The following is a 103,323-nucleotide window of genomic DNA, read 5'->3' on the forward strand; positions in this document are numbered from 1 at the left end:
AAAATGTGTTTTGCTGTACACGTTGATAAGGTATGTATATGAAGGTGCAGAAAAGAGGAGACAGGACGTAACGAGCGCAATCCCGCGCTCGTCCCGTCCTGTCTCCTCTTCTCTGTGATCGTCTTTTTGCGCACATACCTTCCCATCGTCATGAACCAACTCGCCCAACAACGTATCCTGTTGTTGTATGCGGCTAGTTTTCCTCACGACCGGGTACGGAGGTGCCAGTGCATCAGGAAAGCAGGGAGCGCTCGGTTACTATTCAATAAGCAGTCACCAATGTCAAATAAAAAATGCGCGCGCACCACTCCAAGCCATGCATCGCTTGAGTGCACGTGTTCAAGTGATGGTGATGGTGACAAACATTTATTTATTCATTTGTACTAGGAGATGTTTAGACAAATCTAGGTGGAGCTCCTACTCCGGAGCCCCAATGGCGTCTAACGCCTCTCGCGCCCTGGCGACCAGAAAGACGATACATATCGACTTTGCGTTGACTACTGCAGACTGAACGAGGTTACGACAAAGGAAGCGTACCCTCTACCAACCATTCTATCTCTAGTGTCCAATCTAGGGGCAGCGAAGTACTTTACTACGCTCGATGCTAGTCGCGGATACTTTCAGGTTGAGATGCAAGAGCGTGACAAAGAGAAGACTGCTTTTACTTGCCAAAGAGGTCTTTTCCAGTACAAAAGAATGTCTTTTGGTTTGGTAGGAACACCCGCTACTTATCAGCGCCTAATGGACCGTGTTCTGGGGGATGCGAAATGGCAACATGCGCTCGCATACCTAGACGACATCGTGGTGTACTCAAAAACGTTCGAGGAACACATGCTCTACTTGAAGGACATCCTAGAGAGGCTGAGGTCCGCGGGAATCACTTTGAACCCGAAAAAGGAACACATCGCTGCGACCCGAATAACATTGTTGGGCCGCATTCTGCTGTGGGAGAATAAGCTCGAAGCCTTGCTTAAATGTCCGTCACCGACAGATTTAGCCGGTCTTAACGCTTTCTGGGGATGGCGAACTTTTATCGCCAGTTCATCCCGGATTGCGCAACGCTGCAGGCGCCTTTGACAACTTTTGAAGAAGGCCGAGCGTTGGAGTCAGCTGAGGGCAGGCCTTTTATGACACACCTTCCGTTTAATCATCAACATGCCGCTCAAGAGATCGATGCTGCAAAGACGAGCTACACTACGCTGTCGCTGCGCCGTCGGTCGGTATACGCGAAGGTTGACGCCGCCTAGTTTTATGTGCTGCTCCTGAAATATGATCTGAAGCGGAAGTGTACAGTCGGTATGGTGTTGAATCAGACCAGCTCGTGCTCTTTTCTCACTCCGGAGCCGACGAGCACTTTCAGTCAGACGCCACCATCTTCTCGATTAACTACGAACCGAAGCGCCAAGCTCAGGGTTCACGCATGCCGTTCATGCAGCACTCGAGCGGACGACTTTCGCAGCTACCAAAAGTTTCTCCTTGACGTAGTGGCCGTCGCGGCTGCAGCCAATGGCAGCCTGTCGCTCTCTGTAGGTGTGACGTATGTACTTGCTGCAGAATAGATCAAATATCAGCGCCACGCTAGAACCGAGCATCCCGCGAATTTAAAAAAAAAAAAAAAACAATTCTTTTTTTTTTTTTAAATTAATAATAAATCGCTGCCTTTGTTCCAAGGGGTTGTACTTTGGGGGAACGCACGGAAGAGTTCGTTCTACGCCTTTAAACGTTTATCAGTGACCTTTCTAGCAATTTAAATTGATATGTCTTCTGAGAAACAGACGTGCCGCGCCAGGAGCAACCACAATTCACACGCACACCAAAATGACGTTTAAGTTCTCTCGCAACGTCCAGTTCTTGTGCAGTTGACTGAACGAATCACTGTCACGATCATTATCGAACACTTCCTTATGTCGACGGAAGCGGAGAGTAGACACAGAGGACGCCAGCGCAATTCTACAGTCTTACACCCACATTACATTATATTACCGTACACAAAGAAGAACACTGCCACCACCACACCCAACCCTCGCCAAGGCCGAAGCTGTGGCATGGCGACAACTGCAGACTCACACGTATACGAACCTGTACCAGAAACATTTGTTCTTCCCCACCCGCTACCTGGAAAAATGCCCCACCTACCAACAATATTGACCTACATTATATCATTCTGTTCGGGCCTGCACAAAACCACCTGGCGGCATTCCATCTATAAGTCACCCCACCATCTCCTCTCCTCGCACATGTGGCGTGTACAGGATCGCCCTTTCCGCGTTCGTGCGAGTGAGTCGTCCGAGCTGGGAGACAAGGTGTGCCTCGCACAGCTCCGATAGCGTGTTGTGAACCCCAATGGCTAGCAACCTTCCGTATACGTGCTGTGCGCGAGCCCAAGGGCAGCCTTGTAGGCCTGTCGAATTAGGCAATCGACCTTCATTCTCTCCGCGAATTGCGAACTGAATGTTGATTGTTTCGGTATTTTTGCGATTGTTTTGTATGTAAATACCCAATGTACGCATGGTTTGAACCTCCCTGGCCGGTTGCCTCTCACACATACATTCTGGGAAATCGGAGAGGGGTGCTGGTTTGAATATTTTTCGCGCGGCTTGGCCCTGGAAACCAACAGTTCCGATTTCGCGTGCGAGCATTCAAGACCCGCTCCCGGCGCGTAAGTTTCGATTATGTCGACTGCCTGCTACAGCGTATCCTCTATTGGGCCGTCATTCCCCGTGGTTACCCACAGGGTGATATCCGCATAGAATGTGTGCTGCCGCCCCGTTAGGGCAGCGAGCTTGGGGGGAAGTGTAATGAGTGCAAGATTAAAGAGGAAAGGCTAGAACACCGAGCCTTGTGGTGCGTCTCGGCTTCCCAGAGGAATAGGATCCGATTTAAGGCTACCTAGAGTGAGCTCTGCTATTCGCTCGGATAGGAATGATCGGACATAATTAAATATCCGTTCACCAGGGTCTAATTTAGAGAGATTATAGTAAGGATTGCCTCATGCGAGACGTTGTCGAAGGCTTTTCTCAGGTCTAGCCCGAGTACCGCCTTCGTCCCGGTTCCACATGGAGGGTCCAGCACGTCCTTCTTAAGCTGGAGCATCACTTCGTGCGTGGTTTGCCCTAAAGTCAATCATCGTTGGAGGAAGTAAGTTGCGGTCTTCCGCGTAATTTTGCCGTCAGTTAAGGATGATATGTTCCATTAGTTTTCCGATGAAAGACGTGAGGGAGATGGGCCGCAGATTCTCGGTCGAGAGTTTCTTGCCCGGTTTTGGGATGAAGGTGACCCGCGCGTCCCTCCATTCCTGAGGGATCTCGCCTTCCCTCCAGTAGGTGTTCATATAGTTCCGTCGGGGCCACGACATACGCGTGGTCTAGATTTCTGTGCGTTTTTTTTGATGCTCTGTCAGGTCCAATCGCGGTGGTGGTATGGAGCTGACTGAGAGCAAACCAGACCTCGGCATCTGCTATGTCGGCATCCAGGGTGTCGTTGGGGAGACCCTCATCCGCGCGTAGGGGGTCTGTGTGGGACGTGTTCAGGTAGTGCGTTCGAAGTTCGGCGAGTAGCTCAGCGTCCGTACCCTGGTATTGGTGAATTAATTTCGTGAGCCGGTCTCGTGTGCATTTTGTCTGTGTGGGGTCGAATAATTAAGTGTCGAAGGAAGAAACATGTCTTTTTTTTTTCCAAGATGCCCGTTCATATTATCACAGATTTGGTCCCATTGTTTTTCTTGCAGGTCCATAGTGTACGCTTCGATACGGCGCTCGAGTTGCGCTATACGCTTGCGTAGATTTCTATTGTGTGTCTGTCTCTTCCAACGTTTTAGTAGGCTGGCATGCGCTTCCCACATGTGGTGGAGTTTGGAGTCACATCGTCTGGTGCGGCTCCTCACTCGGCGTCTCGACCGTGGTCTTGACGTCCTCTTTAAGTGCAGCGATCCACCGTTAAGTTGTTTATCTGACGGGGCAGTTTGCTCTCGTAAGCGTCTGAACCTATATCCCAGTCGGTGATGCGTGTGCGCATGTGGTGCAGTTTGTGAAATGTTCTGTCAAATGTCGTAGCTATTATGTAATGGTCGCTCCCTAGTGTGTTTCTCGTATTGGACCAGTAGGCATCGCTAATGTTTTTGGTTAGTGTGAGACCAGGTGCGGTATCTGCGCTAACGCTGTTGCCGATCTGCGTGATTTCTTGGGAATCGTTAAGAATTGTGAGGCCTAGGTTCTGGATAGACTGCCACAGCTTTCTACCCTTAGGGTTGTTCTTCCGATAACCCCAAGACGAATGGTGGGCATTAAAATCGCTGCGTTCTTGCGGCGAGGCGAGTTGCTTTAAACAGTAGGTCGGGAATTCTTGACCCCCTGTCTTTCGGTGAACTGTATAGGTTGAGTATAAAAAGATTTGCGTCACCCTTTTTTCTGGGCACAATTTCAAATAGAGTGTACTGTTCGCTAGAACTGTCTATGGTGTGTTGTATAGCCGTAATGTTGCGTTGCACAAATGTCTCTGTGAATAAGACTGTCGCCGTCGTCCCTGCGTTCGAGAGGGGAGTAAACGCTTTATAGCCCGATAATTTTGCCGGACCGCTAACTTCTTGAAGGGCTATTACGACCGGTTGTTTAGGTAAGCTTTAGATGTGAAACTTGTGGGATTCGGGCTTGCTGCGGCTGCCCTTTGCGCGGCCGCCGCCCGCTTCCCAGTTGTTCTCCTCGTTCCCTTTCTCCCGCCTGAGGCGGCGGAGAGGGGCTCGGACGACTTGTCACTGTCGTTCGGGCCACAGCTCCGCCCTGGCGTCCCAGTGGCTGTTCTCATTGGCGCCTTTTGGCGGGAACACGGCACCGCTTCGAGGGCCGCGCTCGCGCGACCCTCCGAGCGGGGCCCAGGGAGAGACTCCTCCGAGACACCGTAAGGTGCGTACGCTACTGTTCTTGTCTGCCGGCCTTTGTCCGCGCAGACCAGTGTGTACTCGAGTTCGTCTGCTCCGGGTCGTACCTGAGAGCGCAACTCGAGCCTGTCGATCGTGATCCAACGATCCGCGACAGGCGTACCTTGCGGTGGTTGCCCACTTTCTCTCAAAGGAACCCTCTGGTCACTGCGAGAGAGAGATCACAGCACGCCCTTGCGTGCTTGCGGCGCACTCCGTGTCACTTGTGCGTTTTGTATATTTTGTATGTGTGTGCGTGTGTGTGTGTGTATGTGCCGCTGGAGGACGGCGTTTCAATAAACGTCTCCTTCGTGAACTTGGGTTGGTGTCCTTGCAGCGAAGTGCTCTCCTCCCGGTGGAGGTTGAATGCGCGCTGCGGTGTTTCAGGGTGCGCGTGGTAACGGCTGATCGGGGTTTCGGCTCGCGCGACGCTCGAACCCGCGGTGGTTGGTGGCTTATGTCCACGTAGGAAACCACAAACTACAGGTTACTCCGTTTGTTGCGGAATCCCCTGCAGCTCTACTGCCATACCTCTATTTGCTGGCGATGGGGCCATGTTGAGACATGGGAGGGATAATTACTGGCACGGTCGCGGCTGCCGGCATTACATTACCGCTTGTCTCCAGGGCCGCGAGACGCTGCACTACTTGCTGAGAAAAACCAGAGATGTTTGTACCCAGCTGAGTTACTTCGCGCGTGAGAATGTTAAATTTCTCCTCGAGACCGCTAAATTTATTCTCGAGTGCGCCCATTTCTGCTCTTAGCTTGTCTGCGGACTTAGGTTTGACAGTCGGTTGCTGGTTGTCATCTTTAGACGCTTACGCAGCTCGTTTCGATTCGGAACCCTCATCGGAAGGAACCGGTCGTTTCAATTAATGCGGCTGTCCGTCTCCATTGCATTACTCGGGGAGGGTATGGCGCTTAGTGTGGAGGACGAAGGCGCGCGGTGTGTTGGTGTAGTTGTTTTTATGGGTGGTTATATAGATTTAAATATACTGTTCATTGCTGCTATTTCCCGTTGCATTTGCGCAATGGTTGCGCCTCTAGATTGTATTTTAGCTAGGACCTCCTTCTCCCGAGCGGTGTAATTCTGGGAAGCCGTATCCGGCCAGCTCACTTGCTTCGAGCAGCTCCTGCTCCTGCTCGCGCGCCGTCGTCGGTCCGTGCTTCCTTGCCTCGAACTGGCGTTCTGGCTAAATGACAGTGGTGGGAAGGAGGATGATTTCTGGCGGGTCTTGCTTCCCCGATGGTGGTTCGACGAACGGCTACCGGCTTCGTCTCTTGAGCGCTGCCTGTGTCCGGATTGCTATTCGACTTCATCGTTCAGGTTCTTGTTTTGTTGGTTGTGTTTGGGGCGGCGTTCTACAAAGCGATGTTTGCAGTTTTTGCTCCCGTTGCTGTGGGCGCCTTTGCACACAATGCAGTGGGCGTGCAGGTGTGAGCTTCCCCCTCTGCTGGCGGAAGGTGTTCTTCACCGCACCTGCGGTACATTTGGGTCCTGGGCGTACACAGGCGTACAGGGTGCACACGGAAAGGACTCTCCCAATAGTAGATGGTGTCTGGAGCTTTCTTTCCGGCGAACGTCACCAGTATGGACATTGACTGGCCAAGGTGACGAGCATCCACCACCGGAATCCCTTGGTTGCGTTTCGGGAATCCTTGTCGGACCTCGGGAGGTCCGCCGTCATATGCATAGTAAATGACGCCTCTCGTAGAGTCGTCCAGCGCTGACACGTACGATGTCACTTCGTATTCTTTCTCGCCCAACTTGAGGCCACTGTACCAAATCCATTCTCTATCGGTGAAATTTGATGGTTGGGTGAGAGGTGGTGAAGGGTGGCTGTTCCTGGCCCTACGGGGCTGGGACTGGTAGGTCAACGCCACTTGCGGCGGGGGACTAGCCTGCCACCAAATTTTTATCTGTTGTAGGCCGTCATTGCATCCGCCACCGCTTAGGGGGTGGACGACGACTGTTGCGGAGCGCGTTGTTCTCTCCGTCTCCCTTTTCTTTCTTCTCTACTTTCTTTCTCTTTCTCTCCTCTTCTTTCTCTTCTGTCCGCACGAGTCCCACTTTTTTTTTCTTTCTTCTCTACTTTCTCTCTTCTGTCAGCACGATGCAGCGAAGGTGGCTCAGCTACAGAGCCAGTAGCAGGCCCGTGCATTTATTGCGAAAGCAATATTACGCCCATGAACGACCTTTCGCGTAATTCCGGACCGTGCCACGTTTGACTTTTAAACGTCAACCGTGGATGACCTATGACGTCATACCAGCTTCGAGAGATGGGCTACCAAGTCGAGTCGTCGGACGATCCCGGATCGTGCCACGCCGGCCGGTGGTTCTCCCGCTAGAGGCGCCACGCTCGCTGTGACGTACGTCATACCAGCTGCGAGAGAGGGGCTACCAAGTCATGTCATCGGACGATGCCAGATCGTGCCTCGCCGGCCGGCGGTCCTCTTGCTAGAGGCGTTACGCTTCCACTTTGAAGGCGATGCCTATGGGGCTGCAGTCGCTTTGTTATGGTCCGCGAGCTATGGAAAGCGGTCATGTACTCGCACTGTCATTTGCTAATGCAATCATTTGCGTGACATCGCCCACAAGGGAGTGGCTTGAGCGTGGCCAACGAGCGGTGGGACGGCTGGCGCCGGGGTGCCTTGAGCGAGTGGCTAACGAGGCAGAGCAGGGAGACCTCGGTTGGTCTACCTTCGAGACTCGAGAGGGAAAGAGCAAAATAACCAACGATGGCAGGCTGCGACTGATGCACAAAGATAGGTGGGCGCGCAGAGTCTTCGACTATGTCAGCCGAAACTGCCTGCGGACTTCATGGATCAAGCGACTCCACCACCTTCGTCGCAAGTTCGGATTTTTCAGCAACGAAGTACAAGCCGACAGCGCGAAGAAATGAGTCACAGCAGTTGACGCCAAAGTGCGCGCGCAAGAGCGAGAGGCGTGGAGGGCTACCATGGAAGAGAAGGCGACGCTTGAAGTGCAACGGGCAGCCAAGCAGGACATCTGCGTCGAGAGATTCTACCACAACAGTGTGGGCAGCCGCTTGTCGTTTGAGGCACGCGCGAGTGCTATGCCAACGCTTACTCATTGAAAGCGTTTTGACACTACTGTCAAATGCACCCTGTGTAGAGCCTGCAGAGTGCACGAAGAGACAACGAAGCACATCATCACATCACCCTGTTCTGCGAGAAGCTGCCAACGCCATTACAGGAGGGCGCTATGCTTTCACAGGCACTGGGTTTCCGCTCTTCGAGCGAGGGCGGCACAACGGATGCAACCAGGCTAACCAGGCGGCTGTTTCAGCGACGAAGCGCCGATTGACTGAGTGGTGAACGCTGGTGCGACACTAGAACTGTTTTTTTTTTTACGGATACTGTTTCGTCGATATTATGTGTATATTCGCTTCGCACTTGATAGTGTTACTGCATTTGTATGTAGTGTATGTATTTGCATGTAACCAGCTTCCCCTTGGTAGGCGCCCTCCCGTTACAAAGGGAAGGCTACATCATCATTCATCATCATCATCATCATCATCATTAGGGACGGTATAAAAGAGGCGCGCTATATTCTAGGCACTATAGCGCTGCTCCTCGTTAGACAGTGACGGAGGATGGCTGGTACTGACCCTGATGGGGCTGGGATAGGTATAGGTCACCGCCGCTTGCGGCGGGGGCTAGCCTACCACTGAATTTTTATCTGTTGTAGGCCGTCATTACACCCGCCACCGCATCGGTGGTGGGCGACGGCTGTTGCGGCGCTCGTCTTTCTCTCCTTCTTTCTTTCTTCTCTATTTTCTCTTCTGTCCGCACGAGGCGGCGGAGGTGGCTCAGCTACAGATAGCAGGCCCGTGCATTTTCTTTTCCTTCTTCCTACAACAACAGCAATAACGTTAGACAGACGTTATGGAGAAGGAGAAAGAAAGACTGCACCAGGTCGCCGCATTGATTTCGCAACCTACCAAGCTTAACCAAAGCTAAGCCCCAGCTAAATTTGTTCTTTTCCTTCTTCCTAGAGCCACAACAAATTTGATACTATGTTGTGCCGCGGCGCCGGCTTTTCAACCAGCGCCATCTAGATGGCTTTGGTTCAACACAACGCTGGTTGTGTTCGACAATGGGAGCGCGATTTAATGTACTACCATGTGCAGCAACAACGGACAGGTTTTTGCATTGCTGCAGAAATTATGCACTGCTGATTTTGCAGTGCTCTCGGAATTTTCAGACTGTAGTTGGTGGATTACCTCTCATTACACACTTTATAACCATTTACACCCATTTATGCACCTAAATCACGCCCTTTTCCACTCACTCACGTTCGAACATTTCAAATATCCTGCTACGGAAAGTTATATCGAATTCGAGTGGGAGAGCAGGAGTAGAATCACTGGCTTCCAATGGTAGAGGAGGGGGGCTTTTCCTCCGCTGAGAGCAGTCAAGTGCACTACCGGCTGCTCTCTCGTCTAAAGCGAGTGTAGAGGAAGTCACATGACATAAAGCGTTATATCCTCGCCACCTTTTTTTCTCTCTTGAGTCGACGACGCTCAAAATGGTGGCTGCAATGTGACGGCGCTCGGCGAGCCCTCCGGAATCGAGCGAATTTGCGGCAGGCGGAGAACGCTGAGGAGAGATGTTGCGGTGACGTGGTCGTGGCGCGCTGCTCTCGACCAAGACCGACTGAAATACAGACCTGCACAGATAGCATTGCTCCAGCGCGCACCTTCTAGTTCATAGCCTTCGCCGCTAGGAAACGAACACTACGAGTAGCCTAGCGCTACTGTACACGTGTTAATAAGAAAGGTCTATTAGTTTTATCATTTTTTTCGTCGTTGTAGTTTAATTATCTGTCCACGCTGTAATGCACAAACACCTGTTCTGCGCATGTGCAGCGAGTAACTGCAGTGCCGTCGCCCAAAGCGGAATCGCGGTATGTCTTCTGGCGAGAGAAAAACGTTGTAAAAATAAACACTCTCCGCTAAAATACAAAAATGCAAAATTTTCGAAGTATAACTCGGGCAAAGATCTTTTTTTTTTTCAATTTGGATACAGTTTGTTTATATTATTTGTGATTTGATGATGATGAAAATGACAGACGAACAGGTCAACCGAGCGCCCTTAACGGCGAGAAAGGTAACGAAAGATGGCGCACGAGGTCCCATAGGAGATCGTTTTCTGTACAGGTCTGTATTTCAGTCGGTGTTGCTCTCGATCATGGAGGAAACTCGATGCTCTCGACACGCAGAGAGCGTTCCCGTGGGAGGGCAGTTACACTACAGTGGTTACACCCTCGCTTGGCGTGCTCCTGTACTGCTCTGCAATGCTCGACGCCTCTGCTCTCGTCCCCCCATGGAGGAAGGAAAAATACTTTTTTTTATTGCGAAGCAATACTACTTTAGCTACCACCTAAGCCTGTCAAAAGGCGCGGTGGTGGCAGCCACGCTTGACCTTTAGCGTGACTTGGCTAAGCGACGTCATACCATCTGTGTAAGAGTGGGGGCTCAACTCGCGCCGTCGCCTTGCGCGGTGGTAGTTACAAGCGCATGACACTGCCACCACCCCACAGCACCTTGTCACCCTTATCCAGTGCTACATGGCGACAATTGCAGACGGATTGTTTCATTTCCCCCTACCGTCTCTCATGCCTTCACCCTGGCTTGCCCCCTCACTGCGACACCTGTGGCAGGCCAAAATCCTCACTTTTCCACTACCTGTGGGAATGTCTTTCCCCCCAGGCACTGCCCCCCATCCCCCATCCCACCTTTTCTTCCTGGGCGGCTGCTTTGCGGACAGCTCAACCCGCCGGTCAGAAATGGCTGATAGATCGGGCTCTATGTGAAGCAAAAGCTTGTGGACTCCTGGACTAGTAGGGGACCACCCTGGAAGATTTTTTTTTTATTAAATAAAGTTGTTTCCATCCATCCGGCCTGACTCCGTTCCTCTCACTAGTGGCGCTGCGGGCTGCGTGACGTCATACTATCTGTGTAAGAACGGGGCCACGGTGTAAGAGCGGGGGCTCACCGTCGCCTTGCGCGGTGGCAGTTACGGCCTGACTCCGCTCCTCTCGTGAAGCCATGAGATGCTGCCTACAGTCAAAGCGCTTAGGCAGGCTGCAAAGAGGAAGCAAAAGCGAGCCACAGAGACAGAAGAAGAGCGAGAAGAACGGCTTTCCAAGCGACGAGCGCAAGAAGCAGCTAGGCGGAAAAGGCGGTCAATGTCTTCGGTAGCAGAATCGACGACAGAAGCAGGAGAGGAAGGTAAGAATTCGTCCGATAGTTTGGGACGTGTGCATCTACTAGCAGCACTACCAGTTCGGCGACTAAAGTAGTGAAAGGCGAAAGCCTGAGAAATCTCACCTTTCCTAGCGTTCCTGTGAATAAAAAAAAAAACGCACACTTGTCGGAGAAAGTGTGTCAGTTCTTCCAGACGTACGTAAAACCATAGCTAAACATAGTACAGTCAAGCGTCACCATAGCCATAACAGCAAACATAATTACCGGAGAGAGAGAGAGAGAGAAGGCAGAGAGGTTAACCAGGAAAGCTTCCGGTTTGCTACCCTGCACTGGGGAAGGGGAATGAGGAGTTTAAAGGAGAAAGATAGAAGAGAATGATAGGAAAGGTAAGGCGGCGAGGAGCACAGTCACAGTTTCTCAATCAAGTTTGTGTCTCTCATAAAACACATAAGTGCTTTGAAGGCTTTGCCGTTAGACGTCTTCTGTGGCCATGCATAACCGGAGCATCACCACGGTGAATATAGCACAGCCAAGCATCACCACAAGCGGTACAATCACGTGAGTACAATAGTAGTACCACGTATTGCTTCGCAATCACCAGGCTTAACCAAGCTAAGCCACAGCCAATTTTTTCCTTCCTCCATGCGTCCCCCCAACCGAATGCGCCAGACTACGTCAGCGGAAGTCGAGTACCCCTCTCGAATACTATCCGTATTCTATTTCACTATATCTGTGTCCCTCTTGGACGTCGACATTACCCTTTCTGGCTATTTAGACGTCTAAATTGACTTAATGGGCACTAATTAATTAACATACACCTCCAGATTTAATAATAATAATAATAATAATAATAATAATAATAATAATAATAATAATAATAATAATAATAATAATAATAATAATAATAATAATAATAATAATAATAATAATAATAATAATATTAATAATAATAATAATAATAATAATAATAATAATAATAATAATAATAATAATAATAATAATAATAATAATAATAATAATAATAATAGGTCGACAGGATGGGAAAGGTAGACGAAGGTGAGCAGTATCTGTCACACTTCTTTCTATGGACACCTGAACCGCGCCGTAAGGGATGAGGGGAAGGTGGGAGTGAAAGTGGAGAGAAAGGGGAGTCGTACTGGAGGGCGGATTAATTTCGACCACCTGGGGATCTTTAACGTGCGCTGACATTGCGCAGTACACGGATGCCTCTTCGTTTCGCCTACACCGAAACGCAGCCGCCGCGGTCGGGATCGGGATCGAACCCAGGTATTGTAAGAGTACACAATTTTTCAATTTCGAACCCAGCTACTCCGCCACAGTAGTCGGGCATGTATCTTACCACTGCACCACACCGGCGGATCTCCCGATTTCCCATTCGTGATTTTTTGATGCTCTATAAATTTGATGCAACCATACTTGTTACTTATAAACTCATTCGTTCGAACGTAATCGCGCGGACAATCTCACGATGACACGAAACCCCGAGCCAAGTACGCCATACAATGCTTACGCATTAATAAATCTTTTTGAGCTTAGAAGGCAACGATATGACGCCACCGGCAACGTGCCATCGCTCGGACGGCTCCGTGTTTTGCTGGGGTAGAAAAGAGCATTTTCTGTCGGACAATAAAGTTGACTCACTCACTCACTTCTCAATATCCAACTCAGATGAGCATCCTAAGCAAACTTTGTATAAAAAAAATACTAACGACCAAATGGAGTTTGTTTATGAAATTTGCACTTTAAGGATTCAACCATTTAGTTGGGAGAAACATTTTATGGTTTCGTTGGCCTAGACAGCCTAAGGTCATAAGCAGAGACTCATTACATGGCGAAAAATACCGTTTATTGCAAGAGCAAGGCCTATTTATAGAAAGGGCTTAGAAGATAACAAGTATCCAACAAGTTTACTATCACATATATAATACAAAAACAACGCACACAACCAGAACTGAAACTGGAACTAGTAGAAAATATTTTATAATTCACTGCCGCTCCCGTAAATTGTCTCAACAAAATTCAATAATCTTTATTATTATAATACTCTTCACAATGCCACTCATTTGATATTTTACTTAGTGTGTGCTTATCGCTTATCGGAACATCTGAAGCTATTTTGAAAATAGGTTGGCCACACTACCCCTGCTGCCGGTTTTCGGAGAAAAATGATCTGGTGGTAAACAGCAATATCTCCAGCTTTCGCAGAAAGGAATAGTATCCGGACATATTTATGCGTTTAGCGTAAGCTGTTTGTGGTTTGATTTACTCCTGGTTGTCACAGGCTTGCGTGCAACTCGCACAGGTAGCTTTCACTGCGTGCCGCCATCGGGATAAATAATTTGCTACCAATACCGACACCGCAATTTATCAATAGACTTGTTTCGGTTTTGACATTCCTTTATTTTTCTGCACAGCGACCTGTCATTGTACTCAGGTAAGCCTTCTGAATATTCAGAGGAAAGTTCAAAAGATCTCAAAATGCCGTTGTGTGTCGGGACAAATGGCAGGGTGGACATTCGGGCAATGCAGAGCTAAACGCGCTGTCATGTTATCATATCGGTGCATGTCTTGATGTCTCCTTTCATCATTTGCCTTACTGCAGTGTTCCTTAGCAGCTGGTATTGGCTTAGATCTGGCTTCAGCTGTTTGCTTATAATAAATGGTTTATTGCACCCCACAGGCATGCCGTAGTGTGATCTCGACACACTTTTACACGCGTAACCTACCTCGAATTACGGCCGAGGACAGAAATTTTGACGCGCGATCGGTGCGCATGCGTTATGACACATAACATTTGTTAATGTCGATTCTAAAGCCGAAAGCTTGGTTTGGCGCCTTTATTTTGTGCTATCTGGAACGTCAGTTCGGGCAGGTTTTGTACGTACATATGTTGGAAGAGTTGATTTTGGATCGATTGGTGCATATATAGTCGGGCAGTGTCACTGAGCGCGGTGTACTAACAGTATGAGTACAGAAACACACGTCAGTTTACTAACCGCCGATAGATTTAACGTTTTGGGCCAGTTGAGAAGCAATGTGGGATTCAGCGTTTCTTTGTTACTTTTGAACAGTCTCCCTCCTCTGGACAGATCCTTCTGAACTTATGAGCAGATGCCTCTTTTTTTACTCATGTTATATTTTTTACTGTACATAATGCATTAGTCATGAATTCAGTTGTGCGGTATATTTTCATTTTTGATTTTGTAGTGTTATGTGGCTGTGTAACTCTTGTTTCTCTTTCTTTCCATTATAAGATGACGTGACACAAGGTCCACTGCACTTGACTGTACTGTTGGCTGGCCACAGTCTAAGCCACATCGCAGCCATGGTTTCTGCAACCGAGGCTGTGCGCATCCATTTCTACACACCACGTGAACCTCTGGTTATTCCATGCAGTACTGTAGTGAATATTGTTGCTGAGGACTTGTGTGTTCACGCGGCCAAACTATGTGGCATCAGCCCCGTAATGTGCCAGCTTTTTGGTCTGTACTACCCGGATCTGGACATTTGGTTTGCACCATCTGCAGCTGTGAAGGACAAGGAGAAGACAGTGAATGTCTACTTCCGCCTGCGTTTCAAGACTCCAACCTTAGACAGGATCAAGGCAAGAGTGTTAATTTCTTTACTTCATAATGTTAACGTGGGAAACATTAAAGGTACCAATTAAAGTTTATTTTGATGATTAAAAAGGGTGCTTGTTACACTGGTTAGGTGGGCAAGGTAGTACAGATTACAAGTGCGAATGTTAAAGGAGAGAAAAGTTATGTACATTGCACAATGTTGGAAGATAGGTCATTTTATATGAAGCTATTTGTAGTGAGATTTGGGTCTGTTAGGTATAGCTGATCCTGGCGGTTATGCCTAATTGCGAGGGGGGGGGGGGGGGGGGGGGCTATACCAAATAGGGAGGGAGAGCATGTCAGGCTTCCTTTTCTTTGGTTGGTATGTTCAGATTGTAGCTGAAACAGAAGTGGGCGATGCGCCTGTAAGAGATTGATTGCAATGTTTTATGCTGTTGTCAGAAACTTGCCTGATATTGTCTGTTCACCTTTTCCAAAATTCTACAGGAGGAAGAGGCAGTGCTCAACTATTTGTACCATCAGATGCGTCAGGACTTTGTGTGTGGTCGTGTGCCTGAGCTACATCAGAGCAAGGTGCAGAGCCGAACTCTGGGCCTCGTGATCACCGATGTGGTTCGACACCTCATAGAGCTCGGCCAGACCCCGCAGCAGGGCAGCTACAGTTTTAGGTGTGCATTATTGCCTCAGTCTATTGCTGTTTTCGTTTTTATTTTGTTCATTTTGTGCATCACCTAATATGTACATCCCAAAAAATGTCCAGGCCATTACTCTTCAGGAAGGAAGTTTCACTCTACCTCTCTAACTTAATTTTTCGTGCAACGTTTGTGACTTTAGCTTCTCGATAGGAGCATATTGGTACAACGTGAGCTAACAATAGCTTATTCGAAGCATTTCATGCATTTGCAGCCACTACTCCACACTTGTGTTATAAGGCATCGATACCAATATGGGAAGTGTGTACAGTGCTTTTACCTTGTGCATTTGTCCTCTTGGTCCTCTGGTCCTCTCTTTTCTTGAAACTTCAGTAATATGTGCTATGTTAACAGGTTTAAGCAAGTCCTAATCACTAGAGAGTTTCTATATAGAATTAAAGGTAAATTGTCATTAATAGGTGTGTAGAAATAGCTTCTTAGGGCTTAAAAGGGTGTCGAACCAGAACCAAATCGAAAACCAGAACTGAATTTTTTCCGTCATCTTGGAACTGAACCTCAACAGGAACCAAACGAAAGAACCATTTCGAACTGGTTCACAATATAGTTCTGACCCAAATTTGCTGGCTACTTACCTTCATTATTTTTTCTTTTATCACTGCTTCTAAAGCGCTCTTCTTTCTCATTTCCAAAGCCCCACTGCACACTGCAAACATCGCAACAATATTGAAAAATCGTCTCTTGCAAAAAGGCGACAAGAACAGAGGAAAATATATTGGCACATGCATAGCACCAGTCTCTGGTGTCGAGCTAACGTTTCATTCCAAACACGGGTGGCCCCTGCACTGAGCAGTGGCGCCGCCCATGGCGAAAGTTACCGCATTCGAGAGCCTTCCTAGGCAGTGAAATAATAGCATATAATTTGTAATTTGAGTTACATATTTAGATAAATACATAACCACATGCTACTCAAGAACGAAATGACGAATCAGTTAAGAAAAATGCCAATCGTTTTATTTTCTTATTGTTTGACGACACCGAAATGAATCGCATGGCACATGCGATGCGGTGCCAGCAGGTGCAATTTGGTTGGCCAAGACTTCAGAATGATAAGCCGACACTGATGAAGGGAAGGCCACCTTGGGCAGCAATTTTACTGGTCTGTTCTTGAGTTGTACCTGAACTTAGCACAAGAATGATTTCATAAGTCGATTTCTCCTTTTGTCTTCTTTTCCTTTTGTCCTTAGCGATGTCTGCTTGCTTTATTTCCCTTGTCAAGTTGAACTATGTCAGGAGTGAAGCTCCGATGTTTGGAGCAAGCAACTGAGTGGAGTTACTCTAAGCTCTTTCACATACTGTCGTTTCAGTCCATACGACTATGGTGTACGGTCCACTTGGTTCATAGAAACGCAAAATGCAAAGGTGCGCACGTGCTGTGCGAGATATAGCTACACATATGGTATATACATCGTCAGCTTTGGGATGTGGGCTTGGTTTGATCTTAATCTGATTTCAAAGTTCTTTAGTGGGAGCCATATGAAACATTGTTGTACATGTAGTAGTAGAGGTTTTGCTCTGAGCTAAAATTTATGTGAAATTTTATGTACCTGAAAAGCGCGGCAGGAAATTATTTTCTTTTAACTTCCTTTTGGCGTGTGACAGCTTTGGTTGGTTATGTGGCATTGAAAATAATAATTATTTTCCCCCCGTACTGCTCTAATCGTTGGTTGCTCATTACAACTATTTTGCTGAGGTGTGTACAACCAAGTGAAGCCCATCACATCTGACAGCAAAAACAATAGACTGACTACTGTATGAATTTTCAGCTTTTATTATATACTTAAACAGGGAAGATAACGGTGTTTAAAAAGTGAAGGAAAAAAATACACCCCAAAGTTTATTTTCTTTTAACCCGTCTTAACCGGTTGGGCTGGGTCAAACTGGTTCGAACCGCACGGAATGTGTCTCCTGAGCCAAACCCGAACCATAAAGGTGTGAATCCAAACCCGAACCAAACTCCTGAAAATTCTGGTTCGATACCCTGGTGCTTAGTATGTTTAGTAATAGTGATGGAAGGGCTCCTTCATGTGCGGTAAACTGCGTGATGAACAGATTACTCCCACATGTCAAACAGGTATTTCAGCAAAAGACTACTTCAGACCTGCACCAAGGTGAGGTTAAGCAATGAAACCAAAAAATATTAGCATAGATTAACACTCATTTCACTGATAGAATGAGGCAGTCACGAAAAGTAAACCACATCACTGTGTATCTGGCATTAATTTGGTTTGAGTTGGTGTATTAAATTTCTATGTGCGTGTTTGCAAGAGTACATAATAAAGAAGAAGGGATGCGAGTATAATTTCTTGCAGATTTTCTTTTTAACAAAAGTTGTTTGACTTTTTATTGCTCTATATATGCTTTTTCAATAGCAGAAGAACTATTTATGTATTGTTAAGACACTGGGCTTAAATACATATGGGACATTTTTTTTTTCTCACCACTTGATTGGCACTTACAAAGCTAATGCTGAAAAGGGCTTTGTGACCACCAAATGATCGAGCCTCCGAGATATGCATGAGATCCACAAAATAAAAGAGACTATTTCATCGTCCAAGTTAATTTGTGAAATTAGTGTGCGATGATGATATGGATATTTTGTTGATTGGTTTGTGGGGGTTAACATCTCGAAGCGACTCAGGCTGTGAGAGACACCGTAGTGGAGGGCTTCAGAAATTTCGACCATTTGGGATACTTTAACGTGCGCTGACATTGCACAGCACACAGGTGCCTTGCTTTTCGCCTCCATCGAAAGTGGCCACTGAGGCCGGGATTCGATCCAGCATCCTTGGGAACAGTCGTCGAGCGCCGTAACCTCTGCGCCATCCCGGTGGGAGTATATGTTGTTGATTGGTATTTCTATTCTGTAAGAGGCTATCCTTTCAATGTAAGTAGCCTCCTTCATTAGTAAGCAGTAATTTCCTGATTGATAGAGGTTAAGTTCAGTTTGTCCTCAACATCCTTTATTTTGACTATTGCTAAGGAAGCAGGGCTCACATGCATTGTGTGTTTTTGCTTTGTGCATCTATTTCTTTGAGAACAAATGTACCCATGTTGTACACTGCAGCTGCAAAGGGTGTTGCACTCTCATAAAGGCTCCCTCTACTTCATTCATTCTTTACCTTTCTTGTTTTAGGTCTTGGTGCCTGAATCTTTTTATAAGAGGCTACTTGTTAGGGTTTATGATGTTAACATGCATTGAAAGGAACTGTTAGCTAACTGCGCAGTAGTTTTATGCACCATTTTTGTGTTTAATGTGAAGTTCCCATGCACATGTATTGTTGGCTCATCGCAGTGATTGGTGTCTTTTTTGCACTTATAGAATAAGACGCTGTCGTGCCTGCTCTGATCATTTTTGGGTTTTCGTTATAGTATCCTCATTTTCAGTGTTCGTTTGAGAGTTTTACTGATTGATGTTTTGTGACACATTTGATTTGTCATTGCAAAATGTTACCTTTGGCTTCATGATCTAGTTGGGTTCTTGCTTTTGCTGCTTTAAAATTATTTCGAATATTGTTTTGAGAAACTGCTTCTTGGAACGTTTTTGGAAGTCTTTGGAGCTTGGGGTTTTGTACCTTTAGCAGAACTTTAATTAGAGGTCAGCAAGTACTATTTGCTCTCCTTTTATTTTGTTTGTTGGGGCACTGGATATGTTTTCCCACTGTGCTTGAATAATGGGCTGGAACCAAACTGCCAGCTCTGTTATTTAATAGGGACTACTCTGGTTTGCTGTGTTAATGCTGTTGCTGATATGTTTGGCTTTCTGATCTTGTTTCTTCTACAGTGATTTTATGCCTTCGGTACTGGTTGGGCCATGGAAAATGCGTGTCCTGAAAACACGCATGATGACTGCCCTCAACGAGTGCTGGCAGAATAGTCGGCAAAATGCTCAGCGTGTCAAGGTAAGCCAGAGTTTCTTCACTGTTGTTTGTTTATTGCCTCTTTTGCCCTGGGGTGTTCTGATGTGATTTTCTGCATAATGCTATAGAAAGTGGCTGGGTTTATGGTTTACTCTAGGAAGTGCCATTGAGGGAGGAAGGTGGTTCCATCTGAACTGCGTATATATATATATATATATATATATATATATATATATATATATATATATATATATATATATATATATATATATATATTATTTTTTTTTGTTATTAAATATTCTTTTTTTAAAGAAAGTGCATTAATCTTTGTTTTCGTATGTTAAATTCCTTGCTTGAAGTGAAGGCTGGCAGGTGATTGTACTTTCCAGTCCTCCCCTTTCCGCTTCAGATTCGGCTTTGGTGGAAGAGCTTCGGACACCACCTAGTGCGACAATGTCGCTTTTTTGTGCTGATTAGGGGACACAGCTCATATTTGAAGAATATCGGCACTGTTCATTATATAGAAGCACTTGGCTGTAAGCAGCATTTTTCGCTGCTCTGTAGAACATACAAGAATTAATAGGAAAGTGTAGAACTTGCATCAGTATGGCGTTCTCTTGGGTAAAAAGAAATTGTTGCTTGATTGCATTCCACCTTTTGCTTAACCTTACTGAACTTTCTTTGCAACACTCCAAGCAGTCAATCTCTGTGTGCAAGGGACTGCATGCAACCCATGCTGGCTGCCCTCATAGCAATTGATTCTGTTGTTTTATTAAATTTCAAGCAAAGTTTTATGACCAGTGAAAAACGCTGTCAAAGTAAAATTGATGCAAATAACTTTTTAAGGTTTTGTTGGCAGTTCTTAATCTTGCTTACTCATCCCAGGTAAATGCCAGTGTTTAGGCTGTGTTTTTGAAATGCGAATGCCATTCTCTTCTTACTTGCAGGAAATTTACATAAATGAGTTCAGCAGTATTGTACCTGAATACTCATGTGAGCAGTTTGCATCTCAAGTGGACACAGATGGCCGTGTATGGGAGGTGATTTTGCTGGTCAATCCATTTCATACCCAGCTTCCTGGTCTGCGGATGCGTGCCAAAGGACCAAAGGAGGTGTGTGTGTTTATGGTATATGTTATTGGCTGTTGAACTGACCTGCATGTTCATTCTGATGAAGACGACCTGGCCCTGGTGAGGCCTGCAGAAGTGTGGGGATAATCATGTGCTGTCGTGGGGAATAGGTGTGGCTTGTGTTTGCATGAAGTTGCCACGGGCTGTGCAATACAGGGATAATTTGACAGCGTGATGAGAGTCCTTTTGCTCTGCAGTGAATGCAGTCCAGATGATGGTGATAATCGACAGGGTTGGAATAAAGCATAAGCTCTGCCTGTAAAGAAAACACAGTTTTTTTGCTCCCTTTTTATTCCAGTAAGTGTGTGTTCAGCAGCCATTTGAAAATTGATGTTGTTCTTTGCACTTAAAAAGAGCTGCTGAGTAGTGCTGGCATTTTATTCTTACGCGCTACTGACTGCATTGCCTTCTGAAGTTTCCCTGTGATCGTGGGCACATTATTTTTTCTGGTTCAATGTATTAAGTCTGAGAAGTTGTGCATTTTTGTGGTGCAGCTCAATGCAAAGTGCACCGTTTTTTTTTCTTTATTGGAAATTCATTATCAGCGCTTGAGAAATTGCTTGGCCTGGCTTTTAATAAGTTGAATCAGCCCAAGCGCCTGCATTTAGTAAATTCTCACAGTTATTGTGGCAACAGGGCTGATGGCGGAGCAACATGGCAAAAGCTTCAAGCGCGTTTTGTTCAGATTCGTCAGGCTAGTTACTGCTTTTGGTGTATGTGAACTTGTGAAGTTTTGTAAGCGTCTAACAATGAATATTGGATTGAGCTCTACTTTGAATGCCATTAAATGCATGAAAAGATTGTTGCCGCACATCTGCACTTGGCTTGCACCACAAATTTTAAATGAAAATGACAGTGTGCATGCATTAGTCTATACAGTTGCTTTTCGTTTGTGCACGTTCATGTGTACAGGTTTTGAAAATAAGCTTAACCTGGAAATACGGCAGGTAATTTAAGTGTACCCTTGTTGTAAATGTTAGTTCAAGTGTACCCATATTGGAGTGAATCCTAACAAGCCAGTAAATCAAAGTCCTCTGAATCTAATTTCTCTGTGCCATGTGTAGGCTTGTATAAAGTGCATGTGTCTGCTTACTTTCCACACTGTCTCTGCAACAGTTGCCTACATTCGTCACCGTCGTCAGACAGTATGGCAGAGGCCTCTTTCAGTAGTTTCCAACCTCACTTGCTTTGCGCTACTTACATACTTCTCTTTCCTTCAAGCTTCTTAATGTTGTGACCTCTCATATTAATGGCAGGCGTTCCTTTGTGTGCAGGTATTCATTATTGCTCATTTTTCACCCTTTTTAACCGTGGTGTGTCAGTGTGTGTGTGTTGTCAGTCAAATGAAAAAAATCTGCTTATGCGTGTCTTTTGTTTCTCTGATTTGAAACGTGTGAGTGTTGACGGCCCCATTGCCCAGAAAATGTGGCGTCAGCAGTATTAGTGTAGTGAGCAAAAAACCGCAAGCATTGCTCTGGCAGAGGGTCATTGTCTAGTGACATGGCCGAGCACTGGTTGGGTGGCAGGTCGTGTGACATTTCAAGATCACATGACATGGCCATGACAGGAACTGACAACTGGAGTTGCTCCTTTGACATGGGAATCTAACCCTGTTGGACCTATGGATTCTGAGTGAGACATGTACTCCGAGGCCATGCAGGCGTTTTCGTACGGCTTGGTTTAAGCAGAGATTTGTATTTGTATCAGGGGGTCTCACACATAATGTGATAACCTACGATTGTAAAGTAATCAGTATGTGTGTGAGGATGGATGCACAAATTAAAGAATTAGTTTTGAACGATTAGTGAAATGTATGTTCATAAATGAGGATTTGCTAGGGGAGCCAGAGATGGAAGTCATTAATGCTATCCTGTCAAACTCTTAAAAAAAACACTTAAGTGCTCTCCCCCCCCCCCCCCCCCCCCTCCCTACCTTCTTTTTTTTTATTCCAGAGTGCAAACTGGACACAAATCTGCTCCATCAGTGATCTGTGTTTCGTGAACATGGTGCCGTCTCACTGTACTGTTGAAATCAGTCGTCGCAATGGCATACCTCAGGTGAGGAGAATGTACTGTAAAAGATATTTGCGTTATAAATTTTCAGTAACCTGGACATTCCTGGCACTGTCATTGGTATCCAGTTTCTCGTAGATCATGATCCATTGTATTCTTCCTAATTTCAAAATCATAGTCCATTCATGTGGGCTTTTATGAATTTTTAAACTTGCAGGTTTCTTTGAACCCCTCTTCTCCAACCTTGTCTAGTTGGGGGCATCACATGGAATAACTGTCTGTAGATGATTATTGTAGTGACTAGCAAAAGTTTGCTTATTTCATCTGCTCGGTGCATTTGTATCTCGAGCTTATATGTAGATGTTTACGGGTAAAGAATCTACTCTGTCCAGCTGAGAATTTTAAAATCCAATAATTGAGAACTAAGAATCTTCCGTATTCTCTAGAACATCTCTCGCTTGTTAACGTGTATAGCTTTTGCACATAACTGCCTCTGCACCTTGCCTTTGTGGTCAGGGTTACATATTAGGAAGATGGTTTTTCTTATGTCCCACAAACCTGGGTTCTGAGCTTGCTGTGAGTATCTATAGGAAGAGAAAAAAAAAAGTCTTGCTGTTTTATAATTTGATCCAGATATAACGCAAGATGCTTTCTGAAGCAGATGATTGCAGAAGGAAAGCCTGCGGTGAATAATGGGTACCTTGCTCTTTCAGTAGGTATCAGTGTATTCTTACTCATTGTATTGAATTTTACTGGCATGTTGCTGCTAGAATAGCAATCCCCGACATGCAAACTCGCTTCAGTGGATGGGTTAGCAAGCGCGTTAAAGCACCAGCTGAACTTATTGGTGACAAATTCAGCCCTTGAATAAAATTTAAAGTAATCACATTCCCAACATTATATCATTCCTGCTAGCTTCCACAAGCACGGGGTCATCTCAAAACTCAAAAAAGAGAATGTGGCTGCTAAGACACAAATCTGAGAATATGGCTAAAACAGGGGTGGAAGTGCTGCTCCAATTGCTCCATTCTGCTCCAAACCGCTTTCCCTCCTCCATCCTGCTCCAAAGTGCAATATTGCTCCAAACTTGCTATTTTGATGTTCTGCCATCAAATTTAGCAGAACATGGGAACAATGTCATTGCACCTGTGACAAAGATATAACGCTTCTTGCACTGGGCCTAATACAAATGAAATTTTTGCAAGGGAAGGAAGCATGGAGCATAATAAATATTTGTTCGCAAGTAAATTTAGTATGAGCCACCGGCGATTAGCGATAATTGAAAAAAAAAAAAAATGTACTGTGCATGTGACATCGCACCCCCTCTCAACCTTTTGAATCACCGGTGGAGAGAAGCGAGATCAGCAAGCGAAGCAGGTAGCGCAAACTTCTCTTGTCCCGACTGCAAAAACTGCACGAGTTATTCTAATGGTTCTGCTGTGAAAACAAGCAGGTACTTCACTATCGAGCCTCTTTGTCAGTGACAAGCTTGCCAGGCTTACAGCAGACAAAAACCATACTTGAAGCGTTGGCACGCCAAAGCTGTGAATCACTAGGCAGCTTCTCAAGATTGTTGGAAAGGCATACGTAATTTACTGCCAAAATATTAACAATGAGCCTCAGCATTGCTCAAGCAGAGAATGGTGAACTATTGGCAGGAGGCAGTGAAGTAAAAAAGCTGTAGGATGGAAAGGCTACCCCTCAAATCCATCTCTCTATATCCCAAAGCTGCTCCAAAATGCCCAAGCCTGATTTCACCCCTGTAGACCTCCACCATATTTACAAATGGACAATGCGATCGAGGTTGGGCTGCAGTCGTCTGCGATCCCACGGTAGGAAAAAAGCAAGAGAGCGGCACTGACGCTAAGCTTGTCGAGGCGCATTATTGTGGTCTGAAGGCACCTTTTTTGCAGACAAAATATTCATATGCTCAGGAATTTATCAGCCGAGGCATAGGATCAAACGGGATCATGTAATACCCCATTATCTGGAGGCTTTGAGGTGTATTCTAAATGAGGAAAATAAAGTAGGTATGCACAAGATAGGGAGCAGAAATGCCATGCTCATTAATCTGAACTCCAAATTAGTATTGCTGCTAGAGCGCATCGAAGTGGTAGACTCGGCATTTGAATCTATCAAGTCAAAATAGGTAAACGCATTAGGTGAGGCTAGATGTTCAGTTATAAAGCGCACTAGCAAGCGTTACGTTTGCTGCAAATCTTTTCCAAGTTTTTGCTAAAGTTGGCCTGTGTTATACTATATCTTTACATGCTTTGGCCGTTTGTCTTGTCAGAGATGAGTGGGAGGTTGGAAAGGCATTGAACTTGCATGAAAAGGAATCTGATTGGAGATTTTGTATTTCATAAAAAGCAAACTACAATTATCAAAGGTGTTTGACCTTAGAAACGTGCTCCAAAACAAAACTGAAATGCTCCAATACTCTCGTTTCATTGCTCCAAAGCTGCGCCAAAATGCTTGAACCTGCTTCCACCCCTGCTAAAATTTGCAGTTTTTCATGGCTGTGCAGAATTTTGTAAAGCCAGAGGCACACATTCGTGGGTATGGTGCAATGTATATGCACCAATAGCATTTGTTTGCGATTTTAAGTCGTGTGCACAATGTTCAGCAGGGTGCATATTTGTACTCTGCGTTTGGGGACCTGCACGTAATTCTTGTGGATACAGGAAACTAACTGCAATGTAGCTGACACCACTTGTAGCAGCGTGCCATTAGCCTGGAGCCTTACATGTCATGCCATATCTTTTTTATTGCAGAACCTCAGGTTTGATAGCATTAGCCAAATGCATTCTTTTGTGTCACTCCTTGATGGCTATTACCGGCTAACAGAAAAGTGGACTGTGAACCTGTGTATCAACCTTCCCACACCATCGCTGACCATGCTGCGAGCAATGAGATGTCATGGACCAGTAGGGTAAGGATGATTTTGTTTTTGTTGCAAATGTAGTGTGAAGAAGCAGTATCTTGCGTGTGCAGCCATTTGTATGCAGTCAGTGGTGGATTATTATCAGTTAATAGATAAAGGAGGTAGTCTGTGTTGGTTAATTGAAGGAGGCTCCAGAAAGCTGCAGATTTAATATGACTACAGCAGTGAAGACGAGCAGGATGTCCAGGAGCCATAACCGAGCACTCCTGACATTTGAAACAGGAACTCGACCAGCTGCTCTGACTGCTTTGCACATGGCAATCAGAATCTGGCTTTGCACGGCGTACAGGTGCTATAGGTTCAGTGCTAGATTGCCTACTTTCAAACGCTAGCTTTGACCAGAGTCATGGGGAATTACCTGTGGTAAAAGTTGATTCTACAGATTTTGAACTTGCAGTCTCTATGTATTTGATTCTAGAAATGAAAGCTCTATGTATGTGCACATCATAGTGTAGTATTGGGCTTAACAGGGCACAAGTCTCAGGTGGATATAATGAGCAAGAAATAATGGAGAAAGGACCAAGTAGCATTACTAAGAAAAATAAGAGGAGTAATGTGAAGCCTAATTAATATATGTATACCTATCAGCTTTTCAAAGGTGTAACCAGTAAAACTGTAGTGTCAGCGAACTGTATACATAGCGCACTAAGACATTTGAGAAGCTGTCGGTGGAAATGACCTTGATGGAGCCAGTGCTGAAACCTAAGTTTGTGAGGTTATGGCCAGGTTGGGTTGTGATGGCAGCATGAAGCACGCACCTTTGTATCGTGTGGCAAGATTGGGTTGTTGTGTGGTATGGTAACATTTTAAAAATAACTCAATTTTTTTCCTCATTTACATGTTAATTTTTAACTTTTCATTCGTTGCCTTGCCAAAAGATGACTCTTGGTGGTTGGTTATCTTTTGCCTTATATGTGTCCCAATATTGTATGATGTATACATATATACAAAGGTTTCAGGAAAAAAGTAACTGCTGGTCATGGACCAAAATATATGGCAACCAGGTCTTTGTAGATGTCCACAGCAAAGATATGGTGAGCGTTATACATTGCGGGTTCTCTTCACAGGGCCAGGTTTGCATACCAAAAGCTGCAGGAGAAAGGTGGACATGAAGCAGGCTGGTACCTGATTCGGCAGAGCTCATCTGTCTATCGGGAGTATCGGCTGGACTTCCTGGGAAGAAATGCAGCGCCTGAGACGCTGCGCATTGTGCAGTTTCTAGATGGCCGCTTTGCACTGGACGAAGCAGCACCGGAAGAAGGAAGGTACGCTACCTTGGCTAGGCTGATCAGCGAAGCTGTTCGTCCAACCCTGGAAGTTGGGCTTGGATACTGTGTGCCTCCATCTGAGTATGGTGAGATTTTTCTTTGTTCTCTCTCTTCAGAAAGAATGAGTGCCATCACCAACCAATTAGGGGCATCAGAGCTGTAACAGAGCTTTGTATTGTTTCTTATTCTAAAGAGACCAACTAATTTACTAGTCCAGGAATTCTCAGTCTTGTTTTGCTTCAGGGAACTCCAACAGCTGCATATATACTATATACAACAGCTGCAATATGAGGCAGGGGACCTCCCATTGCAGCTGTCACAATCAGGCAATGTTGCTTGTGAATGGACCTGTCCTTTTTTTTTTTTTTATATATATTGTAATAGGGCGTTTATTGACGCTCAGATGGAGAGCTGTGAGGAGAGGACCTTGCAACGGCGTGCCCAGCGTACTTCTTTGTCTTCGTCGCACAACGCACTGGTGCATGTCGATGGCTGAAGTGCTGACTATCACAGTACATTTTCCCCCCGGGTAAAAAAAAAGGAGCCATCCTGGCGACTTATGGCTCGGAAAGCACAGCGGGGTCATAGAATGGCTTCAATCGGTTCACGTGAACTGTTTCACGACCACGGCGACGCAAGTCCGCAGAGGGCGTGACGGGCTCAACTACGCAGATGTTTGCTGGAGGACCCTATATGGCCGGTGGTAGCGAGCAAGAAATTTCTTTGAAAGGCCAGGGGTTGTGGAGGGCACCCAGAGCCACACCAGAGAGTTCGGGAGATATGACGAAGCTTCGCCGGTATCACGGAGGTATTTTTGTTGCCACTGATTTTCTGTTGTGAGAGAGCGGGCGAGCTGACGGCATTCTTCTGCGTACGTGACGGCATCGGATAGCGGGGAAAATTCGGAAACGTCAGGGCGGTAGGGAAAAAGTGTGTCCATAGTACAGGGTGGCTCGCGCCCGTAAAGGAGAAAGAATGGAGAGAATCCAGTAGTGGTCTGTGCCGCAGTGTTATATGCGTAAGTTACAAACGGTAGAACTTGGTCCCAATTGGAATGGTCGGTGTTCACGTACATAGCCAGCATGTCACCGAGAGTGCGGTTGAAACGTTCTGTCAGTCCATTCGTCTGAGGGTGGTACGAGGTAGCGGTGCGGTGTATGATGCGGCATTCTTTCAGGAGAGCCTCAAGAGCGTCTGATAAGAAAACGCGTCCGCGATCACTGAGCAGTTCGCGAGAGGCACCATGGCGAAGAACCAGGTTTTTCAGAATAAAGGCAGCCACGTCGCGTGCGGAAACAGAGGGCAATGATGATGTCTCAGTGTAGCGGGTCAGATGATCCACTGCCACGATAATCCAGCGGTTGCCAGCTGAAGTTGTAGGGAGGGGACCGTATAAATCTATGCCAACACTATCAAACGGACGGGCAGGACAGGGCAACGGCTGCAAAGAAGCAGGAGACTTGAGAGGAGTTTTTCGGCGTTGGCAAGACTGGCAAGAGCGGACAAAATGGCGGACAAAGCGGTACATTCCACGCCAGAAGAAGCGTAGACGCAAGCGCGTGTAGGTTTTCAACACTCTGCCGTGGGCGCACTGGGGATCAGTATGGAAAGCAGCACAAATTTCGGCGCGGAGATGACGGGGGATGACTAAAAGCCACTTCCTTCCGTCGTGAAGATAATTGCGGCGATAGAGCAGCCCGTCACGAATTGAAAAATGGTGAGCTTGGCGGGCAAGCGCCCTAGACAAACGACCTGGAGAGTGACTTGAAAGAAAGTCCAGAAGTGTAGATATCCATGGGTCGCGCCGCTGTTCCGTGGCCATGTCGATAGTGGCAAGCGAAGACAAATCGTAGGCGGAGATCTCATCAGACAACTAAGAGGGAGGCAGCGGTGAGCGCGAAAGAGCGTCCGCGTCAGTATGCTTGAGGCCTGAGCGATATATGACACGAATGTCATACTCTTGGAGGCGAAGAGCCCAGCGAGCAAGGCGGCCGGACGGGTCCTTGAGGGACACCAGCCAGCACAGAGCGTGATGATCAGTGACCACATAAAATGGTCGGCCATAGACATACGGACGGAATTTGCCGATGGCCCAAATAATGGCCAAGCATTCTCTTTCCGTAACAGAATAATTGGACTCTGCCTTGGTCAAGGTGCGGCTTGCGTACGCCACCACATAGTCTCGGATACCAGGTTTGCGTTGGGTGAGAACAGCGCCTATCCCAATACCGCTAGCGTCAGTGTGAATCTCAGTTGGCGCATTTGGGTCGAAGTGGCGGAGGATGGGAGGCGAAACCAAAAGACGGCGTAAAGTGTTGAAGGCGTCATCACAAGTAGGTGTCCATGCGCAGAGGTCGGAGCTGCCGGAGAGGAGCTGGATGAGAGGAGCAATAATAGAGGCGAAATTTAAGATGAAGCGGCGAAAGTAGGAGCACAGGCCGATGAAACTTCGTAGCTGCTTCAGTGATTTTGGGCGTGGGAATTCGGCAACTGCACGAAGTTTGGTGGGATCGGGAAGAATGCCATCCTTAGAAACGACATGACCTAGAATAGTTAGTCGGCGAGCAGCAAAGCGGCACTTCTTCAGATTTAGTTGGAGGCCGGCGGTAGCGAGACAAGTGAGAACGTCCTTCAGTCGGAGCAGGTGGGATTGAAAATCGGTAGAAAAGACTACGATATCGAGATAGCAAAGACAGGTTCGCCACTTGAATCCACGAAGCACAGTGTCCATGAGGCGTTCAAATGTGGCCGGGGCGTTGCAAAGCCCAAAGGGCATGACGTTGAATTCATATAATCCATTTGGTGTGATGAAGGCAGTTTTAGAGCGGTCAGCGTCATCCATTGGCACCTGCCAGTACCCAGATCGTAAATCCAACGAGGAGAAAAACTCGGCGCCCTGCAAGCAGTCCAGTGCGTCATCGATGCGTGGCAGAGGATAGACGTCCTTGCGCGTGATCTTGTTGAGCCGGCGGTAGTCGACACAAAACCGGAAGGAGCCATCTTTCTTAGGTACCAACACAACTGGAGATGCCCAGGGACTATGGGATGGCCGAATGACACCACGACGGATCATGTTGTCCACATGATCAGCAATTACTTGGCGCTCCGAAGCCGACACGCGATAGGGGCGCTGGCGCAAAGGTGCGGTTTTACCGGTGTCGATGGTGTGCTCTACGACAGACGTGCGGCCCAAGTCAGTTTGAGGAAGGTCGAATGAAGAAGCGAAGTTCTGCAAGAGGGCGACAAGTCGATCACGTTGCGCAAGTGGAAGATCAGCATCAATAGCATGTTGGAAAACGTCGGAAGGCGTCAAAGCGGTCGCAACATCGCAAGAGCACAGACTAACGTCGAAGGAGGGGGTTGAGTCAGCAAGAGTGGTGATATGACCGGGATCAAGCTCTTCAAGACGTCCAATGCATTCGCCACGGAGCAGGACTGCTGGCAAGAAAATGGGTTCGAGGCGTAAAGTGCACTCTTGCCGTCTTGAACTTCGAGAACTGCGAACGGAAAAAGGAGGCAGGGATGACGGGAGGTGGCTTCGGAAGGTGTAAAAATCGCAGTCAAAGAGTTACCCACTCACAAGACAGTGGTACGAGGGCAGCAGAGAACGGAGGAATGTCGGTGTCATGGACGACGAGAAGTTTTGCAGTGCGGGGAGGGGTATCACAGAAGGGGGCATCACAGAAGGGGGCGAAGGCAATTTGCGCACGAGCACAGTCAATAACGGCTTGATGAGTCGATAGAAAATCGTATCCGAGGATGATATCATGCGAGCAGTTCGGCAGAACAATAAACTCTATGGGGTACAAGACGTCTTGAATGAGCACACGGGCTGTGCAAGATGCGGAGGGGTGAATGTGCTGTGATGAGGCGGTGCGGAGCGAAAAGTCGGAAATCGGAGTGGTCACTTTGCGAATTCGACGGCAGAGCGCTTCACTGATGACGGAGACGGCTGCACCGGTATCGACGAGAGCGAGAACTGTGGCGCCTTCTACAGAAACTTTGATAACATTAGCAGGATGAAACGGAGGACTTGAGGAATTCGAAACAAGCGCAGTTCTTGCCCCCAGAACTGCGACTGTTAGTTTTCCTCAACGGTGCTGGTAGAACGTCGCAGCATTGGAGAAAGCGATCGGCGCCGAGGAGAATGTGATCGACAAGTGGCATAGGTTTGGCGATCTTGTGAGACAAATTGAGAACCGGGCGGAATCATTTGCGAGCCTGAGTCGGTATCGTACGAATAAAGTCGAATGTCAGGCTGTGAAGGTTGGAGGTGCTGGCGACAAAGGCGTCCAACATGGCCCGGCCGACCGCAGGCATAGCAAATCGGAAGGTTGTCCGTAGTACGCCAAGGTTTCATAGGATGTGGGCGGAACCTTGAGGGTGGGGCTTGGAACAAAGGCTCAGCATGCGGCGGTGAACGGTAGGCAGGGATCTGCACATAGGAGCCAGACGTGGGCGAAAGTGGTGGCCTAGCCGTTACTTGGGCATACGTGAGAGGTGCCGTCACAGGCGGCACCACGGGGTTGGACGGCAAGACATCAGCGACGTGTTCTTGCACGACACGGCGTATAGTAGGGGCCAGAGATGGAGCCAGTTCAGGAACGAGGCGGCCCGAGTCTTGAAAATGGGGAAGGAGTGAGATTTGACGTGCGACCTCTTCACGAATAAAACCTTTGATCTTTTGATTCAGCGGGCTCCCTTCAGAAGTTGGCGAACCACCCAGGGCTAATGCGGATACGCCTTCGTCGCACACACTGGAGCGGCGCCTAGAAGCGCGCCGCTTGCGGAGCTCGTCGTAGCTCTGGCAAAGCTTCACGAGTTCACTAACGCTGGTGGGATCTTTCGCTACCAGCATCTGGAAGGCGTCCTCAGAAATGCCCTCGAGGATGTAGCGGATTTTGTTCGCTTCCGGCATGGCCGGGTCGACTCGTTTGCAGAGATCAACGATGTCTTCTATGTAGCTGGTAAAGTTCTCATCAGCGCGCTGAACACGATCTTGTAAACGTTGTTCGGCACGAAGCTTACGCACTGCCGGGCGGCCAAACACTTCCGCGAAATTCTTTTTAAATGTCGACCAAGATGACAGGTCAGCCTCATGGTTGCGAAACCAGAGGTTCGCCACGTCCGTCAGATAGAATATGACGTTACTGAGCTTGTATGAGTCATCCCACTTGTTGTAGCTGCTTACTCTTTCATATGATGACAGCCAGTCGTCGACATCTTGATCGGCCGTGCCACTGAAGAGGCAAGGGTCACGCTGGCGCACGACGCCAGAACACATGATCGTGGGTGGAACGGCTGGCAGCGTCGAAGTGGACTCGTCTTGCATGGCGGTCGTAGAGGGTAGTGTACGGCTTCGCAGTTCCAGTTTGGATGGGATCGTTTCCGGCACCTCCGCCAATTGTAATAGGGCGTTTATTGACGCTCAGATGGAGAGCTGTGAGGACAGGACCTTGCAACGGCGAGCCCAGCGTACTTCTTCTTTGTCTTCGTCGCACAACGCACTGGTGCATGTCGATGGCTGAAATGCTGACTATCACAGTACAATATTATCATTTATAGTTCACTTTTGTAAGCATTTGTTTTTTGTTTTGTTTTTTTCTTGTGCCAGTCAGCTTTTTATTTAATGCCCACCTTTCACTTATGCTTAAACCATGCTCAAACCAGAAGGGTTAAACGCTGCTGAACCGAACATGGAGCGAAAGCATTAGCTACAGGTGACCGAGCATTCTTCATCTTCTTCTTCTTCCTCTTCTTTTTCTTCGCAGCTGTTCAAGGTAATTTGTGACTGGTCATTTGGGAAGGCAATTTAATGGGAACTCACGTGTCCTACGACTTCTAGTCATTGCTGCTTCTTTAGGTTTTTTTTAGTCAGTAGACTTATCCTTTAATGGCTCATTCTCACGGGTCGTGCCGTCAGTAACTCTTTCATTACGTGGGAGGCGGTACTGAATGTAGGGCTTCCTGACATTACGTTTGGCAGGGGCTGCCAACTCAGCTCTCCTTTTATGTGGGAGGGTGATATCAGAATCAGTCTGCCAAGACTCTTGCATCCACGCTATCCTTAGGCCATGCTGGCACATTCATGTGGCTCGGTTAAAGCGGTGCTTTATATGTTGGCTGGTAGCAGATCAAATCAGTCGATATTGTCGACCATAAACCCTGAGTGCTCATAGGAGGGTTAAATTCTAAAGTTAAAGCTCAGCTACTTTGGTAATCTGATGAGAAGAGAGGAGTCGCTGGAGAAAGATTTAATGTTGGGAAAGGTTGAGGTCGCCGGAGAAAGGGTAGGCAGCGAACACGATGGTTAGATGGCATCCTTGAGGTGCTGCAGATGAAGTTATGTGATGTTAGGAAGATAGAGACAGGAAAGCGTGGCGTGACATGGTCCATAGGGTTACAAAGAGTCGGACACGACTGAACTGAACTGAACTGAGCTTACGCTATCGCGTCACCACAATGGTGGAAGTGAAAACAGAGAGAAAGAGGTGCTACAGTGGAGGGCTGCTTCGGACCACTGTGCGATAGAGGCTTTCGCCTCATTTCAGTTTAGTGATCCAAAGTGCTCCCTAGAATTTTTACTGTAGGGCAGCTGGAGATAATCGGTAGCTAATCATGAAGAATTGAATCTAACTAGGCTTCTTAGATTTTCATGGTGCAGGCATGAAAAAGTTACTATGACTCCCAGGCTTGTGATAAGGTGCTGGCACTTGGTTGACTACTATAAAGAAACGTTAATTTGCCTCAGTTTGCATTGAGTTTGCTAAACTGGCTTAACAAGCTTATCTCGCTTCGCTTCATATCTAGGTAACTTGAGTTGTAAGAAAGGGGATGTGCTAGCTATTCCTGTTAGTGGTAATTGCAATTTACTACAAATGTTCTAGCTTCGGTTTTTGAGAAAAAGAAAGGCGCCGTATATGTGGCTTCTTGGTGAACACCTGAAACATACTGTGGGGGAAGGGAAGACGGGAGTCAAAAAAGAAAATGGTACTGCAGTGAAGGGACTCCAAATAATTTTGACTTCTTTATCGTGTGCTAACATAGCACAGCACAGGGGTGTATTTTGCGTCCCTGTTCCTGGGAAATGCGCACCGCAGTGGTCAGGCTCGAACCTGGGTTTATTCCAGTCAATAGCTGAGCCTTTTAACCACTGACCCACCATGGCGTATAACAGGGGCTTTTATTTTTGGAGCTAATTTTTAGCTCGTGGAATTGTTAAGTTATGAAACATTTTTTTTTTCTTTTTTTTTGCATTTCGCTTCTCTCTGTAATGTGCTTTTACTTCACTGTAGTGCATAAGGACATTGCCATTAACAACTTTGCTTACACTGACTGACCTCAATTCTTTTTGAAGCGCGGTGTAAAGTCTTGCGCGTTGAGCTTGCCCAGTTGATTCCCGGGGAATGGGCCTTGTCTTCTCTGCAGATAAAACGCAGCTGCTTTTGTGCCGCCCACCTGCTCTTGACGCGGAAAAGTTGACTCAGAAACGGGAGTCGCGGGAGTGCATCCACTCTGGGGCATTAGTGTTCACAGAAAATCGCAAAGATGAACTGCCTGGCAAGTTCACTGTAGTACGCCGGGCGTACTTGCACCGGGACAGAGGTCAGTACCGAGAAGTTGCTGTGAAAGCCCTGAAGACGCACCTTGAAGACAGCCATCTCAAGGTAATTTCTGGCTGTGCCCATTGTATGTGACTACTTTGATGTGCCGCTGTTTCGGTGAAGCAGTTTTACAGCCACACTAAGGTCCTGAGCTTACTTTTCGGCCCCTCACTGTGGTGGTTTAGTGTTTGGGGCTTTCACTTACTGAGCTGGGGGAGCCAGGTTCAATCCCAGCTGCAGCAGCCACGTTTCGATGGAGGCAAAGTGCAACATGCCCGTGTACTGTACAGTGTAAGTTCACATCAAGAAGCTCCTGATGGTCGAAATTACTGTACCACATTTACCCCCCCCCCCCCCCCCCCCTCCCCCTCCCCCCCCGACTTTTGACATTGGAAAATTGCCTTTATAAAAAAAAAAAAGGAGTTAGCTTTTCTTGCTCCGTAAGTTTTGTGCTGTTGTCACAGGGCACAGCGCAGTGCAAAGAAACCATGCATTGACAACCTTGTAACATGTTTATTTTTTTGACGAGGTTCTGCAAGGAGGGCACTTTTGATGAATATGAAAGAGCACCAAGAGGCTGCTGACCCTTGACAGGAGCACAGGCAGCAGTGCTTTTCTTAATGGGCTGCTGTCTGTTCTGTTCCGCGAGTGTATGCTGTAACACGAAGAACTTTTCAAGATGAGGAAGAAGATTCTGAGTGCTGTCCTGAGTGGCATTGCTATCGCTGCATGTGTTTGTCCTGCCTGTACACGGATTGTTCCCGCCGCTGCTTTTCGAGTCCCAGTACCTCGAATAATCCCCCATCCTACAATACCTAAAAAGCCTGGTGTTGAGCATGTTCATTTTATTTCATATCAATTGGTCAACATGATCCATCATTGCACGATCATCAAATCGCACTAACAGCTAACACCTTTTGAAGCAAGCAATGCTAAAAACGGTGACACAATCATGGCTGATCATGCTTTGTTCTTGATGGTAGATGTATGAATTAATAGTATGATATGAATTTTCAACCCTTGCAAAACATGTGTTTTTTTCACCCCTGTAATGAAACTTCCCATAAACTGATTGATGTCAAATTTAAGAAAAAAAAAGGTGGCTTCATTACAGGAGTAAATATGGTGTCCGGAGCTCACCACTATGGCATCCTTCATAGCCTGAGTCACTCTTGGACATTCGAACCCTGTGAAACCAACCAACTTTTTGGCCAATTTTGCTGATGTTTATAGATGGTATGCTTAGTTTTGGCTGGGTCTTATTACAGCCTAGTAAGTATCAACAAGTATCAACACGCCATCCTGCTGCTGAAATATTCTTTTAGTTTATTTCAACATTGATAACATTTCGTGGTCATCACAAGTACCTGTCGTAAACTCCTTTTTCATTCCAGAGTAGTGACTTCTTAGATCTTTGTTTTCTTTCTCTAAACTCGTTACCAAACCCACCAGGTCAGTTAATAATAGCTTGAATACCTTTCATCTTATTCTAACCACGTGTCCATATCTGGTGTCGCCGATATCTTACTTGCCTGGTTTAAGTGACCACTTACTGCTAGCATTTGAAATAAGTCGCCAAAGCTAAAAGAAGTAATGCTGTCAAAAGCATTCGCGACTACAGCAGAGCTAACTTGGAATTAACGAAGAGCTTTCCACACTCCTTGACTTATTTATGGCAAATGCTTTTTACCAGACCGTGAATGTAAACTGGAACATTTTCAAACCAAAATTGAACAACCTAACCAAAAAGTACATACCGAAGCGCGTAATAAATGGTAACTTGGGCAGGTTTTTGAACCGAAAAAAGTGCCTCTATCATGCGGCAAAATCGGCTCCTTCTGAGGACCGTTGGACAGCATATAAAGAAGCTAACGAAACAAACTGTGGCACTAAAGGAAGCTAGAAATCACTTCATACAGACCACTCTACCTTGTATGCTCAGTGATAATCCTGAAAAATTCTGGTGCCTGGTTAGCCCTCCGTCAAAAACTGCTATTACGCTGACTGAATCTAGTGGAACTTCTGTCATTGCACCTGATTGCCTGTCCGTTTTCAATAGTGTGTTTTGCAAAAATTTTGTACTCTATAATGTTTCACTGCTATCAAATCCACCATCCTACAATTATTTGCCAATGGGTGCCATTGTTGTTGATAGTAGTTGTTGAGTCTTTAAAGGTATCTGCAAGTTTAAGCGTCAACCTTGTTCGCTGTTTGTTATTAGTTTTTTCAACAATCCATTGACACAGGTGATATGCCCGAAGACTGGAGAGTTTGGACGGTGTTACCATTTCATAAATCAGGTAGTACTGCTTCCCCATATACCGTATATTACAAGATTGTAAGTCGACCCCTTTTTAAAATTCGAAAATCCGAAGCAGGGGGGCCGACTTACAATCGAAACCAAAGCATGGCACTGTTAACAAGAACAAGACAAGAACCATATCAGAGAGGCTACGGCGAATTTGTTTGCTCTACGGCTTTCAATGCAACATTCAGTTACTGTGCGTGCTTCTCGGGAAGAATCTTTCTTCTTTAACTTTTACCACGCAGCACAAACTGCAGTTGCGGGAGTGTCGATAGTTTACGGAAGAACCGCTTTTCGAATTGCGGTGATGCTTCCTTTTTGCACGTCAGTCGCATCGAGTCATGTGACACGGAGGCACTTTTAGGGAGTTACGATGGTTAATGGAAGAGCCAACACTGATTAATCGTTGAGCTCGCACTCATTGAGTCATGTGACACGGAGGCACTTTTAAGGAGTGTCGATGGTTAATGGAAGAGCCAACACTGATTAATCGTTGAGCTCGTGCTCATTGCGCATTTGCACTTTTGACTTTACGATCGGCTACATGCTTTGTCCCGAGCACTCCAGTCCAAGAAGCATTCGGTGCTTGTTCCGTGCAGCGTTCAAGGAGGTGGCTATCATTTATGCCGAAGAAACAACTGCGCTGTGGGTTGCAAGCTCGAAGCTTTTTAACGGATTATGCGGGAGTGGCAGCGAGACAAAATTTTCAACTGTGATGCCAAGTGAAGAGGATTCCAAGGGATACAGTTGGTATGCTATCTAGAGCTGGAGGCCAAGCTTGCCGCGTATATCACCGAAATGCGCGATTTGAAGTGGAGACAAGTTGCACAGCCAGGCAATAAATTTTCGTTGTCGAGAGCATCCACCGTGGTATGTTTTTTCTTTTTTCTTTCCGGAACATGCGATTTGGGGGGTCGACTTACAATCGTGTAAATACGGTGACTACCGCCCAATATCGCTAACTAGCATTCCATGTAAAATCTTAGAGCACAATCTATCCTCTGAAATTTTCAATTTTCTTAAAACAAATACATTTTTCTTACGTGCACAACATGGCTTCCGAAAAATACTCTCCTGTGAAACACAGCTAATTAAGTTTACGCATAAGCTCCATCTAATTCTTGACCGCTGTTCGCTTGCCGATTGCATTTTCTTAGACTTTTCGAAGGGCTGAGACAAATTTGCCTCAAGCTTCTACTTTCAAAATTAGGGCAACTTAACCTTGATACCAAAATCCTAACGTTGCTTGAACACTTCCTTTGTCACCGTTCTCAGTTTGTAACTTGTAACGATCATAGTACTTCATCTAGTTGTTTAGTCCACTCTGGAGTGCCTCAAGGCTCTGTCTTGGGCCCTCTCTTTTTCCTAATCTAGGTATATTAACAACCTACCACAGCATGTCACCTATAACATTTACTTGTTTGCCGATGACTGTGTAGTGCTTCGAGAAATCACTAACGACCAGGATGTTAACACACTGCAGACCGATCTTAACATTATCATTGATTGGTGCAACCACTGGCTTATGACACTTAACAGCATGACACTTAACTTAACACTTAACATGTATCGCGTACTGAGTCACGCCTAGCAATCTATCATCTTGGTAATACTACGCTTGAGTTTGTAACATCCTACCATTACCTTGGAATACATATAACGTCGGATCTTACTTGGCCCCTTCATATTAATCGAATGCTCGGATACTTGAGACATAATTTTTATTCCACCTTCATGTCGTCAAAAATGCCTCTTTACAAAACGTGCAAAAGTTGCTACTGACACTGGTGTCACTGCATCTTTGCGATGTTGTGGAGTGAGGGAGGTGTATATGCTTACTGTGTGAGAACTTATTTTAAGTACTGAACCTTTGGAAGCCAGCAGGCATGGTTTTATGTCTACTTTTTCATCATCTCCTTATTACCATCGCATGCTGTAGTGCAAACTGGGTGATCATCATTTGCAGCCCTGCACCTCTTTAGGCGAGGCTAGTTGGGGCAGGCCTGTCAATGCAGCACTCAGGGTCCAGATATGAATTGCGAGGTGGCGTGCCTCTTTCTGCTTGTATTGTCTAATGACCGCATATAATTGTGCGTCCAGGAGTTCATGGTGCAGTGCGACCGGATGCTGTTCTGGCAGTGTGATGCCATCGTGAACTCCCTGGGCATGGTACACTCGGGTAGCTTTGGCCTCGTGTGTGAATTTCTGCCTTTGGGTTCCCTGGATGTCTACTTGCATCGGCACAAGTCTCAACTGCAAGCTGTCGACTTGGTGGAAGCAGCCAAAGGGCTTGCTCGGGCCCTCTGGTACCTGGTGAGCTCTAGACTTATTGAGCTTGGTACCACCGTGAAGTGTGTTGCCTGCAGTGTAACTTCATTTGCATTGACAACTGCCACATTTTTTATATCTGCATTTCTATAATATAGCATCTCTCCGACGGCTGGTATGGAAAACGTGCGAAGCTTTTAGGACTCGCAATACAGTCAAACCTGAATCTGTTGAACTTGGAAGGGATGGCAATATTGCTCTTATGTATCGATGATTCAATATATGAAGTGTGCCAAGAGATGAGCTTCTCTGTAACCACAGAAGTAGGGTAGCGGCGTGCTTCCTGCGGCAACATGCTGCCCACCAACATAATGCAGCGCACCGCTTGCCGCGAGTGTGCTGACCTTTCGAAGCATACGCGCACACACCCCCGCGCCGAGTGGCACCTCGCGTACTGGGCGCACCCTCGCATACCGCTTCATGGACTAGATCAGAGAATCGGAGCTTTTACTGCTCACGTCTTGCATTGTGGGACACAGGTGCTGTTGGATCTGGAGCTCGTATCAAAGCTGCAGAGTGTTTGGTGCTTTGGGAAAAACTATTGCCGATTGCAAGAGGTCTGATACTGTTACTACTGTTACTGGTACACCGTAAATGCAACAATAACTCAAAGTTGGGTACATTTGATTACTGCGTTGCTTTCCGCAGCAGAGCAGGCCATGTTAGAGCCACCGCAAATAATCAGCTAGGTTGGCTTTATAGCACAATGACTGGTGCACTGTGTCACATTTAGAACAAACACACCAAACTAAATCTGCCGTTTTCAAGTGGGCTTGACGTTAACTCTTTATGTGGTTTTACAGCATTTTGGCCTCCAGTAAGTGTCCAAGGACACTCAGCCTACCTTACTCCATGTGCACAAAGTTATCACAAGAGTGCAGTTAGGAAAAGCACTCTTCGCAGGGGCATGGTGCGCAGTTATCGAATGTTCCATTATTGAGAGTTCTATAAATGCAACCAACACGGCTAAACTTTTGCATAGAATCTTCAAGGGGACATTTGAACAGTTCGATAAAAGCAGTAATTCGATATATCCGGGTCCGACTGACTTCACATTTTGTGGGTATTGATAAATGGCTTTAGCAAAACTGCTGCAACATTTGGAATGGAAACCAATATATACCTGTTTGTCCCGTAAAGTGAAGAATTTCCACGTTTTGAGCATTTGAATAGCAGCGTTTAGTCATCTAATCCATCTTTAGGATGGAAACCCAATGATTTATATATTAGCTATGGAGGCAGATAATTTTCAATAGGAGTACCACAAAATGTACCAGGTATGAGGTGGCCAAATGCAAGCATTTCATAATTGCAGTGAGAGCTCGTTAATTGAAACTTGAATAATTCAAATTTTCAGACTATTTGAACTGTATTACTTGGTCTAACCATACTCTTTAGAATTCTGTGAATAAACAAAGGTCATTAATCCGAACGGGGGTCTGTTCCACCACGGATAATTCAAACTAAGTGCCATTGCACATGAGGGGTCTGGCGACCAACACATGGCCAGTTAAGCTCCCCTGTGGTAGAAGGGTGTAGTCGGGAAGCTGTGTTACTTCCAGAACAGGAAGAGAAGGTCAAAGTTGGTAAAACCATAGAGGAATGAGTATGGAATGGGTAAATATCAAAACTAGCGCCATGGCTGGTGTGGCAGCTGGGGTGTTGAGGGCATCTTCTGCTGGCTCCAAGTGACCTCTGAGATGAGCTAATGAGAAAACTCTGTATTTCTACTGTCATTAATTCGAGAGTATGCGTAATTCTAACTGTTAGCATGGTCCCGGCCAATGCGGCCAATGAGAAAACTCTTGGTAATTCTACTGTCATTAATTCGAGAGTATGCATAATTCTAACTGTTAGCAATGGTCCCGGCCAATGCGGGCAGATGGTATGGGTCTTGTGCCAGTTAATTAGGTGGCCTGCATCCAGTTATGACTGCCACGGTAGTAAGTGGTCATCATAATCCTCATCAAACCTAAACTGTGTGCTGTGCAGAGCTGTGGGCTGTGCTCAACAGGGACCTCTGATGTCTGTGCAGTGGCATATCCGACAAAAAACACATGGACATGTGTTTGATAATAGGCTGACTACTTAGCTTCAATTTCACTTTTACTGGCTTCGAGCCAGATCAGGGCAACGGCGGCTATTGGCTGCACATCAGCCAACCAACTGAACCAACCTGTGGGCTGTTTTGGACGTTGATTGGTGGCACTGCACAATTTCCTAGCTTACATGTACATAATTTTTCCACTGTGCCATGGCTGTGCACTCATCCAGTGCTGTTCACACGTAGTGCAGTAAAGCTGCTTCAAATGCACTGCAGCCTACTTGGAAAGGGGCATCACTGCTATTGTATAGCACCGTGAAGGATTTCCAAGCAGTTATGCTTTGACACTCCCAGCTGTGTGCACGCAGTAAATAAAGCAGTGATGGAAACGCTAACTAAAAAGCATGCAAGCATTGCTCAGTTGTTCTTGTCAGATCTTTCGACGTCATTCTGTAATTCAAACTTCAGATGACTCTAACTATTTTCCGGTCACTTGAAGTTGAAATTAATGGGTTCTTTCTGTATATCTTCTCTTGGCAGTAAAAAAAAGCTGGTAATTATTCCTTCTGTTCACAATGTGAAGAGTGCTGACACACGCACTTATATACTCTTTCTTAATGTTTGATGACATTTTAGTTTCACACTTGGTCCATTGCATGCCAGGTGTTCTAGAGGTTATCCCAAAGAGGTATTTTTGGCACTGAGTCAGCCATGTACAGAATATGGCGTCAGAGGGCAAAAGGACCTGCTGTTTGTAATTGGAAGTGAGTTTCGCATCTAAAGACAGATATGTTGTAGTAGTAATCACAAACTACCTTTTCCTAGCATTATTTAGACTGCTTTGAGGTCACACCACTTTGGGAGAGTTTAAATGTCTCTCTCCCTCTTTTTAGCAGTTTTATTATTTTTTTTTTATTGTTCATTCACAGGGTCTCTGGGTCTAGTGCCGGCATAATTTTTTTTAGCACTGTGGCACAATGAGTCACTTGCTCGTATCTAGATATTTTTTTTTCTTCTGAATAACATTGTGTGATTTCTGCCAACATTGTGCAGGAGGAACAAGGGTGCGTTCATGGGAAGATCAGATGCCGAAACATCCTCGTTTCTAAACATGAGGCCAATGCATTCTGTGTTAAACTCTCAGACCCTGGTCTGCTTTTCTACATGGATGATGAGTAAGTTTTGTCAGTTCTTTTCCACTGGATCAGCGTTGGATCGTAACCGATAATTACTAGCTCACTCATAACATCTCTTTTGCAGCATACATTGGATCCCACCAGAATTTCATCACAATTTGAATATGGCTAAATCATCAATCAAGGCAGATACATGGGCCTTTGGAACTACTCTTTGGGAAATATTCAGCTATGGGGAGCCACCAATGGCTGGAGTGCCAGTCACAGAGGTGAGATACCGTGGTGTTAGTGTCTGTAGTTGTGACTCCTTCAATTCAGTTATTTGTGTGTGATCTTTTTAAAAATACTTTATGCTACTGATTTCAATGTCTTAGCCCAAGATGCAATAGACAGATGCCGTATTGGGGACTGTATGTTTACAGTGCTCTGCGTACAACATCAACAAGCTGTGTGCATGCAGTGCCCATGCTAATGATTTTTGAGGGTTGATGAAACGACGACAAGAGGTGTGCGACAGTGCAGCATGTGTAAAAATATGCTTTGCTCTGTCGTATGGAAGAATGAACGTCATCTGCTGTTAGGCTATACGCTTGACCAAGTGACTACACTCAGCATATGGTAAGAGCAATACTATATCTTTGAAAATGTTGAAACCTGTTTCTGGAATTGCATTTCAGGCCTATGTCTTTGGTAGGAACACTTGCAATGCAGAATGCCATTTGTGCCACTTTTTTTCTTCTCTTTTTCATAAAAAGAAAGTATCATTCGCTTAAGGGTGTTGGGGCAAATTTTGTGGAACATTTATCATTTTGTGAGCCACACATGCTGTGATGTGACAGTCAGTGGTCATAATGACAACACTGAGATAGTGTGTGCTTCAGCTGCCTTCAAGCCGCCTCAAGTTGTTGAGTTTCACACAGTGGAGCATAGCTATATTTGTAAAGTACTCCCTGTAACATGTTTTGGTGAAGGGGCTGGGTACTTCAGCAAGTCTGTTTCTTCGACTAGTTGGTAGAGTTTGCCCATTTCGCTGAAGCCTGAAGTACAGAAAAGATGGGGACCTGAGAGAGACACAGGACACAGCGCTGACTTGCAACCGAATTTTATTTGGAGTATGGAAGAATAAATATAGAAGAAAGCACCTCAAAAATGAGAAATAAGAAGGGAACAGTCACATGCTCATGCTATGATCATCGAGGAATGCGAATTCCTTATTTGACGGATATACCGATGAAGTCTCAAAGCTCTCAGCTACATTCTTATGAACCGAACATGAAGTGTACTTGCCGGGGAAGCTGAGGACAAACTGCCGGAGTGACAGGCCAGCGCTATATTAGATAGAATGAAATGTGTGCATTGTCTTAGCGCAATGTATGCTATGTGGTGTGCATAAGGGCACACACAATGAGGCTCTGTGCTGCCACATTGTCACTCGTAATAAGCGTTAAGTCATCTTTCCAAGATTTTGCCCTTACCACATGTCCAGTGACTGACGCCACATACAAGATTGCACTACTTCATACCAAGTCCCTGTCTCCTTCACTCCCTTCTGAGAAGATAGTGCCTGTGGCCATCTAAAGCTACAGTTCTCTATTCACTCTCTATTTCGCCCACATACTAGAACAATGCTTTCTTGAGGGTAAGCTCTCTGACAAAGTGTGGCAATCAATGGTATTAGTGAAAATGTCACTGAGAGAGTGCATCTAGTACTGTAAGTAGCCTTCCAGTCTCAGGTTGTTGAGTTTAAATCTGCAGGACACGGTTCTTCGTGACACCTCTCCATAACATTGTTTCATACTTTCTTCACCGAGGTACATGCTAGAAGGAAGCCACAGAAAATGAAAAGGTTGATGGAATCTGTCTGAGTAAATCATAGCTGTTGCCGAGGCACTCAGGCTGTAAGGGATGCCATAGTTGAGGACTCCGGAAGTGTCGACACCTGGAGTTCTTTAACGTGCAGTGACATTGTACAGTACATGAGCACCTTGCTTCTCACCTCCATCAAAATGCGATTGTCGGGATTGGACCGGGTTCAGCAGTTGTGCGCCCTAACCACTGAGCCATCGCAGCGAGGCAACTGGAGCCATTGCAGACGCAGGTTTCATTTCCATGCTGCGGCTAGAAATTCTTGATTTGCTTATTCGTGGCCTTATGATGCTTTTACCAGATATCTAGTGACCATAAAAGCTGTTTTCTTGCCATACGAACATTATCGAAGAGTGCAAAAAGCATGAAATATACGAGGTCTGTTAGAAAAGTATCCGACCCTATTTATTTTTGCGAACTCTGATAGATATGAAACAAGCGCACTTGCATCAGCCGACCTTGAGCCTTCGTGCGCATGCGGTAATTTTTTCCCACCTGCCGATAGTGTCAGTTGCTGGGACGCAGCGTTTGAGTGAGGTAGTGCGCAGTGCTCTCGTCGTTTTTTTTATTTCAAGGAAAATGGCGGAGCGACTGGAGCAGGGCTACTGGATCAAATTTTGCGAGATACTGGACGACAGCCAAGTGGAAACCATTCGGAAGATTCAGACGGCTTTCGGTGACGATGCTATGGGCAGCACACAGATTAAGCAGTGGTACAACTGGTTTAAAGACGGCCGCACGTCAATGAAGAGTGAGCCCCGCTCCGGTTGACCAATTATGTGCTGAAATGACCAGGTTATTTCTGAAGTGAATGCTGTGGTGATGCGGGACCGTCGTGTGACTATTCGAGAAATTGCAGACGAGGTGGGCATTGGAATTCTTTCTGCACATACCATTATCACTGCAGATTCGACCATGAAGAGAGTTGCGGTGAAATTAGTGCCGAAGCTGCTCACGGTGGAGCAAAAGCAACTTCATGTTAAAGTCTCACGGGACATGCTGGATGCCACAAACAGTGATCCCAACTTCATGAACACCATAATCACTGATGACAAGTCTTGGGTGTACGGGTACGACCTAGAAACCAAATCCCATTTGTCACAGTGGAAGCATTCCACATCACCAAGACCAAAGAAGGTCCACCAAGTGCGCAGCAACGTCAGATTGATGTTGACTGCTTACTTTGACTCCCACAGTGTGGTACATCACGAGTAAGCACCACAGGGTCAAACAATCACCAAAGAGTCCTACAGGGATGTCCTCCATTGCTTACATGATGCTGTGCGGCACAAGAGACTGGAGCTGTGGTCAACAGGAATTGGCTTATCCATCACGACAATGCTCCTGCACATTCCTTGCACTTGATTCAGACTTTCTTGGTGAAAAACCATACTACTGTAGTTCAACAGGCTCCTTACTCTCCTGATATGGCCCCCTGGGACTTTGGCTGTTTCCTAAAATTAAGAAGCCATTGAAAGGAGTGTGATTTCAGACAGGAGAGGACATTATGGCTGCAATGACAGCTGAGCTCAACTCCATTCTGAAAGAGGCGTTCTCGGAATGCTTCCAACAATGGCAGCACCGCTGGTAGGAGTGTGTGGAGTCCCAAGGAGACTACATTGATGGTGATTAGGCTTCCAACGCTCCAGTTATGCCATATTTTTTTGCTTCGGCCAAAGGTCGGAGAGTTTTCTAACAGACCTCGTATGTCAATGCCATTCAAATACTCTGTCTTCAAAATGTGTTTGTTGCAACAACAGCCATGAGGCCACTAACATTTTGAAATTTATTTGGATTAACTAGAAGCTTGAATCGTACAAGTCCATACCAATGTGAGAGACTTTTACTATGTTTGATTAAGTACGTTCCACCAAAGCATAGTGCTAAAACAACAGTTTAATGGTTTTAGTCACATGTGCTGCTGCTTCTTTGGGAACTAGAGGTTGTTTATTGAGCCCGAATTTAAAAAATTATATAGAAAAAGTGAATAAATTCATTCCCTTTGTTACTGTAATCCTGGCAAGCACCACTTAACTTAGCATTGGTTAAATTAACATTAACTTTGAAAATAACCCTACTGCTTTAATTTGGATTTAGGTAGCGATGAGGTACCAGGAAGGGGAGAGATTGCCAATCCCTGCTGACACCCATGATGCGATCTGCCTGCTGATGCAAGAATGCTGGTCATTGGATCCAGACAGTCGGCCACAACCACAGACCATCATGCGGGACATCAACCAAATCTTTTACGAGGGTAATCATCTGAGCTCTTTGTTTTGTGTGACCTTGGTCACTAGCATGAAGGATTGTCAATGGGAATTCGCACTTAAAAGCTGGGGCTGTGTCATGTAGATTTTATTGTTTTTCGTTAGTGTGGCTGATATATATCGTTTTTTTGCAGGAGTGCTCTGAAGTAAGCTTTCCTTCAATATTTGTTCTACAACATGGCCTAAAGCAATGGCTTTCTATTTTGAATGTCCTGAACCCCTTGAACACCTATTTTGGTGACTGTGCAGTTCAGGGATAGGTCATGCTGCCAATTATAGCTGCTATTGGAGCTTGTTTTGTGGCTGTGCATTCTAGTGGGTTTTTTTTCAAGCCAACAAAAACTAGGCTCCACTGATCAGTAATAGCTTTAGGTTATGTGCAGGTGTCCTAGATGACTGAAAAAGATAGTCATCAACCCAAGCTATATGGAATTATCGCTTATATCGAAATGTCAGAATATCCTTCTTGAAAATCTCGTGCAAAAGTATCTCCACGTCGTTTGCGTTTGTCAAACTCCCGTTCAGATATCGAACTGTATGCCACAACCTTGCAATTGGCGATTCTCATACTGGCAATCCTACGATCACTTATCTCTGCGGGTGTGCGAACATTGATATTTGATAATGTGTATCGAATGCAAATATGGGAAAAAAAATGCCATTGAATGCCAAATGCCTTATCAGTAAAAAAAAATTAACCTTATCAGTAAAAAACAAATTTTAAAAATAGCAAACATTGTTTGCCTGGTTTATTTTAGAATTCACGTGGTATTTGCAAACAAAATTAAACTAGCATTGTGCAGAAGCATATACCGTACTGAAAATTCCGGTATACATTTATACATGATTCCACATATACACAAGCTGTATACGCATGCGCTGTCGGGAAGGCCCTCTTCGCAAAGCGACCTTGTCGTATTTTGAGGATGTTTCACTGCACAGTCAATGCGGTCAAGCATTGCAGTGAAGCCCACAGTGCAATGAAACTGTGGTGGTTTAGTAAATTTTTAGTATATTTGGCAATTTAAAAAAAAATTCTAACGAAAATTCGAAATATCAGTTTTCTTAATATGAATATGGAGCAGATAAAAAACCGTATTCGATTCGTTTTCAAAATTTTGAATATTCGCACACCCTAGCAAGTTATTGCCCTCGGAGCCAGGCTGACTGCATGGCCCAGCTGGCAGCGCTCATTTTGCTGCATTTGCATACCCATATTTGCCATATTGCCCTATTATTGCCATATTTATTGCCATGTTTTGTATATAGAATTATATAGATATAGTAGTACTATCAGAGTACCGTAAAAACCCACATAGAGTATGAGGCTTTTTTTCCCACTTTTATTGTGTCAGATTTCCGTCTCGCGTAATACTACGTATATGGATACAAGCAAATTTCAGCCTAAACTCACAGTTCCAGCCGCATTATTAATCAGTGCCATGAGAATCTGACTTCTAGCAAGAGGAGGTGCTATCTAGTGGTGGCATCGACTGACTGTTTCAGTGGTTTTGATCTCACCACACTGACCAACGATCCTTGCAACCACGGTGCCAGTGGCGCACACGTGAGCAGAAGTATGATGATCACAACTCTCATAATATAGGGATGGAGAAAGGATTACTCAGCCCATTGCACGGGCCTCTCCAGCCATGCTAGCCACGCCCCGCAGCCGAATCATGAATACTTCACTAGTATTTCCAAGGAGAACGTCAGGTGCACATTTCAAGAAATGCGGGATACCGAACGCGCTTTAAGGTACATAAAGAGAGTTTCTGCTAAAAGATGTCTCCAGCAAGGGACTCTCGGCAGACGATAAACATACTGGACAACAACAACTGCGAAAACCCTGAATCTAAGAACGCTTCCTGGATGCACATGCCACGCGTCTGCATTGCGGTGCTGACGCGAACAGGTGCGAATGTGGCACATGATGGCCGGCAGCTCGTGCGCTTCCATCCCATGTCCGAGCTGAAAGCAGCCTACTAGTTTTATAACTACCGGAGAACCATGTGGCTTCCATGGTTGTCGTTGCGAATGTGAGCTGCTCTTCTCCATCTGAGAATGTCGGCGCAAGAAGGGGAGCAACTGAACAATTGCATAATTTAGTGCAAATCTACACTTTGGTGATCTTTAACTTTTTTGTCTGTTTTTTGCTATCTGAAATTGCGCCTTATATTATATGTGGGTTCATATTGTATGCAGGTTTTTACGGTTTATTACGGTATTTCAGTTTGATATGCAGAAGCGTCCGTGTGCTGTGCAATGTCAGCGCATGTTAAAGATCTTCAGGTGGTCGAGAGAGAGAGAGAGAGAGAAAAACTTTATTGTCGGGAGTAGTGGAAGAGCGAAGTGGCCATTAGCTGGTGGCTTGCGGCGACTTCTTCAGCGCGGTTTACGGCGCCAATTGTATATCGGGTCTCGCGTTACGCAGCACTTCCTCCCAGGATTCAAGTTAGGGAGCTTCTATGAGAGCCTTGGGAGGCGGGTCCTCTCAGCAATCCCACACGATATGATTAAGGTCGGCTTTCTCTCCGCACTTAGTGCATGATGAAATTATTTCGTAGACCTCCACTATGGCTCCCCTTTCTCTCTTTCCACTTTCACTCCCACCTTCCTCCCTTCCCTTACAGTGGGGGTGGTTCTGGTTTCCACAGCTACAAGTGTGACAGATACTGCGCCTTTCCCTTCCTGTAAACCAATTATTTGATATGCTATCTGGGATTGACAGTATACAGTTCATATTTAAGGACCACTGATTGACTGCTATCCTTAACAGTGCCGAGTAGAGCTCATGTAAGGCTTTTGCTCTCAAGAGCAAGCTTTTGTTTTGCTGATATCGACACCCTTGTGTTTCTCCACAGTTTACAACTCCAGGCGGAGTCATTCATATGCCTCAGTCTACCCCCAGTCCTCTTCACCAACTGGGCCTCCTGCAGACTCGGCAAGTCCAATGCTGGGAAAAAGGCCTTCGCCTCCGCCTTTTCCATCAGCCGAGGCCAACCGGAAGCTTGAGGCAATCAGACAACATCATGCACCCATCGGACTGTCTGCTGCTTCAACCAGTGAAGCCCTCTCACAGAGGCGGGGATTCAAGTGGGGCAAGAATCCTTTCCGCCTGCATTCCTCAGAAGTTAGCTACGACAACCTTTCGAGCTGCTCAACATCGACAGTTCAGTCAGAGGGGACGCTCCAGTCAGACATCGGGACATGCATTGACGTCGAAAGCTTGGTCAGCTTGGAGGAGAAGTAAGTCTACTGCACTAGCCCCCATCCTCCTTACTTTCTTGCTCTGAAAAGTAATTGAACATAAACACGTTTATATCTACTGCTTCTTTAATGAATGCTACAAAAAAATGACCGAATTGTTTTTGGCTTTTGTATTTTTTTCTGCAGTGCACGAGTCCAAATATGCAGCTTTGAGCATAATGCCCCACTTTGTGCAGAGTTTGATGTACACTAATGCAGAAGTTCTGGTGGTCACTAGTGTCCCTAAGAACGAAAATTTTCACATAGCTTGCTTAGATATGGAATGAAGTATCAAATGGGGCATTGTGCTCTTGTGTGGGCAACCTGCACTTAATGCAACTTATCACCACCACCACCTTCCACCCACTAGCCACAATAAAATTAAGTTTCTTTATGGCTTCTATGTGGTTAAAATGTCTAAGCAGTTCAGTGTTTAAGGGGGATGCAGGGCTAAAGGGTCAACTTTTGAACTGTTGCACCAATTTCGATAAAATGTTCAGGAATGGCTTATCTTCCTCTTATTAGAATATATTCTAAGTTTCATCACTTTAGCCCAAATAGAAATAAAGATGTAACTGTCATAACGAGTAATTAAGCTGAAGAAAACTTTTATTTCAAAACTAATAAAGATGTACAGTCGAACCCGGATAATTCAAACTTTGGTTATATCGAACTCTCGGAATATCCCCTTGAAAGTATTAGATATCCGGAATATCCCCTTGAGCCTACCATCCTTGTTGTCATACTGAACGTGCGGCATAGCATAAGCTATAGGGAACCCAATCTGGAGTTTGCTCCACTACGCCAGTGCTCTGTTTCTGGCGGAGCGGGGAAGAACTACAAAACCTAGACACAGCCGCGGCCGCGCAGCGCACAGCTCTCTGGATTCTGTGCAGCCCGCTCGTGCGAGAGCGTGTTCCAGGCGCAGCTGCACATGCACGCGGAGTAGGAGAAGGAGTATGAAGAGGAGGGCGAAAAGTCGCGTGCAGGTGCACGCAAAGCCAGCGCTCCTCGCCAGTGTGGTTTCTTATTTTTGCTTTTTTCGGTTCCCTCCGCTGACAAAGAGGCTGGTTGGAAACTGTTTTTATCGGTGCTTTCGAAAGCGAGAATTTATGATTAATTGATCGCCGCAAGCATTATTTTCAAGGAGCGTTTGTTGGCAAGCTTAGACATAAAAAAACAAAAATGAACGCGGATTCACTCTCGAAGGCGAGAGGCAAGTGACAGGTATTTTGACGGACTTGAAGCGGCAACTCTTGTGTTGTCAAGGTGTGGGAGAGTAAATAATAATGTGGAAGCCCCGTTGTTTCTGTCCATGCTGTTCAGAGAATGAAGGGTCCAACCTTCTCATGGAGAATCATTGACAGCGTGTATACAGCAATGAGTGCTCTGGGCGCCGGTTGGGGAGCTTCTTTCCCCTTTGTGACTGCTCAGTTGAAAGGCGCCCATTCAAGCCCCCAACAAGGTCAAAGAAAGTAAACATTGCCACCTATAATGTCCCATTCGCTTCAGCAGGGTAGCAACTACAAAGGATGCTACCGGCGCCATGGTGCCTGTTTTCGGCGCATTTTGGAAGTGTTCCCTACAAAGGCACAAAAGCATGCCGCCTTACCCAAATTTGGTTCGTGCCGACAGCAGCAAGGGGAAGTTTGTTGCTGCGGCACAGTCATTCGAAATAAATTACCTATTTACCTTTAACGATGAGGGGTTTCTAACGACCTGGGTCACTGACGAGAAGCCGAGGCATGCTATTTTTGCGGCAGTTTTCTCTCTCTACGAGACGAACACCGAAGAAATGCGTGACGTCTTTCGGCGCCGGGGAGACAGTTCTCCAGGGAGACCTTTATCTTCATAGTTCTACAGCCACCCTCTGCAATCATGTGTAGTCATCTGCTCGAGCAAGTGTGCTGTGTTTTAGCTCTGGAAGCAGGATTGCGTATGAGAATACAATGATTGATTTAAAAATAAGGCGGCCGACAACCACCCAGTTACCATTTACCACACAAGTTTTGCTAAAAAGCGCAGCATCATTTTTTCATTCACATCTTTTTTTTTTTTTGCCCCCTTTGTTGGAATGCAATGGCGGCCAGAATGCGGCTGGAGGAGGAGAGAAAAAACCGTGCGCGCAAACACGCGCTTGAATGCAGCGCGGAGCAGAGACGACACGGCCTCACAGCGCGGAGGTTTTGCCGAGGTCTTCATGTAGGGCGCTGACGCACAGAGTGGTGCAACGCCCCCTGGCCCAGGCTTTCTCCCCTATGGCGGCTGCAGATGTTAATAAGCGGCAATGTTATTTTTCTTTTGCTAGAGTAGCCCATCCTTGTCGTCGGGCTGAACATGCGGCGCGTAAGCTATGAAGGCTGCGGACGCTAATAAGCAGCAGATTTTTTTTTGTGTGTGAGAGTTGTTCATCCTTGTCGTCGTGCTGAATATGTGGCTTAACTTAAGCTATGACCGGGCATTAAGAAGTGGCATGCCGCGCCTCTGCACCGGGTGCGGTAACCCTGGAAACGCCACTGGTTCGATATATCCGGGTTTGGCTGTAGTTACCATTTATATTTGGATAACTTCTAGGTATTTCACTGTGCAGGATAAGGACAATTGTGGGTTCTTTACAACACTATTCTAAATATCTGGGCACTTTAAAAACAAACTTCATTTTTATGTTGTGATTGCATGTCACAGATTGGATAACCTTTTTTCTTAGAGAATAACTGGGAATTCAAAACGTACCTTATCTTGTTCCCAACGAAACTTTGGTCAAGCAACCACCTTGAAAGAAGCAGTCTTTGGCGAATGAGTTTGGAAATGCTACTTTTCCTAATGGTTGTGCTCTGGCAAAAAGTGCGAACTGAGAAAAACGAGTTCAAAGATTTAGAAGCATGTTATTTGAATTTATGACCTAAATGAATAAACCAAAGGGGCTTTGTGCATATATTGGTCTGTCCTTTTCAATATGACTGCTGTGCAGCGATTGCTTTGAGTTGCCTCCTTTTTCTTTTCAACTTTAGGGCTGTCCAGCGGTTGCTTGGTTGCTTGCTGGGCATGCCTCTTTGTTTAGGCTCAATATTTTATTGCCGACTTGTCAAACACTTTGGTTAGCCAGGCTCCCAGTGGTGCGAAAACAGTGTTTGAAAGTTGTGTGCTGCATTTTAGGCAATCAAAGCTTCTGAAATCTGCTGTTGCCATGTCCCAAAATAAGCCTTCTCTCTTTTTTTTATTTAGTTGCCTGCTGTATTCTTGACAGCAGATCATTTTTTTCTAGAGAGCGCAAAAAACAAGCATTCTAACTTGGGGATACACTCCATGTTCAGTATCTTGCCCGCTACGCAGTTGCATCTTGAAATCAGTGTTCATACGTGCTTTTCGGAGGTGAGTGCAGCCCATCTCGCAAAAAAAAAAAATGATTAATTTTAATTTTTTTTACTGCGCAGGTGACAACCAAACTTTGTCAGAAGTTTTTTCAATACATGCGTAACTTTGAAACACCTAAAATTTAAAAAAACATTATTTTAGATGAAAGTTGTGATTTTAGCCTCGCATCCCCCCCTTAAGGATAGGGAATACATGTGTGTATTCTATTTGTTAGGTGAAGGTAAGGCTTTTTGTCATTTGAAAACTGCTTGCGAGTGCTTGTGAGGTTGTCCTGACAGTTGTTAGAAGTAACGCCACTCATTAACTGTACTCCACCCATGCCAACTCCCAGTGCAGATAACATCATTTCATTTGGGAACACATCACCCCTGGCAGAAGTGTCTGGATCACCGTGGGTCATCGACAGTCAGCAGCTAATAAAAGGGAAGCCACTCGGTCAGGTAAGCCCTCCTTGCCGGCTGGAAATGGAGCTTCTGCCTTTTCATCTACCATGCACAATTCACCGTGCCAGTTCACTCGTATTCTGTGCATCCTCTGTACGATATTCAGATGCTTCATGTTTAATCTTGAAATCTAACGTTTGACGAAAACTCGTCTAGTCGGGTAGTAGATTCATGTATTAAGAAAAGAGAGCGCCGACCAAAGGCTGTTGTTAAATCTCGTTATAAGAGACACTGTTACAAGAGACACTTGGTTATAAGAGACATTTAAAAATGGTTTGGTTGGTTTTCCTATGTCTGCCATGTTAACAACATTGCATACAAGGGACATGGTTACAAGAGACACTCAGTTACTAAGGACAACTTTTTCAGGTCCCTGGAGTAAAATCTTCACTATTTAGAAGAGACACAACCCAGGTGTGCCCATGCAATGCAGCTGAAACATACCAACTTGTACATGATGCACTTCAGATTCCCTCAGCTAAATTCTGTTCCATATTAGAATCTTTTTTGTTGTATATGTCAGGAACTGAAAAGGAGTGCTTCCCCATCATTGGAAGATCAAAACGACCCCATTGTTTCAGCCACTGGCATCACATTACTGTCACCTACGAAACTAATCAAGATGCATGAATTATATCCAGCATTCTTAACTCCTTGCTGTTAAAATTTGATCACAAGATGAAAACTCATAATCCTGATGTCTCTTTGTGGACAATGGTTCTTGCAGCACCAAAGTTCTCGTGCTCAAAGCCACCAAAGTTACTTTTTCCCTCCAAACTCCGCACCCTAACTTCAACTAATAGACAAAGACATTGTGCACTCTGTCAAGTTGTACATATCAAGGTTGGCAGAACGCCTGCAGCTCGACAGGCAGCAAGACTGTGCAATAGTAATTGATGCGAAGTTTCATGTTCAGGTGATTTCAGGCATCTGGAATCGACTGAGAAGTGAAGCTGTGAAAAACTGTTTCAGACAAGCAGGCTTTAAATGTGGTGACATGATGTAAGAGGGCCCATATATGGATACTGTAGAAAGCTTCCTTGAAGATGAAGCATGGGCGCGCATCCAAGAGACTGCTGAGGTACCATAATGTTTTGAGGAATTCGTATCTGCAGATGTGGATCTTGTGTGCTCCCGAAGAGCTTTCAGACTGTGCAATTCTCGCGCAAGTAAATGGCATATGTGCCACAGAGGGTGACTACGAGGACATTTCAGAAGAAAAGTGTCAGCATCTAAGGGTGACGAGCATGTAAGAGTGATTCAAAGGTATTAGAGCAACAGGAAGGCTTGCAAAGTGAAGCGCTTTACCTCCGGAATTTGGGAAGGAATACACTCTGCACTTGCAAAAATACATACTAGTATGGATAACTTCTTTAAGCTTTCCTGAACAATTACCTGTTAATGCATGTGAATGCATTTATATGCCAATGTGCAGTAAACTGATCAACACAGTGCTTTTATAATTTTTGGTTACAAGAGACCTTGCTTACAAGAGACATCATTTTCGGGTGCCTTGAGTGTCTCTTGTAACGAGGTTTTACTACGAAGAACAGACGTTTCGGCTTCCATACGGAAGCCTTGATCACTCCTTAACAACCTTTGGTCGGCGTTCTCTTTTCTTAAGACATATTTAATCTTGTGTCAAGCATAGTATATCGGACGTATAGTAGTGATTTTCTTGGTATGAGCTGGGGCACGAGCACCTAGCCGAGCTGAAGCTTTTCATTTTGCTTTTTTTCGAAAACTGCTTATGACTTGCACAAGCTTCCATAAGCAGAGGCGCATAAACCTACAGGCCCCACGTATAATAATGTGGTCGTGGCTACAAGCAGACTACCATTTGATATTTCAGCCGGCAGGAATAAGCTGCGAGCTTGTTTCTCTTATACCTCAAACCATTAGCTTGTCAATGTGTTTATGCTTCGAGCCTCTGTCAATAAGTGCATGAAGTGTTAAATAAGGCTGTGTTTGCAGGGTTTCTTTGGCGAAGTGTACGCTGCTTCCCTTAAGAAGTGGGCTGGCCTGCAAGAGGAGGTGGTCGCGGTCAAGTGCATGCGCAAGACATCTCTGCTCGAGTCCTTCCAGACCGAGTCAGGCCTCCGGGACCTGCAGCGAGAAATTGAAATCATGAAGAGCCTGAGACATCCCAACATTGTTGAGATCAAGGGCCTTGTTGAAGGTATGCTTCCATCACGGGTGCTTGTTCCCAGCTGTACGAACCATAGGGGACTGCACTGTGGAAAAGCCGTCTGTTGTGATTGCTGCTTGCCTTCTGTAAGGAAATTCATTAGAGCACAAAAATATTCACCCGGTGACTCTTGGAGCACTGAATGACTTTTGATTGTTTGTTGCTGCCTCACTGCTGCACCTGCATGGCCTTCTGGGTCAAAATAATGTGACCTGTATGAGCTCGGCTGCTCATGCATATCAATGATTTTTCTTTTGCCAAGTTAATTGCTTGCTATGACTGTTTGGAGCTCCAAAAATTGTGTACATTCTAAACAGTGGTCTCCTGCCTGTAAAGTCTACAAATTTGTGTCTTCCCAAAGTTGGTATCGGTTTGGTTTGGTTTGCTTTGTGGGGTTTAACGTCCCAAAGCAACTCAGGCCATGAGAGACGCCGTAGTGGAGGACTCCGGAAATTTCGACCACCTGGGGTTCTTTAACGTGCCCTGACATCGCACAGCACACGAGCGCCTTGCTTTTCGCCTCCATCGAAAAGCGGCCGCCGAGGCCGGGATTCGATCCCGCGTCTTTGGGAACAGTGATCGAGCGCCGTAACCACTGCGCCACCCCGGCGTGGTAGTTGGTATCGACCGTCGTGATAAAACCATCAAGGTTCTGTTGTGTTATGATTTTCTCTATTTGTTGGCTTATTATAGGCCAAAAGAGATTCTTCCAAATGTTTCCTGAAATAAAGTAAATTCTTTTGATATCCCCTCTAACAGGGGCGTAAAGGTGGCGGTGACATTTTGAACGTCTTGGTGCACTGTGTCATGTGCTTCCCTTATCCCTTACTGGGTTGGGTTGGCAAACGTAGGTGTAGGTGGACTTCTTTTGACATTCTTTGCTCTTACTTTGTCTCTTGAATGCGCAGAGCCTGAAATGATGCTCGTTATGGAGTTTCTGGAAATGGGCTCCTTGTTGACATACCTGCAGACATACCGGGAAAGGATTACTCATCCACAGCTCATCAAGTACAGCGAGGATATTGCCAATGTGAGTGACCATATATGTTTGCAGGATTGTTTTACATTCCACTTTTCTTATCGTCCCAACGACACATGACCTGCATCGAATGAATATGTAACACATTTGTAAAGGCAGTTCACTTGTAACATATCCTGTAGAAGTGCGGAAATTGGTGTTCATGATTGTTTCTGTTTGTGACTGAAAATTTATCTGTTTAACTCTTTCTGTACCATGGGAAAAATCAATTCGCTTTTAAAAGTTCTCAGACAGAATGTCTCTTTTTTTTTTTCTTTTTTTGAGAACATAACGTATGCGAAAAAAAAAGCAGTAGAACATGCCTTCTCAGGTCATTTATTTTAACACAAATACCTAGTGTGAATATTACAAGAAAATTGCTAAACACAAACCAAAGTTTGATTTAAAAAAAAATTGTGTTGACAAGGTAATGTTTCTTTGCAAAACATTGTTTTAAAAAGTTTGGGACAAACGAAATGGTTTCAATTTATTTTGAAACTAGCCACTTAAAGTTTGAAAAGATAATTCAAAGACCTGTCATGGTAAAGTTTCTTGACACACTTATCTGAAAAATAAGTTTCTTTTAATGTATTCTTGAAATTTTTTTCTCCAAGCAAAATATTTTCAAAATGGGATATACCAAGATATAGCTTGATAATTGCACTTTTTAACATTATGAGTTTTAATTAACAGTGTTTTGTTTTGATTTACTTGTACATAAATTTAGGAAATGTAAGATACTTGTAAAATCGGAGCATTTATGCATAGTCTAGTTGCCATGTAGTAACCTGGCAGCATGATTGTGGTTTTTACTGGCATGTTTTGAGATCCTGGAAGATCAGGTACCTAGCAACCATGGAGGCATTGAATATGATGCTTCAGAAAGAAGGCACTTTGATGTCAAGGCTAGCAGCGCAGGCGCAAAGTGTGTTTTCCCTCGCAGTTGTACTTTTTTTACTGCAGCTCATATTGCTATCCTTCCCTGAGTGGTGGTGTAACCAAAGCCTGTTGTAGTAATAGTTGCCCTATAAATCTGCATGCCAAGAGAGAGAGAGAGTACCAAGATAAAAGACATGAATTGAAGAAAGAAAAAGATAGTTTTAGTGTAGTAACCTGGAAGGCAAAATGCAAGCCAAGCCATTAGAGAGAGGTAGAAAAAGAAAATGAGGAAGAAGAAGACAGAAGTGAAACAGAGCAGAGGGACACAAGTGAAAGAAGACAAAAAGAAGAGCAAGGGGAAGGAGAAAGAGCCAAAGCAGAATGAGGACAAGAAGGGTAGAAGATTGGGAAGGTCATCACAGCTCTTACTAAATACTTTAAACTAAGTTGTAGCCTAGTTTAGCCATTCTTGTTTTTCTTCCTTCATGCCTATGGATTCCTTTTCTGTGCAGTTCCACTTTTTATTGTTTGTAATGCACCTTTTTTTTTCTCAATCTGTACTTCCTGGCGCCCACTTCGGGCCCCTTGCATGCTGTAAATTTTCTCAATCTGTACTTCCTGGCGCCCACTTCGGGCCCCTTGCATGGGGTAAAGTTTATTTCTTCGCATCTTTAGAATAGTGTGTCACAAGAGAAATGACAGAGTGACACCGCAGGGCCAACGCTGCCTACCTTCCTTCTTATAGTATTCTGCTATGTGGGATCAAGGTGTTAGTGAAGGTAGCACAACTCGCTACCTTCATGAATCCTAAAGTTTGCTTATATATTTAAATTATGTTTACTATATTTACATTTACATTTACATTATATTTACTATATTTACACTTATATTGGCCGTCAGTTTACTTGTCAATGTTGCTGAACTAGGTTTAGCACCCCTTCAAGGAGCAAATATTTTTTCATGCTCTTTATTAAAGGGGTCAGGACCTGAACTTTAATGGCATAATTTTTTCAATTTCAGTGCAGTGGTGCATAATTCTGCAGTGATTTTGTTTGAACGTTGAAAACTTTTTATCAGGAATTTAAAAACGTTTTCAATCAGTACATGCACTGGTTGGAAAGCATGAATAGAGTGCAATATCAATTGCACATTGGCAAAAGGGATAATCTGCAAACTAATATATATAATCTCAATTACCTGTCAGCAGTGAGACAGTTTTAGTATAGCATATAGCATTCATTTAAGTTCCCACATACAAAACTGTTATGGTATAGTGACATTGAAAGCTTTTTGTTGGTGATTTGAAGGAAGCATTGCTTTATATCAAAGGGCACATTTGAGAGAGTACTATAAACCGTTATAAAGCGTGGCAAACACATGATGCACTCAAACCCATAAACAGACGTTTATTTAATAAAATGTGCACCAAGTGATCATTTTCGTTTACTTCAGGAAATATGCTTCGTCAGAAACACAAAACCAGCATATAAACTTTGTTTGCCTTTAATACGGCGAGCTTTTGGTGCACGTGTACTTTGGAGAGAAGAGAATTACCAAGTAAGGGAACTGAGCAGAAATGTAGAACTTCAGAGGAAAGGTCAGTGAATGTCCTCAAAGGACACTGAACACTAGCAGAAAGCCCACGTTACATGTGAGACAGGCTGTTCTTTTGACGGTGAACCTGGGTAGGTTGGGGAGGAGGGTTTCTTCAAGCGAATTCAGCACCACTTACTGTTGTTGGTGACAGTCCTCTCTGTCTTTATATTTTAATGCATTGTCAAGGCAGTTATTACTGCCATCGACTTCACTTCCACACCATCACTGGAACCTACCCAGCCTATAATTTCAGTCACCTGAATGGGTCACAGTGCCACTGCTGATGGTATTGTCTGCAGTGCAGTTCCTACTTTCAACCAGAAAAAGAAACACAAGTTTTTTTGTACCTGTACTTCAATCTGCCAACTACCCCGCCGTGGTGGCGCAGTGGTTAGGGCACTACTACTGTGCCCAAGGATATGGGATCGAATCCCGACCGCAGCAACTGCTTTTCGATGGAGGCGAAAAGCCAGGCGCCCGTGTGCTGTGCAATGTCAGTGCCCGTTAAAGAAACCCAGGTGGTCGAAATTTTCGGAGCCCTCCACTACGGCGTCTCTCATAGCCCGAGTCGTTTTGGGGCGTTAAACCCCACAAACCAAATCTGCCAATTGAACAGAAAATTGTGTTGGGTGTACCCTGCCCACTGCAAACTGCACACATAGTGCCAAAAAAAAGAAAACAGAAACGCATGGTGAGCTGGATTCACCATTAGCAAACAATTTGTGGCCAGCCACATGAACGAAACACTTAATAGACAGGGATGCCTGTATCAGGGCTAACGGCATATTATTATTATTATACTGGGACATTGTCACGTGGTGGAATACACCAATGATGATAAGGTTTCAGTTCAAGAGGACACTGCAGTTTGTTTCGTGCAATTTGCAGTGCTAATATGAATTTGTAAATTTTTACTTCTTCGGTATTGCAGTGTTCTTAATTTTTACAATATGAGCAAGATCATTCCATATCCAAGGTTTTTAGCTTGCAATTTTGTTTGTAGTTACGGTCGCATGTGCTATAAACGTCTGCAGAGCATTTTTTATAGTGCCTTAAGGGGGGCAATGGGGGATCATATCGTAAAAATTGGGAAAAAAGTTTTGATTTTAGAAAATACTTTTAAGCATCTACAGCATTCCTTCCGTGCTGCACTGAAATATATCATGTATACACAAACTCTGTATGCTCCAAATAAATATGTATACAGTGTAATATACATAAGCTAGTTTAGAACTTTCAGGCTTGTTTTCTCAGATATGTTTTGAGCTTATCACCTTGCTTGCAGAAAGCATAGCACAGCAATAGGTGCAGAGATTTGAATGATGTTTGCTTTCCTGTAATTGGTTAAGGTGCTTTGTATCAAGAAAGCTCTATTTTCCATTTAGGCTAACATTTTTTATTACGCAGTAATTAGGACATGATACAATTTAAGCATAAAGAGAAGATGCATACTGTGTCCTTTCAAAAGAGAGAGCAAATTTAAAAAGCTGTGAACACCGGGGTTTAGACCAAGCGCATTTTGTTGCCTTGTTATGCTTTCCGCGAGTAGGCAACGTGGGAACAACATATAAACAATGATAAAAAGCCTATTGGAGATATCAGTGTCAGTTTTTATATCTGGCTATTTGGTAGTAGTGAAAGCTCGTTAATTCAACCCCCTTTAATTCGGCCAATCGGTTAATTCGACGTGCACACGAGGTCCCTCCAGTTATACATAGGAGTCTATGGGGCAAAACTCTCGTTAATTCGACCAAATTTTGCCGTGCGTCGGTTAATTCGACGTAGCTTCATAGCCCCGTAGCCCGCCATTTCGCATATCACTGCGGAAGGGGGAAAAAAAAAAAAAAAAAGACACTGCCAAGAGCGGCGCTAGTGTGAAGCTGAGAAAAAAGAAAAAAAGGCAGCGTACGCCATCCGCACTGTCATTGCCATCAGCAGAATGACGCCGCAGCTACCCGCAGCGTGTGTCGTCGCCACATGCTTTTTGCATCTACGGTCACGCTTCGCCTACGTGTTTACTGTGCTGCGTGTGTGTATAGAGTGCTGTGCCTGCGCATCTTGACGCTGAGTGCTGCTGCGATGGCGACACCAGCAAAGCGGCCTAAGTATGAAACGAAGGACCTGGCCACAAAAGTGCAAATATTGAAGGCGATCAAGGACGGCGTTTCACGCCAAGACGTGATGAACAAGTATGGAGTGAAGAGGACAACCTTGGCCACGTATGTCAAAAATGAAAATAGCATCTTGGAGGCATTCGACAGGGAAAGCTTCAATGCTAAAAGGAAAAGACGGCTTGCTGATTACATCACCATCGATGATGGCGTCGCAGTCGCTGGACAGCTGACTGAGGACGACATAATTCAGGAAGTTAAAAGTACCGGCAATTCATCAGATGATGATTGTGAACAGCTGCTCCCGCCGTCGAAGCGCACGGTTAAAGATGCCGCAGAAGCGATGTCCGTTCTGGAAGAATTCTGCGAACAGATTACCGATGGTGCGCATGCCACGGAGCATCTGGCAGCGATTAGCGCTATTGTCGCCGGTCAAATACGCCCGAAAAAACAGATGGTGATAACTAACTACTTACCAAATAAAGGTATGTCATTCGGGGCTCACTTCGTTTTTGTTTTTTTTTTTTTTCATTCGATAATTCGACAATTTTTCACGGTCCCGTCGATGTCGAATTAATGAGCTTTTACTGTACTCCGAACAACTGTGCCAAATTTTATTGCTCTAAGTTGAAAAATAGAAATGTGCGCCTGTGATCCCCTCTTCTCCCCTTAAAGGGCCACTGTCCAGGGAAGGCCCTTTTAAGCAAAGGAGCCCAGTGTTTCGATCAGGTACCGGAGATAGTCTGTGCAAAATGCTACAGTGACACGCGCGCCGCAAAGCATCGAAAATAAAATTCAAAGCTCTCTCATGTTCTCCTCTGGGAAGCCAGCTTCCCCGTTTCCTGCGCTGGCCCGACGGGCCACAGCAATGACGTACGTACCGGGAACGATGTCCATTGGTCCGTCTCGCTGACTGACGGGAGAAGGATGGGTGTCTACCGCTCGCAGCGCGCTTTTCCCTCGCCACGACCAGACAATCCAGCGGCGCGCGCTCCCTTGACCGTTTTTTTTTTTTTTTTTTTTTTCGCGCTCGCGGAGAGCCACGCCCCACCTCCCACCAAACGCGGAGGAGGAAGGGGAATTTGTATTGCGGAGGCTAGACGACCTCGGGCAGGAGAGTGAAAAACCTTTGCGAGGGAACGGAAGGGGAGAGGCATGATAGAATCGGGTGATTGCGGTGGCTGTAACTGCGTTATTAGTTACTCTTTTCAAAAACATTTTGCGGCCTTGCGTTCTAGGGGCGAAGTCTCACAGTCACCGGGGAAGAAAATATTTTCGACCGGAGGGTGGACAGTGGGCCTTTAAGCATTTTTATGCGTAACCAGTGTTATACCGAAGAGATCGAAGTTTGTGTCGAGTTGCATTTATGAAGGAACTGTTCACACTTTCTTTCTTCACAGGGTATGGAGTACCTGGAGGCGAAGCACATAGTACATCGAGATTTGGCAGCCCGTAATATCCTGGTGGCCTCCGAAGATTTGGTCAAGATCAGTGACTTCGGACTCGCCCAGTTCACAGTCAACCACTATTATTACATTCGCACCCAAACCCGCAAGCTACCCATGAAGTGGTATGAAAGCCTTTTTTGACCCAATTTTGTGTTTTCAGTCAATGACAATGAACAAAGCACGGTTCTGGCCAAAGGATGTGCTTATTATTTAATGTTACCGTTTCTACCATACCTTTCTGGGAGTGAAGGAAAGCAGTACCGCACCTTCTCTTACGAGGTGTAGAGCGTCCATCTCGCATTTGGGAGGTAGTAGAAACGCATTTATAGCAATATCCAAGCACCATGAAAATACCATTGTTATAACAGGGTTAACACTTTCCTGTCCACACCTATTTCCATCGATAGCCTGCTATCCATGGCTTCACGATTCGAATTTTTCTGCTTTTGAAGCGCTCCTTGACAAGTGGTGTCATTCCGTGAGAAATAGAGGAACCCTTTTCTCAGTTTTACTTTTGGTTTTATTTTTTCTGCTCTGCCGCTCCCGTCCAGATGGTCTCCGGAGTCGGGCGATCGGCGCTCCTTGATTACATCATGGCATCGTCGCGTAGTCCTGCTGCTCGGAAACAGCGCGTTTCCACGGAAGCTGACGCATCGAAGAGCTTGTTTTTGAATGCGAAGAGCAGCAGTGATGACTCGGAAGACGAATTCAGCTCTTCAGACTTTAGCACTGACAGCGAAACTACGTCAAAACGACCTGGAACATCGACAACCGTGCCCCAATAAGTTTCGCTTTCGCCCCCGAACGAAAAGTTCTGCTTTTGCTGCTTGCTGATCAGACGAGATCATTGTTATGAAGGTCTCAACTGTTGTCTTCGGGGTGACAACATCTTTTGGGCAGTATTACTTGCCGCCAGCAGCGCAGGGAGTCGTGTTTTCCTCTAGAGGAGAGTCAGGGCGTAGTCGACCTCGACTACTGTTTTCATCCCTAACTCAACGAACAGTGTATACAGAAAGCTGGAATTTGCTGCAATGTTGCATTGGTCCCTGTTGTAAAAAAACATATATTTTGAAAATTATGTTTTTTTTTGTCAAGAAACTGATGCTTTTGTGTTTCTTTCAACTACAATATTTTGCTGATAGTTCTTTTTTTTTCATCACATTATAAATATGTTGCTCTACAATATGATACTAGACACTCCTGTACCAGGCAAGTTTTGTGAAAGAAAAAAAAAAAGTTAATTACACCACTCAAAATCCACTTCTTTCCCGCAGACAGGAAAGTGTTAAGCCAAAAAAACAAAGAAAGCATCCCAAAATTGAGAACGTTTAATAAAGGGATCTTTGCTTGCAGTTTTCACTTATTTCCTGGCAGAAACCCGTAATCAGTCATCTTTTACCGCCTCAAGCCAATCTTGTTGACGTCCAGCTGCTGCAAATAGCTAAATAGAGATTTTAGCACAAATGAAGTGCCGGCGCAGTCTTTATTATTCTTGGCGTTTCTTGGTGTGGTGTGGCTGAAGCGATTGCAGTACTATTTGTGAGTCCTTTTTTCTGTTAGAGTTGGCGCAGCGACCAGGTTTAATTGTTATAACCAATTGTGTACCATGAGAGCGTTGCTATGTGCTGTTTATTTTATCATAGAATTCAGTCTAACCCGGTTGTAGTGAAATAGCTGTCATAACGAAGGAAGTAAATAAATACACATCAGCGGTGATTGCGAAGTGATTTTGTACCAAATTAAATATGGTGTATCAATCAGAAGATTTTTGTCTTCAGACAAATTTTTGTGAGAAAATAAGGATAAAATTTAGTTAGCGGTCGCATTCGCAGCCTCGAATGCTCTGCAGCAAAACGAAAGGTTGCTTCTCTGTATTGCTTGGCTGGTCGTTTTCGTGATGCGGCGTCCTGTCGAGCCAGCTGGCCGCACGGAAGGTTAAAGGAAATTAAGAAATAAAGAAATTTTTGGTGACGTTACGGAGCAGCAATTAACTTGGCGAATCACGGTTCTTGAATTTCTGTCCTCTCGGTTCTGGGCCCGTGAGAAAAAGAGAGTCAGGGAGAAATAGTTCTGGGAGTGTTTCCTCTGCTTTCGTGAATCTTTGCGCTTCTCTTGCTGATGCCATTGCACCTTCCTGCCTTTTTCCTCTTCTTACCTTTGATATCTCATGACCCCTGACATCGCCTGGGCAATTTTTAGACAACAGACCTACTCAGTTACCCCCTTGCTCGGACCCGACCCTGGTTGCCCGCTGTTGATCTTTGATTTCTTGGCTCTGTTGAGTCTCACAAGCTCCAGCACCTCAACAGACAAGAGAAAGGTGTTGTCTTTGAAGACGAAGCACACCATTCTGGATGAAGTGTTCTGAAATGTTAACAGGAGTGACAGCACACGGAAGTATGAAATTGCACAGTCCACACTCTTAACGATAGCAGGAAACGCTGCAAGATGGCGCTGTTCTCGATGACGACGTCGGCAGCAGGAACTGAAAGAGGATCTGGTGCGCCACGTACGCCAACATAGAAGCTTCGCATTACAGGTGGTTGTTGGATGCCCGATCAAAGAACATCCCGCTCAGTGGACTCATCATGCTGGTGAAGGCCAAGGACTTGGGCTTCGCTCACGGTCACAATGACTTCCAGCTAGGAAATGGGTGGCTCCAGAGATTCAAGAAGAGGCACATTACATCTAAAAACATCATTGGGCAGGCTGCTTTCGTTGATTAGGGATCGCTCCAGCAGTGATGGCCATGCATTGCGATTGGATTCTTGCGTATTCCAACAAGGACATCTATAATGCAGACGATGCAGGCTTGTTCTACCAACTGCTATTATCAAAAACTCTCACAGCCAAGATGGACAAATGCGTAGGAGGAAAAGCCAGCAAAAACCGGATCACAGTGCTGATCTGTTCCAATATGTATGGTTCGGACAAGCAAGATTGTTAGTAATTGGCAAAGTCAAGAAACCGCGTGGCTTTGCCAAGGTGCTCTCTATGCCAGTGACTTGCGCTAGCAACAAGAAAGAATGGATGGCGAGATAAACTTTTGGCAAGTGGCTAACCGACTTCGACAAAGAGATGGTCTGGAGGAAGCATAAAATGCAGATGTTGCTTGACAACTGCACTCTGCATCATGTCAGTGCACACTTGAGCGCTGTTGAGATTTTGTTTCTTTCCCCAACCCCAACAACTACTGCCAAGCTACAACCCATGGACCAGGGGGTTGTTACTAACTTCAAGGTCCACTACTGGAGCCGAGTGATCGAGTGCCTTCTGATCGATGCTCGTTCTGCCGGTACAGTTGTTCTTTTCCTCTGCGATATGACTCACAGCCAACGACAAAACACTTCCTCATCGCGATACCTTGACTCACAGCCAACGACAAAGTACCTTCTCATCTACTTTGTGCTTTCGTACCATCAGCATTGAAATAAGGATGCAGAGTATATGTACCTCTCGCCCGTCTGCTTTGCTGTGCGCCGTGCTGTCTGCATACCGGTGATCTCGTTGAGTGGCTTGTCATCTGCATGCCTCTGGATTCATTGTCATGGGCACATGCAGGTGACAAAGAAAGAAAATGACGCTGCTGAAGCTTTGTCTTAAAAAAGATAAAGGTGGCCTACACCCAACAATGATTACAATTCCACATCAGCGTTTTCCGGCTAGCAGACGACATGCAAAGTTACTTCATCTGCTCTTCACCCGTGGCCACGATACTGTCATGGTCACCTGGATCGAGTCCAGGGACATTTAATTTCTCAGCAGTGTCGAGAGGTGGTGTGCCAATTTGACTCTTTTTGCAAGGAAAATAGGGAGAGGAGGAAAGTGTGCTCAAAGCTGCATCGGCGAGGAAAGGGGAGCGGTGGGAGAGAGAAAGGGGGGGAAGCTGGGCGCAGGACATGGGCTCAGCGTTTGTGTAGCAAAATCAGCCTATGCCGAATGCATTGCAACACGCCAGAGTCGGCGCCCCTCTTTTACCTTACTCCGTGGTTAATTAAGCCTTACAGGTGTGGTAAATTATGCTGATAATTAGTGAAAACAAAAATTGTTTACAACATATTTGTTTCTTCTCATAGCTGCATTTTGCACGAAAACATTTGTCTTTCATTTGAAGCAGCCAAAGTGATTTTCAAATTATATTATACTTTTCAAAAATGGCCAGTTTCATTTGCGGCCAATTGTTGTTATTATCACTTCGCAAGGAAAAAAAAGTTATCACACCCCCTTTAATTTTGTAGCGAAAACTACACTGCGGTAAGTTTTCACGACCTCGGGTGGCCGCAGCTATGCCGTGAAGAGGCGTAGCTACGGTCTCCTCATAAAAAAACAACCTGCCATGACCTTTTAATTACGTTATTCCTATGCCATAGGCAGGAGTTGCCAACTCCGGTCGCTCCTTTCATGTGGGAGGGTGATATCAGAATCAGCCTGCCGGAACCGTTTGCGTTTTCGTTACCCCTACAACACGCAGGCACGTCCATACGGCTTGGTTGAAGCGTGATTTTATACGTGGGCTGGTAGCTTACGCTCTCGCGTCATACCCTTAAAGGGCCACTGTCCAGGGAAGGACCTTTTAAGCAAAGGAGCCCAGTGTTTTGATCAGGTACCGGAGATAATCTGTGCAAAATGCTACAGTGACACGCGCGCCACAAAGCAACGAAAATACAAATCAAAGCGGTCTCATGCTCTCCTTCGGGAAGCCAGCTTCCCCGTTTCCTGCGCTGGCCCGTCGAGCCACAGTTATGACGTACTTCCCGAGAACGACATCCATTGGTCCGTCTCGCTGACTGACGGGAGAAGGATGGGTGTCTACCGTTCGCTGCGTGCTTTTCCCTCGCCACGGCCAGACTGAATCCAGCGGCGTGCGCTCCCTCGCCCGTTTTTTTTTTTTTTTTTTTTCACGCACGCGGAGTGCCACGCTCCAGCTCCCGCCAAACACGGAGGAGGAAGGGGAATTTGTCTTGCGGAGGCTAGACGACCTCGGGCAGGAGAAAGAAAAGCCTTTGCGAGGGAACGGAAGGAGAGAAGCTTGACAGAATCGGGTGATTGCGGCGGCTGTAACTGCGTTATTAGTTACTCTTTCCTTGCATTCTAGGGGCGAAGTCTCAGTCACCGGGGAAGAAAACATTTTCGACCGGAGGGTAGACAATGGGCCTTTTAAATGATGAGCTTAAGTGTCCCCAATAATGTAGTACCTTACACTGATAGGGCGTGGTAGGGGAATAATGTAGCAGGCAAAACGCTGTTGTTGCTTTCGAAGTTCAATTAGGGTTAACTAGAGCTAAATCACAACTAATTTTTTTGTTTCCCAGGTATTTGTGTGAGTGTATGTGACAAACAGTTGATGCCCTCATAACTATGCAGGTACGCCCCTGAGAGCATTCTGTATGGCAAGTTCTCAACTAAGTCGGACGTTTGGAGCTATGGAGTGACGCTGTGGGAAATGTTCTCCTACGGGGAGGACCCTGTTATCCAGGGTGTTACCCAGGAGAACCTTGGCAGTGAGCTAGCCAAGGGAACGCGGCTGGCCTGCCCTGCTGAGTGCCCCACTGACGTCTACCAGCTGATGTTGCTCTGCTGGGCGAGTGACGCCCACCAGCGGCCAGGGTTCACCCACATTAAGGGCCTGCTGCACGACCTCTGAACCTGATCTCTTTCCAAGGTGGTGCCACGGTTACTGCCATGCCAATCGGCATATGCTGCAGGCTGTTTTCCTCAGCATTAGCTGAATTGCTTTCCATTCTGCGTGCCCTGAAACATCTTTCGTTTAACTCACCTTAGACATTTATCAAACTCCAGGGGGTTGAAATCATCTGGAGCCCTCCCATAACAGCGTCCCTCAGAGCCTGAGTCTCTTTGCGATGTTGAATCCCATAAGCCAGCCACCAGACTGCACTGCATTTTTATCTTTAACATGACAGCCTTGTTACCAAAAAAAGCTATATCACCAGTGACAAAATTAATTTGTTGGCTGGAAGTAACATCACTAGAGCAGAAGTGATAACTATACGTTTTGATTTATCTTCATTGCATCCATGTCGCCACCTGTAGGTAACTTCGGGGAAACGTCCAACTACTAGCTAGGTGGTGTGTAAAGGTGTATGGTTATGTGCTGACAGATGTCTGAGGGTCCGCATGCACAGCCATTAAAGAATCATGCTGTACGATGTCAGTGCATGTTGAAGAACCCAAGGTGGCTGAAATTTCCAGAGCCCTTCAATACGGTATCCCTTATGGCTCGAGTTGCTTTGAGATATTAAATCTTATTAATCAAACCAAACCATTAAAAAATGACACAAAACTTAAAGTAAAAGCATCAAAAGCATTTAATGTGGTCATATTGCCAACATATATATGTATAGTGCAATTAGGTACCTGTATGAATGTTTTTTCATGTTCCAGTTTCTTCTCAGCTGCATGCTCTTTGTAATGTTGCATTTGTTTCATATTGTTCTTGTTTCTTGCGCTCATGAGGTCACAAACAATTGACACAAGTAAGAGGAATAATCACTGGCATTGCAGTATGCTTAGGGCTGTGACAGGTAAGCAAAGAAAGTGAAGGCTTTAACTTTGTGTCAACTTTGTGTCAACTTGGTGAGACATGCACATTTGATACAATCATCATACTGGTCCTAGACATCCACGGAGCCGTGCTGATCATTGTGAATGTTGACTGAGACTTCTAAAAGCTGTTCCAGGGTCCCTCTAAAGGGCAGGGAGAGCAAGTTTGTGCTTAATGGTTTTCTTAAGGGCACTTACTTACCTTACTTTTCATCTTTAAGATTCCGCTGGCTATGCGACACTCGAGCAACCTTGCCTCGTAAGTGTGGCGCTGATTTTTCAGCTTTGCAATTATTTTTCCCCGCCAGCATTTTCATTTGGTAAGACACATGACTAGCAGTTGCAGTTTTGTTGTATGCAGGTGACATGTCTGGGCTGTATTGAGAGAAGGACAAGTTCTGTAAGGAACGCAAGCTTCTCTCATATTTTCTCCTTTTGGGAACATTCTCGGAAGGTTCACTTTCTGCATTGTTTCTTCTCTTAGCCAGCAAATTGTTGGCATGTATATACATGTATGCTGTTATAGTGGAGTGTGTCTAATAAGGTATGTTACATGTCACAAGTTGATTTGTGCACTGCACTTAATATTCATGTTATTATGGTCATGATGTGATAGGGAAACGTCTCATTGAAGCCTCGTTTATTTACTCTTGTTTACCTTCTTCTCCATTGTCCCTTGCATGGAACATTTTTCCTTTTCTTTGGTTAGCATATTCAGACTCATTTGGTCGTCATCATTTTTCAGCATCTGTGCTATTCGTAGTGTTTCCAGTTTTTTTGTTTGTTTGTTTGAACATTTAAGAGCATTGTTTGTAAAATTGTGCAAGATCACCTCAAAACTAAACTTTAGATTACTTCTGTTACTGCCAATTATGTTGCTAGTGGCAGTCAATGACAGTCATGTTATGATATAGATGTGCTGTTTATGAATTCGTGCTACTAAATAGTGGATCTCTTTGTAGAGGAGGTGTATTTTAATATTTTGTCCACTTGGAAGGTAGTGTACTCATTCATTTCATTTATTATTGCAATGCATGTTTTGAGGTTCGAGACAATATTTTTTGGCCCTGCCACGATGGCTCAGTGGTTAGGGCGCTCGGCTAATGAACCCAAGGACGCAGGACTGAATTCTGGCTGCGACAGCATCTTTTCAATGGAGGTGAAAAGATAGGTGTCCATCTGCTGTGTGATATCAGTTCACGTTGAAGAACCCTAGATGGTCGAAATTTCTGGAGCCCTCCACTACGCTGTTTTCCATGGCCCGAGTTTGGAAAGTTAAACCCCATAAACCTAAACGTGAATGTGTCACCAAGTCAATCTATTTCAGTTGTGCTTTATTTTCTTTGCCGCCATGGTTGACAATAGAGGAGTGACGGGAAAGAGAGCTAGGCAGTGCAATCTGGCTTTTTTGCCATCGTTCTTTGTGAGCCAATGGCAGCTCCTCAATGATGCCACACGTGTCACGCCATGACTACTACGATGCATGGGAGTGGCAGTTTAAAAAAATCATTTTTCACTTAACAGCTCTCTTCTCGGGACATACACAGAGCATGCATGTGCAGTTTGCTGTACACATGCAACCATTTGATGGGCACTTTTCGAGCACTCTTTCCATGTCTCTTTAAGCATTTGTGGGGAAATATGTCGCAGATACGGCTTTCACATGATACATTTAAAGACAACTCACTTGGTTTGCATACTACAACTGCTGTTTGTCTAGTGTATGGGTTAGCTAAGCCTGATTTGGTGATGCCTGAGAAGTATATGATGAATGCAGTTTGTTTGGGTGCTTTCTAATGTTGAAGCCTGTAGAATCCTTATAAGAATATAATCCTTGGCTACCTAATTCGCGGGCAGACAGGGCATATCCAACCTAGTACATGGGCTACCAACATTTACAGTAAGGTCATTCTGCTTTTGTTCTCGTTTAATATTAGCAGAAGGGGCCAGTAAGTAGTTAATGCAACTATAAAAAGAAATTTGTTAAAATTTAAGTTCTCTGTGGCTCTTCTAAGTGCCCCGTGGATCTGCAGTGCACTGCAGCTAGGATCTTGGTGCACTGAAAAAGAAAAGAGGTTTATTGTCTTTCTTTAATTTTAATGATTAAGAAACTACAAGATTGTTGCTACAAAGGTTATGCTATATTTCTCATTCTAGCTTACTTGTTTATATTCAGTAGGTGTGCCATTATCCTCAGGGTGCAATAAGAAATATCTCTGTGCAATCGATGTGCACATCCCCCCCCTTCCTTCCAGATGATGTAGATTACGGCCACCCACAGACTTGACACGAATGGTGGAACACGTGGCCTGGACTGCCACGTGTTCCTGCGAGATAATGCTCTCTGTATGTTTACGGCGGCTGATGACAGCTGGTGTGCAGCTCACTTTGACTGCTTTTTTTTCTTACGCCTGATCTCCACGTGGACAGCATGCTCGTCAGGAGACATTTCTGCGCTTTCTGCTGGCCTATGCTGCCTCCACGGCTCCGGCAACGCTCCTGGCAGTTCTCTTATTTTCTTATCGCGTGAACCAAAAATTGCGCGCTAAGCTGGTGCGGCTTACACCTTTTGCGAGTTTGATTCAGATGTTGCCGACATTACCAAATGTTTTCGGCTCTGTGGTGCGCTTCCAAGTAAAGCCTTATATGCCGAAACTTCGGAGAATAGCAAAAACGAGAGATCTTATGCACAAAACTTCTGTTATGCTTTAGAACTCAGATTCATCTTTTATTTTAGGATATAGTTTTGTTAACATCATGTTTTTGAGCCTTCCTCTATGAATTATTTACAGGCTTACACGCATGCACGCTCTCTCTCTCTCCCAAAGAGAAAATATTTCGGCTTCTCAGCATGAGGAAGGAAAAGGGTAGGAACTTTTGTCACAGGCTAGGTGAAGAAGAAAACATGAGAAGAAAGCAACAAGCACTTCATAAAACTCAGTCTGGAAGCGAGTGGTTCCACCACGAGCACTTTTCACTACCTCCATGCGCTCTGGCAGTGATTAATAAAGCGCATTCACCAGCTCTATATGTGCCTGCAGAAGCTGCCACTTTTCTTGAATGGTTAGCCAGAGCAGGTTAGAATTGGCGAAACTGGTGCCTAAACGCCTGGAGAGCCTTGCTTTCATCATGCCCCAAGCATTTTCAATGAGGTTGAGGTCGGGGCTGTGGCTTGACCACTGCACCTGCATTACAGAACTTTTGTCCAGGAAAGATTGCGCCCCTCGAGCTGTGCGTATTAGAGCGCAATCCTGTTGAAACTAAAAGCCTTCCGGAAATGGCCCATCCAACACATGTGGCGTCAAAACATTCTCCACGATCTCAATGTAAGCCTCCCCTGTCATCCTGCCTTGAATCCTGTGGATGGGTCCTAAGCCCTGGTAGCTCTTGGCACCCCAGATGTTCACTGTTGTGCGCCCGCTCGAGTGCACATCAAAGATTTTTGCCGTTCCTCCTAACTGAAAAACGAAAGCGAGCATTTGTTTTTCTGCTCACCTGGTATAAAAGGACGCATCAAAAGCATACCGGTACTTTTCAAGACGCCAAACAGCATACCGGTACTTTTCAAGACGCCAAACTCTCTGGAGATGGTCCCATAGTGTGCAGAATGTTGATTCATCTCTGAACACAACTTAGCACCAGTCTTCTGGCGTCCATTCTTTGTGGGGCTCTGCAAACTCCAGTCACTGGTGGCAGTGCGGTGGGTCAATTAGCGGCTTCATCGCGGCTGCCCGGCTTTGAATTCCAGCATCATGTAGCCATCTGCATACGGTTTCCTCACTGACATGTAGGCCAAGCTCGTCGCGGATTTCTCGCGCAGTGAGGAATGGATCATCAACTGAAGCTGCGACAATCGGATCTTCATCGGGCATTGTTGTGTGCTCCGGAGCTCCATCCACGCAGAGTGTTCTCAAATCTCCCTTCGTCCCTAAACAACTGAATAATGTAGTTGACCGTAAAAACAGACCGCCCCATTCTTGCGGCTATTTCACTTTGGCTCATCATCTGTGCCATATGCACTATGGCAGCACACTTGTCTGTGGGCACTCTTCGAAGCATTTTCAGAAAATGATGCTGAAACGCGTACTTTCACGCTAAAGTTCAGCTATCATCCGTTCATTTTGTTTTCATTCCCTGTCACCCTGCCTATACTGGTATTATCACTCACACTGCCACGCTGGTTCTTTTTGTTAGTTGCTTGAAAGATCGCAAAAGATCACGGGCTTTACCATTGCTTCACGCCCCTCCGCCATCAGTATCAAGGTTGTTTAATGTAGGGTGCTCCGGGTCTTAACCCTTACTTTTCTTCTGCAACGAATTCCATGTGCATGCAGCGTCATTATAAGACGTTTTTCCTTGTCACCCGTGCACTGTGCAAATGCAGCTCTCGTTCAAGAGCCCCACATAGTCCAGATCAATGCAAACCTCTGTACTATGATGCCATTAATAGCCTGAGTCACTATGGGACTTTACAGCCCATATACCAAAGATCCATGCATAAATGATATGGTGCACATGAGAGTCATTTTCTTAATGTGGCCTATAGAAGGCCTGGGAACGATGGTGTGGCGGCAGTAAAAACCTAAACAGAATATTCTAAAGTGCGATAACTGCTAGCATAGGGCAGCAGACTCCTCCGTAATCTATCTCTAGATACTTTGCAGTGATAGCAAATGTGTTTCTAGTTAGCTTAAACAGCGTGATTATATATTTTTGGTCACAAGATAGCGCTTATCTCTATTACGACATCATATTACTATTTGAAATTAATTGCTTCCATATGTTTTCATACTCCGGAAATGCGCAACTCTTTTTTCACTCCTCATCGGAATGTATGGTCTCCAGAGCGGAATAGAAAATGCAGGACACCGAGGTAAATTGTCCTTCAAAAGTAAACTGATCTGCAGTGTGGAAGAGTGGGGAAATGAAGAATTGACATAATTTTATGCGGAAGATTTATTTCCTGCTAAGCCTTGCTGGCTGCACTAGCTAGCTTATGCCCTGCTGTTTTGACGTCTTTGGTACGTCATAATGCCTGTGACCTTATGTGCCAATAGTTTGGAAGCACATTGCACTTCTCATAACATAAATGTTGTTACGTCCGCAGCATTTGGACCAAACTCTCAAGGGACGCGAGCTGCACCAACTTAGTGCAGAAACGCTCCCGTGACTAGCACGCTGTCCATGCAGTGGTCAGGCACAAGCGAAAAAGTTGTCAAAGCAATCTGCACACCAGCTATCGTCAGCCGCAGTAAACGCACCAAGAGCATTGTCTCGCACCCGATGGCTATCACTTTGTGGCGCTGAAAGCAGTACAGGCCATGCGTTCTGTCATTCGTGTTCATTCATGCGTGTTGTCATTCTGTCATTTATGTCATTTATAAAGAATGGCTGGAAAAGTTTACTCAGCACATCAGTAATATATATCAAATTGAGGGAAAATGATTACATAATAAGAGAATTGTATTTACAAAATGCCTGAACTTTCCACCAAAGAGGGAATAGCAGTAGTAGCTGTATTGCAGCCATCCTGAGAATGTCAGTTTTTGCACACAAAAAGAGGAGGCCTGTTTCATAACATGACTATGGGCGACTCATCTCATTGCCGCAGTCTCATCAGCTGGACCCCAGAGGTGGATTATTCCCTTTTATTCTTCAGAGGCGATCTTTGTTGCCATCATCTCCCACTGCTGTAAACCCTACAAGCTATCCATCAAACAGCTATTGATATGAAACAAAAATAACTGTCCCAAGTCAATTTTCAAAGCCTTCTATTTCTCTTTTTTTTCCACTAGACATCACACTGTGGATATAATGTAAAAGTGCCAGGTGAACAGTAGGTAAATTACAAAGTGAACTGTGCTCACAGTCTGTACGTTGCCTTTAGTGAGTTTTTTGTTTAAGCTGCAGGAATATACAGAACAGCCAGAAGTATATGAACACATTCCTATATATAGAAACTACACCTGACTTGTGTTTTAAGCATCAGTCAGATGCAGTTTCTGTACATTTGGCCACCAATTTGCCCCCGCTTCTGCTCAGGTAACACATTCCAGCTGAACATTTTCGCTTTGTAGTAGCCTGAATAGGACACTGGCACTGTGATGCTGCGATTTTTACATTAGCTATCTTGCCTTGTCGTGTGAGCTGTTGCTCACATGATATTGCAGGACATGACAAGCATTGTTCCGCGTCTGCATCAGCCATCTTGGCCTTTAAAAACAAAGAAGACATGCATTGCCTTGCCAATTCTTCAGGCGCTTTGACTACTGTGAGTCTACTTTTGTCATCAGCCAAAGGTTGCCTACATTACCACCAGGAAGCAAAATGGCTTTGTGTAGCCATATTTTTGTGAAGGCCAAGTACAAAAATGCGTGTTTGCTGTGCAGTGTCAGCACACACTGAAGAACTCCAAGTAATCTTAGTTAGTTCGGAATTCTCAACTGTGGTTTTCCTCACAGCTCATATGGTGCTTTGGGAAGCCATATGCCTCAATTTACAATTTTACAATAAAAGGTTTTCATGTCGAAGCGCAGTTTTCTGCACCTAATCACCAAGGCATTTTTGGCCTTAATACATAGTGCTAGTAAGCACACTCACTTATAGCAGCTGGGCAGTTCTGGCTCTGATAATTATAATTTGGGTCTGTGCAGTATTTCAAACCTTATTGCAGCTTCTTCTTCGAATATCTCATTGAAGCATGTACTTTTCATGACTGACATGATGGACTATGTGGTGGTCAGAGATTTTAATTTTTCAGTATACATAAGTTGTAAGCGGGCATCACTGCTGCGGTCCAGCCACTTCCACCACTTAGCATTGAATCATTTAGAATTCAGTCTGCCGATGGACATACTTAGACATGACAGTTCTTGTTTCTCTTATTGCCCCTTCAGACAATGACATGCACTACATTTCTCTTTGAGGTCTCGTGTAGCACAGGAAGTACTAGAATAGCAGCCGATGAAGATAAACACGCGACAGTGGGAGCATCTTTCATGGCTCAGGTGCCGCAGCCACAGGTAGAATTGGGAGCAAGAAAACTGGAAGGCGTGTTCTTTTTGTCCATGCTGCCAACATTGCCCTGGGTCTCTATCCTTGACATGCTTAGTGCATGTGTGTCAAAATTTCACATGAAATGAAAGATGTTCGGGCTGAGCGGCAAGGATTAGGGATTTTTCGCACCGTTAGAATATTGGTCCACTTTTGGCTGTCCTGCTGAGTCTCAAAAATTGGTCAGTGGACTAGTCATGAAATGGGTGCACTAACCATATTGAAGCACAAGCCGTTGCACAAATTAGCAAACATTGTTCCACTAACATTGAGATTGTGTTGTGCAAGTATTCAATATCGTAATATTTACAGGGACAAGATTAAACAAGATGCTGCATATAGTTTCAATGTAAGCGGTTTCCTAGTGATTTGAGCATCTGCCTCGCATGCAAGGTGTGCTGGGTTCCATTCCATGCCACTAGGTGCCCACCATTTTTCTAATGGATGCCACTTTTTCTGGTTCTCGACTTCTGTGGGGAACTTATTGGGGAAGAGTCTTGAGCCAGGCCATTATATATATATATATATCGTGATAGCCTGTGATCAACGCATCTGGCAAGAAAGCAGACATGTAACTTTCTTCTTAGGTATATAAGTAACCATGCTTCTTGTGTACAGACCTTGACCCCAACCACACATTCTTGCAGAATCTGATGCCAGTTACATTTTGTTGCAGATCGTTGAGTGATAATAGTTAATGATTTCTATACCTGTTATGTGTACCAGGTCTGTTTTGGCAGATGTTTAAGGCACGCAAGGCCTTCTGCAGTCAGTGATAGCTGATTTGAAAGATAATATCCCTCACACTGAGGCGTAGTTATTTTGGAATATGTTGTTTTCTGCTAACATACATTGGGGGGGGGGGGGGGGGGTGGCGAAGTCGACATGTACATGCAAAGTTAAAATGATATGTGTCAAGATTTAGCATTCTTACTCTTCTTACATGCCACCACACAAAAAAAGGCATGTCTTATTGGCAGAATGCATTGGCAAAATACACCTCTTACTTGGTATATAATTCAGGGAGGTCCCCTTGGAGTTTTGTGTGTAAGCTTCATTTTCTGTTTTATTTATTATTAATATTAACCCATGAGAAGTGCTTTAGCGTCGAATTCAACTGTTTATTACTATTAGTATTACCATGCATGTACTTAGTGATTCTCCACTGTCTGTGCCTGTGGTGTCTTATATAGTTCTCGTAATGCTTCGAGAGTAGACATATATTGGTGCTATTCATGCTATTTTTAATCACTATGGCAGCTTAGAGCAGTTTGAATTGTACCTGAGCAAATTGAAGTGCACTAGTATCTTACAGAAGCCAAATGTTATAAGCAAATTTAGGCTCTTGTAAGCATTGTATTAAAAAAAAGTATATATCTAACATTCTTCATTTGTTTTTGTGACGAATGCTAAGGTGCCAGATGTGTATGCTTTCATATTCACTAGCAAATTATTTTTGTGGGATACTTCTAAAGCACATGTTTTGTGTTGCAGTGTTATCAGCTTCTTGTGCAACCTTGGTGGTAGGAGCTGTAAGGGTTTGGTTAGTTTATTTTCACTAGCTGAATTGAGGAAAAGTGAAAAATTAAGATTGATGAGGACCTTTGTTTGCAATTGAATGAGTTGAATGAGGTCCGAAGTTGAGTTTATGATAGTCTAATTGATTACAAATTGTGTAAGAAAACATGTCATTCATTTTTTAACTGTATGTTGGTCACAGTTAAGCTGTGATATTGCACACAAAGTATACACATCCTGTACGGAGTTACTTTGGCGAGTGAGCATGAAAATACTGTCTGGCTTAGTCTCATTATCACTGTGACTTAATGCCGCCCAGCATAAAAAAAAAAAATGGTTCCTTCATTCCAAACTGTCTTATTATGAACTGTTCAACTTATGCTCATAGGACATGATGCTCACTGTGACAGTATACTTGGTGGAAATATGTGCTCAATGTTTGTATTGCCACACTTTTTACCTCTCCAACAGCACAAAGCAACAGCTACATGATCTCAACAGCCATTCCACTTCAGTGATGAGTGACAACAATGTCTGCAGTGCTCGAAGTTTATCTGTTGTGAAGGCCAGAGCTGTCTGCTTTTTTGTGCAATTGTTCATATGTTTAACTGCCATCGCTGTGAACAGCTGGCAGTATGATGTTTAAAAACTTGAACAGCATTGTGATTCTTGCCCTATAAGTCTGTTTAGTACTTGTATTGAAGCCAAGCCATTGCTTCATACTTGTTTCTGCCAGTTTGTTGAACTTGTCCACTAACTGTGGCAAAGAATGACCAGATCCAACCATTTTATGCCGTTCCAATGGCATCCTGTTTTTTGAGCTTGCTCTTTTTTTTTATTATTGATGGGCCTGTTTCATGCCATGTACCTTGTGTAGTGTTCTGCAAACACCCAATCTTAGGTTTTATGTACTGACACAAATTTCTAACAGCGCCTATTCTGGAATTGTAGAAATTCCTCTTGCATTGTGAGGCTTTGAATGCTTCGTGCATGCTATTAGAATTGGGCTTTTATATAGAAAACAATGAAGGAGGTTCTCAACTCTTTCTAAGTGCCTGACAGCTAAGAGCTAAGCCTTTTGTACAACGAGATTACTTTATGTTCCTGATGCCTTGGAAGAGCTGTTGTCCACGCTTGTCATAGTTTACTGGAGTGAGTAGTACATAAGAATCAGGAGAGTATTAACCTGTGTGAACGGAGCATATCCAGAAGTAGGAAACGGTACAAAAACGTGCTATATAAGGAACGTGAGCCAGGTTTTTGCTGGTTTTGTGGCTTTTTCTACCACTTTTCTGCTTTTTTCCATCTCGTTACATTGAGTATAGTGAATTTTATTGATGTAGCTAGTGCTGGTTCTTAATTGATTATTTGATTTGATTTGTATTATTGTTTATGTGAAACATGCACTTGAAAAGTTACATTTAACAATTTTGATCATCTTGGATTCTGTGGCTGATGCTGTTTTTACTGGACTGCTACAGAGAAGTATGCCCTCCTGTGTTTACATATGGGTGTCTCAGCATGCTCCCTTTATCTTTAGCTCTCACTTTGCTTTTTTAGGAAGGTGCCCTGACAACCTTTCTTCGGAATACTCTCTTTGAAGGTGTATGCTGCTGCTATTGATACTTGCAGGATACAGTTATTGTGCTTTGCACTTGCAGAGTAGTCGGTTAGGTTGGTCTGTAAGGTTTCTTGTATACACATCTTACGATTCTAACAGCTCCTTGTGTATTTTGAAAAAATGAAATGATCTCATACTATTTTTGTACGGTAAATCATATCGTCATCTCGGATTTGTGCCTTCGGTGCTGTACAGGAAGCTTGGAAGGAAATTTCTGCTCATACTCTATAAAAATGAATGTTAACTTGTGTAACATTCAGCATGTATGTCTTATGGTGCACTGCATTATGCCTATAATTATTAGCCTTCCTAAATTCACTTGGTTTTATAATGTTGGTGCTAAACAGTGTAAAGGCATGTACGTTGTTAGATTTCTCTTTTTTTTTCTTTTTTTTTTTTTTTTTCTCTGGCAGCTGGTTTTTGGGAACTAACTGGGCATATCATGGTCCAGTTGGGGGTCCTGAATGCAGTAGGGATATCGGGGGGGGCTTGCCTATCATAGGCTAATTTATTTTTGCTGATAGACAAACTCTGCAAGAGGATCAGCTACAGTGTAGATGGAAATATATCATGTGACAAAGACAGATGCAAAGTTTATGGTGCGCTCATTACATGTTTCTCGGCACATACCACTTACATGCGATTCTGGGCCCTACCTTTGGTAAAGACTCAAAGATGAGTGGATCGCAAACCAATTCTAACGTGGGGGGCACGATTCTAAATCCGAGATCAAACACGAAAGTGGTAACAGCATGTCTGACTACAAACCTCCGTCTGGCTCTTCACCTGTGGCAAACAGCCAAACATGATCATTTGGGTCAAGAGAGAGTGCTTGCTCTGCATCCTTCACTGTTTTCTTGAAATCCTGAAGGTACTGTACAGGAATCACAGGTCGCCAAGTTAGGTTCCTCTTCCTTTTTCACATTTCATTTGTCCGATAACACTTGCACAGTGTATAAAGCCGGTGTGGTAACAGCATGTCCGACTACAAACCTCCGTCTGGCTCTTCAACTGTGGCAAACAGCCAAACACGATCGTTTGGGTCAAGAGAGAGTGCTTGCTCGGCATCCTTCACTGCTTTCTTGAAATTCTGAAGGTACCATACAGGAATCGCAGGTCGCCAAGTTAGGTTCCTCTTCCTTTTTCACATTTCATTTGTCCAATAACGCTTGCACAGAGTTTAAAAGCTGGTGTGTTAACAGCATGTCCGACTACAAACCTCCGTCTGGCTCTTCACCTGTGGCAAACAGCCAAACACGATCGTTTGGGTCAAGAGAGAGTGCTTGCTCTGCATCCTTCACTGCTTTCTTGAAATCTTGAAGGTACTGTACAGGAATCTCAGGTCGCCAAGTTAGGTTCCTCTTCCTTTTTCACATTTCATTTGTACGATAACACTTGCATAGAGTTTAAAAGCCGGTGCGGTAACAGCATGTCTGACTACAAACCTCCGTCTGGCTCTTCACCTGTGGCAAACAGCCAAACACGATCATTTGGGTCAAGAGAGAGTGCTTGCACTGCATCCTCCACTGCTTTCTTCAAATCCTGAAAGTACTGTACAGGAATCACAGGTCGCCAAGTTAGGTTCCTCTTCCTTTTTCACATTTCATTTGTGCGATAACTCTTGCACAGAGTTTAAAAGCCGGTGTGGTGACAGCATGTCCGACTACAATCCTTCGTCTGGCTCTTCACCTGTGTCAAACAGCCAAACACGATTGTTTGGGTCAAGAGAGAGTGCTTGCTCTGCATCCTTCTCTGCTTTCTTGAAATTCTGAAGGTACTGTACAGGAATCACAGGTCGCCGAGATAGGTTCCTCTTCCTTTTTCACATTTCATTTGTCCGATAACACTTGCACAGAGTTTAAAAGCCGGTGTGGTAACAGCATGTCTGACTACAAACCTCCGTCTGGCTCTTCACCTGTGGCAAACAGCCAAACACGATCATTTGGGTCAAGAGAGGGTGCTTGCTCTGCATCCTTCACTGCTTTCTTGAAATCCTGAAGGTACTGTACAGGTATCACAGGTCGCCGAGATAGGTTCCTCTTTCTTTTTCACATTTCATTTGTCCGATAACACTTGCATAGAGTTTAAAAGCCGGTGTGGTAACAGCATGTCTGACTACAAACCTCTGTCTGGCTCTTCACCTGTGGCAAGCAGCCAATCACGATCGTTTGGGTCAAGAGAGAGTGCTTGCTCTGCATCCTTCACTGCTTTCTTGAAATCCTGAAGGTACTGTACAGGAATCACAGGTCGCCGAGATAGGTTCCTCTTCCTTTTTCACATTTCATTTGTCCGATAACACTTGCACAGTGTTTAAAAGCCGGTGTGGTAACAGCATGTCTGACTACAAACCTCCGTCTTGCTCTTCACCTATGGCAAACAGCCAAACACGATCATTTGGATCAAGAGAGAGTGCTTGCTCTGCATCCTTCGCTGCTTTCTTGAAATCCTGAACGTACTGTACAGGAATCGCAGGTCGCCAAGTTAGGTTCCTCTTCCTTTTTCACATTTCATTTGTCCGATAACATTTGCACAGGGTTTAAAAGCCAGTGCCTAACACCAGCATTTATTCCTGATCCTGTAAAAGCCTTAGCTGTTACTGTTAACAAAAAATTCTGAGTCATTTTGATGACAGTGTGATTATATACTTAGTCGCAGATCATACACTCATTTGTGAATTGTGTTTACAGTGATTCAATATGTCTGCTAACTATTGCCTTTCTATTAGAGTGTTCTTTCACTTTCATAATGGCATAGCATGTGTGTGACACTTTGATAGTGCAGATTGTCTGTGTATGGTTTATATATTTCCTTGAATATGTGCTTTTCTTGGCGCAGCACTGATTTCCCATTCAATGTCAACAGTAACTGTATTATGTTATTCATTCCCTGTTTATTTTGTTCGCCCTGTTTGTCTTGTTCATTCACTACAATTGCAATGTATGTAGATGTTTATAGCAACGTAAACTGCATGCAGCTTTCTTTACATGCCTGATTATTTGCATGTGTCACTTTGAATTGTAGGGAAGCACATAGCCTGTATCCAAGCTGCAGGCATCACATTTCTGATGGCTTTATTCTCTACTACTATTCAGCTGCATTCTTTGTTGTGTTCTTCTTGGTCATTCTACTGGCCTCGGATATTTGCATTTTGTTCAGTTTTTGATTAGCCCATCTAAAAGCTTGCAAATTAGTTTTTACATTAATCCTGGAAATAAAGATGAAAAAAACAAGAAAGCAGACCACAGAACTTGCAGTTGATTTCGTTTCACTCTGCCCCCTTGTTCTCTTCTGTGTGAATGGTGTCCAGGAGCGCATTTTCTACGCGCAATACTGTATTTTTTGGCCAGCATTCCTGGCATTGGACATAGCCACTGTGTGGGCAAATTGGTCACAGACATCTTTGATAAGCGTAGTAATTCCGTTTTCTATTATTCTTAAAGCGCATTGTATGTGGAAGCTCTAGGAGGCAATTGCTTGTCATTGGAATTATAGGTAAAAGTTAAAAAGAAAAGTTACAATTCCATAAACATGTCTTATACTTCGCTGAGGAAGAGGACTGACACAGGGTGGTCATTTTTGTCTTCAGCGTAAAAGCAGGGGGCAGCATTAAGGAAACAGAACAAGACATGAGAAAACATAACTGTGTTGACTAACAGCCAAATAATGTTTTGCTACAAGCTTGCTGCATATATAGAGCGAGCAAAGCAAGCAAAAATGAAGTGTGTGATACAGTGTAAGTCACTTGTCACTGATTAAGGAGAGCGATTGGTGGAGTAGAGCTATAGATTGATGACTGACCATTTGTCACTGTTTTCATGAATATTGCAGGCCTCTGAAACGAGCTTAGCAAGCTCAACTTTAATTTTGCAATTATGGTGTGTTTTCCAGAAATACTTTATGGCCTTAGCACTCGGCACAATTAACAAACAGTTAAGTAGTTTCGCTGAGTCTTGGCCCTTTTGTCATTTGAGTGCTACCATATGAGATCATATTATTTCCCGCTGTAGTGTGGTGTACAAGATTCCATCGTCAGACGCCTAATTTTATATTGACAATACAAGGCGATGCACCGTTACTCGCACACATGATCTGATGCATCATCCTGCCTCGTCAGTGTGAAATTTGGCTCATAACAAGGAAACCTTGTGAATCACTCTACAGTGGGGATTAACAAACTGTTGTGCTTCTTCCCACAGCCTTTTTTTCCTTTTCTGTGGTTCACTTGCTCTATCCTCTCAACATTTTTAAGGTAGGAAAATATTTTTTATGCCCACTTTACAAACAATATTTCATTGATTAGGCAAAACTTTGTGCACATATTTCTTGCATATTTTGCATGCTCAAAGGTTTTCAAGATGTGATGGATGAAAATGGCTGTGCCCACCAGCAAAAGCATGTGCTTCATGTGAGTTACAAAGATGTCATTCTAAAGGTTTTAGGTGACATCAGAAGGTGTTTGTCTCACTGGGAGGCAGTAATTACATTAATCATGGTTGTTGTGCTGATGTCTTCACATTCAGATAAGTACTTGATGGGCGCTATTGGTGTTTGGTGTGGTAATCATTGTCATGCATATTTGCAGACTGTTATGTGAGCATGCTTGGTATGTACAGTTTATTAGTGTTCAGATCACTTGCACTTTGGCTTGTTAATTCTTGTTGACTGTGACGAAGTGTGACTCTTTGTTTATGCACAAAGTAGTATTGGGCCTAAATTGTATCTTGCACTTGACACTATTCTGTATTTGAGCTAAGACTCCTCACCACTGTACTGACCAACCTGCTGCCAAATGTATTTGCCCTTTGTGAAGTGCTTGATTGGAAGTGGCATAACTCTGCAACATAGCTTCTTGTGACCAGTATTTCGTGGAATATTCATTCCTGTTTGCGCATTGCAGACCGAGATACGGTCAAAAGTATGGCGGTGAATAGAGAGCATTGTGCTCAATTGTACTCTTATTGAAGGAACGGTAAGTTCACGGACTTTTTAGGAAATTCCTCTCTGTATGTATCATATAACTGTACGGAATATCAGTTCTTTCAACAGCCGTACAGCCTTGTGTGCAGCGTTGTAATATTTTTGCTATTATATTCTGTTATCTGTTAGCACTGTATTTCAAAAAGCAGTCTGCAACTCTCTGAACAGAAAAAGTAGTGTACAGATATTAAGGACATGTGGATGTACAAGGGACAATGTAAGCCTTCATACATATATGGTCCAGTCAATATGCCAGGAAACGATGAAAGTGTCAGATTCCATACCTACTTGGACTAGTATATTTACTGTGATACAAACAAACGTCTCCCAGTAGGTCTTGGTGCTAGTCGAAATGTGATGTTTGTTAGAGACGCGCTTTCTCAATCTGTTATTTGCACAGCACGCGGACATTGTGCTTAAGTTGTACATCCACATGTGGTGCTGGGTCTGAAAGAAGTAGGGTCATTTTGACACGTGTGTATGCCTATCTTTTGGAAGAATACTTTCTTCGGTCAATGCTGCTGCCATTCGTGCTCTGTGAATGGTGTAAACATGTACAAATATCATATGTGTAACAATGGTATGAATAAATGGCATTCAACTCACTGGGTGCCAAAATAATTAAAATGCTTTTCATTGTCTTGCTCTCATTTTACCATCAATAACATATGTCGAGCCATAAAGGCCATAAAAGATGCGTGATGTAGGTGTCTGTGCACTCAAAAGTTCTCTATTGTAACTAGAATGTGAGTTCTGCCTCATCTTTATCTTGTTTCTTCAGTTGGGAAAGCGTTAAATATTTTCATAGTGTATCTTTTTGCCATGTACTTGCTCCACTGTGTGGCTGCATTTAGTTTTATATCTATTCGATGTCATTTAATTGCCTCCTCTTTGACCATTTTTGTTGCTCACTAGAGTCCACTAAAGGCTTGCTGTTTTGATAGGTTAACCAAAGAAACTGAATATGTGCATACTGGCTACTGTCCTGGGGAAGCTTGGTTCATGACGCTCTACAGGAAAGTTGCTGGCAGGTTTAGAGGTGCCTCTGTAGCTGACACTTTCTCATAGTTCATTGTTGGTGAAAAGGGGCGTTTCTTGCTTTCTGAGTGAACTTCATTGTTCTTCTAGCTTCAGTCTGTGTTTTAGTTTCTACTTACCTTTAAAGGGACTGCCTGACGATCTCAAGGCACAAACCTGTTTTTCACTGTGCGTGAAGGTCGTCACGTTACGTCAGTTTATTATTTGCTCTAATCAGCGACTCGCGCATGTAATTTTTATCTTCATTTCTGAATGACTAATCCGTGAAAATAAAATGACACCAAATTCGAATTTCAATAAAGTGGATGCTTGGGAAACTGGTTTTAATCTTTGGGATGACATAGCATTTATGTTAGGTTCACTTGTGACTTTGTGGCTTTGAAGAAGAGTGGTATCTGGGCTGTACATAATGTAGGCACTCCTCCGGGCTTCTTTGCGGTGCGGCATATTGTTGTGGCGACGGGAGAATACTGCCGCCGTTCGCTGCATGTTATGGGGTGGAAAAGAAGAGTCAATAAACAAAAGCCTTTCGCGGAGTTTTTTGTAATGAAATTGCAGGAAACGTGCTGAAACTGAGATATGACCGTTGCTATGCGACCCACGATCGACGACTGTACTTAGCAGATATGTTGCCGGCGCCATTAGAAGTATGTGACATTATTATGCAAACATAGGAAGCCACTTATAAGAGTGAGTTGGCGGGCTAGTTGGTTTTGCATGGTGAGGGAGCAGCGTAAGGGACAAGACACAGTGACACGATGGAGCACAAACACAAGGCGCTATCAACTACTCAGTGCCTGGTGTTTGTGCTTCCTCGTGTCACTGTGTCCCATCCCTCGCGCTGTTTCATCACCACAGGAAGCCATACTCAAGGTATCTGTTTCAGAGCTTTCTAGTAAGTCTGACAGAAGTGCGAGATAGGCAATGTCTCTGCTTCCTCTAATTTTTATTGGCGGGGTGGTGCAGTGGTAAGACGCCCGACTACTGTGCCGGAGTTCCCGGGTTCGAACCCGACCGCGGCGGCTGCGTTTCGATGGAGGCGAAACGAAGTGGCGTCGTGTGCTGTGCGATGTCAGCGCACGTTAAAGATCCCCAGGTGGTCGAAATTACTCCGTAGCCCTCCACTACGGCTCCTCTTTCTCTCTTTCCACTTTCATTCCCGCCTTCCTCCCTTCCCTTACGGCGCGGTTCGGGTGTCCACAGAGCAAGTGTGACAGTTACTGCGCCTTTCCCTTCCTGTGAACCAATTTAACGCAAGGCGCCCGTGTGCTGTGCGATGTCAGTGCACGTTAAAGAACCCCAGGTGGTCGAAATTTCCGGAGTCCTCCACTACGGCGTCTCTCATAGCCTGAGTTGCTTTGGGACGTTAAACCCCACAAACCAACCAACTATTTAACTGTAGGATGGCAACTACAACGATGTGCTGCTCCTTAGGATGCATCGCTTGACGGCGTTCATATTCTGATGTGGAAGGCGCTGAAAGGAGCAAAAACAAAGCAATTGTAGTATTTTGCAGGAGCTGAAGGCAGAAAGCACCTTGCTGACTGGAAGTCTGAACTCGAAAGCTTGATAATGTACGTGCGTAACATGGATATGCACACTATGTAGGCTTGTGTAATGTGTGCGTTTCCTGCATATCAAAATGGTAACAAAACCGCAGTATCTTAACTACGTCCGAATGAATTTTCTTATGTACTGATGAGCTCGTTTTGTCGGCACCGTTACTTAGTCAATATTCGGCAAGCAAGAGCTGCAAAGTGGTCACAAGAACGGGTGCTGCGTGACCGTGGGTTCTTCGTTTTGTCACAGGTACAATTCTTTCAGTTCCCAAGGGGCACGCAAGATGCTCTAATTGGCACATTATTTTGTGGGAAATCGGGTGTCTAAAATCCGCCACCTATCCGGTTTCGTTCCCGAATATATCTTTGTGCATATTTCTTATTGTGATAGAAATTTTAAAATGACGTCCATAGCAGTAAGATTGTTTGTTTATTTAATATCATTCAAAATACGCTTTTGCCGTTTTTATTTCACAACGTCTCCTTAGGAGTGTAACTTCCAGTGCACGTCCCATAATTGGCCTAGAGTTGGCACTTCATCCCGTATTAACTTTTCCCTGTAAAGCGTGCTTTTCCACACAAATGCTTACATTGTGGCAAAGCAACCAAGTTCACGCGTGTACAGCTTTCCGGTTAAAATGACGCCCATAGCAGTAAGGTTATTTTTTTATTTAATATCATGAAAAAACGTTTTTGTCGTTTGTTTTTCACAAACCTTCTTTTAAGGGGTGTAGTTAACTTCCAGTGCACGTCCCATAATTGGCCGAGCGTTGGCACTTCATCCCGTATTAACTTTTCTCTGTAAAGCGTGCTTCTCCACACAAAAGCATACACTGTGGCAAAGCAACTAAGCTCACGCGTGCGCAACTTTCCCGTTTTTATCTTTGCTGCGGCGTCGAAAAGAAGCAGAGAAGTCTGAAAAGGCAAACTGCAATCGCGTGAGCCAAGCCTTTGGCGAGAGCTTCATATGCCTGGTTCTTAGGCTCCGTGCGAAGCAGTTCTAGTGATGCATGTGTTATCGCCCAATTTCTGATAGCTCTGCCTTTGTGCTCCACATGCTTGCAAGCGCGTAACGTTGCAAGCAAGATAGTAGGCTCCGGTTGCGTTCACAGGTATTACTCCTTAAATAATCACATCCGTATTACAAATCTATTTCACCTTGGTAGAGCTCACTGAGTTTGGAATAATGAAGTTCTCACTTCAACTTTTTGGTCGATTAGCTTTTGCCATCTGATGAGCTAGCCTTTTCATGTTAGCTCAGTTACTAAAGTGACTGCCATTCGACTGGCGGAGGTCCGAGCTTCGAACCGATCGCTTCAGGACAAATTTTTCTTTGAATAATCACTCCTTTATAATTCGTCGATATTCAGAAACATTTACGATCAGTTTATCGTAAATAATTATTGCATGCGATTTCTTTCTCATGCTAGACTGTGACAAATGTGTGCTCTTTTCGATATTATCCGCACTTAAATTCCAGCCGGTAAAGCAATTAATAGTATGCAGCTTCTTGGGGCTCTAATGCATAAAAGGCATTACTGGCAGGGGTTGCTTAGCATTAATCAGCACAACCTACCATATGACGTTATCGGGAGCAGCATGTATTATAGATATGGCCTTAGTTTCGCAATGCTTTCTCCTCACATTTGTCTTGCATTGCAGCAGCGCCGCGCAGTTGACGCTCGCGCGGCATTAATAAAGATCCGTTGGGCTGTACACACTGAACCATACTTAGTTGGAACACTGAAGCTCATGATTCTTCAGCTATCGCAAGTTGCTCTTTGTCGCAGTATCCGAGTCCTGCCGCATTTTACGGAGGCGCTTTCTACACGAGGTACCCACTATTGGCGCTAACCGAGGCGCATAACCACGAGTTCAAGTTGTCCTGCTGTATGCGATCCGCCATGCATTCTAATATACTAGCGCTGTAGGCAGTGAACAAGATAGTGATCCGTTTCGGATGTATATATACGGCTCTGTTATCGAGACTTGTAGCGCAGTGCCCACTACCATGTCAATTCCTTTTATTTGTTTTGGCTTTTTTTTTTTAACTCCATTGTCAGTATTATTCAAGAAAGCAAAACTATAACGAACTCAACTAATTGTTCTTCCTAGTGCCTCAGCTAATTTTATGCCACTAGAATGAAATCGACCGCCATGAATATGGCAGGGAATACTAGGAGAAAAATATGTGAGCCACCTGATGAAGTCGGGAGCGCGGGTGATGACATGCTCAAACTCAGTGAAGGAGAGCTTCCCGTCGTCGTCCATGTCAGCCTCCTCGAGCACCTTGTCGACCACGATCTGCACTTCGTCGGGTGTCAGTTCGGACCGAGTGAGGGCTATGGTCGCCTTCTCGATGTCTCCAGGCCCCAGCATCTGGTCCTCGTCGTAATCTGCGCATCATGCACACGCTAAAACAGCTCAGTATTGTCTACACTTTACGAGCAATTTTTCGCCGACCAGAAATTACTGCTAGTAAGATTAAGAAAAAAAAATGTAATGCCTACTTTGTGACGGTTTGAAAGAGGAGAGAAAAATGGGGGGGGCGGCAAAATTTATTCGCTGTTAACAGGCAGATGCAACTGCTTCAGAGTTTTTGATATTTATTTCATAAAAGAAAAAGTCAGCGGAGTGAAATTTGGCAATAGAATTTATTTTTAGGACTTCATTTATTTTTGTTAAGGAAATGAATTTCGTCTACTTTTATTAAACACCAGTACTGAACATCTAAAGAAGGCAAAATTTTGCACAGATTTTTTACATCGGTTGCCCTTGTTCTGTAAAACTTTTACTAATTAAACAAAGACACGACGCAGAATCAAATTAAATTGCAGAATTGTAGTTCGGCGAAATACCGTGTTTACTAATTTTTATTGCTGCTGCATGCTGTTTTATTATTGCTATATTTGGTCTTCTTTCGTAATCGAACGTTATTGAGACAAATTTTTGTTGCTTATAGTTTTTTTTCTTCGTACGATCTTCCAGAATTATTATTAGGACCTCATTTGTCATTCTTCTTCGCAACAGTCTCAGGTTTTATTTGCTCCGATAAGTGCAGTAGACAAATGTTTCGTGTTTGGCGAGCAAGTGCCATTCCTTTGTTTTTATCTATTCAGACAGGAGCCGGCGAGGTAAACCATCCTATGAAGATAGTGCAGAAGTATAATGCCTTGCTGTGGTGGCTCAGTGGTTTTGTGATGCTTGACTGCTGAATTATCGAGTACGCTGGCTCTATTCCGGAGGCCTCTAGAGGCGTATTCCGGAGGCGTGTAGAGAGGTTCCATGCTTCGTGAAACTTTCGGACGTTTACTTCAATTAAAAAGCCTTTGAAATTACTCTCTTAGTTTGACGCTGTGAACCACAAGCGTACTGATACTTTCTTCGTCTTCGCGTACTTAGTATATATATATATAGTTGAACGAGTTTTAGGGTTATGGCCCTTATTGAGTCGTGCATTGCCTATAAATGCGTACTCACCATAGATGCGGAATGCGTAGAAGACCTTGACATCGCGGGGCGAGGGCTCACTGAACACTGACAGCATGTCCAGGAAGTCGTCAAACGTCATGTTTCCGCTTCCATCATGTGAGAAAACCTTGCAGATTCGCTCTTTGAAGGGATTCTCCTGCAATGCGCGCCGCCAATAAGCGTCGTGATCTACGAGACTGGTCTGTCTCTAGCCACTTTCCACATCGCGGGCTTAACTACGGTACTGCCTTTATCATTACCGCACTTCCGTTTTTCTTCTTTTTCTCGCTCGTCACATTTTTTTGTTTTTTATCGCGGTCTCTGAGTAGTGGATTTTAGTTTTTTTTTTTTTTTTCTGGATCTTGCAAAGACCGTAGCTATTACTTGGAAAGGTCGGGAGGTGTGCGCCGCAAATCACAAGAGAAATCAGTTGCTGCTGTATTCAAGGCAAGGTTTTTGTGTCAGTATAGTTTACAAGATTGTGTCACAACTATAAATTCTGGGCAAGCGCATTCTTCAGCAAAAAATTGTTCATGTCTGTAATTTTCCTTTCTTTTTTTTTTTTTTGCAAATCGTGAGATTCCCCCCCCCAAAAAAAAATAAATAAATAAAAATAAATGTATATCCGCATATCCGTAGTTTACCGCTTTTTATTGTCAAAAACGCACAGCATTGGTTTTCTGCTGCAGTTTTAACTATAGTCAGTGCAAGATTTTCCTACGCATGGGAATAGCTAAACCTTTTCATCAGTGTGATTATAGCATTATCCTACAATATGCCACAGTTACCTCACAACATAAAGTGATGTCCAGCATTGCTGGACTTGGTCCACGTTAGCGCTAAAACCTTTGCCACCTGAATCTTGAACGGAACCCAAATGTTACTTTTGCCCATTTTTAACCGGGCTTGCGATTCGCACAAAACGAGGTGCTCCGGAATGGGGCGCAAAGTACCTTGAGTTCGGGCATCTTTTCGATCTTCTCCATAGGCACGGCGATGGTGTGCGCCTCGTTCCCAGTCATGACGATGGGCACCCGCTGACTGTCCAGCTCGCGGAACCTCTTCTGCACCCTGCGATCATTTGGCAGTCTGTGCCGACACTTCTGGATTATACGTAATTCGTGAAGCATGCGGTATTCACGCTTGACCTGCCTTCTTTGCAAGTAGTAAAGTGGCTGTCTATGCCTGATCAACTACCACGTGTTGCAAATGTATCAGTCCGACGCACACAGCCCGGAGTAGGTCGCACACCTATGTTGGTGGAACAGCTTATTTTTTTTCTGTTTTGTTTGCTTGATCTCGTCACGGCGAGAGCAGAGAGCCTTCCCGATATTTTTAGGGCGCAGCTCTTTATAGGCACCCTTTCCTGGCTTGAGTGGCGCCACTGTCGGCTTTGGAGTAACCAGTAGGCTGACATAGGATCAACAGTTGGGAGTAGTCAACCTGGGGCGCAATATTATGGTCTGCCTCTTTCAACGTGTCATGGTCACCCGGAACGCAGGCACCTTTGTCAGTTTGATGAGTGGCAGCGTCGGTATCCTGAGGGACGCCTCAATGCTATCGAGTCCTATACCTAAAGGTGAAGATTTGGTGCACGTGTCCGGGATAGCTTGTCTCAGGTGGCAATTCGATTGAAAATGAAAATGATCAACCTGAGACACAAGATTCTGCTCGACTTCGGGTAGCATTTCATGTTCATACGGAACTTTGGCGCCCCGGACGTTTAGGTGAATGAAAGCGTGGCGATACTGAAGGACCCTTTAACGGCATCGCGTCCTACACAAACAGGCTAAGGCCTGTATTTTGAGTTGGTGTCGTTATTGAAACTGGCGTTGTCTCCCCGACTTCGATTCATCTGATTGGAGGAAGCGCCAGAACCGGAAATGGTAGTGGCATCTGGTTCTGGTGTGCTCATTCATTCAGATGACTCGACGTCGGGTAGGCAGCGACACTTTCGATAACGACGCTAACTCGAAACACGGGCCTGTGGCTGTACCGTTGACAGAACGGATACATTCTTCTCGTTCACACCGCTGACGACGAAACCGCCAGATTTTCTTCGACGTTAAAGGGCCACTGTCCAGGGAAGGCCCTTATAAGCAAAGGAGCCCAGTGTTTAGATCAGGTACCGGAGATAGTCTGTGCAAAATGCTACAGTGACACGCGCGCCGCAAAGCATCGAAAATACAATTCAAAGCTTTCTCATGCTCTCCTTTGGGAAGCCAGCTTCCCCGTTTCCTGCGCTGGCCCGACGGGCCCCAGTAATGACGTACGTACCGGGAACGATGTCCATTGGTCCGTCTCGCTGACTGACGGGAGAAGGATGGGTGTGTACCGCTCGCAGCGCGCTTTTCCCTCGCCACGACCAGACGATCCAGTGGCGCGCGCTCCCCCGACCGTTTTTTTTTTTTCGCGCTCGCGGAGAGCCACGCCCCACCTCCCGCCAAACGCGGAGGAGGAAGGGGAATTTGTATTGCGGAGGCTAGACGACCTCGGGCAGGAGAGTGAAAAGCCTTTGCGAGGGAACGGAAGGAGAGAGGCATGATAGAATCGGGTGATTGCGGTGGCTGTAACTGCGTTATTAGTTACTCTTTTCAAAAACATTTTTCGGCCTTGCGTTCTAGGGGCGAAGTCTCACAGTCACCGGGGAAGAAAATATTTTCGACCGGAGGGTGGACAGTGGGCCTTTAACAGCTGCGCTCAAATTTCCCTTTATAGAGCATCGTAATGATTGGTCTCAAGTTTTAAGGCGTAAGCCTTAAATCGCTATTTCAAGGTCGCGCCGCGAGGGATGGAGAACAAGCGACTAAGAAAATTAGAAAAAAAAAAAAATCGCGTCCACGCCAGGGCTCGAACCGACATCCTTCCGTGCCCCAGGCGAGCGCGCTACTTTACTTCGACTTATTTTTTCTTTATTACCTGTCACATCAGTACAGAACAAGAAAACAGAAAACAAGACGCATTTATGCTTTATAACTTAACAGACATACTGTAACAAAAACAATGTTGCGCAAAAACTTAAGTATTATGATTAAAATTGTTTGAGGGAAGCCAGCTGGTCAAGCGTTGGTAACCAGTCTGGGGGCACACTCGGTCATTTCAACGCATCACGAAAGTAAATAGCATGCTTATTGAAATACTGCCTAGCAGGCCTGAGATTCACATCTTCATTACGAACTGCCACCCCGTCTTCCACACAGTGTGCATGTAGACCAGCATGATGAAGTCATGCGGCATAGCACATGGATCATGTGCCGGTAAAAAACGGATACTGAAAAGCGTTAAAGGGAGGTGTTATTTAAGAGTTCTCTGCAGTATATCCCATGAAAATACTGCATCCCAACATTCCAGAAAGATGTGCTCTCTTGTTTCAGGCTGTAAACTGCTTGATTTGTCGTAAGCCTGAAACTTTATTCCGACTTCCTGAGAACGAGTCCATATTTCTGCTTGTCTAGCCACAAACGTGGCACTGATGAGGACGAGAGAAATGTCAGCAGAGGGCGTCACCGCTAGAGGGTTCCACGTGCACGCAAGAGAAGATTGAGGTAAGCGTCTTAACTAGGAGCGTGGAATTTCACCGTGGTCCTTGTCTGCAAACATGGCAACTGCTGTTACGTCAATGCAAGCCATCGCTGCGGGCGCGTTTCAAGGCAGCGATAAATGCATGTCACTTCTGTTGACTGTGTGTGCCCAAAGTACATGTTCGCTATACAACGTCTGTATTCTGTACTGAGTGACCATCATCGCTTTAAGAGATAAAGCACTCGGAATACGATGGTCTCTTACCTGAGTATTTCTTTTCTTGTAAAGAAGGTGCAGTCCTTGGTTATGGCAGCAGATGTAAAAGGAGGAAGGTGAGGCAGCTGGTGTTATATACTAAAAAATGTGGGTAATTCTTAGCAAAAAAAAAGGCAACTTTGGATGAACATTTTGTAGCAAAAAAAAAAATGCTTCACGATGCGTGAAAATCTCGTGACTCTATCATATTTCTGATCTGCACGTTGTTCTGTGTAATTTAAACTAGAGAAGCATAGAGAGCGGCAGCTCAAATGAAACTGGGTCAAAGGGCGCTGAGACGGCAGGACAAGCGTTTGTGCCGATGATGCATAATGACGTATCGGTCAACGAATTCTCTGGACAGCAAGAACTACTGAAGTGAGCACTAATATCATGCTAGTTGCATAAAAGAGCTTAATTTGTTGATAAAAAGTAAAATTACACACAGTTTTTCCCGCCGCGGTGGCGCAGTGGTTAAGCTGCCATACTAGTGTGCTACCCAGATTCGATCCCGACTGCCGCTGGCAGCGTTTCTATTATAGTGAACTAGAATAGTATTCTAGTTCACTATAGTTTCGATGGAAGCGAAATCAGCGTTCTGTGCGATGTCAGTGCACGTTAAGATTCCCAGACGGTCAAAATTACTCCGGAGCCCTCCACTACCGGCACCCCTTACCCTCTTTTCGCCTTCACTCCCACCTTCCTCCCCTTACGGCGAGGTTTAGGTCTCTACAGAAACAGTGTGAGATACTGCCCCTTTCCATCCTTGTAAAACATAACTATTTATTATTCAATTAACTAAATAATTATAAATTTAACAATAATTAAAATAACTATACTGTTTGTTTCAATCCAAATTCAAGAGCGCTTATAATGCCGTCTGTCGACTCATAAACCGGGTGTCCCGCCTAAATGTATCCAAACTTTTAAAAATGCGGAGTGTCCTCACCCAATGAAATCAACTTAGGTCTGTTAAGAGTCGAGTCTAGCCTAGCCTGAATTATTTTTTTTTTTGTTCACCAAAGTGAATCAAGTGGCAATGAGGAGCTAGCTATATTCAATTGATGGCTTCAGGAACAATGTTTCAGTTGTGAAGAAGAAGATGGACCGCTTCGCTGGACGCTGATGAGAAAGACGAAGGTGTGGAATTGTCATCGCGCAGATCGTGTTGGTCTTGATCGCCCTGCTTCCCCGTCGACCTCGACGCCGTCCTGAACGTCCTTCTTCTACATTTGGTGGAGGTGCGGCCTGATATCCTTGTCTCACGCTGGAGCTTCGCACCCGCACGCTCCCGATAACTCGTATGGCTAACGACGAACACCCCCCAGCCAACCCTATGACCCCGCCGATTGCTTGCTCTGGCTCCTTACGCCAGAGAGACCCTGCGTTCTTCAGCGGGACTGACGACACTGACTGCGAAGACTGGCTTGCTTCGTACGAGCGAGTGAGTCCGTACAATAAGTGGGACGACGCCACGAAGTTAACAATCGTCATATTTTATTTGACCGGCGTTGCCAACTTGTGGTATCGTAACCACGAAGCCGATATCACGACTTGGGACTCATTCAAGGCTAGTCTTACAAGCGTCTTTGGTCGTCCAGCAGTACAAAAGCTCCGCGCCGAACAACGTCTGCAGGATCGAACACAGCGGCTCGGGGAGACATTTACAAGTTATATTGGAGATGTACTCCACCTGTGCAGTCGCGTAAACACTCAGATGTCCGAGCCACAGAAGATAAAGCACATCCTGAAGGGCATCGAACATGACGCCTTTCAGATGTTAAACTCCCGAGATTTGACTACTGCTGCTCAAGTTATAAACCTCTGCCAGAGTTACGATGAGTTGCGCAAGCACGCATCCTCCCTCGACAACCTTCCGCGCCTGCAGAGTCACTTTCTGGCCTCTCCGCAACATCTGAGACCTCCTCGCTGCTGCAGCAGCTCAAGGACTTCATCTGCGAGGAAGTTGCTCGCCAAATATCTCTGCTGCCAACAAACTGCGAGCTGTCCCGCAATTTGGCGCCCCTTTGACAAGTCATCGCCGACCGCGTGGCTGAGGCCCTTCCATCTGCCCCTCCGCCAGCGCCCATGCCTCAGACCGCGCCGGCCGCGGAGCCCCTCGCATACACTGACGTCCCTGTCGCTCCACCATTGACATGCGCCCCCACTCCTGTCGCACCGTTGACGTACGCTGCCGTCGCTGCACGACCACGGCCATCTAGCTACCCGCTGGTGTACGCTACACCTCCAGGGCCTGTGCAAGAATTTCTTCAGGCACCACAGCCTTTGGTTCCACCACGTTCGCTGCGCCGCAATCCATGGCGAACCAGTGATAACCATCCCATCTGTTATTCCTGCGGATTTTCTGGCCATATTTCCCGCTACTGCCGAAATCGCACTCCCGATGATTTTCTACCGCGCCGAATGTCAGCTTCCTGGCAACCGCTCCGATGTCAGTACGCCGCCGGCGATCCATGTGCAAGTTCCGTCGCGGATGACCATACCACCTTTTCTCCTCGCCGCTCAACCTCGCCGCGTCGCCGTTCTCTATCCCCTCTGCGACGGCGACCCAATCTTGCGCAAGAGGAAAACTGAATGCCGCAGTTCCTGAGGCGAGAACTGCGCAACGAGCGAACTGTCAAAGGCCTCACGTATCTCCCGAAAATCTGTTTGAAGTTTTTGTTGACGGCGTTATAGTACTGGCTCTGGTCGACACCGGCGCTGCTGTTTCTACGATGGCTGCAAGTCTTTGCCCTTCATTGCGCAAAGTGACGACACCAATTTCAGGATTCTCGCTATGCACGGCAAATGCCCAGCCTATGTGCACAGCACGAGTCGTCATTCAGGAAGTTGTGTACGCAATAGAGTTCGTCGTTTTGACTTCCTGTTCGCATGATCTCATCTTGGGCTGGGATTTTCTATCGCGTCATAATGCGGTGATAAACTGTGCTCGTGCCGAACTGGAGATTTTTGCGCTAGACGAACCATCGCAGGACGTTCCTTATCCCAAAGTCGTCGTTGCCGAAGATACTGATCTTCCTGCGTGCTCTTTCGTTCTTGTGCCCACCGCTTCTGCTTTTTCCCGCAGTGTCGATGTACTTTTCACCCCATCAACTACCTTTCTAAACCACAAAAGTCTCCCCCTGCCTTATGCCGTACATTCTATATCAGTTGGCCTCACCGCGCTCTGGATTTCTAATCCGTTCTCACTTCCCGTATCCCTGCGTCGCGGTGAATGCCTCGGCACCATCCAGCTCATGGATTCTATTCTCACCGCTGACGAAACACCCTTTTCGCAGCCCGCCGACTTGGCTGCACTCACACCGCTTGTTCTTGCGCTGGACCAGTCTTCTGCCAACGTTTTTCTCCGCTCCATCAATGCCAGTCTTCCTGGCCCTCAACGCTCTGAACTCCTCGCACTGCTTCATCGGTTCCGCTCTTCATTCGACACAGTTCTTCTACACAGTTAAGAAGTTTCAGGTCTTATAGAACAGCTGGTTGCAATGTTTGCGCCAAGTAACGAGTGAACTTTTTTTTTTGTCGTCTCTAAACCCGAACTCGCGCAGTACAAAGGCATTTTTAAAACAGCGCTGCTGACCCGCCGCGGTGGTGCAGTGGTTAAGTGGGTTCGATCCCGACCGCCGGCGGCTGCGTTTCGATGGATGCTGTGTGATGTTAGGGCACTTTAGGCATCCCCAGGTGGTCGAAATTACTCCGTAGCCCTCCACTACGGCTCCTCGTTCTTTCTTTCCACTTTCGCCCCCATCTTCCTAACTTCCGTTACGGCGCTAAGATACCCGACTATTGTGCCGTAGTACCCAGGTTCGATCCCGACCGCCGCCGGCTGCGTTTCGATGGTGGTCGTGGTAAAAATATTTTAATGAAAATATTTAGGAGGTTTCAGAGGCGGTTGGAGTCCTCAGTCCGGAACCCCATTGGCGTAGGCTGCTGTCCGCGCTCTTTCGATGAGTTCTTTTTGACCCCTTGCGTCCGAGCTGGTCAGAGCTGCCTCCCACTCCTCCTGCGTTGGCTGGTTATTAATAGTGATAGTCTGCATTCGCTGGCATGCCCACACCATATGGCACAGGTCCGCTTTCTCCCCGCAGAATTTGCGTTGTGAGGATCTATTGAGTGTAGTCTTCGTGGGTTGTTAAAAGTGGTGGTCTGTAGCTTGCGGAGGTGTACCTCCTCCCCTTTGTCTAGTGTCTTTACCGGTGGAGGGTAGACCCAGCGAGATAATGTTATGTGCTGAAGTATTCCAGTGTAAGTTAACAATGGAGTTCCACGACAGGAGGTTCCACGAGATCCGTATTGTGTTTCCGGAGGAGAAATGCTCGGGCTGAGGCGTGTGCGCTCTCGTTCCCTGGGATGCCCTGGTGACCTGGTACCAATACTAAGTGTTTATGCATGGGTTTGTTGCCACGGGTGTAACTATCTTGCAGGATTTTAGCTGCTAGAGGTCCAATCCTGCCCCTGTGGTAATTGCGATATGCTCTCTGCGAATCTGTAAGAATGTATTCTGAAGTAGTGTGTGTTGAAGCTAGGGCAATCGCCACTTCTTCCGTAGCCAGTGTGTCTTGTCCAGTGTGTGTGTCCATCCACTGTTTGATGTTGGTGCACTACCGCAACGGCCGCCATTTCCAGTTCAGGACCCGCAGCATCGACATAGAACACGCCCTCGCGCCCGCCGTAGTGCCTTTTTGTAGCTTCCGCTCGTGCTTGTCGTCTTGGCTGTTTAAAATCGGGGTGCATATTCCTCGGCAATGTAGTTCCTTGAATTGTCCTCTCCATGAGGCTGGGATGTCGCTTTTAGGGTCTAACTGTCGGGGGCAATTGATGTTCAACACATTCAAGACTTGCCGGCCAGTCAGAGTCGTGGAGAGTCGTACCACCTGCGCCGTGAAGTGTGCTTCTATCAGCTCGTCTATCGTGTTGTGGACACCCAGTCGTAAAAGCCGGTCCGTCGATGTCGTAAGAGAAAGGCCCAGGGCCTTTTTGTAGGCTGCTCTGATTACGACATCGAGGTTCTTGATGTCAAACTTCTTGAGACGGAGGTAGGGTGCTACATAGACAATGCGGCTCACGAAGAAAGCCTGCACCAGTCGGAAAGTATCTTCTTCTCGCATCCCCGATTTCCGCGTCGTTATTCTGGCGATCATCCTGGCGACTTGCCCGCTCATGAGATGGGAGTTTCTGGATGATGAGGTGGTTGTTACCCTTGTTATTGATGTAAAGACTCAGTATCGTGACGGTCTGAACTTCCTTGATGGGTGAGTTGTCAATGTTGATGCCGATCGTGGCCTGATTTTTGTGCTGGCGGAAGACTAGGAGTTCACATTGTCCACACGCTCTTGCAAAATTCTGAACTGTTGTTGCCGCTGCTTGTAATTTTTCTTCAACCATTCCCATACTACCCGTGGTTGTCCAGATGATTATATCGTCAGCGTACAGGGCGTGTCGTATGCCCTGTATCTGATTTAGAAGGGGTGGAAGATTTCGGAGTGCAATGTTGAACAGAAGTGGGGATAATACTGCCCCTTGCGGAGTGCCTCTCGTGCCCATCTTCACTTGCGTCGGTTGCTTTGTGTCAATATTGATGTTGACGGTGCTGTCTTTAAGGAAATCGTAGATGTATGAGTAGACTCGTTGGCCACAGTTCGTGCTCTGGAGGTTCTGGAGGATTGTGGAGTGTTTGACGTTGTCAAACGCTCCTTTGAGGTCGAGGGATAGAAGTGCTCGGTCACTGTTTCTGCGTGCTGGATCAATGACTTCGCGTTTGAGTTGCCGAAGCACATCATGGGTGGACAGATGTGCTCTGAATCCAAGCATCGTGTGTGGCAGTAGCTCGTTGTTCTCTAGATAGTTGGAGAGACGCGCGTAGACTGCCTTTTCCATGCGTTTGCCTGCGCACGACGTGAGGGATATGGGGCGTAGGTTTTCAATGCTGGGGATAATGTGTACATTGACTGTTTTCCATGCCTGTGGAATGGTGCCGATGCGCCAGCATTCGTTAACGTAATCCGTAAGTTGCTGCATTGCCTCCGCGCCGAGGTTGGTTAAAAGTCCGGCCGTAATTTTATCTTGTCCCGGGGCTGTACCTCAGCGCATATCTGCTAGTGCTGCTATGATTTCTTCTCAAGTGAAGTCTTTATCTAGGTCTTCGTTCTGTTCCCCCCGGTATTCTGGATTTGAAAGTTCTGCGTCTCTCGAAGTGCAGAAATAGCTACGCGTGAGTTCAACCACGAGTTCGTCGTCCGCGTCTTGAAAGTTGTGTAAGGCTTGATGCAAATTTCTACGTGGTTCACTCTTCGATTTCGGTGGATCAATTAGGCATCGGGGAAGGTTCCACGTAGTCATGATGTCTAAGCGACCTTTGAGGGATTCGCACCTTTTTATCCAATTGGTGCGAGCGAGGTCTCATGCGTATTGGCCTGCTTGAGCAGCTAGCTTCGCTATTCGACTTCCGAGTTTTCGATTGCGCCTTTGTTTCTTCCACCGTTTTATGAGACTATGTCTAGCTTCTCAAAGGCGTAGGAGATGGTTGTCAACTGCTGGGTGGTCCTCCGTGGTGGCAAGGGTTTTTGTGAGGTTTTCTTTAAGGTCGGAAACGGATGCCGCCCACTCTTCATAACTAGTTAATTGTTCCGATGTAACTAGTTTAGTGTCCTTCCTGAATTTCTCCTAGTCTGTCACTCTGGCTTTCTCGCGTGGTTTGCTGCTCTTGTTGCTTTCAAAGATTGTCTGCAGCACGTAGTGATCGCTGCCTAGGGTTTCTCCAGTATTAAGCCACTCAGAGTTGCGGACGTTGCGGACAAGCGTGTGGTCGAGGGAGGTATCCCGCGTTACGCTGGTACCGATTCGAGTTGCGTGCTGCGGGTCAGTGAGTAAGGTAAGTGCCATGTCAGCGATGGCGGAAGCTAGTTTCCTGCCTTTAATGTCTTCCTTTGGATATCCCCATAAGGAGTTAGAAGCGTTAAAGTCGCCGACTATAGCTAGGGGAGTTGTTTGAGCTTCTCTTAGTGCTTTGAGAAAGATAGCGTCAAAGGCTACGCGGCGCTGTTTGGGGCGACTATATATATTGAGTATATAAGTGCCCTTGCTGTTTCGGTGTTGTGGTAGCAACTTTATGAAGGTATATTCAATGTCGCTGTGTAGGTCAAGGTCTACAGTGGTTGCCGTGCATGATTTGTGGATCAAAATGTATGTCGAGGGGTTTGTTTTATGTGTTGAGTATCCTCTGATCTTAGCCTTCATATTCACTTCTTGCAGGGCTATTATTTGCGGCGCATGTGAATAAGAGTCTATGTATTGTTGTAATGTTTACCTCTTACGCTTTAGTCCCCTGCAGTTTCATTGTAGGAGGGTGAGTTTAGGTCTTGGTTGTGGCGCTATGTTGAGGATTAGAAAGGCGTGTTTGATCCTGTGGTGCATCTTCAGGTCTTTATCAAGTTCAGGGATGAATGCTGTGTGATGTTAGTGCACTTTAAAGATCTCCAAGGTGTCGAAATTACTCCGTAGTCCTCCACTACGGCTTCTCGTTCTCTCTTTCCACTTTCACTCCCACCTTCCTAACTTCCCTCACGGCGCTGTTTAGTTGCCCCCAGAAACAAGTGTGACAGATACTACGCCTTTCTCTTACTGTGAACAAATTATTATTAAACATCGTTGATGCTTCAGCTTGCAAGACATATCTATGAGAACAAAAACAGCTTTTCTCAGGACTGTGCCTCATGAATCGGCATGGCCTGTCCACTGGGCGAAATAAAGCAGCGTATGTACTAAATGGTAGCTTGCAGCAAATATTGCAGCATCGCTTATAGCTTGCAGCGTTGGAATTGGTATTCGATTCCTGAACCCAATAACTAATGAATTAACTAATTTATCTTACAATTTAATTCACTTCGAAGGGCGAAAAAGTGTACAAAATAGGCCATTCGACCCTCAAAAGTACAGTTGATTCATGATTTAAAAGAGCTCAAAAGCAAGACAACGGACAAAGGCTAGAAGCACTGAACACACGCGCCAATGTGTATGGTGCCAATGGTGTGTGTTTCTAACATTTGTCCGTTGTCTTGGATTCGCGCTCATCATCACCCATCATGACCTTCTTTCTTCTCTCCTTCCCCTTCCCCAGTGCAGAGTAGCAGGCCAGATTTGAATTATTCCGGCCAACCTCTCTGCCTTTTCCTTTCAGTAAATCCATCTATCTATCTTTTTTTGCATCTTGGGTCAATGCTGACTTGCTCAAATTTCTACCCTATATATATATATATATATATATATATATATATATATATATATATATATATATATATATATATATATATATAGCTTTTGAATCTAATCAAATTCGTGCCACTTGGTTCATTCTTTCGGGCTACTCGTACTAAGCTATTATCTCCGCCCTAAAATCCCAGTCGGATTTTACGCGTCTGCCTCTACTATATACCTTACCCCGCCACAGTCAGCTTATTCAATAATTGCATCAAAACCCACACTGAGGCCATCCTAACAGAGTAATTCCACCAGATGCCTGCACAACAGCGTTTCACGAGTCATTCTTCGCGCCCACCACTTTTCCTAGCAGTCTGTTACACATAAAGAAACAGTCTCATCATGATGGTTACAACAAACCAGTCACCAATAATTTCCGTGCACACGTTCGCCCTTCATCTAATCTCCCACATACACATACTAAAATATTAAGAAAAACAGAATAATAACAATATTTTTTTTTTTCTGCAGCACAGGCTAGCTGGTCCGTGCAGCCTGCAGCTTGCGAACCGCTGAGATTTTGTTTGTACAGAGTGACAGGTGCTGTTTCCGTTCTGTTTACTTACCTTCTGCGGGATCTGTCGAAGGTTCTTGTGGCGGCTATAATGTGTTAAATTGAAGTTAAGCATCTGCCGCTGCTGCATCTTTGCTTTCTCTTACTTTGTTTGCAAATGGCGGATGCTCAAGAGTAAGGTGCGCTTAGATTCTGCCCTTTGAAGCTCTCATCTATTTACATCTGCTGCAGTCGTACTTACGAGAATCGCTATAGGCACTTTTAATTGCAGCGTGTTCGTACTCCCATTAATCAATTACATTAGGAAGCACAAAGACAACGAAAAGCACTTTAAAGCTGTCTCTCTTATTGCATAGCTGTTATAGCGATGAAATGCCTTCAAGAGGCGGACAGCGTAGAGAATCTTCAACGTCAAACAAAAGACAAAAACAG

The 103,323-nt window shown here is 45.2% G+C and overlaps 2 protein-coding genes and 1 pseudogene across 2 annotated transcripts; 2 read left to right on the top strand and 1 right to left on the bottom strand.

The window, feature by feature from the left end:
- Positions 1 to 13,305: 13,305 nt before the first annotated feature.
- On the top strand, positions 13,306 to 76,994 carry LOC146199033 (tyrosine-protein kinase JAK2-like). The gene is made up of 19 exons (XM_084594515.1): positions 13,306 to 13,600; positions 14,421 to 14,770; positions 15,234 to 15,415; positions 19,242 to 19,359; positions 20,265 to 20,429; positions 22,400 to 22,504; positions 25,234 to 25,391; positions 26,471 to 26,757; positions 34,100 to 34,338; positions 38,681 to 38,893; positions 42,006 to 42,127; positions 42,213 to 42,357; positions 46,052 to 46,208; positions 49,086 to 49,470; positions 53,177 to 53,285; positions 55,263 to 55,467; positions 56,385 to 56,506; positions 62,481 to 62,650; positions 67,893 to 76,994. The coding sequence occupies exons 2-19, from the start codon at positions 14,492 to 14,494 to the stop codon at positions 68,170 to 68,172; spliced, it is 3,441 nt and encodes a 1,146-aa protein (XP_084450641.1). The 5' UTR covers positions 13,306 to 13,600; positions 14,421 to 14,491; the 3' UTR covers positions 68,173 to 76,994.
- On the top strand, positions 44,534 to 45,186 carry LOC146199034 (protein GVQW3-like; annotated as a pseudogene).
- Positions 76,995 to 86,750: 9,756 nt separating the features above from the next.
- Positions 86,751 to 103,021, bottom strand: LOC146199035 (calcium and integrin-binding family member 2-like). Its single transcript, XM_084592021.1, has 8 exons — positions 102,944 to 103,021; positions 99,276 to 99,416; positions 98,993 to 99,196; positions 94,113 to 94,189; positions 91,280 to 91,397; positions 90,336 to 90,483; positions 89,056 to 89,251; positions 86,751 to 86,772 (listed from the first exon to the last, which is right to left on the bottom strand). The coding sequence occupies exons 1-8, from the start codon at positions 103,019 to 103,021 to the stop codon at positions 86,751 to 86,753; spliced, it is 984 nt and encodes a 327-aa protein (XP_084448147.1).
- Between the last annotated feature and the right edge of the window lie 302 nt (positions 103,022 to 103,323).

Source organism: Amblyomma maculatum, chromosome 2 (genome assembly GCF_055883805.1).
Source record: "Amblyomma maculatum isolate TAMU_Amacu chromosome 2, ASM5588380v1, whole genome shotgun sequence".
Taxonomy (NCBI): domain Eukaryota; kingdom Metazoa; phylum Arthropoda; class Arachnida; order Ixodida; family Ixodidae; genus Amblyomma; species Amblyomma maculatum.

Coding starts and splice junctions, on each gene's coding strand:
- LOC146199035 (XM_084592021.1), bottom strand. CDS start 103,021: ATGCAGCAGCGGCAGATGCTTAACTTCAATTTAACACATTATAGCCGC. Junction 99,197..99,275: donor AACTCCCATCTCATGAGCGG/GCAAGTCGCCAG, acceptor CGACTGGTGCAG/GCTTTCTTCGTGAGCCGCAT. Junction 94,190..98,992: donor CACACTTCACGGCGCAGGTG/GTACGACTCTCC, acceptor ATATAACACCAG/CTGCCTCACCTTCCTCCTTT.
- LOC146199033 (XM_084594515.1), top strand. CDS start 14,492: ATGGTTTCTGCAACCGAGGCTGTGCGCATCCATTTCTACACACCACGT. Junction 42,128..42,212: donor CTTTTCTACATGGATGATGA/GTAAGTTTTGTC, acceptor TCTCTTTTGCAG/CATACATTGGATCCCACCAG. Junction 53,286..55,262: donor AAGGGAAGCCACTCGGTCAG/GTAAGCCCTCCT, acceptor CTGTGTTTGCAG/GGTTTCTTTGGCGAAGTGTA.